This window comes from Haemaphysalis longicornis, unplaced genomic scaffold, assembly GCF_048455015.1.
Source record: "Haemaphysalis longicornis isolate Haplotype H1 unplaced genomic scaffold, Haemaphysalis longicornis Haplotype H1 scaffold_10, whole genome shotgun sequence".
In the NCBI taxonomy this organism is placed as follows: domain Eukaryota; kingdom Metazoa; phylum Arthropoda; class Arachnida; order Ixodida; family Ixodidae; genus Haemaphysalis; species Haemaphysalis longicornis.
In genome coordinates, this window is record NW_027526204.1 from 72330732 (window position 1) to 72474910 (window position 144179).

General features: G+C 49.1%; 2 protein-coding genes and 1 pseudogene across 3 annotated transcripts; 1 reads left to right on the forward strand and 2 right to left on the reverse strand.

The window, feature by feature from the left end:
• Positions 1 to 17527: 17527 nt before the first annotated feature.
• Positions 17528 to 72873, reverse strand: LOC144158750 (thiopurine S-methyltransferase-like). Of its 2 annotated transcripts, none has more exons than XM_077689843.1 (8): positions 72664 to 72873; positions 67354 to 67446; positions 60367 to 60496; positions 58890 to 58942; positions 52127 to 52201; positions 50135 to 50231; positions 40535 to 40579; positions 17528 to 17723 (listed from the first exon to the last, which is right to left on the reverse strand). In XM_077689843.1, the coding sequence occupies exons 1-8, from the start codon at positions 72756 to 72758 to the stop codon at positions 17598 to 17600; spliced, it is 714 nt and encodes a 237-aa protein (XP_077545969.1). In that variant the 5' UTR covers positions 72759 to 72873; the 3' UTR covers positions 17528 to 17597. The 2 variants fall into 2 exon arrangements, with proteins under 2 accessions (XP_077545969.1, XP_077545970.1); XM_077689844.1 differs by having other exon boundaries at positions 50146 to 50231; positions 72664 to 72864.
• Positions 63255 to 67077, forward strand: LOC144158049 (uncharacterized; annotated as a pseudogene).
• A 27515-nt stretch (positions 72874 to 100388) lies between the features above and the next one.
• Positions 100389 to 125587, reverse strand: LOC144158751 (thiopurine S-methyltransferase-like). Its single transcript, XM_077689845.1, has 8 exons — positions 125429 to 125587; positions 120681 to 120773; positions 117700 to 117829; positions 116799 to 116851; positions 114423 to 114497; positions 112403 to 112488; positions 103227 to 103271; positions 100389 to 100594 (listed from the first exon to the last, which is right to left on the reverse strand). Exons 1-8 carry the CDS (start codon positions 125521 to 125523, stop codon positions 100488 to 100490), a joined length of 684 nt encoding a protein of 227 aa, XP_077545971.1. The 5' UTR covers positions 125524 to 125587; the 3' UTR covers positions 100389 to 100487.
• Positions 125588 to 144179: the final 18592 nt, after the last annotated feature.

The following is a 144179-nucleotide window of genomic DNA, read 5'->3' on the forward strand; positions in this document are numbered from 1 at the left end:
TTAGGCCTAAAGTCTGAACCTCAAAATGGTAAGTTAGGCTTAACGTCTTGTGGCTAATAACGTTACGGCACTCAGAGCAGCGCATTCTTCTCGTTACGGATTCTTTGGTTGTCGTCCGAGTTCTCGAAACCGCTTCGACCATGTCGAAATGGAGCAATAGCATAGACGCCGGCTTCGTAACGCAATAGACGGGGTTTGATTTCGCCCACGGGAAGCATTTTGTTCTTTCATTTCCCCCAGGAACATTCATCATTGTCTTCAGAGAAAGTTGGCTTTCCTGCAGGGCGTTTTGGTGTACAACAGCATCAGCGAGGACAGTAAAGCCTCGCCCTTCAAATCGGAAGCCCGAAATTATGGAAGCCTTTCAAGGCACCATGCGTGTCGCTACAGACGGGGTTACCTTTCCATTAGGAGACTTAAACGCCCGCCACACATTATGGAGGTACGAGTTCTGCCCCAGAATAGAAACAGAAATCGCTAACTTCATAGATAAATCCTACTCAGTCCTCCTTAACGACCCCCAGACCACCACATCGCCAAGGCACAAGCACAGCTAGACACTACCCTCCATAATTTGCGGCTGGCGGGCTCGCTAGATCTGGAATGGAGAAACACAAATGTAAACCTCAGCGCGGATCGCGATACAATCAAAATCACCATACGGGGAAACTCTTTCAGGGCCAAGACAAGGACAGTCAAGATAGTCAACTGAGAAAAGTTCACAGAAAACCAACTAAACAAAATCATTCCCAGGGAGGCCAACTTACGAGCAGTGGGCTGGGGAACAAGTATACAGCCTACGGAAAAAACGTACCCAATCCATATTCACGATGCACCAGACTCCCTCTCTATATATGTTTACACCTATTACTCTACCTATGGGAGGCGAGGCGATGTCTCACAAAAAGATGGAAAAGACAGAGACATAACCGTAAACACACTTCAAAAAAATTAACGAAGTCAACAGGGTGGCAGCAGAATACGCGTCTACTCTTTGCAGAGAAAACTAGCTCCAACTGTGCGACGGCCTCCAAGGCACTTTGTCCACTAAGAGGAGATGGCAGCTACTGAGGCATTTAATCGACCCGTTCACGAGTAAGGGTGAGATAAACTGCAGCAAGGTTCGCACGCTTGACAACCACCAAGGCGACACCGAGAAGCTAACGCAGGACCTCCGAGACAGGTACCTTAAAATGAAACCTCGAGGAGAACTCCGATCCTATTCGGGCAAGCCTAAAGAAGAGCTCGATCGGCCTATTTTCCATCATGAACTCCGTGCAGCAATCGCCGAGAGCAGGAAGTCCAGTGCCCCGGGACCGGATGCAATCCCCTACAGACTACAAAATAATCTAGGAAACGACTCCTTCATAATGAATCTGTTGGAACATCTCAACACTGTTTAGGAGACGGGACAGCTCCCCACTCAATGGAAAACGGCGGATATAAGATTCCTACCAAAACATAGGACATTTCCTCACACAGATAATTCAAGGCCAATATCCCTGACTTACAGTGTTGGGAAAGTCGTGGAACGGATTGTGCTCAACCGCCTTCAGAAACATTTGGACGACACATAGCAAATGTCCCCGTCAATGATTGGATTCCGTAAACATCTAGAAACCCAGGACGTATTCCTTCAACTCAAGGAGGAGGTACTCAGGTACTCAAGCAAGCTACGCGCCACTCCCTTGTACCATCCTGACCTAAGGTCTCAAGGGCGCGTTTGACAACTCGGCTCACGCAAGTATACTGAAAACCTCAATGCGACGGACTGTGGAGCGCTGACGTACGCTTACATCCGCAGCTTCCTCTCGGTTCGCACTGCCGCACTCAGGGTAGGAGATGCCACATCCAACCCCATAAAACTAGGAGCTAGAGGCGCGCCCCAGGGATCTGTGCTGTCACCGTTGTTATTTAATGTCACCTTGCTTGAGCTCACCAGAAGACTCGACGCCATAGATAACCCTGGGCACGCTTTCTATGCTGTCGGTATCACTGTCTGGACGGGAACCGGCTCCCTCGGCGATATTCAGGACACACTCCAGAGGGAAACGGACGTCATAAATCAATACGCCAAGTCCTGTGGACTCCAGTGTCCGCCACAAAAGTCAGAACTCCTCGTTGTGCGCCCGAAAGCCAAGAAAAACATCAACGAAGACATCCAAGTCCAACTAGAGGGACATGCGATAACTCCTAGTCCCAGCATGAAAATCCTAGCAGTTCACCTACAAGCAGGTACGAAAAGTGACATCTCCCTAAAAAACTCAAGCGAACTTCCGATGATTAATGCACGTGATTACCCATCAAATAATGCACATGATTTTATTGTGAGCATATACAAGTCGGCATGCGGATTTGCCAAAACATTTTAATGGTGAGGGGATTCTTATGTTCACTAAATTAAAGAATTTTATTAAATCACAAACACATATTCCCCACCATTTCTAAACCCACCAAGAAGAGTGTTCATTACTTCAACACCCTTTTTCCCCTCGGTTGTAAACCTACAAATTAGGATGTTGTAAAGGAAGAGAAAGGGTGTTAAAGACCAGCACACGAAAAAAAGGGTGCGAGAGACCTCCAGCTCTCGAGGTATTTTATACCCGTTTATACTTGCGGACGTGACCATTTTCTACAAGCGGGTAGCGGCGTGAGCCGACGGCGCGGTTGACCAGCAAGGACCCTACGTTCCAGCTTGACCTGGTGCAAAGGGCCCGCGCAGCCAGCCGCAGCCAGGGGATCCCGGAATAGGGATCCCCTCCACCGGGCGGGTGCCCTAAGAACTGCACCTGTTGTTTTAATAAAGATTTGTTTCATTCATTCATTCTACAAGCGGGTGGATGATTTGTACCTCACGATGTTTAAGACAATATGTATTGGCATAATTTATTACCAGCTCTTCTCTTTAAGCTTGCGCTAGGTTCTGTGGCATTAGAATAAATACCAAGAAAAAAAAACTGCGCCTCCTGTAAAGGCTGCACCATGGCATATAGGGAATTATAACAGTGAAACCGGCTTTTGCGCCTGCTCGAGTGTGAGCACAAGGGATGCATGCGTATGCACACCTGTTACTATTCAGGTAATAGCGTTTTTTGGGCACTAAAACGCAAGAAAATTGGCGCAGTACTAGTGGTGCAAGGCTGGAGAAACGGCGGAGCTGGGGGTCGACCTAGCTTGTTTTCCCCGTGGATCCGCTATCGTGGTGTGAAGAGCACACTGGAACAGCCTAGTAAAATCCGGCCTCACCCTTCGGCACTTAGCCTAGCATAGCATGAACATCGCAAAAATTAAGGAAACATAGCAAAGCCTAGCAAAATCTATACCAAAACTTAGCAACACCAGAAGATGCTAGGTCGAACACCAGCTCCGCTTTTGTTTTTCAACTAAACACCTATTTCGCCCCTTTCGAACATCCTACAGAAAACGAAGGGTGTTGCAGTACAAAATGGGTGTGAGGCTACAAGTTAGGGTGTTGGACCTAATAAAAAGGCGAAATGACTTCCCAACACTCTTATTCCACTTATACTACACCTGTTTTAGGCAACAAAGATGTAAAAAAGTTGTTGTGTTGTTCGATGCTAACAAACGCTATTTTGATTTTGGCCGTTTCGAGTTTTTCGAATGAACAGGGAATCAAAACGCCTTGCTCTTGCCAAATCAGATCGCCTTTAGACCAGAGATTCAGCCAGAATGCTTGGCTGTCTTCCCCTGGGGACGGTATTCGATTCCTCTAGCACGTACTGGTTGAAACTACACGGCGAGTTGAAACTGCACAGGATTTTATGTGTTGCTGGGAACCGTGGCCCGCACTGGCATAGGCGGTAATGAGGCGGCCCACCATCAAGCTCGAGCCCTGACCACCCGAGCAGGCCTCCCTTTTCCGCCTAAAAATGGTGTCCCAACGGCTTCTCGGTATGCACTTCTAACATATCGAGAAGTCGCCCAGCACTGCGGACTCCTCCGCAGGCACTATCCCCCACCGCACCCGTCGCTAAGGCACGCTGCCGCCAACATGTGGCGCATCCTACAAACTCACTGCTTCCCCCACAGAACCATTCTAACACACACGTACCCACACAAGTTTCCAACACCCCACTGCAATCACTGCCACCAACGTGATACCCACTTTCATTCGGTCTGCGAGTGTCCAGATGACCCCTTTCTCTCCCACCCCAAGCCCCACCACTGGGAACAGGCCTTGGGGAGCTCAGACCTGGCGGTTCAAGAAACTCTCACCGCACGGGCCCCGGCGGTCGCCTAAGCCCTATGGGCTTCGGCCATCCCTACCCCCTAAATCCCAGTTGCACAATAAAGTGGTTCTCTCTCTCTCTCTCTTGAGGGGGGCTAGCCCGTTTCATTGCGTAAAGATAGGGAGAGGGCGGGGGAAGGGGCAGGTGCTGAGGTGGTTAGGGGGGGGGGGGGGGGGCTTTGCACCGCTGTGCCGACGCCCATACGGAGAGCTGCTGCTTATCACAACGGGGCAGATTGATATGGTACGTGCTTCGAAGCCAGGTGCTCACATCCGGTGGCTGCAAAGGATCGGGATGCCGTGTGGAAAAATAAATCAGAAGGGGAAAAATCCGACACGAAAATACATTCACTTTTCACAAACAACTACGCCACGTGTGTTCAATGTCCCTTACTTCACCCGCAAACGCAGAGCAGTGCTCATGAATTCAAATGCATTGAATACGTAATGCTGACAAAGACCATTGCTTAACTTTCACCGACGGGGCTGGAAATATGGAGAACACGTGCAAGATAGACGTGGCCTGTCGGCTCGCTTTTCGCTTATTTGTTCATTATATTTTTTAAAATGCGGGTAGGCATATTGCGAAGCATCAATTTCACAAATACGACATTTAAACACGTACAGCTTTTTTCAATCTTTTCTAAGCCCAGCCGAAATTGCGCAGGCAGGAAAACATGCAGTGTTATAAGCTTCCGTCCTGAGCAAGTCTGAAACGTTTTATACCAAAAAGCTAGAGAAAACAGCTTGCTTCCTTACTGTAATTAAAAAATTTTTTGTCACATTTAAAGGTAACGTTTTGTTCTTTGAATTCTTTGTGGTCGAGAAACTTAAGATTGTCCTAGAATCTTTTGAAAAATGTGTACATGTAATATACCCTAAATCTGATGATAGTTTCAGTAACTGGAGGGGAAAGAAAATCTCATACGAGTAGAGGCGTAAAAACATATTGATTCCAGGATATGCAATGTCGACAGTTAGTAAACAGACATGTTCCATTCTGAGACTGTTCTTAGAAAAAAATGACCTGAACAAATTTGCCCTCAGTGAAATAAGGCTTGAAAGATAACGAAATAGTCTGATGGGTTTGCCGAGTATAAACTGGTGCTAGGAATCAAGATTGACCTGTCACACATTTGGAGTTAGCTTACGAATATATAAATTTTCTATGGCGAAGGAGCCATCAATGTTGCAGAGTTTTATTTTTGATAGGTTGAGAATTTCTTAAATTTATTGTTTCTTTTACTGTCGTAATACCGGACTACTAGGAGAGGTTTCCGTGCTGTTAGTTTTGTGTTCACAGTGGCGTCTGTGAGTGGTCTTAAAAAAAAAAATCGTTTTCGAAAAGCAGATCATGAAATATGAGCAGCTGGTCTTGCTTGCAAGAGGGCCCTGCTTTGAAGCCCACGCAGTTCAACAGTCGTTCAATGTTCTTTTAAATTAAATGCGAGCGGGGGGTTTTGCTTGCAAGAGAGCCCTGCTTTAAATCCCACGCAGTTCAATGGAATGTTTCTTTTTTAATTCAATAATGCACTTTGTATGTAGGAGCTGTAGCGCCATTCCAAACAATCAGTGGGTGTTGTTGTAATTATTTGCGCAGGCGAACATTTTGGGTGCAATTGGCATTGCATTTTGGGCCGACATATTGAACTAATGCGTTCGTATTAAACAGCACCAGTGCATATACGCCACGTTTGACCTCCCTCGGGAATGCCACAGTTGAGTGGAAGTTCATGCGAAATGTGTTTACAAGCCTCGATCTACCATTTTCACTAACAAAAATTCCCACCACCTTATCCTCGGTTAACAGCGGAAGAAGCCACTTTTCTTCGGCGATTGCAGACGAATTCCTATCCCCACAGCACCCTCATCCATTCTATCTATCCCACTCAGTATCCCTCCCTTTGCAATTTCTGTCCAACGCCCGGCACTCCATAGCGCCTGGCATGGGATTGCCAACAAACTCCCTACCTACCGCCTATCCCCTTCCCATCTTTTGTGCCGTGGATGGCTCGTCCGGTCGATCCGGACCTTGGACACCAGCAAGAACTTGTAAAGAGGGTCTTAACGGCAACTCGAAGCCTGGGTATCCCGGAATAAGGATGCACTCCACCGGGCGAGTGCTCTTCCATCAGAACTTACGCTCAATAATTGTTTATTCTCTCTATCTCTCTCTCTCTACCATCCGAGTAAGCAGAAATGCAAGGAACGTGGTAGCTCAGGATTACTTTAAGTTATGTGGTCGTACTGAGGCTCAATACTTGTATACCTCCCCAAACGCGAAAAATGAACGCGAGGAGTGGCTGCCGTCGTCGACGGCATCAAAACCAATTGTACTAAAAGTGACGTGACCTGTGTGCGGGTAACTGCGCAGTGGAGGATTGTGGGGTGCTGTGGCACTGTTGCTGGGCTTTTGCAATCCTATAGGTAAGCCATCTAAAGTTGATCTGCCAAATTCTTATTCCATTCGTAAGAAACTCATTCGGACTGCTCACTGAGGTTTAAATCTTCCATGTCGACCAGACCTTTCTTGTTGATATGTATGTGCTCAAGACAATTTCACGTGGCGGACCGACCGACTGACCGACCAACAGACTGACTGATTGCTAATGTGGATAAATCAAGGAAATTCGGATTGGCTATGTTTTAAGGAATCGGTGAATATTCCTGTGCGAAAGTTTGTACGCACATGTATAGTGCCTTCCCTTCCCTGTTCCTTCGCCCCAACCCGCCAATGTTCTTAACACGTGTGCACTGTAGCACACCTTCTGCACCTACATAAGCGTGCGTGCTTCTACGTTGTATGTTACTCAAGATGAAGACTGGTCCTCCAGTCGAAACGTCAGTACACCACTGTTTTTGTTTTAAATCGTGCGTCTACAATTGTTTCAACTATATATATATATATATATATATATATATATATATATATATATATATATATATATATATATATATATATATATATATATATATATATATATATATATATATCTGTAACAGCGTATTTTGGTCACATACTGCCGCTACGGTAGCATGTCGATCGGAGTGTAGCAGTCAAGACGTTGAAGAAGTTTAAAGTTAACTGATTTAATTCACGGGTAACATTGATGACATTTAGCAGATAAGAATCAGAACGAATACACTTGTTACATAAATGAGAAAGACAGTCAATAGATCAAGACTACTTAGCGGCTGACTGGATCTCGGTCTCCCGGCGGGACGACGAGCGGCAGAGTTTCCTGAGTGAGTCCTGGTGCAGGCCGCCCGCCGCTCTCTGCTCTCCGCTGCCCCCTCGTGAACCCGGCCGAGAGGGTTTATATTCGCTTCATACGGACTCGTGGGAAAAAAAGCGCATTCTGGCCCCACTTTCTGCAGCCAATCGGGGATACGCTTGTAAGCACCAATCAGCCATGTTCCCGCCAAAGTGAAAAGAACCATTCACACACAGACACAAGGTTTGAACACGAAAACGCGCGCTTGGAGAATTATGGGTGTAAAGAAAGTAGTTCAGGCAAAGCGCACTAAGTGAAGAGTGGAAGAGACAGGAAGGTCGTCTGAAGGACCCGGAGCCCGAGAGCGACCAGCGCACACGCCACGGGAGGTCGGAGACGCCACTGCGCGCGGTAACCTGAGACGGGCCTCTCCTGGTCGGCCGACGGGCAAACCACGCGCCGGAGTCGTTTCTCAGAAAAACGGGGCCATGGCCCAGCCGCGTCCGAAGCGTTTCCACACACAACACTTGGAAGCAAGAGCCTTGGCGGCGAGCACAGAGCTCAAAACAAACAGAAAACATCAACAGACCTCGGCTTCGCGACAATACCTTAGGCCCATTTAGTAATTCATTATGTTTTTACGACCTAACGTTGCTACAAATATGTAAGAATTCACTTCCATTTTCCCCACAAATTTCACTTGTAACGACTTCTAAGTAATAAGCTGTATATTTAGGCATGGTTTCAAGAATCCATATAGTTTAAGTAGACCCACAGAGTTTTCAAATTTGCTTCGTCTTCGTAGGCTACTCACACAGCTGTGAACGATATTCCAGGATTTGTGGAAATTTTAACCATAAGGATACTGCAGTGGCGTAACTTGGTTCTGAATATCTTTAACGTTCGTAAATCCAGAGTAACTAGTTCTGTGTCTAATTTTTAGTCAAACGTATTAATAAATATGAGACAGTAATTATTGCTAGCCGCGTTTTTGTGCCACACCCTAGTTAATTGTTAGAAAGCCGCCTTCCTCACCAGAATGCGGTTTTAGACGAGTTGGTATTCTAAAAGAGGGTGTAATTAACAAGGACAAAAGCAAAGAACACAAAACGCCCCCTTGAACCTACTGCAGACTACGTGCAATCGCATCATGAATAGGTTTGTGGAAATCAAACCTGCCAGATAGGTGCTTCCATCCGGTCCGTGTACCATCTCGTACGCCAGTTCCATAAAAGACGTAAAAATGCACGTGAAAAGCATACGAACAACAACAAAAAATTTGGTACCCTTCCGCTCTCTGAAGAAGGATGACCTGCAAAGCTAAACTCAGTCCACGGAGTGCATGAAACAAAACACGTTTATCGTAATTTGCGACGGAGCATATTTCCTAGCCAATTACCTGAATGAACCTCCGACGAATCCAAGCTTTGTTCTTGCAGGGGAACATGGAACTGCCTGTGTCCCTCCAGCGTCGTAAGCAGCATCTTACTGTTTGTATAAGGCCAGGTTCAGACTGTTGCCGCATTTGTAGTTACGACTTTAAAGAATGACGACATTTCACGTCTCAGCCAACCGAACTGCGTGATATTACATTTTTTACGTCCACAGATCACGATACGGGTTTTGCGTCGGTAATGTGAACATAGCCTAACACACAAACACAATGCTCTCTACCACTAAGGACTTCAAACAGGTCCAATTGGGCCGTTTAATTTCTGCGTTTAAATCTGGCACCAGCACAACGGACACGCCATCCATTAGTATGGGCATGAAACCTATAGCTGCGCGTGCACACCTCTCCTCCTCCCTCCCACTATTCTCCACTACAAACCCGCGCACAAATAAACCGGCCACCGGTCATGTGCGCGTGCTTAGAAGTGAGAGACGCCGTCGAAAATATCCCCTGAAAGCACTATGAAGAAGAGATATTGGCTCACGCCGGCGTTCCAAACGGGCAATTTGCTGTTCATCCGGGGGGGATTCGCCGGTACTCCACAAGCTGAACTTGAGGCGGTAACGGCGGTGCCAGCAGCTTTGCGTTGTTCTAAATGGAGAGCATTTCAGTAACTCACGATGTCACTTGCGTTGACGTCCGTAGTCCGCACCGCACCCCTCCCTATTATATAAAATAGAAATGGGGTTCGGTCGGCACCAGAATCCCGGGACGCTCGCCGCCGAGTCTGTACACAAAGCAGCCGCGTCGGCGGATTGCCTCGAAAGCGCGTCATCTCTATTTCATATTTGCCGCGCTTTCGAGGCGCTGTTTCAAAGAAAGTGCTACGAGTTGTGCCGCGCCCCCGCCAGATGGTGCCACGGGTGCCGCGACCGAAGAAAGACGCAGTGAAACATCCCCCTCGCGAGGGGCACGATCAAATGCAGAGCATTTCCGGGGGCGCACGACGTTAAGTAGTTTGCGTTACGTTAATGTTGTTGCACTTGTGGCAACTGCTGACGAGAGAGCGCTCGTCAGCAGCAATTTAAATGAGTCAACGATATAAGGCGCGTTCGTAGCGTCCCAATCTGTGTCGGCTTTGTGGCGCAGTGGGCAGAGCACCATGTACAGTGCGTTTCGCCTGCAGGGTCGAGGGATCGAAACAGGGCGCCGGATTTCGGTCGTTTTAGGGGGCAGCCCTTTGGCAGCCGTTACCTGGGCGCCGTTGGAGCGGCGTTTGTTTATGTCCGCGTAACCGAGTGAGCGAACATAGCAGCGACGAAAGAAAGAAAACGGAGAGGAGCGGCTAGCGAAGGGTGAAGTGGAGTAGGACACGTACGGTTACGGCGTCATCTCTCACTGCGTTTCCCTCACACATGTTTCATGTGTTGCCACCAAGGAGCGCCCTCCGCCAGACACTTTCCTCAGACGCTGTCCATTCTCCGCTAATCCAAACCACGTGACGTTTGCGCGGGAGGTTCAAACACGATATGCCACAACATGCTCGCTGCTCCCATGTACGGGACTAATTCCAACCACGTTAGATTTGCGCGGGAGGCTCAAATACGATTTGCAACATGCTGGCCGGCGGCGGCGGCGCACTGCGATGTAGCAGCCGAGTAGCGCACGCCGCCGTACATTCGCTGATCACGCTAACACTTCCTGAGACGCAGCAGAAATGAGCCGAGACCGCAAAGACTGCAGCTAGCGCTGCGCACAGATTTCATATTAGGGAGTGTAGTAATCGTCAGTGCATTTTTTACGCCAAACCGTGCTTGTTTATTTTTCGCAATCATCTGATAACCACCTACCGCCGTTAGCTGCCGACTGCGCAACTCGCCAAAGGGGCATCGCTGGAGGCAAGGGTTGAAGTAGTTGTGAAAGAGGTGCCAGCGGTGGTGAGGAGGAGCGCCGGAGTGGCGCCGAGTAAATCGATGACACTGGAATAAAAACTGTGGGGGGGGGGGGGGGGGGGAGTTAGACATATACTGTTTGCAGTAAAACCTGTCGTCTTTGAAAATACTTGTGTACCGTTAGCCAGGGCAAGGCACTGACTGTTCAGTTGACTGCTCTTGATTGAGTATTGCAACAAACGTCGCCGATTACCTTTAACTATAATGTTGAAGAATCTAGGAGAAAATATGCCCCTAGCAACGCGTTTTCTACAGGTACTTTTCAGGCCCTACATCTGTTATCTGTGTCGTGAGATACAGACTCAAAAAGAATTATCAGCAGCGGTGCACAAATAAGAATGTTATTATTTTGTGCTATATGTCATTTTATTCAGCAAACGAGCAGAAATAATGCGCTTGGCTGTGCTTTTTTCTTAAAGGAAGCATAAAAACTTAATCGCAGATAGTAACAGAGGGGAGACGCTACTGGCAGCTTCGAGCGCTTGTGAGCCCCTTCAAGCCGTGAATGAACCGCTCTCAGCATCGCCCGGCGTCTGGCGCTTAGATAAAATGCATGCCAAATCGTTCATCTGCGTTTCATATAATGATATCGATCCTCGGCAGATATCAGTGTCGACGACAGAAGTTGCGTAGTCAGTGAGCATCGCAAAACGGAGGGAAGTTTCATGGTTTTCAGTCCGCCTCGAACGTGTCCACGTTGGGGATATGCTTTCGCTCTGGGAAGCGCTTTCCGTTTTCCAAAAAAAAAAAAAAACGATCACGTCTTTTTTCATTAGCAGCAATCTCCGGCCATAAGACCAATTCTACCAAGCTATTCTTGTTAGAAAACTGTTACCAAAGACAACTGTAATTTTAGTGTTGCATTCCTTTCATGGCTAACTTGGCTTGCGTCGTGGTGGTCGCAACTGAGCGATAGCTTTTTGTAAGTTAAACGAGGGAGCTCTGGATAAATTTCCTGTGTATTAGCATGAAGGGGCTATCTTCAAGCTCGGTTCGGGATAGAAAAACGTTAGCAGTGCCAGAAGTTCTGAAAAGCAACAAGAAAGTACTACACAAGCATATGTTCAGGTGATGCCCAGTCATTGTACGCCAAAATTTTGAACTTTATCCCGTTCCTGTATGTTCCAGTGGTTAAGCCACCTTACGCTTGTTTTGATTTTCCGTGGTTCGACACCGCGGAGGCTTCTGTTTTTTTTTGTGAGCGCTTAACGAGTTTGTTCTTTTTAAACCACGATATGCAACTATTTTTCACCTTTCTGTAAACCCAAACGTAGAGTTCACGTCAAGCCTTAGTAGCAAGGCAGTGCACACACTTCACATATTGTGTCACTCTAGGCATTACTTCAACCTTGGTTTTGTTATGAACAGCCGCCCTGTGAACAAATAAAAAGCTTGAAGAGAACAGCATAGTTCAGAAAAATTAGCCCAGCACCACACATCAACGCAGCGCGGGCAGGTGAATTCGGCAGTCTCCGCTTTCTACTTGTCGGCGCTGTATCGGCGCAGTTGGCGCGGCGCCGCCGAAAGACACAGTCAAGATACGCGGAAAGGAGCTTCCCAGATCAGACAACCATGGGCGCAAATCTTCCGGAAGGTGGCAGTTTTCGCTGCCCTGATTGGTGTGCGATGCGAACTCACCCGGCAGAGTAGGATCGAGCAGCAGTCACGTTCAATTTGCTTGTATTTTTAAATATAAATCTTGAATAACTTTCCACACCGATCCTGAACATTCTTTTTGCGTCTGTATCTGAACGACACGAAGAACAGAAGCAGGGCCCGAAAAGTGCCTGCAAACAAGCGTTGCCGTGGACGAAGGATGGATCTATTGTAGATGAACCGCACCGGAGGTTGTGGGTTGCCAAGAACAGTAACGAGGCATGTACGACGACTGGCAAGATAACGTGCTAGGAGCAAGGGATGCGTCTTACATCGGATGGTGTCCTGGAGCACGCCGGAAGACTCATCTACGCCCGAAACGACATAACGGTGGACATGAGTACCATCTATGAGGTAGAGCTGCACCGGCAGATGAAGTCCGGGGACACGGATATATGAGAGTGGTTGTAGAGCTTATGACTGCTTCTGCCCACACGAAAATTGAGTTGGTGTCGTGGTGAAAGATGCAGCCATTGTGACCCTGAGGATTCAGTCAAGCTGAAAGTACCTGCAGTAGATTTTTTATCGTTATTTGGTGATTCCTGCTGCACCAGAGTTTGTTTCAGAAAAAAACGGTTAGGCAAGCTCCACCAATCCCATTCTCCATGCATTTAAAAATGTGACTTTCCAAATTTTAGTGAGGGATGTGCAGGCAGCGTTGAAACCTATTTCCGTGCTTTCGGTATTTTAGGTGTTAATAACCAACTGCTGGGGATGCGAGTTGTACGAATATCTAATCTGGCCATATAGGCCAACTTGATTATACCATTTCGGGTTCCTTTTAGCTATGTTGTTATTTTGCACAAGGGCGGCACATAGATATACCTTTTTGCAATTACGAGATGCGTTATATCATGACACCATGCTGCCCTCATCACCAAAATAAATGCGTAAGGTTGGTACCTTAACTGAGATGTCACTAAAACGTTCTTTTAAAGGCAGCAGTTTTCCTTAAGCGAGTTTGGCCTGTCTGTCTGTTTGTCCGTCCGTCCATCCCCCCGTTCAGCCGCACGCCCAAAAGGTAAAATTATTCTCCAACGAGACGTTTATAGTGAGTATTTGCTGGCGGCCCTTCCGCAATGCCGCAAGGGTTGATGGGAAGGGCGGTTTGGCTGTCCGCCATTTTTTGGCGAGAGCTGTGGGTGTGCCTGTTGGTTCGAAGAATGTGGGTGGCGGATAGTCAGATTTTAAGCGCTATTCTACGTACGCTGCTGCAACACGTAAAGGCAAACAACAGCTGGACAGAGCAGTGACAAGGTTGTGAGCCTCATTTCCGTGCATAACGCTCTGCACCGGCAATATGGCACGACAAAAGAGATTTTGACGAAGTGTCGCCCCGAGTAGTTTCATCGTGTCAACCTCGGGAGCATCAACGAACAAGCTACACTCTACAAAGTTTGCAGTGAGCATTTCTTTTCTGCGAAGCATATTCACAGCCCCGCATGTGCATAAGCACTTTTGTGCGCGCCGAGCGCGAGCGTTGTCCCGGGAAGCACGCTGCCACTGCATCATAGCTTCCCGTCTTAACTGCAGAGCTTTTTAGGCCGATCTTCGTCCAGCCGTCGCACCAAAAAACCCCGAAGCCGCTAGAAAAAATGTGGTTAGAGAGGTGCCGTGAATAGAACCCGAGTCTCGTACACCGTGAAACCGGCAACCGAACCACTGGGCCATCCCAAGTGCCCCAAGTGGCCGAAGGGTTCGGGGTTAGCATCGGCGGGGAACGATAACGTGCCGTCCATTTGAAAGGAAAAATAACGCTACGTGCAGTAGGAGCTGAACCTGGATGCTCCGCAGTATGAAACCGGCGTCTACCCGATTAAGCTATCATCGCATTCCGGGCGCGCAGCATTTTCTTTGCTTTCGTAGCACGGGCGCTGGCTCTGGACTTGGCCGCGGGTCCTAGCGCGGGATAAGGCGGTCTATTTAGGGAAAGATCCGAAAGCCTGCGCATAGAGAACATTCACTTATAGAGAATTTCAAGCAGCAAGTTCGGAAATAAATGTGAGGTTAAAAAATTACCCAACCTTCCCGCGAATGCGTCGCATCTCCACAGGGATGCGTCGCATCCCTGTGGAGATGTGACGCATCTTGGGGGTTCACTTGGTGTTTTCGTTGGGTTGATTCTCTAACTGCCCGCCGTTTACGTTGAGCAGCGGCTTTGGTCTGACGAACGGTACTTGGATCAGCAGCTCGGCGTTGGCGTTTAGCAGCGGCTTCACGTTGACGAAGTTCAGCATCGGCCGCTCGCTTCTCGCGTACGGCAGCGGCTTTACGTTGACGAAGTTCAGCGTCGGCCGCTCGCTTCAACCGTTTGCGTTCGGTATCACGTTTACGAAGTTCGGAATCGGCTCCTCGCTTCAATCGTTTGCGTTCAGCATCACGTTCACGCCGCTTCGCAGCCTTGTCTTCAGTGGTGCAAGCATTCCTGTTATCACAGTGATCGGTGCTTGTTACGGTTGCGCGGGCGATAGCATAATTATTAGGCTCCATTCAACGCATCGGTGGAAATCGGAACGCCGGTGCTGGAACGACCGTGGTTATGGCGCAACGTGGCGCGGCTATGACGAAACACAATCCACTTTATTCCAATCCAATCCAAATCCAAGCCAATCCAAGCCAAGCCAAGCCAAGCCAAGCCAATCGAATTCAATCCAATGCCCCTCGCGAGAGAGTGTTCGTTATCGGAGAGGAGAGGGGGTGAATGGCGGAGAGCGTAGCTCGCACGGCGAGGAGAATGGGTGAGGGGTGTGGACGGACAACAACGCCGTATGGAGGGACAAGGCGAGTGAATGAGATGCAGTCGCATCTAATAAATACATAAATAAAAGAGGGGCCGCCAACTGTGCTTTTTCTCCAGACTTGCACCACTACAGCAAGCTGTGCCAATTTTTTTTCGTCTTAGGCGCTTGTTCGCCGCGCCGGACAGCAACAAAAAATTAGCTCAGGTTGCACTAATGGGGCAAGGCTGGACAAAAGCACAGTTGCCGGCCCCTCCCCCTTCCTCTGAGACCAAACTGTTCCATCATTATCATCATCAGCAGCCGCCCACTATGTTCACTGCAGGACGAAGGCCTCTCCCATCGACCTCCAACCGCGCCTGTCCCGCGCCGCTCGAGTCCATTGTTTCCCTCTTAATTTTCTTATTTCGTCCCTCTATCGAGTAATAGGCCCCCTTTGTTTTAAACCCGTCTTTTCGTGTCTAGTAGTAGTAGTAGTATGAAACTTTAGTGAGCCTTATAAAGTAGGAGTGGTTCCCTAGTCCGGGAATCCAAGTGATGACCGGGTGACCGACGCCCTAGATGCCAGTAGTTGCTGGACGTCCAGGTAGTCGCTGGTAATCAGGTTCTTCCACAGCTCACGGAGGGAGAGGGGGCAAGAAAAGAGTGGGAGCTACTCTGACACCCTGGTAGTCCACCGATTATCATTTCGCCTGAAGTCGTGGCCAGCCAATTGCGTTTCTTTTTCTTTATTTGAACTACGATATCTTCTACTCTAGTTTGTTCTCTGATGAAGGAAGCTCGTTTCCTGTCTCTGAGTATTACTGCGATCCTTATTCGTTCCATGGCCCGTTGAGCCGACCTAAGTTTGCTTTCAAGTTGTTTAATGAGGCGCCAAGTATTCACACCAAGTGTCACGCCTCACATTTTCTTCTGAACTTGCGGGTGAAATGTCTCCATGAGTGGAATACCCGGACTGTTTCGTCCACAGGCTTTCACATTACTTCCAAAGTGGACCACGTTATCACGCTCTAGGACACGCGGCCAAATCCAAAACAAACGCCTGCGCTACGAAGCCAAAGGAAATGATGTGCGCCGGAATGCAATTATAGCTATATCGGACAGGCGTCGGGTTCATAACGAGGGATACACCGACAAACTTCTCGTAAAGAATTATTTTACTTTTGGCCTGATGGCTGAATTGGAGGACAGGCTTTTGTTTGTAACCGACTTTAAGTTATTGGGCGTTTCTGTAAGTGTCTGTAACTTCTAGTCTTCGGGCTCTGTTAGTTTTGTAACAACGGGCGCTGCACTTGTTTCAATGTTTCTCGTTGCCACTTTGTAGAATGGATACCAGGAGTGTTTGATAATCAATTTATCTTTTCAAGCAGGCAGGCAGCCAGGCAGGCAGGCAGGGCGATACCAAAATGTTCGCTTTTAAGTAGCCGAAGAATGATTATATGCTTTAAAAAACTGCCCGCATATCTGCTCCTTTCGTTGAAAATGATGACGAAAGACGATAGTCCTTCGTCAACATTTGCCAAGAAAATGCCTTTCTTCTCATTCCCGCTCACCTCTCATGCTGCTCATCGCCCGTCTCAAGACGGGCGATGAGCCCGTCTTGAGACGGGCTCATCTCCCAAGATAAACACCCTAGAGGTTTGCTTAAGTCAATTTAAATTTACCGGGTCCCCAAGCTCCAAGCCGGGTGCCTCGATGCCAGCGCTATCGTACGGCGCAGACACGCGTGAATCGAAGCGCCCTACTTGAATGCTGATAGAACCGCGTTGCCCTACTCCACGTGCATTCCAAGTAGAATGTAGAACATATATAGTGGAACCTTTCGTAACGGTTTCCATTGGATTTCTTAAATTGCTGCTAGAAGCTATAGAGTGGCGCGGGCGACAGCAGACGACGGAGTAAAATGTTTTTATGCAGTAAATGCAGTATTTTATTTGATTCAAGCGTCCATGCATTTCTTATAAAGGAACACTGCAAACACCACTTATGTTTGGATTTTCTGCGTCATATTTGCGTAATGGTTTGTTCTTGATCAACAACGTATACAAGTATGAACATTGGCACCGGACGTAGACTTTTAGATTTGGCTGTGGGTATATAAACCTATTGTGCAGCGTAAGTTTGACATTGTCCTTTCTAGCTGATTCGAGTAACGCACAGACAGACAGACCGAGCAAAATTTTCTAGTTCAAGTAGCCCAAGAAAGACTATCTTTAAAAATGAGTGCCGCAAAATGAACACCCTGATTTTGTGGGCTGCAACATCTTATCCGCAACGCAGCGCATCTGTTGGAACATAAAAATACACCGTATTACCAGTGGCAAACCTTTGCTTTGTATTGTTTATTTTGGTACGTCGAAAGGGAGTCAGCGCTGAGAACTCTTCGAGGAAATGTCAAGAGAGCTTGAGTTGGTTATGCCGACATAATCCAGACGTAGAATTCGGCCGGCCAGGATCCGTTGAAAAATACCGCTTTCTCCTTAACGTAGCTGTCAATCTTGGCAATCTTCGCGACATCCCCTGAAGAAAAAGCAACGCTTAGCATAAGGAGCAGAACACAGAAAATATGTCTCAATAGTTTCGTTTTCTCGTTCTCGCATTTAGTATTGGCGCGACAATTTTTCTGAACAGGGGAGGCGCTGCGATCGCCATCTGTGTGAATGGCACTCAAGTCTGCTTCGCTTCTAAGTGGCCTCTGCTGCGGACATTGTGTTTCCTCCTTGTTGAAAATGGTACCAACGTACTCGTGAAGTGCAGCGCTACACGTACGTGCCAATTGTGACTCTCAACGACCCCTCTGGGGCCAGTTATTGCCCTGTTCTTTTTTGGGTGAAGCTAAGCCTAACCCGCCGCCACGCCGTCGGTCCCCCCTTCACTGCTCCGGCCCGCGAGGCTGGGAGCGCCGCTGAACGCAGCGTCTGCCTCAGCGTTCGGTGGGGATCCCGTTATTCAAGATGGTCCTCCGACCTCCTCGCTGCAAGTAGCAACCACTTCTGCTGATGCCGGACAACAACCAGAACCTGTTGAAATGGAACACGACCAAGGGCCCGGCTTGCCGAGCCAGCCAGCGCCCTGGACTTTTTGGCACCGCAACAAGAGCACCGGAACAACACTCGTCACCAAGACTGACCGGGTAAGTCGACCCCGCTCACTGTTAGTGCTAAGGCCACTATCCAAAATCAACATTCGCGAAATACCTAAGAGTGCTTTCGCTAACCTTATAGGCACTACGGCCCCACAAGCCTTTCATTCCGAGATAGCCTCTCAGAAGTACGACGCCGCCGGCAATTGCCTTTACATCACAGTTTACGAGGACGAACATGCCTCACGCATCCTGACTACTGCACAACTCACGATTAAACAAAATGGCAAATGTACCTCTATCCCAGTTGAGGTCAAAAAGTCCCCGCACCGTCCAAATACCACAAGAGGAGTAATTACAGTTGAGCCTGAAGGCTCCAACGAAGATATTTTCGAATGGCTTCGCTGCGAACATGCAGAAATTCTCTCGGTACATCGCATCGGCAAAACCAACCGTGCGGTAGTCACGTTCGACTCCCCAACTTTGCCAAAAGCGGTGAAGTATTACATGGCCATCGTTAAAGTGAGCCCCTATATCCCCAAGAGAATGGTATGTTACAACTGCCACCGCATCGGTCATATGTCCAAGTACTGTCCCAGCCAGACGGTGTGCAGGACCTGCGGTAGACCACATGATGTAGGTGAGGATTGCGGTCCGACAGTATATTGTGCTGCATGTGATGAATTAGGCCACATTGCTGTCAGTCCAACTTGCCCCAGCAGGCTCCCCTCCAATAGCACACCCGCTAAGGATTCTGCCAAGGGCATTTCTTGGGCGGACAGAATACGTGAGAAGGAAACTCAGCGCCAACCAAACAAGAGCCAAGGTTCTTGTGACACTCAACCGGTCCCCCCTTACGCCGCCGTCTTGGCCCAGCTGGCTGCCTTGCGAGAAGAAATCCAGCAGCTCAAGACGGAAAACCAGGAACTCAAAAAAGCCCTAGCCGCAAAGAATCAGAATTTGGCCAAAACGAACCCCAATAAACCCTCTTCGCGCAACAATACGCGCCCTAGCCGGAGCCCCGGTATCAAACGTACTCCCACATCACAAAGTAGGATCGACCCGGAGCTCACGCAGGCTCTCCACGCTATCCGAACCGACATTCAGCGTGAACGTACAACACGGCAAGATGACATCGGTAAAATTCGAAGTCTTCTCGAAAGTCATGTGCAACAAACAACGGCCTTACTCCAACGTTTTTCAGAAGGGCTAACCCCAACAGAGGCTCCAGAGGAACCCCCGCGTAAAGTCCTTATTCAGCAATAATGGCTACTCCTACTATTCTACAGTGGAATTGCCGCAGCTACCAGCAGAATCATCTCACATTGTTACAACGCATTAGGCAAATCCAACCGCTATTTATATTGCTCCAAGAAACTCGCACAGCTCCTAACGTTCGCGGCTATACGACCTACACCAGCCCCTGCGTTACCTGCAAACCGCATCGTAACTCAAACGGATCCACCCTCACACCCGGCTATGCGGCCGTACTGGTCCGTGCAGACCTCGCTAGCCGACAAGTCATTGTGCCGGGCCTCACGTCTACTCAGCATGAAGTCGTAGTCGCTCATGCTCGACTACCTAGTGGAAAAACCATAGTGGTTGCCTCGGCCTACTACAGGCCCATTACAGGATCCCTCCGTAATGTCAGTTTTAATTGGATAAACCAACTTAAGTCTCAATTTCCCTGCACAAATATGGTTATTGGAGGCGACTTCAATGCAAAGAGCCACACCTGGGGCTATACCAATACAGACAAGAGAGGAGCGGCTCTTGAGGAAACTGCTGAACTATGCAATCTACACCTTGTTAACGACCTCGCCTGCGCAACAAGGGTGGGGCTTCATCCATCTCAACGGGACACCATCCCTGACCTGACATGGACCACTGCAGGTTTCATCCGTAATTGGTCTACGTACAGCACAACGTGGGGTAGTGACCACTATCCTATATCCATTACATTACGCGGCAAGCGACTCCGCATGACGAAAACTATCACTTGAACAGACTGGTGTGCCTTTCGGCAAGCTCTCAATGCACATGAGGACCACGATCTTTCGGCATTCATCGCTGGCGCCCAACAGGCCTCGCACACGGCTTCCGAACAAGTCACCTGTTATGAAGACACCCCTGCCATTGACGGGCATTTATCGAATTTGTGGAAGCGAGTCGAGCAGCTCACCCACCGCTACCATTACAATGGCCATCGCCATCGGGACCTGATGCGCATCAGGCATCAATACAAACTGATTAATTCGTATCAGAAGGAATTAATGAATGATCATTGGAATGACTTGTGCTCCTCACTTAGCAAGGAACGTGGCCTCTCCAAGCTGTGGCGAATTTACAGAGGCCTCGCCGGAAAATCGAAAAAACCCCAACCACTGTTCTCCACCCTTGCACTGACGGACGATCCAGCCACAGTAGAGCACGAACTTATTACTACCTTCTTCCCCACGGCATCAATCACCCAGCCCCCCTCACTACCGGTCATCCAGGTCCCCCATTCAAGCGAGGACCTAGACTCTCCGTTCACTCTGGCAGAACTCCGGGCGGCCATAATGCAGGGAAAACTACGTTCTGCACCTGGCCATGACGGCATCACCTGGCAACAAATTAGGAACATGGACGATTTTACCCTGACACGACTACTAGCCCACGTGAACAAGCTATGGGAGATGAGTGAGGTCCCTGATTACCTGAAACTCACCCTTGTCCATCCCATTCCCAAACCAAACAAAGACCCATATGTTATCACAAACTTGCGGCCAATTTCACTTACTCCTACTCTGTGTAAACTAATAGAACGCCTCATCCATGCCCGGCTACAATACTACCTCGAATACGCTCAACCCTGGTTTCACCCCTCCCAAACCGGCTTTCGCCCTCATCTCGGTACACACGACTGTCTGTGGCTTCTACGTCGTGTTATCAACCGCTCGGCAAGGAGTTGTGGCCTACCAGACTACGTTTTAGCCGTCGACATCCGCAAGGCCTTCGACAGAGTCAGTCAAACCGCAATTCTAGAGGAATTAGCCCAAGCGTATCCCAGCCAAAAAACTCAAGACTGGGTGCGCCACTTTCTCCAGAGTAGACCCATAAAACTTAACGGTTCCAATCCGGGCTGGTCGCCCCGTACTTACTTTCTGGACAGAGGAGTTCCTCAAGGGTCTATACTCGGACCAGTCCTCTTTAATCTGGCGATGACCCGTATGGCTCGTCAACTCGAGCGAGACACATCCGCCCGTTTCGCCATCTACGCGGATGATATTACGATATGGACAGAAGGCAATGACTTCGAAAACACGGACAGTATGATTACTGAACTTCAGGCGGCTGTCGCAAGCCTTGAGAACCATCTGCCTCAACTCGGGCTTGAGATGGCGCCTGAAAAAACTGAACTCCTCCTTGTTCACGGAACCAAGTCCTCGCCTGATACGGAACCAACTGCACTCCACATCGCAAATAACACTATCCGTGCCACTTGCGGCCACATAAGGCTGCTTGGCATCCCGCTGGGCAGTCACAACAGTCCAAAGATCTGGCTAACCAAATTAAAAAAGCAATGGAAACCGATGCTTCACCTTATTAGGCGCCTCTCTAACAAGTACGGCGGTGCACAACAAAGTTCATGCGTTCCTTTGGCTCGTGCTGTGGCCATCGGTGCCCTCGCATATGGTGCCCCTGTATATGACTTCAGCAAGACTAATCTCAAATTCCTCCACACCCTTCACAGAGCCACACTCCGAACCATAACCGGCTTACCTCGGCATACACGAATTACGGCACTGGAACAAGCTGCTCCACTTCCCCCCATCGATCTGATAATGAAGGAAACTCGAATGCAAGCGGACTTCAAGCGGACTATTACCTTGCAAGGAATGGCGCTCTCAGATTGGGACAACCAACGGCCCATCCAGGTGCACAACCTTCTAAGCCCAATGGCTCCATGGACTGTCCCGGATGTCGCCCCTAATGCACCTTCGAAACCAGTCCCGCGCGGTCACTCCATGCTGCGCAAACAGCGCCTAGAAAAGCTCAAGCTGTCCCGTTTGCCCGGAGAGATTGACATCTATACGGATGCCAGCGTCAGGGACCACATCGTCGGTCTGGCTTGGCACTGCTAGGAGAACCCAGAAACCCTAAACCGGCCTCTGGCCCTCCTTACCAATAAAGGTGCTACTACTACTACTCTGAACAGGTAATGAGACAATTTTTGTGAAGAAACAGGAGGTGAAGCACCGCGACGTGCCGAGGAAACTATGAACTGTATTTACATATTGATGACAATAATGTTAGCATGCGCGATAACCAGCGGATTTCCTCTTTCGCAACGTCCTCTCCACCCCGACAGGTTCAGCAACTAGTTGGAAGAGCAATGTTATCCATTGCACTGGCACTGACTTCTCATTTTATCCCGTTCTCTTTTGGGACAGCCTAATCTTCCCGCGTTTTTTTTAGCGTCGACGGCGCTTCCGTCGACGGCGCAGACTCGTGCAAGGTTACAGTCTTGTAACCGTGTAACGCAACAGTTTGTGACAGCTCGTAACACAATTAGCACAGGACCGGGGTAATTGAACATCTATGCGAAAGGCCGTTTCCCCTCAATGGGCGTAGATAGGCTGATGATTATGATGATGGTTGGGATGACAGTCTTGTAGTGATGATAATGTTAGCCTGTTCGGGCATGGGAAGACTTCCGGTTTCCCGACAACCATTTTGGATAAATTGAGGACTTAGAGTTTATAACCACATATTGCAATGTGGCCTGACTATCATACTGCCGCGAACCATGCATTGGGTTTGTTTATTTGTGTTTTGCTTTTACCGCCCGGCTGCGTCGGTCTGCGTCATCTCTGTGCCAAGGGAAGCGCGTGTTCCATTCTGTCTTTCTGTGCCGCATGTGTTATCTGTTCTGATAAGGAGAGCATTCCGATATGACGTGAACAGCCCGGAATAATCTTCTTGGATCTACAATGTTCTCCATGCTAATCGACGGTTCGAGAACTACGCGCGCCGAAAGATAAAAAGCCGGAAGAGCAGACGCCGGGGCATTCGATTCTGTGACGCTCGCCGACGAAAGTCACTTTGTTGACCGCTGCTTCGCCGCCTCTGTATTCTTTTGAGTTGTTAGGGGAGCACAAGTTCGCTCCAATAAACTTGTTTCTCCTTCAAGACAACTGCGTCGTCCTTGGCTTCGTGACATCTGGTGGAGGTTCTGGGTACTCACCCTTTATGCTCTCTACGACATCTGGAAGCCGCCAAGCCAGCCCAACCAGAGAAAGCCGCGGACTGCAAGGATTGCTACCCGAGTTCGGTCTCATGCCAGAAGGGCCCAAGAGAAGGAACGCTGCCACCAACACGATGGTGCAAGAAACAGCGTCGCCAATCGTCCTGCAGCATACCCGGGAACCGCCATCGTTCCGGGGAGCCCCCGCTTAAGACCCCGAAGAATGGTTCGAGAAGCTGGAGCGCGTCCTCATCTTCAACAGGTGGGACGACGAAGAAACTTTCTGGCATGTCTTCTTTTACTTGGTTCGAGAACCATGAGAGTTCTTTGACCGACTGGACTCAATTCAAAAGGGAGTTCCTTAAGACCTTCCCTACCGTTGTGAGAAAAGAGCGAGCTGCGATTTTGCTTGAAACTCGAACGAAGCACCCCAACGAAGGTGTCGTGATTTTCGTTGAGGAGATGAAGCGACTTTTTGGCCGTGAGGACCCCGAAATGACCGAACAAAAGAAGCTCAGGTTTCTAATGCGAGGAGTGAAGCAAGAGCTTTTTGCTTGTCTAGTCCGTAACCCGCCGAAGACGGTGGCTGAATTCGCGTCTGAGGCGGCCGCGATGGAGAAGACACTAGAAATTCGAACGAGGCAGTACGACCGCCCTGTCAACGCGCTGTTCTCGGAGACCATCGGTGCCGCAAATGGAAGCTCCGATACATTGCGAGAGACCATCCGAGCAGTGGTGAGGGAGGAGCTTCGGAAGCTTTTTCCAACGACGCCGCAACCTCAAGTGGCTTCCCTGACCGACGTAATCCGAGAAGAAGTACAAAACGCACTGGCAACTTCTACGCCGTCGGAAGCACCCCGCGAACCACAAGCCATGACCTACTCCTCGGCTGTTCGTCAACCCCGTCCTGCTCCAACCAGTCGTCAAGAGGCCCAGCTATACCGCCGTCCAATGCCTTCCGCCCGACGCCCTGTAGACCAATACCACACGCCAAGGAAGACCGACGTGTGGCGAACGCCCGATAATCGCCCGCTGTGCTACCACTGCGGAGAGGCCGACCACATCTACCGTCGCTGCCCTTACAAGAGGCTCGGTCTGCGAGGATTCTCCGTCGACGCACCACTACCCCGACCCGGCCAGCACCGTACTGAGATCGACGAATACCTGTCCAACACGAACCGAGGACCTGCCCGCTTCAACCGTTCGCCATCGCCCTAAAGGTACCAGTCGCCGGACCACCGTAGCAGTGCTGACTTCGCACGTGGAAGGTCCCCCAGCCCACGCAGGGGAAACTAAAGGCGGTAACTTCTGGAGGTGAAGTTGCACAACGGCGGAAAACCGAAAACCCTCCAACTACGCAAGGATTCGCCGAAGACTGTGACTTACGACATGCCCTCATCGCAACGACCCGACCTAACCCTGACGTGACTCCTGAACACGACGACAACCACACGGCGCGACGCGTACTTGACATGACCAAACCTGCCGCTGAGACGACGACAACGATGGCGCACAGTACCCGACCGTCAACACGCACAAGCCGAGATGCGACGCCCCGACGCACCCGGAACTCGAGGAAGGCAGCGTCCGACTTCCAGTTGTCCATCGACGGCTTTGACGTAGTCGCCCTCATCGACACGGGAGCCGACTACTCGGTGATGAGCGGGTCATTCGCGTCTAAGCTGAAGAAAGTTACGACAAGATGGGACGGTCCGCACATACGCACAGCGGGAGGACACCTCGTGACGCCAAGTGGAACGTGCACATCCCGCGTCACCATAGACGGCATCACGTATCCTGCTGCGTTCGTAATTTTACCTAACTGCTCCCGCGACGTAATACTCGGAATGGACTTTTTGACGGACAACGGCGCAATAATTAATCTGAAGACCAAATCGATAACTGTTTCCTCAGATCACTCCACGACGCCGCCACTGAACCCCGATCACCGTGCTGCTGTAAAAATCGCCGACGATCACGTCACTCTGCCACCCCGCGCAAGCTTGATGGTCGCCTTCTACTGTGAGGATGCTGCTCCTAACATCGACGCTATCGTAGAGGGTGACCAAAGGTTGCTTCTCAACCGCGGTGTTTCCGTCGAAAGAGGCATTGCGCGCTTTAAGCAATACAAATCCCATGTTTTGGTCACCAATTTCACCGAGGAGTACCAGCATCTAATCAAGGGCGCTGCAATTGCGTTCCTCGAAGAAACGCAAGAAGCAAGTGAAGTGATCGCGGTCGCTAACTTTGAATGCGCACGCGCAGATGCTTCCAAGCCGCCGCAACCTTTTGACGTGTACCCGGCGCTGCCGCAAGAAAATCGGGACAGATTACTGGATTTGCTCTGTCGCTACAGCGAGTGTTTTTCGGCAAACTAAAAATTACGTCAGACACCCCTAGCGAAGCACTGTATTATAACTGAAGATGGAGCCCGGCCTGCCCGACAGTCACCGTACCGCGTCTCTTCACACGAGCGGGAAGCCATCCGGACTCAAGTCGACGACATGCTCAGCGACGACATAATACAGCCATCGAACAGTCCGTGGGCTGCGCCGGTAGTACTCGTTAAGAAAAAAGACGGCACATTAAGGTTCTACCCGCCGCGGTGGCTCAGTGGCTAAGGCGTTGCGCTGCTGAGCACGAGGTCGCGGGTTCGATTCCCGGCCGCGGCGGCCGCTTTTCTGATGGAGGCGAAAAGCAAAAAAACGCCCGTGTGTACGAGATTTCGGCGCACGATAAAGATCCCCAGGTGGTCAAAATTAATCCGGAGCCCTCCACTACGGCGCGCCTCATCGCCTGCGTTGCGTCGGCGCGTTAAACCCCACAATCAGAATCAGAATCACATTAAGGTTCTGCGTTGACTACCGGCGACTGAACAAAATCACCAAAAAGGACGTGTACCCCCTGCAACGAATCGACGACGCCCTCGACCACCTCTGCCATGCGAAGTACTTCTCATCGATGGATCTGAAGACCGGCTACTGGCAAATTGAAGTGGACGAGAGAGACCGAGAGAAGACTGCATTTATAACCCCGGATGGCCTATACGAGTTCAAGGTGATGCCTTTCGGGCTGTGCACGGCGCCAGCAACGTTTCAACGAGTCATGGACACGGTGCTAGCTGGCCTGAAGTGCCACACATGCCTCGCACACCTCGACGACGTTGTCGTATTCGCCCGGACTTTCGACGAACAGCTTGCAAGGTTGGAGTCTTTACTCGAGGCCATTCGTACGTCGGGGTTGACGCTGAAGCCTGAAAAGTGCCGTTTCGCGTACGAGGAACTCAAGTTCTTGGGCCACGTCGTCAACGCCGAGGGAGTCCTACCTGACCCAGCAAAAACTTCAGCCGTTGCGAACTTCCCAAGGCACCCGCCGCGGTGGCTGAGTGGCTAAGGCGTTGCGCTGCTGAGCACAAGGTCGCGGGTTCGATTCCCGGCCGCGGCGGCCGCTTTTCTGATGGAGGCGAAAAGCAAAAACGCCCGTGTGTACGAGATTTCGGCGCACGATAAAGATGCCCAGGTGGTAAAAATTAATCCGGAGCCCTCCACTACGGCGCGCCTCATCACCTGCGTTGCGTCGGCGCGTTAAACCCCACAATCAAGCAATCAACTTCCCAAGGCCGAAATAGAAGAAGGGCGTGCGAAGATTTCTCGGACTGTGCGCATACTACCGGCGCTTCGTCGAAAACTTCGCCCGCATTGCAGAGCCACTCACGCGCTTGACGAAAGATAGCACCCCTTTTAGCTGGGACAACGACCAAGAAAATTCCCCCGCATTTCCCCGAAGGGGAGTATGAGGAAGTGCGAAGCACGGGGTGATGCTATGAGGGGGAGTTTGTTGAAGTTTGGTGGCATTTTGCCCGTTAGTTACATTAACACCCCCTCGTGATCACGTTCGGCTTAACACGCCTCGTTTGTCCCTCTGCGGAAATCTTGGTGAATTAACGTGTATGTTCGAGAGATGTTCGAGAGGGAATGTAATCACGCACACACACACACACGCAAAGTAAAGTGAAACGACAGTATTTATTTCAGGACTTGTTTGTGTTGTCGTTGTATGCGACGGTCATTACGACCGCCTTGTGGCCGCTAAAGTGGACCGTTAAGGGTTGTTGCAGGACAGCCCTTACATTACAGTTCCTAGCAAAGGCCAGGTCTATATACCCGCCGTTGACGGTAGTCGGAGGCACGCCGCTGACGACGTAGTTTGAATGCGTTAAAAGATATAAGGCGCGTTACTAACACTGATATCAGCGTCGCGTCCGTGGCTTTTCAGTTCACTCCACTTCCGGCTTCCATGCGGAGCGGTTGTGCGATGGCTGGCTCCGAGCCAGGCGTTTCAGCGGCTATGTTCGGCCGCGGTGACCGGGTTACCGGTGTGCCCTCGGGCTACAGGATGCTACTTCCAACTATCCCTTCGGAGGACTCAATGAAGAATTGCCTTGTGCTGCACTGCGACCTCGGTGGAAGACCATACCGGATAGATGACTTCCGCACGCCGTTCCTTCAGTTGGGCGTGCTTCAGGACATCTCCGGTATCGGCCCGTATCAAATGGGCCACGTTTGGCTTATCAAGATTAGGACACCCGAGGCGCGGCAACGGCTTCTAGACACCGGCGGACTTCAAGTCAAGGGGCGTTTTTGCGCTGTTATTGACCCCATCAAGCAAGATGTGATTGTCAAGCTTCATTGGGTGCCCTTTCACGTCGCGGACTCGGACATACGCAGAATGTTTGAGGACTATGGTGACGTGAAAGATGTGCGACAGGATTCTTGGGGGGCGTCAGGTTTCGAGGCCGCAGAGTCGACGACGCGACTCGTTCGCATGACATTGCGTGACGACCTCACCCCGGACGACTCGCCTCACCTGCTGAAGTTTTACGCCGGTTCAGTTTTGGTCGTCGTGCCTGGGCGAGCGCCACAATGCCTGCGGTGTCGTCGGAGGGGGCACATTCGTAGAGACTGCCGAACCCCGCGTTGTTTCAAGTGCAAAGCTTTCGGGCACCTGGGGCAAGAGTGTGTGCCGACCTATGCAAAAGTCACCGGGAGGGCCGGCGAACCTGACGTCAGCCCTCACCTCATGGATGAAGAGGAGGCGGAGGCAGCAGCAGGGTCTACGTCTGTGGCGCCTGAACTCCAAGAAACCGAGGTGAATGGCGTCACGAACACCGCAGATCCGCCCCCCGAAAACAGGGAAGGCGGAAGTGGCAGCGCCACTAAGGATCATGAAGCAACCTCGAAAACTATTTACGGCGACACTCTCTCGACGAGCGCCCCTGCTCGGGACGAGGATAAGACCACTACCAATGACCTACCAGTTGAAGACAAGGATGACGACACCGAAAGCCAGCACTCTGGTAACTCAACGCTGACCCAGAAAAGTGACGGCTACCGAACAGCCGACGAAACTAAAAAGCCGCCTGCAAACAACTTGGAAACTGCGTTGCCGAAACGTCGACGAGAAACTGGCCCGAGCGACGAGCAGCGACTGACACAGCTGGAGCGGGAATGGGCGAAAGCGGCCAGCAAGAAAGGCAAGTTTTTGACTCGCGATAACCGGTCTCTGTCAGCACCACGTACCCAGCGAAAATAACGGCTTCGCGAATGTAAGCACGGTGGTGGGAGTATGAACCCCCTTTTTTTTCGCTCAACAATGTTCGTTTCTACGCCCCTCCATGTAGCAACTCTTAACGTCAGAGGATTAGGATCGAAGAAGCGACAAATGCAGCTGCGAAATGTACTGGAGCAAAGGCAAATTAACGTTCTGGCAGTCCAAGAGACAAAGGTTGAGCGAAAGGAACATACAAACACCATGGTGCAACCATTTCTTGAAGGGTATTACGCATGCGTGAGTCATGCGGTTGGAACAGCTGGCGGTTGTGTTATATTTGTTAAAAAAGAACCTACATGTGTCGTAGAAAGTGTTACATCATGGTTAGGGGGGCGTTTTGTTTGCTGCGATTTTCGTTATGGGGAGCAGCTGTACAGAGCGGTTTGTGTGTACGCGCCTACGGTGCCTAAACAGAGGCGTATTTTTTTTTGAAAGTGTCCTTGAGATGCTGGAATGTGACCGGCCGATTTTCTTCATGGGAGACTTCAATAATTGTGTGTGTAGCCAGGATGACCGTTGAAATGAAAACGCTCCTTTTGACTCCAGTGCACTCTTCTTAAATGATGCCTTGAGCAGCTTGGGTTTGGAAGATGCTGCGTCTCTAGTGCACACTTCGAGTAGTAGGAAATTCACCCACTATCAAGGAAAAAGCCATGCACGCCTTGATAGAATATATGTGTCATCGCAGCTTGCTCCGATTTGTAACAATTACGTGGTAGAACCCGTTTCCTACTCTGACCATTGCCTGGTATCTGTGTGGGTGGGGCAAAAACAAGAGTGTCGTGTTAAATTTAACTGGGAACTATGGAAGCTTAACGATAAACTTCTGAATGATAACCAGTTTCGCGACTCGGTAGCAACGATGAGTGGCGATTTAGATAAGGCCGATGACAGCAACTGTATCGAGCGTTGGGAGCGTTTTAAACAAGATGTAAAGTTGATAGCTATCGAGCGATCAACAGAAATAAAACTTAAAGTAAGGAAGGAGGAGAGGGAACTACGAAATTTGTTACTGTTGCTAACGGCTGAGGAGGAAAAGGCGCCAGGGTTGTTTTGTGATGATATCCGTAATGTCAAATCGAAACTGGAAAGCATAGAGGTGGAAAAGTATAAAGGCGCTGCAATAAGGGCTCGTGCCGAAAGACTGTTAGCCGGGGAAGCGCCCACGAAGCGGTCATGGGCAGATGAAAAGCGACATGCTAAAAAGAAGGAAATTAGCAGGGTTATTTATGATGGCGTAGAAATGCAAGAACAGCCAGATATTGAAAAAGCCTTTGTACAGCACTACCACAACCTATTTTCCTACAAGTCCCCGAAGGAGGGATTCGAGCGGTCCTTCCTAAATTTGTTGCCCAGTCTTGATGAGGACATAACAGAACAATTGGAAAGCCCCATAAGACTAAAAGAAGTTGAAGAAGCAATTGATAACTTAAACAATGTTAAATCTCCGGGACCCGACGGGCTAGGTTCGGCCTTTTATAAAACGTTTAAGTCTGTCCTGGCACCTGCCTTGCACAATGTTTTCATGGTATCTCTACAAAGAGGGGCCCTTCCCCCTACTTTCTCGAAAGCACACACGATCCTCATACCCAAGAGCGACGACACAGAAGTGCTTGCTAGTGTCACCGGGTACAGGCCAATTACCTTAACTAACACTGACTACAAGGTTTTCATGAAGATTTTAGCTAAGAGATTCCAGACTGTCATTAAGAATCTTTTGGGACCGCATCAAACATGCGGTATTAAGGGAAGGAGCATCTTTACTAACATTCACATAGCACGAAGTATATTGGAAACTTGTGACATGGATTTCCGAAAAGTTGCCATGTTGCTGGTAGACTTTGAAAAGGCTTTTGACAAGGTGTGTCATGACGTCCTTTTCAAAATACTCGAACATGTAGGAATGGGCAAAACAATTCTAGAAGGGATTAAAATGGCCTACCAGCAGTGCACAACTAAATTCATTATGAACGGGAACCTGACCTCTCCTGTCGATGTGCATGCGTCAGGGCTGTGCCCTGTCGTCACTCCTGTTGGCGCTTTACCTTGAACCCTTGTGTGTAAAAATCAACCAAAGTCCTCTAGTGCAAGGTTTTTGCCTTGAATCCTGTGAAGTTAAAGTAATGGCTTACGCCGATGATCTCGTTTTTTTTTGTAATAACCAAGAGAGTGATAACCAAGAGAGTAATAACCAAGTTACGCAAGAATTTTGCGATATGACGGGAAGCGCAGTCAACCTTAGAAAGTGTGTTGGGCTGTGGCACGGTGAGTGGATCGAAACCCCACGTGTCTTTAACAGCATCTCATGGTCAACAGAACCGGCATCTTATCTCGGAGTACCCTTAAGGAATTATCGAGATAGTAACGGGTACTGGGCTGAACGAGCTCAGACAATGCGTGCGCAAACGGCAAAGTGGGAAGGCCGTAGCCTTTCTATCTTTGCGCGCGCAACAGTTTGCAATGTCTTCCTGGTCTCAAAACTTTGGTATATTATGCAGGCCCTCTCTTGCGCTCGAATAAATGTTCAAAAGTTTCACCGCATTTTCGCGGTCTTTGTCTGGCAATCAGCTTTTGAGAGGACGAGTAGGAGCAACTTGTTTAGAAAAGTACAGCAGGGAGGGCTGTCACTCCCACATCTATTTGTGAGACAACTTGTTTCCCGTTTCTTATTCCTAAGAGATCAGGAGGACCCGTTTATCCGTACTTTCTTGCAGCATACGGTCGCAAGCGCTTTACCCAACTTTGTAGTGTCGTCAGCGAATGTGACCCGTTACTCGGTTAGCCTCTTTTTGAGAGAAGTTGTTTTCAGTTGTCGTTTTTTAATGACTCGTTTTTCTGCTCAATTTTTGGCAGCAGTGAACCGCAAAAAACTCTCCTGTGACATTATCGATTGTCTGTTCCCAGAGCCGATGTATAGATCGTTGTATAAAGTCGGCTCCGGACAAGATGTACTACGGAGAGTAAAGAAAATGCCAGTGCCTGGTGCTGTGAAAACGTTCTTTTTTAAACTGCATTGTAGTACACTCCCAGTTAAAACATGGATGTTAGAGAAGGGTTTATTTTTGCCGTGGGGTGCCGAATGTTCATTGTGTAAAAAACCAGAAAATGTTGAACACGTATTCATCGACTGTTGGGACGCCGTTTTCTTTTGGGATGTCTTGCAGCGTACCCTAAAAAAAGACCTTCCGATAACGGCTCGAGGAATCCGCTTCCTTGATGTGAAACCTGATGTTTTACCATACGATTTGTTTTTCCTTCTGGGTTTACATAGCATTTGGAGAAGCAGAATGGATGTGAGAAATGCAGATGTCAATGCAAAATCGGTGGGCAACCACTTTTTAGAGCCCGTGTGTAAACTGCGGGAAGTTTTTGTTAAGCTGGAGTATGATGATGATGTGATCACTGTTATGAACGAACTAGCTGTATTGAAAGTTCACAAAAACGTAACCGCCAGCTAAAAGCTCGGCGGTTTCTTTGTATGTTCCTTCCTTTTCTCAGCCCTGAGGGCTGATTGTGTAGTACTTGTTTTGTTGTGCCCAAACGGCAATAAAGAAAAAAAAAAGTCGCGTCCGTGGCTTAGTCGATAGAGCGTAGCGCTGCGGCCGCAAAGTCCTCGGATCGAAACCTGGCGCCGGATGCTGTTTTTTTTTATATAGTGTAGTGGCCTGGCTGGCGCGCCGAGAGAGGGTGTTGCGAGCTGGAGAGTAGTAAAGGGGCTTTAGGAGAGTAGGCGAGGGGGGAGAGGAGGCGCTATGCGAGCGCCCTCACGCGTCGGAAATCCGGCGCGTAGCTAGCTCCGTTGCTAGGCTGCGGACGGAGGACGGCGGTGGAAGCAGGAGTAGGCCCGACTAAGAAGTGCTTCGCACTTAAAAATCATTCGGCGAGCTGAAAAAACGCCTGCAAAGCCCGCCCGTGCTCGCTCATTTCGACGAAAACGCCGAAACGGAAATACACACGGACGCCAGTGATATAGGCTTGGGTGCCGTCCTTGTCCAAAAACAAAGCGGGTGCGAAAAGGTAATCGCCTACGCCAGCCGTGGTCTGTCGAAGGAGGAGAAAAACTACTCTGCCTCTGAGAAAGAGTGACTGGCAATTATATGGGCGATTTGAAAATTTCGCCCACACGTGTATGGAAGACCATTCAAGGTTGTGACAGACCACCACGCGCTGTGTTGGCTCGCCAATTTGAAGGACCCCTCTGGCCGTCTTGGGCGGTGGAGCTTGCGCCTGCAGGAGTTCGACGTTACAGTCGTTTATAAATCCGGCAGGAAACACTCCGACGCCGACTGCCTGTCCCGCGCCCCCGTCGACCCACCAGCACAAGACTCCGATGAAGACAGCGCGTTCTTCGGAATCGTCACGGAGAGCGACCTAGCCGCCCAGCAGCGTGCCGACCCTGACTTACGCGTTATAATCGACTACCTCGAGGGATGCAACGTCAACGTACCTAGAACATTCAAACGCAGCTTACCAGCATTCAGCCTGACAAACTCCGTCCTCGTGAAGAAGAATTTCAGCCCCGGAACGAGAACGAATTACCTTCTTGTCATCCCGGCAGACCTTCGTGACGAAATTTTGGAAGCGTGCCACGACGACCCGTCTTCCGGACATCTCGGCACAGCTCGCACAATTGGAAAAATCAAGGCGAAGTACTACTGGCCCCGCCTTACGTCCGACGTCACCCACTACGTCCGGAGCTGCCGTGACTGTCAGCGACGAAAAACGCCACCGACGAGACCCGCCGGACTTCTGCAGCCGATCGCCGTCTTATCAAGGCTCTTCCAACAGATTGGAATGGACCTTCTGGGCCCGTTCCCTACGTCACAATCCGAGAACAAGTGGATTGTCGTAGCAACAGACTACATGACGCGCTACGCGGAGACCGCCGCTCTTCCGAGGGGGACTGCACAAGAAGTCGCCAAGTTTTTCATAAGACAAGTTGTGCTGCGACATGGAGCCCCTGAAGTCCTCATCACGGACCGCGGAACGGCCTTTACTGCGGAGCTCATGCAAGAAATCTTACACTACAGCAACACGGATCACCGAAGAACGACGGCGTACCACCCCCAAACGAACGGACTAACGGAACGTTTCAACAAGACTATTGTGGATATGCTGTCCATGTACGTCGACGTTGAACATAAGACTTGGGACGAAGTGCTCCCGTATGTCACGTTTGCGTACAATACGGCTATCCAAGAAACCACGCAGATGACACAGTTCGAGCTCGTCTACGGAAGACTGCGGACTACAATGCTTGACGCCATGCTGCCTCACGTAGAAGACGACGACCTGAACGCCGACGTCCAAGAATGCCTCCAGCGTGCGGAGGAGGCCCGCCAGCTCGCTCGAGTTCATGTAACGGACCAGCAGCTGGTGGATGCCGGCCGCTACGACGTCCGACGCCGAGCCGCCGAATACCACCCAGGGGATCGTGTGTGGGTTTGGACTCCCATCCGACGACGCAGACTGAGTGAGAAACTTCTGCGACGATATTTCGGACCCTACAAGATTCTACTACGTGTTGGCCAACTTACATACGAAGTGATCCCCGATGGTGACTGCGGCACATCACGACGACACACGCAGCCCGAAGTCGTCCACGTGGTTCGCTTAAAATCTTTATACAGACGATGACGAACTTTTATTTTTATTTGTTCAGACTGTCGCTTATGTGAGCATCGGGTCGATGCACTCTTAGAGGGGGGGTAATGCCGCAAACCATGCATTGGGTTTGTTTATTTGTGTTTTGCTTTTACCGCCCGGCTGCACCGGTCTGTGTTATCCCTGTGCCAAGGGAAGCGCGTGTTCCATTCTTTCTTTCTGTGCTGCATGTGTTATCTGTTCTGATAACGAGAGCATTCCGATATGACGTGAACAGCCCGGAATAATCTTCTTGGATCTACAATGTTCTCGATGCGAATCGACGGTTCGAGAACCACGCGCGCCGAAAGATAAAAAAAAATTCCCGCGCCTTCCCGCGAGGGGAACACGAGTAAATGCAGAGCATTGGGGCCTCAGTACTTATTGAAGGCAGTGTTGCTTCCATCGCTTCTTCCATGATGCTGGAGTAGCAGACACGAGTAAACGTGGGCACGCGCGTCAACCAAGGAAGGAAGGAGCAACGCAGTGACTGAAACACGAGCGACCGCTAGCCGCTATATTTGCAGCGCGCGCAGTAGAGGGAGAGCAGTACGGGGGGGGGGGAGACCGCGCATGCGCAAGCAGCGCGCGCCCTTCCACGCACCACCGCGCTGCTATGACGCACCTGTTACGCCGAGACCGCGACGGAGCGAACGGGCTGACTACGACGCATGCGCGCACCAGCTGCTGTTGAGAGAGAGGAGGGAAGAAGAGGCGCACCTGCTGCGGACGCGAAACTGCTGACACCGTCCGACGCAGGAACAGGCGAGGCTAAGAAATGCTCTGCATTTAAAAGCCGGCAGAGCAGACGCCGGGGCATTCGATTCTGCGACGCTCGCCGACGCAAGTCACTTTGTTGACCGCTGCTTCGCCGCCTCTGTATTCTTTTGAGTTGTTAGAGGAGCACAAGTTCGCTCCAATAAACTTGTTTCTCCTTCAAGACAACTGCGTCGTCCTTGGCTTCGTGACAATATGAACTTTTTTGCAACACCAAAACGTTAAGGTTTTAAGGCAAACGTTATGCCTCCAGGCGTCTGTTACTACTGCTACGAACGAAGCAGACCACCTGCAATGATTGTGTCAATTTTTGCACGTTTGTGGAAACTATTACGGGATAATCCGCAAAGGGCCTAGTAAACTTGTTGAATTGACCACAGTTTCTTATGTCTTCATTGCGCATCAGCTTTATCGCTTTTTTTCCGTTGCGTAACTCACCGTTTAAAATGAACTGTTGATACGTGTATACAGACGAAACAATTTCGCATTTATTTACAGTGGGAGCACTGCTCATGAATAATGGCTTTGTTAACCTCTAAAGAAATATGGAGCTCAATAGGAAACGAAATAAATAACCAATCGTAGATGCGTTTTAATCAAACTTCCGTATTTAGTTGATTGTCAGAAAATCAATTTACTGGCACCTTGGGGAACGGATAAAAAATCAGAGCTCTTTTCATTTACCGAGACAGTCGGTTGAAATAAGAAACATTCTCTGCACGAAATCACGTGTGCGTTTGCGATCGATTGGTTTGAGTTCGATTTCTTTAAAGTTCAGGTACTTTGGAGTATTAGTAAATGCGTTCTTACATTTGACATGTCACATAAACCATCGACAGATTTGAACTTGCACATTGTGGCTTTGTGGCCAGTGTGGAATGTATTTAGTGGCTCGGCAAATTGTAGCATAATGATGATGATGACAGTTTGTGTAATGTCGCAAGGCCAACAAGGGCAAAGAGCGCCAGAGCAGACGGCATTTAGTGGTTGATGAGACCGTAAATGATAAAGCCTGTGAGTGAAAGTCAAAGGGACGCAAAACAAAAGACAACGGAGATGGCTGGGGTATAGGGCCAGGACGGTAACTGTGATGTGATAAGAGCTGAAAAAAATTTACCTCAGATAAAAGCTTAAGAACACGTTGACTAGAAAACATTAGTGCGTCGGGAAAAAAGTGTGATGGGTGCAGTGGAATGAGTCGTCTGTATAATTCAGGGAAATGTTTGTGCCATGTTGTGTCAAGTGCCTTGCATGTGATTAGTATGTGGAGTATGGATATGCCCTCGCCACACCTGCTACACATGGGTCTCGAAAATCCAGGGGCCAGGTGGTAGTGCGTTGCATGTGTGTGGCCCATCCGCAGGCGACTTCAGTGTATCTGTTGTGTGAGTCTGTTGTATAGCGTCCCAATTGTGGTTTTATTACGTGTAGTTTGTTGTCTCTTTGTTGAGTCCAGTGTAATTGCCATGTGTTACTTAGCTGTCGTATGATGTGTGTCTCTAGGTCGGCAAATTGTAACGTGACAGAGGTGATTTGCGAACGTTGCATCAATTCAAAAAGGCTTCAGAGTCGAAGGGAGCGGTATCGTTTGGCACTTGAGCAAATAGTTAGCAAGCATCAAACGGAATACGCGTGGAGAGAGAGAGAGAGAGAGAGAGAGAGAGAGAGAGAGAGAGAGAGAGAGAGAGAGAAGGCTTTTTATTAAAAAAGCGAAAAGCGCCTTTCTCAAGAGAAAGACGGTTGAAAGGTGAAGCTCTCCCCCATGCAGCCTGAGAAAAAGCCAAAGTGCAAAATTCAAACTGTTTCCACCATGTCGGAATGGCGTAGCAGATAGACGCTGCCGTCGTAACACAAGGGACCGATGTTGAATACGGGAGGCGTCTTTTCTTGTGTCATCATCGTCGCCCTTATCATAATGTACCCTTTGCGGAAACACATCATGTAAAGTTTGCTTCCCTGCAGTGCTTGTTGGGGGCACGATCTGCGGTGCACTTGACGCATAGGAAGCGTCGATAACTCGGCAAATGAAAGGAAAAATGAAAGGACAAGGACAACAATACTCAAGCTACCAGACTTGCGCCCATTGCATGGTCGATGGCGTGCCGCCATTGATTGCGGTCGCCGGTTTTGAATGAGTTGCAATACGCGGTGGACGCGTCACTATGCAAAATGTGGCGCTCCGTTACCATTGTAGGGAAACTGCCATTGTTATGGGGTTTATTGCAGAGCGCCTTATAACTGCGCCCGACTTTCACCTAACCTGGTTCGCTGTATTTTCCTCGCTCGTTTACCGGTGCGCTCCCATTTTCTTGGTCCAAGGATTGCTGTGCACAAGTTTAGGTTCGCCAGATAAACCCGTACAAATCATATCGTTTCATACCGTCAAATCATACGGTACAATCATATCGTACAACTGACATCCTGGCAGTCCAGACAGACAGTGATGTAGCGCCGCTATCATCTTCTTCAGCACCACCATCATCATCAGCAGATTGGCCAGCTGGCACGGAACACACTGGGCACCCGGCACACCTCGGGAACGGCACTCTCGTTCTACGCACCTCGTCGTGTCCATGGCGCAGCCTACGCAACCGTAATAAACGTGGGCTCGGCCGCTCCGCCTCATCGGCCGCCTACAATTTGGTGACCCGGACAAGCGGCTTCGCCATGGCATCACACCGCTGCTTCCCCAGCCACAATGCGGACAACGGCACGCGACGAACGTCCATCGCCCTCCCAGACCTTCCCTTGCTGATTCCATTTGAGTCCATCACAAACCACGCTGCATGGTTCGTCATCCTGGAGAGCCATTTTTATGTACATGACATCTGCTCCCCGGAAATCAGGTACCTCGTGACATTACAGAAGCTACCTGCTGACCTCGTGGAGCAGATCCAGCTGCCGGCCCGAGACCCCAGTGCGTATGACGAATTAAAAGACACTGTCCTCAACCACTACGGCATGAAAACCCGGCAGACGACAATCCTAACAGAACCTGCAGCCGTTACCACCACCAGTCCTCCTCCGACACCGCCCTCGGCCCATGCACCCGAACCCTCACTAGGTGACGGGTCTGCTATCATGGGCGCGTATCTCGACCTCCCAGACCTCAGCGGCCTTCCGGACTTCTACACCCCTCGCTGCGACATATGGTTTGTTCAGCTCGAGAGCCACTTTCCAGCCGCTGCGCTATCACCTCGCAGCGACACGGCTACCTGACGGGCTCTTCGCGAAGCTCCGGCTCCCACCACCTGGCCCACAGACCTACGACGACTTGAAGAAGGCTGTTCTTAAGCACTATGGCGTCTCAGACAGTATTTTTCAATACTTCAGCGATGGTTGTGATGACACGCCCACCTCGGTCACGCTCATGCCGACGCCATCCTCTACACCACCACACCTTCCAACGCCAACTGTGCATACAACTCCGCCGCAGTGTTCAGTCTCGCCTTGTCAGGAAACGCCAGCGCCGGCTACGGCTTGCAGCACTGCAGGGTCGGACTTTAGCTTAGTGGAATCTGCGCAACACCGTGCCGCAGCGCCACACGTTGTTGTGTCGGCTTCACCGACCCCAGCAAGTGTCGACTGCTATGCCGCTCGTGGCTGCGAAACTTCTCTGCAGGGCACGAGTGAGAGCGATCTTCATGAGCGCTGTACTCCAGGTGTACGACAGCCATCTTCCTCGGCTCAGGTGGCACAGCTTCCTGCAGCCAACGACAGATCGACGACTCCGGGAGTCGAAGCTACCTTCGAAGCACATCAGCTTGCTCTTGACAATCTTTACACCCTGGCTGCGAGGGCGATACCGGAGCAAAGATTGTGGGACGCTTCTCCCAACAACCGACACCGAAAGAGGTATCCCATGACCAAATGCAGTCAAGAGACGCGTCAAAAGCTGGTCCCCAGACGTCGACCGATTCCGTGCTCCGGGACATTGTTGGGTAGATGCAGTAACCGGAGCTCAGCCGTCTGTCTACAAATAAAACAGACGAAACCAGCTTGCAGGATGGGGATCCGACGTCATTGGATTTACAGCGTAGCTCATAAATACAAGGCTCCGCTCTGCCGCCTCCCACCGCGGTTGCGAAAACAGCCAAGACAGCGACGAAGCCACAGAGCCCACACCGGGGAACAGTCAAGCTCGCACTTCGGTCGTCATTCGGATGCACCACGCTTCACCTTGTCGCTGTCCTTCCATTTACGCCTGCCGCTCGCTCTACCATCAATGGCAGCAGCCGCTTCGCACCCCGCAATGCGTCCGCGGCCGCACTCCCAGCCTCGACCACCAGAGGTTGCCCCTTACCCGAACGCTACCTCGCCGACGACCAGGACCATGCCCTTTACTCAACCCCGGCCACTAGACCACTGACTGCCCACGGACTCTCTTCCTGACTACGGACAAATTGTACATACCTGTACATAGTACATCGTTTTCACACATTTCTCATAACGCGCTACGCGCTAGGGGGGAGCCCTGTAGCGCCGCTATCATCTTCTTCAGCGCCACCATCATCATCAGCAGATTGGCCAGCTGGCACGGAACACACTGGGCACCCGGCACACCTCGGGAACGGCACTCTCGTTCTACGCACCTCGTCGTGTCCATGGCGCAGCCTACGCAACCGTAATAAACGTGGGCTCGGCTGCTCCGCCTCATCGGCCGCCTACAGTGAGACACGGTGGGCATTTTCAGACGATTGAGTCAATAAATGCTTCACGTCGCGGGAGTAAACCGGGGGAAATTTTATACAATTTTAGAACGTTCTAAAAGCGGACACCCACCGGAATATCAACAAGAGCTTGAGTTGACACGACTGTGCTCCAGAAACTCTTTTCACTTCCACTATGCAAAAATGGTCTACACTTCAGTCTGCATCAGAATAGCTGGCTTCCGGTAAACACACGTCGATGTTTGTTCACAGCGAGGGTGTAGCTGCTTGGGTGAATTTCGAAGGTGCCCGAAAATGTAAAGATGCACGCAAAGCTTACCGAAGTACTCCCGCAGCGTGGCTTCATCTGCACTCCGTGGGGGCACTGAAAAAAATATTGAGAGGTCAATCCTTGTATAGACGACGTCTTTCAACTCCTGATATTAGAAATTTCAAAAGTCGTCACGCACATCCTAACACAAACAGTGGTGTGATGAATCAATTGAACAAAATTCAAAGCCCCTTTCTTAAAGAAAGGGCGGTTGAAACGCGAAGCTAAACTGGCTTGACCGTGTCGGAGTGGAGCAATCGGATAAACGTAGCCTTCATAACCCGAAGGACCCAGGTTCGACAACAACCACGGGAAGCGTTTTTATTTACAGGGCAGTTGGTGTGCCTTCGCTTACCATCATCATCATCGATTTGGAAAACGCGCAGTGTAATCTTGGCTTGTATGCAGTGCGTTTTGGAGTGACAACGAACGTCATCAGTGAGACATAGAAAGCTTTGCTTTGAAGAACGATTACGTGTGTCCGTCTACCCAAAATGCAAAACAGTAGGGCGTAACACCGCCAGATTGAGATCTATGATACATAGCTATGTCATCATCCTAATCATCACCATTATCATCATCATCATCGTCGTCGTCATCACCATCATAATCGCCACCACCCCTATCGCCATCACCATCACCACCACCACCATCATCAGCATCGTCGTCGTCGTCGTCATCCTCATCGTCATCAGCGTGTCTACGCCACTGCAGGGCAACGACAAGTGCCCTAGATCTCCAATTCTGTTCTTGTGCTACCTGCGACCAATTTATACCCGCAAATTTCTTGATCTCATCTGCCAACCTAACTTTCTGCCCTCCACTGCCACCCTTGCCTTCTTTAGAGATCCGAACTGTAGCCCTTCATGACAAACGGCTGTTTTTCGTTAGCATTGCATGCCCTGGCGACGCCCATTTCTTCTGGTTAATTTCTACTAATATGTCCACGCGTTTGTTCCCTGACCCACTCGACTCTCTTCTTGCCCCTTAATGTCACACCTATCATCTTCCGTTCCATTGCTCGCTGAGTCGTCCTTAATTTAAGTTTAAACTTCTTAGTGAGCCTCCAAGGTTCTGCCCCGTAGGGGAGTACCGGTAAGATGCAGCTGTCATACACTTTCCTCTTCAGGGACACTGGTAGGGTGCCATTCATTTTCTGAGAATGCCTGACGAATGCATTCTGCCCCATGGTTGGGATCCGGGATCAGTACTTGGCCTAAGTAGATATATAGTAGAATCTCGATAAACGGAAATCGCCTAAACGCAATTCCCGGTTAAACGCAACAGTAGCCTGTAAGTTGGTTGGTTTTGTATTCAGATCACGTAAAAAAACTCGGTAATCGGAACTAACATTTGCGCGTCACCGAGTAAACGGAATCAGAAATGGAACTTCTTGCTTGTGAAACCTATTATCATGAGAATTAGGTTTTTACTGTTCCGGCTCTTTCGTTTTTTTTCTTTCTCCATGTTTTTTTAGCCTCGTTGGGCTCGTAAGCCTCCTCTCGTTAGTGGTCAGCCATGTTAGTGCAACGAAGCAAACACCGCAGTTCTTGTTCCCTTCGTTCGGTCTCGATTCAAGAGGCCGAGGTTATAGGGCTCATGGTGGTGCTGTTCGTGCTTAATTATTGCGTTGCCGTCTTCTAAATTCGGTGGCTCCTAAGCACTTTCGAAGATGAGGCCTCTGGCCTCTGTGAAGATGCAGCTGCAAAGAGTCGAACAAAAATAATTCATGCTTTTTAGCGCACAGCGACTTATTGTTGCCAAATCAACTTTGTGAATGCTGTGCCGAAACCTCTTGTAGTTTTCTTGCTTTTTGAGAAACTATCAGCTACATTTACCTTCTAGTGCTGAGAATTACATGGAATCGTATTAAGAGTGTGTACGAACATAAATTTGCACTTTCACAGATCTATCTCAGTAAACGGAACTCCTGTTAAAAGGAACTAATTTTTTTTATTCTTTGAAGTTCCGTTTATGGAGAGTCTACTGTATTTGCTTCCCACTTCCACTGCCTCGCCACCTATCTCAAACCCGAGGCTATTAAGCATTACCTAAGTTTTCTGAATATTGATTTTTAGGCCAGCGATTCAGTACCCGGCCTTAACAGATATATTCATTGACCACTTCCACTGTCTCGCCACCTATCTCTAAACGCTGTGCTCTCCCGATGCTATTGAGCATTAGTTGAGTTTCTTGCATAATATTTTCTCGCCCGCATTATATACTGCATGTCAAGTGCGGTAATCATGCTTTTCAGTTCGTTTCCAGAGTAATTTAGCGAGGCAATGTTATCAGCAAATCTGAGGTTACCGAGGTATCCTCTATTAACCCTGACGCCCACTTGTTGCCAATCCAATGTTCGGAATACCACTTGCAAATACCTCCATCCGTGTACACATGGATGTGGTCAGGATAACGGGTTTGGATATGCTCCAAGACAAAATATGTCAAGGCAAATGCGGGCATAGACGATGTTTTGCCTATTCCAGGTACAGTGGTGCACACAGCCCATGCCGCGTACAACCAGGGTGGAGTAGCAGGCAGCTTGGGTCAGAGGTAATTAGATGGCAGGACGTGCATCACGCGAGATGGAGAAACGGCAGCCAGTGGATGAGCAAAGCATCGAGAAACATGTCGAAGGCCAGTACGGAGCAATTCTTGTGAACGGAGAGTGGTCGCAGAAAAGCACCTTGCCCCACACAAGGTTCCTATCGTGGAGGTGCATTTTGGAAGGCCCAGGGATGTTCGCAGTGCTCGAGCTTGCTAGCCTTCCAGAACCTTCAAGTTAGTCCTGGAAACAGCATGTAAAGCTGGAAGGCTATATCGCAAGAGGCCTACGAAAAGTGCTTTGTAGAGTCACAAGAGTGCTGACACTGAGCAGCCCCAGGTGCTTCCTGTCATCATCCGCGAAACGTGAACGAATGAAAGGAGTCGCTCCTTTAGCCGCATGATATGGGGACCCCGGACAACGAACGGTCAATTGTAATGCCTAGAAATTTGTGATTGCAAACATAGGGTATCTGCACGCCATTTATCTTCAGTGGTTATCGAGATACATCGCTCTTCGTGAATGCCATGGCAGCACACTTCTCACGAGACAGCAGCAGCCCACAGCTGCTGACGTATTGTTCAATGGGGAACAGAGGCTTGTGCACTTTTGCTCGTATGTGTCTGCGGTTCCTACCCGAAGCCCAGATGCAGATGTCGTCAGCATACACCGAGATGTGAATTCCTTGATGTTAGTACCTTTGTGATGGGGATGAGGCACATACTGAGCAGTGTCGGGCTCAGAACACCACCTTGTGGGACACCCTGCGTGATGGCATGTCGTGTCGTGTCACCGTCTTTGGTTATTATTTAGACTCACTGATCCTTTAGGTAATCACCGATCCAGGCTTGCATTCGGCCTCGAAGTCCTACAAATGCCTCCTCCCTTCGAATTGCTTCGTGGGAAACACTGTCAAATACTGCCTTTATATCTAGGAAGACAGCAATGGTGAACCTTTTCGCAGCCTTTTGTGCACGAACAGCTGTTACCAAGGCGATCACATTGTCAATGATGCTCCTTCCTTGCCTGAATCCTGACATCTCTGGCGGGTAGACATTGTGTTTTCGAGGTCCCAGACAAGCCGATGTAGTACCATTTTTTCCATTACCTTACCAATGCAGCTTAATAGAGCAATTGGTCGGTAATAGTTTATGTCCGTGGGGCGTTTTCCCGGCTTGAGAACCGGTACCAGTCGGGCAATTTTGCAGCTTGCCTCAACACAGCCAGTCTGCCACGATGCGTTGTATATACTCAGCAACTGCAGAAGAGCCTTGTTGGCGAGATGTCGCAGAGCCGAATAGCTAACTCCATCAGGCCCAGGTGAGGTGGACAAGTTAACAGATTTTAACGTTGCAGATAGCTCATTGATGGTAAAGGGCTCATCCATCATCACAGCATCCGTGGTAGGAACCCACTTGGTCAGCTGCGCGGGAATCAGAAAAGGGCTCTGGGAAGCACTGACGTTTATGGAAAATTCTTCTGTGACGTCTACTTCACTGACTCCACGCTTGAGGGCTACTGAAGAAAATGGGGGAATCTGACTGGGTGGGGCTCTCAGGCTGCGGAATACCTGCCATATGCGTGTCATTGGCTTGCGAGGGTCTAATTTATAACAAAACTGGGCCCAGCGGTTTTTGGCAACCGTGGCCATGTGCTTCTGAACACGCTTCTGCGCGCGCCTGGTAGCTGCGATGTCGTCTGGCAGTAGGGTTTTTCTGGCCCGGCGCTCGGCTCTCCGGTGAATAGCGCGAAGATGTTCATAGTCCACATCAAATGTAGACCATGGCTTGGGAAGTAGACTTTGCCGTGTTGATTCTGATTTGGCCCGACCAATGGCAACTGCGAGCTCCTCGCTTGTTGAGAAGGCTCTAGCATTAGCTTCTAATAGGTTTTGGTAGGTGTCCCAGTTCACTCAGTATGCCTTCTGCTTAGACAGTCTTCCACAAATTCCTTCAATTACTGTGTATGTGGGCACGTGGTCGCTACCAAAGCTTTCAATATCGGAATGCCAAGACACGGACGGCAGCAGGGAAGCAGATGCCATAGTGGCACCCAACACACCTGAAGTTTTGCCGCGGAAAAATGTGGGGCATCTAGTGTTTCACACGTCTAGGCCCGCTTCGTTGGCAACACGGAGCAAACTGCTTCCCCTTGATGCAGTCTTTGTGCTGCCCCAAGCTGGGTGGTGTGCATAGAAATCACCTGTGAGCAAGTGCGGGGAAGTGTAGTGGACAAAATGTCTTCCAGGAGCTTCGTGTTGAATTTTGCCCTTGGTGGGACGTAGCCGGTTATTATGGTGAAGGTTGCACGGCCATGCTTTACTGTTGCTGCAATGTATTCGTTGGATGCGTCTTGTGCGACAGTGTGAAGCGCGAAGGTCAAGTCCTGACGAATTCCGAGTAACACTCTGCTCTGGACGCAGGTCGTCGAAGACTGATAGAGTGTGTACCCCGACAGTCGAATATCCGATCGCAGGCGGGATTCTCAGATGGCAATGACGGGGAATTTATGCTTGTTAACTAGCTGACGCAGGTCGGACAAGCGGGAGCGCAGACCACAGGCATTCCGCTGAAACACAGTTGCCCGATTTCGAAGAGTTTGAATGCGCACTGATTCGTTACTCCCTAGATGGTTTACAGCCATTCCCGTAAGAGCGGAGTAATGGTGTTTAGCAGGGTTAAAATGGCTTGAGCCACAGGAGAGGAAAAAGGTGCTAGGATGAAACGCACAGCTTCAATGAGCGTGAGAATAGAGGAGCTTGAGTTTGCCGACGGCTCCTTGTTGAACCGACCCATGCACAATCCACAACATGCACCCCCCACAACCTCCGTTGTGGAGTAGGAATGTTTCGTGAGAAAATTATGTGTTCTCATAAGCTTAAAGGGGCACTGACACAAACATTTTGCATCTTGTTTTATTCGTTGCGATGAGTAGCTAATGGCCCATTTATGACATGCGGAAACCTCATTTACTTCAACGTGTGACGGGTGTTTAATTACAGATGTTTTTAATGCGGCCAGTCGGAGTTTGGGTATCAGCGGCTGCCGCAAAAGGTTGGAGTTTGTATAAACAAAGCTGTCCACGTGACTGTTAGACGGATATCACAGATCAGAGCTGCCGTAGCACTGTCGCTTCCGCGTCGGCGGCAGTTTCTGCTGATGCCCCTACATGCTGATATCGTCAGCCGCTTAATTCGTCTCGTCAGCCGTCCGCCGTCAGCCGTCAGCCGTCAGCCGCTGATCTCGTCAGCCGGTTAATGCAGGCAAGGCGAGTGCAAATTGCTGCCGTGGCCGTAGAATGACGCGCGACGCGCGAGGGAATGGGTGGGGAGACGCGTGATGGGAGCAGTGGGCCTGTCTGACCACAGGTCCGCCTACAGATGTTAGTCTATAGGCGGACATGTTATTCTGTAGGTGGCACTGCAGCGAATATTTGATTGCAGCTTTCGTAAGTGGTGTAGATGACGATTTTTAGTGCACTTTGCCATCACAGCATTACCTCCTTCCTCGTATCCCAACTTTCTTTTTGCCATGAGCCGCACTTAGTGGAGTGGTAATAAGTTATCACTCAAGCCACCTGCGCCTGCCTGCGCCACTCCGCGGTCCCGGCCGACGCCCGGAAAGCGACCCCAATGGTGGTATACGCGGCTCCCTCAGTGCGCCCGCCATGTGCCGGTGCGTTTTCGAATCGCTGTAGAACTTAGGTCACGGCCAGCTGCCCGATGAGCCAACGAAATCCCGGCGCCTCCCCTGCCAACGATCGGATCGTTTGTAGCTCCAGAGCGAAAGCACCGACTTCCGATCGGAGCGACGAGCCGGCGAGAAATGCCGGCAGTACGGAAGCGGCAAACACAAACTCGTGACGTGTTTGGATGTTGTTTATTTACTCCGCATCCAATTAGGTCACGATCTCGCGAGAACCACCGCTGGGTGCTCGGTTGCGTTACACACACTTTAAAATGGATTTTAGGTATATTCTAGGCTTCCTTAGCCGCAGATATGTTGCACATGATGTATGCGTGTTGCAACCAATCTATCACCCAAGTTAAATCGCCCTCAAAATTTTGTGCCAGTACTCTTTGAATTGAAATGTCGCTTACAATTGCGTTAGTGAACGCCACGTTTGTAAAGAAGTTAGACAGATTGGGCACACCGCCGGTGGCAACATGCGCTGACGTTGTGGGTGCGTTCGCGAGACTCTCGGTGTGTTCGTCAGCGGTGTGTCCTGTAGAGTTTCATACCAATATATACAACAAAAAGAAAATTTGCCACTGAAGTCGCGGCCGTCGTGGGCGCCGCCGTAGCAGCTTTCTTCTCTTACTTGGCTTGGCTAGCCACATCTCTTCCTTTCGCTCTTAAAGCCAAACTCAACAAAACGGTTACATTGTCTTGTTCCTTCTTGCATTAATGTTCATCAACCTGATCATCAATCTTTCATCAACCTGACCAATGATTTTTTAAAGCTCAACTTATACAGTAAAGCCCGCTTATATGGAACAGCGCGAGGATTGTAAAATAGTTCGATATAGCGAAAATTCGATGTAGAAAGTGAAGCAAAAAAAAAAAAAACTTACATGAGGGCAATCCTGCCGGCGGAGTCACGAGCTAACGCTCATACGGCACTTTCTCGTAGAGAAAAATCTCCCACCTCCCCTCGCGGGAACCCCTGTGTAGATGCGACGCATAGGGGGTTCACGTTGTAGCGTTGGACAGCGGAGGAACGGCGCTGGAACGATGGAGCGGAGCGGCGCAGGCACCGCGTTTTAAAGCACGCATAACGGTGAGGGGACGCGCCGGCGCCAGTGCGTCTGCCGCGTCTATGACGCAACACAATCCAACACAATCCACTTTAATCCAATCCAATCCAAATCCAATCTAATCCAATCCAATCCAAGCCAAGCCAAGCCAAGCCAATTCATTCGAATCCAATCCAATGTCCCTCGCGAGAGAGTGTTTGAGATGCAGTCGCATCGCATGTAGGCCAGTGAATGAGATGCAGTCGCATCTAAAAACAATCATTTATTGGGGCGGAAGAACTGCGTGAGTGTAGCCGCCTGCTTCTTGGAGCGCAACGCGTGGCTGGTGACTGCTTGTCCAACGGTCTCTAAACAATCGACAAGTACAAGGCCGCTGCCCTTAATGGCACTGCAGTATCGCCGTAGCCGGGCCACGGCAGCGACGGCTTCGCTCGTGCTCGGAAGCGGTACGGAGTCGTCCGCGTGTTCGACAGAGCGGAGACAAGCAAAAATACAAGCGAATAACGGCGAACCCAGTGAACCAAGCAAGTGCGGGCAGCGAGTGGTGTGGACTTGAAGATCGGTGACACCGCAACCCGCAGCGCCCAATGTGGCGCTTTCGGCGCCAACGGCATGCATGCGTGGAGCTGGTCCAGAGTTACTGGATATAAGTAACTCTGGATATGAGTAACTCTGTAGCGGGTCCAATATGCCACGGCCGGTTTGGACGCGCTCGAGCTCGGGCGGGCGCCCCCGATACGTGCCCATGTATTGCGGGAAAGCCTGCCACATGCCTAAGGAGTGCGAAAAATCCGGCGCGAGAGAGTTCGATATATCCATTGTGAGCAAAATCGCGTTCGATATAAAAAATGTAAAATGCATGTCATTTTCATCAGAATTATACAAGGGTTCGATATAAGCAATAATTTGATATATCCGGGTTCGATATAAGCAGGCTTTACTGCATTGATTAAATAACTTCATATAATATTTTACAATACTATCGTTGTTGTTTTGCAGCCACAGGCAACGTTTGAGCTTGTTGCAAGCCATGGCAAGTAATGGTAGAACGCTTCTGCGTGGTACAAGACAGCTCGCTCGCTTAAGAACGGCTCACCAAGACACTAGCGCCATGTTTTCCTCTAGTGTACATCATTACGACACTCTATTTAGCGTGAAGGCTCTTCAAGGATCCTTTTCTGGCGTTTGGCGCTGCGCTGCAACACAGGAGGGTTGCTGGCTTCCTCGACTAATTCTGCCGGTTTACATCAACACGAGTCATAGCCACGCACGGCTTCTCTGAAGCCACACACCTCTTCTGGGGATCTGCCAGATTTTCACAGGCAGGCATTACTTGAAATTCTTTCCCCATAGACTATTATCGATTGCAACTAATGTTGAGTTCCACACGAGAAAAAGTGGAGGTTATGCATATAATTTAGCAACTTCAAAGCTATCAACATTGAGAAAGGTTATACTATACCTAATGAAAGCGTTAAAGTCTTGAAAGTGAACATTTCGACAGACTTCTGTCTGGTTGGGAAGTTACTGAACTGAGATTTAATTAGGCTTCAACCAATACAATGCAAAAAGGCAAAAAACCCGACGTTTCGAAGCCGGCTCGGCTTCTTCTTCAGGGGTGACAGTGGCCACGCTGCAGCTGCGTCTTATAGTCACATTTGCTGGCCTCGCACAAAGCCCCTCGCTGCGGCACGTAATCCGTGTGTGTACACCGAGGGGAGAGTGCCAAGCGAGCGATTAACATTCCCAGGTGTGCGTTGAATATGCCACGATTCGAGGAAAAGCCGCTTCCTCCAGTTCGTTTCCCTTTCGAGGATGGCCGTTCCGGAGCTCCGGAACGGAGCTCCGTTGGTGGGCGTATTCGCATTCGCTGCCCTCCATGTAAGCGTTAGCGGGCGTCCACATGAGGAGGGTGTCCCGAGCTGCACTGCACGTTTTTAAGAACAACTCCTAAAGCGGTTCCAGTCAGCTCAATATGTACGGAAATTTTAAAATGGCTCACGGGGTGTTTTGTGACTGACGAAAATCTGGCCCATCTGTTCTAAACAGTTGCCGTGGGTGAGAATGCGAAGCTCAACTGCCCGTCGCCTGAAGTCGGTGGACTCCTTCCTGCCTTCCTATTAAGTTGATGTCGCCGAGGGCCCCTAAAGAGCTTTTAGAAGTTTAAGGCTCGACATCGAGCAGACATAACACTCACATTGTGAAACAAGCCAAATATACATAAACCCAATAAAACAGTGCAGCTGAGTTTAATCACACGCTTGATCTAATTAAATTTTGTATAGGGAGTAAAAGAAACCTTTACCAAGAACTTACGCTTGTACCACGGAGCATCGTAGACAATTGTCCACATGCCGTACGAAAACCCGGGCGCCAGGAGGGACTTCAGCACGGAAGCGTACCTAAAACAGTGTAATGAAGAACAGCAACACGATGCAATCACGGATGATTTCTTCGTTCCATCGAGGTCAAGCACACGAATCGAGAATCACTTAGGCACGATGCCACTTCAGCGATTACAAGAAAAGGGACCTTGAAGAAACTTAGTCCCCTAAGGAACGCACTTTCGTCTTTCTAAAGCAATGTAGTCAACGTGGCCCAATTGCAGATATATTGCTTCGGAACTCCTTAGATGCGCCTTGGTTCGGAAACCATTCCTTCTTCACGATCTCATGAAAGATTCACCAAACCAGCGCCACTGCTGTGATTTCGGTATGTCTGGTTATCAGTTGTCACTGCTGCTGCAGCATGTCAGAAATGCTTACAATGCCACGTGCATGCGAGTAAAATGTCGGACCAAATTGGCTAACTTTGTGCATGGGAGTTATGTCGAGTTAATTCTTTGAGTTATTTCATTGTGCATTAGAGTAAATTCTTCCGCGCCTCGACCATCCCTTCAAACTCCGCCCCATGTCTGCACGTACAATAGCACCTTCGACAGTAACCGCTTTTTCTGGCCATTTATTACTGGAACAAGCTGCCAAAGCAAACTGCTGCTATTTGTGATCCCTACTCGTTTGTTGTCCAATTGAAGCACAATCTGAACGCGCATGCCTAGTAAAAACAGACTTTTGTGCTTTTTTATAACACGAAGAGAATTTTAAGGTTTTGTATTGAGTGTTTTTATTTTTGTATCCATGTATTTATCTTGCTTCCTCTTTTTTATTTTTCTTTTTGATTGTTTGGTAACCCCTAATATGTTGCAAGTTGCCTTTGTCTGTGAATTGTGTTTACATGTCTGAAATATCTTGTTGTTACCCCCCCCCCTATGTAAGGCCTGCAAGGGCCTTCGGGGTATCTGAAAGAAAAAAAGCGTTTCTTCTGAGTATACAAGTGAAAAGCATAACAATCCAGATTTTCAGACGTTCTATTTGAAGAATAAACTATAGCTTTTTGGGAATTTTCTATAGTGTGCTAATGATGTGACATGGCGATAAACAGGTATTCTGAAACACCATTTGCACTGGTTATAAAGAGCGCACAAGGGGGCTTCCTGTAGCAAAAGATTAGATGAAGTACAACCGTACACCATTATCTGTACTCCGCTATTGATTTAGATTGTGTTCGTGGCATACGAAACGCGGTTCAAATAAATTCCGCACATAATGACGAACCTTCAAAAGCAAGTAATAAAAATTTAATTTCAGAAATTGATCGCCAGGGTTAACAACAGCCACGCCCAATATAGTTAAAGGGAAGAGACGTTGTCTGCTATAAGAAAGTTATTTGTAGCGCGGTACAGTATCACCAGGAGTCACCTCTGAGTTGCTATGATCTATCTGTATACGTCAAGATTTGGCGCCACGCTCGTTACCTGTGTATATTTACCTGTGCATTTGTCTCCACGCTCGTTACCACCCTTCAGAAAAGAACGTTCTGGGGCAGAATTTGGAGTTGTATTCGTTTCAAAAATGCCCATTTTGCGCCCGTTTCAGTGGTGACGTAATTAAACCTGTGTGTCCACTGACGAATGACATCGCCTTGCTCATGCACGTCACATCTGATCGTCTAAAGTCAGCCAATGAGGGCTGGCTCGATGTGGACACTTTGAAGCGGACATAAAGTGGAAAATACTCAAAATTCCGCCATGGTCTGTGATGGGTGGTGTGGTGCGTGCTCTCGGCTGCCCGGTCCGCTTGAAGCAACAGTAATTTTGGTGAAAATAGTTTGCTTAAATTACGCCGTTATGGTTCCTATTGACTGATTCGAAGTTAGGCGTAATGGTCATTCCTATTGACTGATTCGAAGTTAAGCGTAATGGGCATCAACATGTTTATGGATATCCAATGAGACTCACTTCGCTCGGTCTTCCTCTTTGACGGCCGTGAATCCAGATCTGTCCCATACAATATCAAAGAGGCCGGTGCATTCCCTAAGAGAGAAGAAATATTACTTGGAGTCCAGTTTTACTAATTAATGTAGCCAGAAAAGTTCCAAACCATTCCTCCTTTAATGCAAAGTTATGTAGCGCGCATCTGCCTTCATATGAGTGCGCAAAGTGAGCCTAAATTACAGAGGACATCTAGTAGGCATTCAACTTCTTGTGTAAATGAGGAAAAAGGCCAGTGACGGTTACAAGCTGTCACCGAAGGGGGCTATGAAGACGTCGACGTATTTTAATATGGACGTATTGCAAACCTGAACCAAAAATTAAACTTTTTTTGCTTACTGCGATACTTGTGGTGTGCTGTATTCAAGTTTGCCCTCTTTTCTCGTCGTTTCTTCATAACCACGGGCAGCAATTTAAGGAAGGAATTTATATGCTTATACATATTCAACATTACTTTTATAAGGAACAGTGTTCGTACAAGCTCGGTAAGGAACGAAGCGCTTTAATCATCGGTATGGGCGTCCACATCTCTTCCTTTCGCACTAAACATACTTTTGACTTACTATTCATTCGCATCGATAGTACTAAACGGCCATATAGTGTGTACAATTAGTAACTGCAAAGAATAACCAAAGCCCAGTTTAAACTCCCAGCAGGATTACAGCAAAAAATTTCACAAGAATTCCTGTCAAACGACAAAATTTTTTTTTGTGACAATAAAAGTCTTGTTGTTACGGCACAGTCATTTGTTGCTTCGACATACATTTCTGTCGTAATGACAAATTCAAGTTTCTTAACGACGAACATTCCTGAAGTCACAACAGAACTGCCATTTACACTGCTTTTCACAATGGGAAATACCATTCAAAACATGTGCAACATTGATTGATTGATTGTGGGGTTTAACGCGCCGACGCAACGCAGGCGATGAGGCGCGCCGTAGTGGAGGGCTTCGGATTAATTTTGACCACCGGGGATCTTTAACGTGCGCCGAAATCTCGTACAAACGGGGGTTTTTGCTTTTCGCCTCCATCAGAAAAGCGGACGCCGCGGCCGGGAATCGCACCCGCGACCTCGTGCTCAGCAGCGCAACGCCTTAGCCACTGAGCCACCGCGGCGGGTCATGTGCAACATCCGATGGAGCATCAGGATCGCGACAAGACAGGAATTCAGCGTGACTGAATATCAAAATCAGGGCGGGAACTCGACCCACGACAGAACACCAGAATCAGGACGTGACAATATTACCGCAAGACGACAGTACGACCCCCAAAACTACGACAAACTAGAGAGGTGTTTGTAGCGTGAGCTACACTGGCCGAGGTTGAGCAGTTTTTCGTGGCTCCTGGAGAGCCATGCGGTGCAAGCGCGGCACGTGGCGGCCCGGTCCACTTGGTGATCATGCGAGGGGTGGCCGGGTGTGGAACCGATGGCTCGTGCGTCGCGGCAACACTGGCGTGCGCCTGTGGAACCAGCTTGGCTCTGGGGCGATTGGTGACGCTGCGCCGGAGCCTTTTGATAAATATACATGTTCCACATAATGCGTGTACCATGTGTATGTCATTGAAGCAGCAGTAAGCATGATAATAAGGTTAATCCTAGACAACCAGGAAAGATAAGAATAAACAGCTGAACCTTAAATCACGCTACGTGTTTCCTGGCAGAGCCGAGCTAAGCCACTGGTAATTTTTCTCGTCGCTTTTTCGGGTGGGAGCACATTTCTTAACCGAAGGTTGGTTAAAATGCGAAGGTTTTTCCCATGCAACCTGAGTCAAAGCCAGAGTCCAAAATCTGAACTACTTGGAGCGTGTGGGAATGGCGAAATCGGATAGATGCCGGCTTCACAACGCGAGGGACCCAGGTTGCACTGCGACGACGGGAAGCGTTCTTCTCGTGAGGTGCTTGATGTGTCTTTGTGGAAGCCCATTGTGTAAAATGGCTTTCCTGCAGTGCGTTCTCAGCGTAAAGATTTAGAATGTAACTTTGGACTTTGGAAACATGGGCTTTCGACCAGAGAAACGTTCGTGCTTCAACCATCTTTCGCTTCACCGACGTTCATCAAAGTTGGCTTTCCTGCAGTGGGTTCTGGGGCAACGCCGTCATCAGTAAGACATAGAAAGCTTCGGTTTAATAATAAGCCCCTTTCTTTCCCCAACCGGCATTATAAAAAGACACATAGGTACGTGAAACAGTATATTGTTGTGCCCAGTAATGACAGCCTATTCACACATAAGTTTCCTTCAAATTCTCGCGAACACAGATCGAATTATTGGTCTTACGGTGTTTCAAGACTCTTAAGGTTGATCTGTATGTATGTTAAGTCGCTCTCTCGCTGCCTTTATTCGTGAGCAACCGACACCCGAAGAAGAAAGACAGTTACTACAACCCTTGTGAAAGGCAGATTCAGTCACAAAATTTGCACTCACATTCAAGTGTCGCCGTGAAGGCTCTGCTTCAACACAATAGTCAGATTGATTGTATTTAATATAGAGAGTTAAAAACTGGTTTAATGGCGCTAAAGTAAGTAGCGAGAAGCTTCACTTAGGAACATAAGTTTCGTTACCATCTTTCAGCTTCCAGTCTAGAAAGAAATGTGGGACTGGATCAAGTGACAACTTACTGGATTGACAAGGTCATTGTAATACTATTATTGTGAAGGTTATTCTGACGTATTGCTATCGACAGGGAAACTTTGCTTTGGACGAAGATCCTGGAAAGCTACGCCGACAAGGGAGAAATTATAGGGAACTCTATGGGGATTCCATTTTTGCCACGAATTAAAAACCCTGGAGTGTTGAAAAAGCTTTAGCAGGGTTAGTGCTAAACAAATTGCTGAATGGGGCATGCCATGCTCAATAAAAGGGCCGACAAGGCCCTTGAACAGAAGCTATAGGAGAAAAACCGCTCTGTGCGGGTCCCCAAACGTACATTGCCGACATTGAACGATGATCAAAGAGGCCCCGGCACCAGGTAATTATGTATTTTCTTGCTTCGACCAACCACCCTACCCGCTCAGACCTAACGTCGAGAGCCGATGTGCATTTGAGTGTAACACAAATTATACCTTCAGTCTACAAACAGATTCTGCCTGTGCTTGACGATTGCTGAAGCGGACAGGGAGCCTTCCACAAATCTTTAAATCATGTTAATTTATTTTGAACCGGTTCTATTCATGATACACTTTCTTTAAGTACGCGTTACGTTGTAGCGTCAGGTGTTGGAAAACGCGTGTTCTGGTGTTTTATCACATCTGGTGTATGAGACCGCCACGGCAGGAGGCGCCGACAGCCCAAGCCCCTGAGGGGCTTCGCCGCTAAAGCAGGGCACCCGACTAGCCTGGACTATGTGGCAGCGCTCCATGTTCAACAGTAACGAAAGGTCCCAACAGATGGCATGCGAACAATGGAACGCTGTAAAATTCATTTGACTTCAGCAAATCTTTAAAGAGCTCTAAAAAGGGAGGAGTGTGTAGCATGGGCGGGAGAGCGAAGGGAAGCATCTACGTGGCAGAAGCGCGAAGACTCGTCTTTCCACGAAATTTGCAGCGAAGTGAGCAGATACACGTCCACGTTTTTTAGTGTAAATGCACTTTTAGCCTACTTTGGTAATTTCACCAAAGCACAAACAAGAACGTTTACTGACGCGACTTCCGGAAAGCCATCCGTATGTCGCGGTTTATAAAGCGCTTTCTCAAAGTTTGGTGCGCGCGCAGCACAAGGGGGCTAGTGACAAGGGTATGCGAGAGCCAGACGTTAGACCCAACGCCTTGCTTCGAGGTGTAATTTCGTCAACCGATACCTGCAGCTCGATGAACAATAAGTACAAACGGTGTTTGAATGTTGAAAGGCTTTTTGTGAAGTTTACCTCACGTTATTCTTAAACAAAGTACGTTAGGCCTAACGCACCGTTTTGGGGTCTATCGCCGTCAAGCGGTACCAAGTGGGGGAAAAAAAAACTAGTTATCACGATCGTCGAGTGAAAGCAATCGCTATGCACGAAGAGTTTGCTTTGTTTGATGTTTCGCAGGCTGCCGTCTAGCCGTGAGTAGCAGTTTCATTTAGGAAATAATCAGGTGCAACTCACGGCTAAAATCGAATGACGGTCGGGGCGCAAACCGGGTGTAACTCGTGGCGCAACCTGGATGTCATTTCGAGTCCCCGAACTCCACAATGTCCGTCCGCGTCCATGCCCATAGCATTTACAACCGCAAAAAATCACGCAGGCACCGGCAGGATTCGAGCCTGTGCCTGGTCGACCAGACAGAGTTAGTGTCAGCCATTGGGCTACGACCATGAGTTATTAAGTGATAGTCAAACGGCTTACTACCTCGCCTGTAACGGTGCGGAGTACCTTTGGACCTCCCAATGTCCGTCCGCGTCCATCCGTGCGCACAACACCATCAAGCGAAAATCAAGCCAAAATAGACTTGAGCCGTGAGTAGCAGTTTCATTTAGGAAATAATCAAGGTGCAACTCACGGCTCAAATCGAATGACGGTCGGGTCGCAAACCGGATGTCACTCGGGGCACAACTTAGATGTCATTTCGAGTCCCCGTACTCCGCACCCTCGCCATCGTCCACGGAGTGGAGATACTTTCATTTTTTTCGCTTCCACTTTTTCGCTTCGGCGCGAGGACGGCCGAAGCGGCCGTTCTACCCTCGACTTGCACGTGATACCGCTGCGGCGAGGCTCCGAGCGAGCGGAGTGATAAGATAAATGCAGCTTGCGTGCTAGCGGTAAGGTAACGTGTGACACGATGAATGACTTTGAGTGACATTTATAGCTTTCGCTGAAAAAAGACTCATTGTTCTCATTATGCTCCAGGTTGTGGGTACCGGTGGACGTCGTTAGATATCACAGTGTAACTTAAGGTGTATAATGCGGGGTGTCAGCGGTAGTTGGTACTGTTGTACTCTAACCACAAAGTAGCACATACCGGTAGTGTGCCATAAAACAAGACTTTACAAGCAGAACTGGTTGCTCATTTTCCATAAAATTTTGGGGTGGATGTAACCAGAGTGTGTCTTAAGATTTTTGCCTTAGTGCCTTCAAATGTGGTTACAGAGTGCCCGATAGCCAGAAATTTGCACAATGGCTTATATATATGCCGATGACATCATAGTGTGGACCGGCAAGGGCTCGGTAGATGAGTCGCACTTCCGTACCGTGGAGTGACTACGCCCGGAATTGCGGGCTACCCTGCTCACCGCAGAAGTCGGGACTTCTTATGTGAAAAAAAAGAAAGAAGATCCATGAACCGGGCATTCATACCACCATGAACAGGTGTGCCATCTTACCGTCTCTCCACATCAAGATCCTCGGTATTATTTTCCAGGAGGGATGCTCAAACAACACTCTCTTTAACCGGTGGTCACACGATGGGGCGAATTACCGGTATGCTCTGGCGAATAATTAAATGGTAACCAAGGAGGCGACCACCCTTTTCCTGGTTGGGCCTTTAGTCCTCTCGCGCTTTACCTACGCAACTAACTAACCCATCTTAAGCAACGGTGACTTTGCCAGTATCGACGCTGTGATCCGGAAAGTCTAGAACAATGCTCTAAGGTTCCCAACGAATACCTCGGTCAACAGCCTTCCGAGATTGGGCCTCTATAACACTGCCGCCGAGCTTACTGACTCGCCAACCAAGCGTCCGCGAATACGCACGACACCCTGCACGAAGAATCCCCTTACCGTACTGGGCATGGCATCCCTCGAAGAAACATAACAGCCACTACGAGACTTACTTCCACATATACAAGTAAGCATCGGCATTGCCCCTAGCTTGCAAGGACCTTGCTCACCACGCGGTGAGGGGAAAGGCTGGAGCGTGCACTCTCGACAAGCGACCCGAACCGCGCGGTTTACATTGACGCCGCCGAGTATTCCAGGAGTCACTTCAATCGGGAAGCACACTACAACCTTGCCTTTCACAGCCACTACGCAGGCTCATGATACGGCCATTGCGCTGGTCGTCTCCCAGGCAAATGTGAAGACCGTTATTACCGGCTCGCAACAAGCTTGTCAAAACTTTCTGGTAGAATTTTCACGGAAGGTCTGGACATCCTGCTGGAGCAGCCACCGAAGGAAAAGTAAAGATTGTTTGTACACCACCCCACCCAATTGTCCAGGGCGACGTGACCACACAAGAAATCGCCCGAGATATATCCCGCCAAGCAACCCCAGGATCTTGGTTAGAGAGTGCTTATGCTTTGCTACCTACCGAGAAATAACATCGCATTAAAATAACATAGTAGATTGACCTGTCCGCCTACCCATGAAACCCTGATTAAAAGACGGGAACACTGCCTGCGGCTCCTCTAAAAAATACTTTCCTCATCAAACCGAACTGCAATTCCTTTATCCTATGCAGTACTTACTTTCCGCTCTGCAAATTCTGCGCTGCCACGGGCACCCTGCACCATATGTTGCAGGAGTGTTTGGTAATTTCTAGATTCCCGCACTGCTCCAATGAGCAGTAAGAGAAGGAGCTGTGCAGCTCAGGTCCGGACTACCAGCTTCGGCCATTTCAAAGGGCCGTTGCAGGAGTCCGTACATTTCGTAGCTTCCAGTAAGTTCACTTTCCGTAAGTTCACTTTCTCTCAGTAAGTTTACAAACTTCACTTTCCCTCTCTCTTCCTAGTACGAAAGGTTGCGTGATAGGGCGATCAGCCCTCACTATGCAGAAAGCAGAAAGACCAGGAATGAGTCGACCAGACGGGTTCCTTACCTTCGGAAATCGAAGATGTTGCAGATAAATATTCGCAGTCGCTGGTCAGGAGTCTGAGTAGAGGAGAATGAGAAAATTGGCGGAATATTAATTTCCACTAATTATTAAGATTTTAGGCTTAAAAGTCCGGGACAAACTTCCCCTTCTACACTGATACGGGAACATAGTCAGAAAAGGCAAGTTTACTGGTTTCACACCTTGCGTTCTTTTTCGCGGGGAAAAATAACGAAGAGGGGATTAAGTCTAGAATGCATGATGCAGTCCTGTATGACATTTGTCGCTCAAGGTGAGGCACCGAATTGAAGGTTTATTTGTTTTTGGAGTGTGGACTGTGCACCAATTCTAAAATCTTTCAAGTGTTCTCCACAGGTAGGGAAGTACTCGTATAACGTAACATCCTTAATGGTTAAATTGTGGCCGTTCGCTTCAGGATGCAAGTATTTTATAAGTGAAAACTTTCTTAGTGCTACCAATTGCGTGCTTTCAAAAAACGAATGGCGTTCCCCATAGACCACTTGGTTAAACAAAAAGCTGTAAAGACCCCTGGACACATGGCACGTGCTGAAACCGGGCTTCCATTGTCAGATCGGTTACTTGAAAATTACGAAAAATACCTGTTCTAAACAAGGAAAACACATCGAAATGAAAGGCAGTATAGCTTTTTTTCATAAACCGTGTATCTCTATACATTTACGTCATTCGTAGATGCGTTTAAATTGTGCTCAAAAGAGCATTGCGTGTGTTCGGTTTTCCTCTGGGATTTGGGTGTTTGTTTGACGATCACTTGGATGCACTTTCAGCGAAGGTTGGATGCACTTTGAGTGAAAGTTTTGGCGCACTTTGGACGCAGTGTTGGTGTCAGAAAGCTTTCGCGCTTCTCCCAACTTTGTTTAGAAAGTGATGGTGAAGTTTTTACCGGTCATCAAGCCGCGCTGCCCGTCATCACTGTTTAGAAAGATGTCGATAGGGTTCTGGTTGACATACAATTATCGAAAACCATGATCATAGCTTATGGTCTAAAACAGACTGGCCAGAACGGTCGATGTGGAAACTTTTAAACGTTCTTGCTACACACAAATTTAGAAGCATAATTAAAATGATCAATCCGACACAAAAGTGCATGTGCACTCGATAATGAAGATAGAGAGAAAGGGACCTTACAGGCTTCCCGATGGCTGCAAATTTCAGCTTGAACGTAAATGCCATCCGCGGTTGAAAATAAAACACAGACAAAATGCTGTCCGTGTCCGTGTTTTATTTTCTACCATCCAGAGTTTTTCTGTTCAAGCCAGAATTTTCAGGCAATATGAAGCAACTCGGTCATAACGAAGTAATTCTACAGTGTGTAAATGGTTTAAGCTAGGTATATCAGGTGACTGTCGCAATGCATCATTTGTTGACAGCCACAATGAGCCACATCAGGAATTCTTCGGTGAAGCGACAAAGCAAAGAACTGCTACTTCCACGCAACTGTTACCTGTAAGATCTTGCATTTGGTGACCGGACACATGGCTTCTTCCATCTGGAGGCCGTTATCCGAGAAATAGGCCCGCACGCACTCCTCGACAAACTCTACGCCAACCACGCTGTGGCCCAGGTCAAGAAACCTGCTCGTAGCAAAGATCCGAGTCGGCAATTAAGAGGACCTTGCAAGGCTTTCCCAACATTTTTTCGAAATCTTAAAGCTTGCAGAACGCATCAAAACATCACATCCAGTATTTCGATTAGGGTGTCGCAAAGTAACTAAGCCAAAAATTACTGCCACTGCCCATCAGATAACTTTGAAACTTCCCCAAAACCATTCTCTCCCTTTCCCGGTATCAGAGTTCTTGGACCGCTGAAATTATGTTATCACAGAGGTGTAGCGGCTATTGGCGGCTTGACTTAAGTATCAGCAATGAACACATTCAATAGCCACATTAAAAAGAAAGTCACAAAAAAATTGGAAGTCGAAGGCGTATATGCTGCAAGGAGCAAATCACGCCGTGCAGCTGCTTGCTGTCGATAACTGTAGCTTCCACCGGGCTTCCAGCCTTTATCAGAAGCATTGAAGAGCCCCTATAACGTTTATTATAGCTCAAATAGCTACATTTGCTATCATCATCAATTTAAGTTAATAATTTGAATGCATGTCACGGCTAGATATGAGGTACTGCCATCCCTTCATGGTAATTTTATAGCTGATTTGTTTTTATTCTGCCACTCAACGAATCAACCATAACAATGGCACCTCCCCACTTGAAAGATTTAAAAAAGAGTTTCATTTACTTAACAGAACCGGGATACTTTCAAGTGTGGCTGAAATCTTACCGCCAAATAACGCGCTGCAAAGTCGCAAATAACTTTTAGGATACAGTTAACACGTCGAACCCCGATGCTTTGACCATTGTATATGTTGAAGAGCTGGCGCAATTCAGAAGGGAGTCTCTTCCCGGAGAATATTCCTGCTACTTCGAGCATCCTCACCCACCATTTCTCCATAATTAGGATACGTGTCCTTGCAGAGATGTTTTGAAGACCCAGAAATGGTTTACTAGATGACACAAAGGCCCTTTCTTAGGGTGCTTGGTGTTTTCTAGTATGTCACTGTCCAGCAAATTCAAGATAACCAATCTTAAAACCTCCACAGATACCGAACAAAGCCATCCGTAGCGCTCATCACAACATCGAGCGAAGTTCATGCCGGAGATGGGCTATCTTCTGTGATTCGAAGCCTGCACTTCAGTCACTCCAGTCAGCCTTGTGCTGGGGACCTCACGAACAGCTACTGACAAAAATAAGAATGGTGTACGACCATGCTGCCCAGGCGGGTCATGAAGTCACCCTGCAGTGGCTTCCCAGTCACTGCGGCATTGTCGGCAAGGAAAGTGCGGACGCTGCTGCCCGGTTGGCGTATCATACAGCGACGACTGTACAAATTACATTGTGTAGGACGGACGCAGCTTGGGCCCTCCGCATACTTGCTGGGGAAAAAATCTCTCATTGGTCAACAGAAAAATTCACATCTGGCCGTATTGGTGCCCTTGACCCACACCTGCAACGCCCCTTTCCAGTAAGCCTCCCATGGTCTGACGAAACTCTTCTTTGTCGTCTGTGGCTGGGAAAAGCATTCACACATGCTTACTCATGAATAGGAATTGCAGCAAGTGAGGAGTGTGAAACATGCGGAACGCCGGAGACGATACGCCACGTTTTATGCGAGTAGCCACAGTACTCACCTAAAAAAAAGAAATTGTCGTCAGCACTTCAAGGACCTGGACTCTCGGCGGCCATCCTGTCTCACTGGCCTTCTCTGTCATCCGCTCAGAAGGCGAATAAGAAACTCTTACGCTTTCCACGCGCGACAAACTTAAACACCAGACTTTAGACACAAATCCTCCAGTGGCAATTACTGAACTTGAACGTTTGGTGCTTTAGTGCTGGGCATACCTGCCTGCTCCAGCTTTTCTTCAGTCTCTCCATTTTATTTTTTGCCTACTTTCCCTTTCCCACGTGCAGGTTAGGAAACGAGGCTGTAGCCAGGTTAATTTTCCTGTCTTTCTTCTACATCCTTCCTTATGTCCTTTCTTAGAGAAAGGTGGTTAATACGCAAAGTTTTCTCCCATAAAACCCGAGTCGTGGTCAGGGTTCAAAATACAAAATTTGCGGATAGTCCTTGCAGTCAAAGAGAGAGAGTTGGATGATTGTGCACACGTGCGGAAGTGGCGACGACAAAATGGAAACAAAAATGCACTGCCAACTACTATACTCCCTAATTTAAAATTTGATCGCAGAGCGAGCTGCGGCCTTTTCGGTCTCGGTGGCTTATCTGCGGCCTCTCAAAAAGTGTTCGTGTTACCAGTGGACGCACGGTAGCGCGCGCGACAGTGCTATTATCTTGTAGCGCGTTGTCACCGCCGGCGAGAGTGTTGTTGCACATAGTGTTTGAACCTACGCGGAAATGTCACATGGCTCGCACGAGCCATGCACGGAGGAGTAGCTTTGAAGGGGCTGGCAGTGAGATAGATTTCACCATAGCAGCGGGTGCTGTCCCAACACCACCTAGATCAGTTCAGGCCTCTTCACTCCGGCGTGCCTTCGTGTGACGTCATTCAACCTTGCCCGAGCCTCTCACGCCGTACCAGCAGCTTTTCCGGGATACGTTGACAGGAGATGCGGAGGGCGACCTCTCTCGAGAGAGCGAGCACCATGGTAACCCGTACCTTTGCGGCAGCGCCGTAAGTTATCAGAGTCTCCGACAGGTGGCGGTAGTCGTGATAATTATTTCAACCGTTGTCGTTGAATTACACCATGCCGTGCGTGCAGTTCGGTGTTGCAGTAACCACTTCCGCCGAATTTATTTCGTTCACGAATGTATCCTGAGACATGGGGTGGTGTTGTGTACCCAACTGTCGAGGGATCTATGACAATGGTCCGAAAGTCCGCTTGTTTTCTTTTCCGCGAGACGCTAAGCGAAGAGCGGAATGGCAGCTTGATGTGCGACGGAGCGACGTCGACGTGAGGCTGTTGAAGGACCCCAAGGTAAGCTGCATCAAGCGTACCCCTTCGGAATGGACGAGATTTCTCGTAATTATCCCAGGAGATGCTAATTGGTGTTTTTTTTGTTCCTGTCACACGCAGGTTCGCGAGCGTCACTTCAAGTCGGAACACCTGCGTACAACGTCAACGTATAGGGACTGCGATGGACGAACCATTGAAGCACTTATGAAGTTGACACGGCTAACTCCAGACGCCTTCCCAGCCATTTTTACAGACTGCCTTTCGTATATCTTGGATTCGCGCACGTCGCGAGAAGAGCCTGAAGTGAAAAGAAAGCGGACTGAAAATGAGCTACTCCAGAAAGACATAGGCGAGTCGCAAGCAACGTTTGAAAAAGAAGAAAAACAGTACGAAGTTGGTAATCTTGGTGAACTTATTTCTCGGATTAAAGAGCGTCCAAATAAGAAGTTTTTGTGTACAACAGCATGCGAGACGTGCCTCATCGTCGCCCACATCAAACCGGCGTTGCAGGACCTGGAGATGCTTGTATCTGGGGTAGTGACAGAGGACCTGCCCGTTTCCCCGTATTTTAGGTGCGCACCGTTATTGTCGAATGATGTGTGAATTCCTGACGAAGTCGGTGATGTCCGTGCGCTGGACAGCCTTCTAGACAGCGTGGAGCGCTATTGTGAAAAGAAGGCACATCAACTAGAGGACAAAGTGGGAGGATTGCTTAGGCTGGTTTTATCCTTGCTGAATGGCATTTGTGATGATGAGCTGCATGATGATGAGAGGGCTGACGCACTAATCTTCCTTAAGGAACAATGCAAGCTGCTGAAAAAGAAGAGCAATGGTGTGTGGTATTCTACAGAGCTTCTAGTTTTTAGCAGTATATTGCGCACAATTTCGGCACACGCATACAAGTTTTTTCGCCACAGCAACAAGCTTGTCTTGCCGCATGACACTACCATCAAGCCAGTTTGCGCAGCACATGACGTGAGCCCATCGAAAGAACAGTGCAAAGAAGGTTTTCTGAGGTGCAATAAACACAGAGTAACCATTTTGAAGCCTCATAAAAAATGTGACAGGAATGCTTGATGAAATACACCTGCAGTAGTTTTTTAATATAAAGGTGCTGCCTAACAGGGTTTGCTGCGCATTGTGCGGAATCAGCAAAAAAAAGCGCATGTGTTCATGGTACAGTCTTTGCTTTCGTCTTATAAAGATGTTGCTCATATTCTTCCGGTAACTCGTATCACAGCAATGGAGCCGCATGATGTTCTAAAGAAACTAACCATGATGGAAAGCGCTGGTCTACAGGTTGTTGCGATCATAACAGAACAAAATGCCAGAAACAGGAAAATGAGGTCTCTATTTAGAGAGAAAAATAAGCCAGGGATTTGTTTTTCATCCTGCCAACCCGCAGCAGCCATTGTTTTATGTTGTGGACACTGTTCACTTGTTCAAATGTATACGCAACAATGGGCTCAATCAGAAGGACGGTGACAAGTCATTTTTGTACCATCCTTTTGAAAGCTGTGGAAGTGGTGAGGACGAAAAAGCTTCCTTTACTTTTTTTGAAGAAGCTGTACCAGGGTGAACAAAGCAAGCTTGAAAAGGTTGCCTATCGTATGACCTATAAAGCACTTTATCTAAACCACCTAGAGCATCAAAATGTAAAATTGGTGTTGATAGTTTTAACCGCTTTGTGTCATCAGCTTTTTCACTTGAAGCGCAGAAATTTCATTTGGCTGCAGTGCAGGAAACGGCCACCTTTATTGATTTGATTGTCAGATGGTGGAGCATTGTGAATTTTAACACTCCAGAAAAGGGGCACAGACTACGCGATGTTTGGCAGCAGCCTGTGAAGGATATGTCTTTCTTGCAAGTTCAGTATCTTGATCAGTTCCTAACCTGGCTTGACAGGTGGAGCCGGAGGGGAACCACGGCTCAGGATTTGACAAATGAGACCCACTTTGCTCTCCGCCTAAGCACGTATTCATTGATTGACCTGTCATGGTATTGCCTTGATGAGTTGGGCTTTAGGTACATCCTTTTGGGGATGTTCCAAACAGATTGTCTTGAGGCCAGGTTTGGGAAGTACCACCAAATGTGCGGATCTCACTACAACGTGTCAATCACGGAGGTATTCGAAGCGGAGACAAAGATTTGCTTGCAGAACACTTTGGTGCTGAAAGACATGCTGTTGTCATTGGAACCAAAAGAACAGGAGCTTAATGCCGAGATGCTAATAGCAAAGTATGCCATCAAACCCACCCAAAGGGACCTGAAGACATCACAAACTGACATTGGCGGCTATTGTGCGCAGGCTGCAATTAAACGTCAGCCATGTGAGGATTGTCAGTCACAGCTCATGATAACTGACCGAGAACTGCAGCAAAGTGAGCACGTACTCATTGACAGCATGAGCAGAGGAGGCTTGAAGTTTCCGCAGCCTTTTGTTGTTAATATTGTTCTTGGCACGAAGACGGTAATAGAGCACCTTGTATATAAGGAACAGGAGCAGCGGTTTCATGCAGAAGCCAACCAAAGAATGGTGCTCTTGGGCATCATGCAGTTTCTACTAAGTGACGGCGAGCAGTTGGACATGTGTGCAAGCGGCCATCATCCAGATGTCGTACTCAAGAACATTCTAAAACCGGCGGTCAACGCGCTTCTTAAAAATTATGTTGCTTGCAGGAATGACAGTGTCATGAAAGAAAAAGCCTGCACAAATAAAAGAAAGTTGCTAACGCTACAGTAAACTTTGCTAGTGGCCACTTCGCTTAAATATAAAGCAAGCTTTACTAATGGCTAATTTTTGAAGCTGACCAGTTCGGATTTTCTTTTTGTCCCACAATGTGATTATGGCTTTAATTATGACTGTACCAAATGCTAAATGTTTGTTCCTTGGGATACTCTTTATACATTGTAATAAATACTCCATTAGCTAGTTTGTTTCATTCTTTAACCGAAGCAGTTTGGTTTTTCTGTTCGGCCCACAATATTATTATGGCTGTAAATATGACTGTACCAGATGCTAAACGTTTTTCGCTGTGGTAAATTTTGATACATTGTAATAAATAATCTAGTGCCTTGTTTTTGTTTGTTTTTTGCTTAATCTTGTCCGTTTCTGTTTTTATATCACGCAATGTGGTCATAGATGTCAATATGACTATACTAAAAGCTTGAAGTTCATGTGTTCCTTATGATACATGATACTTATTGTAATAAATATTCTTCAAGGTGCCCGGTACTTGTGTACGTTTCTTTTAAGTGCTATCTGAAGCAGTCACGTCCGCCAAGACAGAGCACAAAAGCATTATTTCATGTTGATGTGAAATGACGTTCGTTCAGAAATTTTATATTCTGTGCCTTCATCGCTGCAATGCAGAAATTAATGTTTTATTCAACTGTAGTAGGCGCCGTGCGGGAAGCATCCGCGTCGCAGCGGCTCGCGCGAGCGCATCGACGGTCAAGGTGAGTGACGCCACGGTGGTAGTGAAGAGGCCTGAACTTACCTATGTGGTGTTGGCTGTCCTCCCCCTCCCAGCTTTGTCTCACGCTCCGGCCAGCGTCTCGTGCGGTCTCTGCGTACTGCCCTCCCCTCACCCTTTCGCTGCACTTTCCTCCGCCGTTTTCTTTCTGCCTTTGCTAGCTTGATTACACTGCCGTCGCCATCGCCATCGCCACAGCGAAACCGCAGTAGCGGCCACGAAAATGCTTGCGCACAGAAACGTAAGCAAAAGAAAAAGTGCACGTATGCGTCTGAAGGACATCCCCTTCAAACGTTACCTAGTATCGCAAACATCTATCCGGAAAGGAAAAAAAGTACAAAACAAAAAGAAATACAGACGTGTGAGAGACGTAGCGCGAAGTCGGCGACTATTGCTATCGCGGTTGACAATAAACTGTAAAAAAATATCGGCACGGTTGTCGTAACACTCTCAGCATGCGATGTTGCAAAACATGTGCTACTCCTCACCACTTCAGCTCGTGTGCTTTTCCGCAAAGCGGAATGAACACACGCGCATCCTTTTTTCCGGCCAGTATTAAGTCCTTATGTTTCAGAAGAAACCTGCGTAAAATGTAAAAAAAGACACGAAGAAAGACACTGTAACCAAACTAATGAAAATTGTGGTGCCACTATTGCAAACCTGTTACGGTACGCAAAAATGACTCCTTGTGATGCAAAATTTGTCAAAGCTAAATCTCTTATTACACTGTTCACCCGCCTATAACTTTACCAAATCGTGGCCGGGAAAAAATTACCATCCGCTAATAAAGAAAGTTCATAGAACCGCGAAAGCTAAAAGTGAGTCCAACCTTCGCAGTTATCCCCCACAAAAAAAAAGTTGGGAATAAAAAAGCTGAATCGTTTTGCGGACCAAATAAGGTATAGTTACCTATATGTACATTTTCATTTTAGCGCACTGTAATGTGAAACACTTTCTGGTGGCAATGAGACCACCAATCACGATTCGTGATTCGTGGTCTCCGTTACGAATGTTGGGCCGGACCGCGTAGAAAGTTACGAGCCTAGACTACGCTCTCGCAAATGCACACACACCAACTGTAATAACTGGATTGATGTACAGAGCGGCAAACTACACGCGGAAAGCAGAGGTGCGGATGATTGCGGACAAAGTCATCAAGTCATACGCTCACAGACGGGGATCGCAGAGATGAGTCGGTCTGGATGTGACGACTCGGAACCACACTTCTCTGGCTGGTCACGGGGCAGGTTACTCGAGTCGTTGTGGAGGTGTCTCGCTGGACAACCACATGACGGTGGCCGATGGCTAGCGGCGGGACGGAATGGCTTAGGTCTGCACCACGGCGAGGCCTCGCTGCCCGCGCTCCACGCCACCGGAACACCGCTTACTCTTCGCCTACACCGCGACGAATGGAAACTTCGAAGGAAGCGCCGGCGACGAACCTCGGGCCTACACCGCTAGGGCGCCGTCCTGCTGTCGTCTTGCCCGACCGCTTCCGAGCTCCTTCTTCTTCTTCCCGTCGGGGTTGTTCGTTGACACATATCAAAGGACTTGACAAAACGTCGTACGTCACCGTGTAGGCCTGGCCAGTAAAACTCCTGAAGAATTCGGTCCGTCGTTCGCCGTATCCCCTGATGTCCAGCCATAATAGTTTCGTGGGAGATTCGGAGAACTGATGTGCGGAGTTGTTTAGGGACCACAACCTGATGAAAGGTTCGACCAGTCTTTTGATGGTATTGTCGGTAGAGGATGCTGTCTTCTTCCGTGAAGCTGTACAAGTGTTCTTTACCAGAAAAAAATCGCTTGCCAATTTTCTGGTAGCAAGACTTCAAAGCGGGATCCCTCTTTTGTGCTTGGGCCAATTCATCCTGGGAAATGTAGGCGACATCAAGGGGTGAACCTTCAATGGGCCCATTTTCTTTTCTGTTGTTTTAGCCACAGCTGAAATCAGGGCAGGAGGGGTTAGTGGCCGTGTGTCTTCCGTCGGGACAATGGTTTCGTCTTCTCCGCCGTGGGTACGTTCCCAGCGTGGGTTTGGTTCATGGGGTGCTCGTATGCTAGGGAGATTGCCAAGGACGAGGTCACACAGGGGATTTTCCATGCATGAGGCTGTGACTTCGCCCACGAAGTATGGAGTGTCCACCTGAATGGTCGCCTCAGGCAATAATTTAACAGAACTGTCAAGCAGCAGGACTTCTGTCATCCTCCCGTTAAAGTGGTCGTCAGACACTAGGTCACGCCGAATGATGATAATATTGCTACCAGTGTCCCGGAGTAAGCGCACGCGTTTTCCCAGTGCCCGCCCGTCGACAACTGGCAGGCCTTCCACTAAATATTTACCGATATTCTGGTCTACGTGATCATGAGAGCTTGTAGTCGTTGCCACCTCATTGGAGCCATCAGATGATATGGCAACTTGGCAGCCGCTAGAAGTTCGGGTGATGACGCAAGCGGCAATTTGATCCTCTTCGCTCGGCCGGACCCTACATTGTTCCACCTTGTGCCCGAATTTGCCACATTTTTTGCAATGCTGTCCTGTCTGGCTGCACCAATCCGGTGTGCTGTGGCCGATACGGTTACACAGGAAGCATTTTGGGGGCGACTTCTTCGGATTGTTGCGGCCACCTTCTACTGCCCCGTCACCAGGAATCTTCCCAAGATTATCAATGCCTTGCGCCTCCAAGACTCGATCGGCATGGTCAGCCAAAGCGTCCAGCGTCTTGCAGTCCCGTTCTTTCAAGAAGACCACAAGCTTGGAGTGGCCGCACCGAAGGAACTGCTCAGAGACGACATGGTTCCTGAGTACCTCGAACGTTTTCGGTACGCCCGCCATCTCAATCCAGTGGTCGAAGTAACCTGAAAGTCGGACAGCGAGCTGTCGCCCGGTCTCCCCATCCATGGCTCGTGCTCCCCTCAACTTGTTTTGGTAGCCCTGGGAGGTAAACCGGAAGCGCTGCAACAGGGCTCTTTTCACCGCCTGATAATTCAGCGCTTCTTTGGCCTTCATGCGGCCTATCACAGTCAGGGCCTCCCCGGAGAGACAAATGCTAATGGCCGTGGCCCACTTCTCCTGCGGCCGTTCCTGGGCGGCCGCAACGCGCTCAAAGCGTTGTAAATACACGTGCAAGTCGTCCCGCTGCTCATCGTAGATGGGGAGAAGTTTTTGGGGGTTAACCGTTGCCGCGGGTGCTGACGACCCAGTCGCTCCGACGCCATTCTCCTGGTGAAGATTTCCTTGGGACGTCTCATTTGGTGGCATCTGCCGGAGTCGGATCTCTAACAGAAGAAGCTCCTTTTTACGCTCATCCGCGGCCTTCTGCCTTTCGTCCTCGGCCTTGTGCCTCTCTTCCGCGGCCTTCTGCCTCTCGTCGTCCCCGCGACGCGCCTCTCTTTCCGCAGCTCATGCTTCGCGCTGCTCGGAGCGTTCTTTCTCGACCCAAACTCGCAGCTCAGGCCCGGATAATCCGTACTGTACCCCGAGCGCGGTTAATTTCTCGAGATCCGCGGTTAATTTCTCGAGGCTTTCTGGATGAGGTAGCGTTCCGTAGGTGAGTGTGTTAATGGGAATCCTGGTAGGCTCGCCCATTTTTGTGATGAAGGACCCCGCTAGCACCTCGCGCTAGACCTTCGCACGGAGCGAAAACGTCAGGTTTTCAACACAGAGAGACATATTTTAGTAGCGGAACGATAACAAGAATATACACAAAGTGACACGAAGGGAGGAGGTACCCGAGTCGTTAACAGCATACACTTTCACGCGAGACTGAAATAGGGCGAACTAGTATACAGCACAGTCAAAGCATGTGTAGTCTCCTCCCGTTCGGAGTCCGGCGTCAGTCCCACTGTCCATCCACGTCGGTGATGGGAGCTGCGACGACTCGCGCAGAGTGCTTGTGCGTGCTGTGGCACCACGGGCCTACGCCGCGAGGAGAGACCGATGACCCGTGAACGCTGTGCGGGGGTCGCTTGACGATGTGCGGCCTGGTGCACTTGTCGGGGGGCACACGCCCCACGTCAGGCCTCGGGAGCTTGACGCGGACCCAGGTCTCCGATCGGGCCTACGCCGCGAACGCACTGGAGACAATGGACGGGATGGCCAGGGCTTCCCGGACACCTTGAAAGGAGCCACCAGAACGGGCCCGGGAGAGGTGAAGCTCGGGTCGTCAGAATCTAGGAGCCCGGCACACCACGCAGCTAAACCCGCCTTGACGAGATTCTATCCCCCAGCAAAAACCCGAGCGCACGCCGTCTTCTTCCTCTTCCTCCGTAGAGGCCCATATTTTGTCCTTCTTCGCCTGGTCAACCCCGCACAACCACGTTCCGGAACAGCACATCACTACAGTCTCATGGTCTTGTGGTTCAAGCAGAGCCTGTCACAACCACTACACGGTCTTCTGAAGGGATTGTTGGTGAAGTGCTCCGCTGTTCGTTGAAGCAATAATGCTACTTCAGAAGGCCGCCGTGGGCGGCTCTCCGTTCCCGTATATTCCGTCCCACGCTCATTCTTGAAGGGCGGTGGGAGAATCAGGCATAATGGTAGCCTAGCAATCCGTTCAACCCCGGCGGGCATAGTTTTCCAACTCGGCCTAAGTGGCCCGTTTTTCAGTAGGAGATTTTTTGTTTGGGAGAAAATGATTTTAGAGTCAGAAATGTGCGATGGATTTGCGATGACGTAGTGCACCCTTATCCCCTACCTCCACATTTCCCCACTTTTCTTTCCCTGCTCTCCTGGTGTTCGTTCCTCTCACTATCCACTCCCTCCACCCTCGTCGTCACTTATGTCAAATTAGCCCCTTTTCTCGTGCCCTGTGCACAATACGTTATCACCACTCCTTCACTGCTCCACCTTGCCCGGTTTGAACGAAACATTTGCCTGGATCCACTTTATTCTGTTTGAACGTGAAATTTCCCTCTATCCACCCTTACAGGTTTGAATGCAAAATTTGCTTGCATCCTCTGGTGAATTTGAACGTAAAATTTGTCTGCATCCACATTGCCCCGTTTGAGTGTAAAATGTGCCTGCATCCACCCTGTCCGGTTTCAACGTAAAGTTTTCCTGAATCCGCACTGCTAGATTTGAATGTAAAGTATTGTTGCGCCCTAGTAGATCCAGGTGAAGGCTGCGTAGATATGTAGATGACATGGCGACGCGCGCATTTATTGGGCGTGGCCCTTCACTAGTAAAGGCCAGGCAGCGACTTCTCATCGAAGATGGCTGACTCACTCTAGCAGGCACGGGCGCAGGATTCTCGCACATGCCCACGAAGGGGGATTGTCCTGATATATACGGTACAATATGAGTTGCATTCACGCTGCTCGCTTACAATATGCAATTTCCGGCATCGACGCTGCTTTCTTAGCAACGCTGCGAAAATATTTGGAACACGTGTTGTATCGCCGTTACATTCTTGAAAACGTTCCGCATTAAAACCAATTTGGTCCATTTAAATACTACAAAAACATGGATTGTCTGCGATGACATATGCACTTTCCTGCGGATGGTAGAACCCCATTACTCTATTCGGCGTGGATTAGACCTGACACTCTGGTACCTAACATACACGCTATTCGGCAGGATGTGTATACTGAAAAACAGATCATCAACCACGTCGCAACAAAATGGGCTACTGTGGTGTCACCGAAGAATATGTAATTTTAACGCTGGGCAAATAATTTACGCGAGTCGCTGTTTTCCGAGACATGAATGATTACCTCAGGTTTAGGCCGTTAGACGGCAAAAACGTTATTTCGTATCGAGGTCATTTACGTATTTGCCCATAAACGCGGCCTCAACTTACTTATAAACACCTTCTTGTTGCCAGATATCGGCTCCCTCTGTCGTCCATAGTTCTCGCCAATGTTCCTGGTTGAATGCCTCTTGCGGGCGTGACATGATTGCTTGTAGTGCCTCCTGCTCGGATCGACTTGGAACTGTGCGCCAGCAGACTATTTGGATGAGTTTCAAATGCACATGCTTGCCAGCCAGCTGTGTGCATCCGGTACCTGCGTAGGCTTTTCAAAGTCAGAACACGTGTACGGAGCGCAGCGGGCGCCTGCCTCTCCGAAACTGGTGCGGAAGCGTTTATGTGGCTGCCGGCTGGCGGACGGGCTTCCAGAGAGGAAACATGGGTACGGAAACGCGTCGTAGTTGTCTGCACGTGTGTTTTGCATTTAGCCAGTTTTCCTGAAAACCATTTTTTTAACTACGACCACATTTTTATTCACCTTTGGGGGCATACTATTTCAAAAGGACACCGGATCGCGAGGAGGTACATCTTATCCCTTTTCCTAAACTGTTTGAAGGATACTGGCCTCTCTGACCCTTAATGATTCAAAAGTGTGGCGAACTGTCCAGTGGGTACAGAGTCATAGTGGTGAAACAGCGCGCAAAAAAAAACAGGACAGAAAGAAGAGGACAACAACATGAGTGCTGATGTTGTTCGTGTTCGAGCGCTCGTCTTGTCCTCTTTTTTCTGTCCTGGTTTTATGCGCGCTGTATGAACCCTTAATGATTGGCTGCGAATAACGTAGAAATGGTGCCGCTCGGCCGGCGGAGCGATTTCCGGCGGCACACCTCGCACGGATATGTCCGCCCGTTTGCTGACAACTCACTCACTCAATCACTCACTCACGCACTCACTCTTGTTTAATTAACCCTTCGTCGTCCCTTCGACTACAAAGGATTCAGGATCGCTTTACTAGAACTGTATTTCATCGTTACACAACAGTGATTAATTATGGGCACGGTACTACTATGTATTACGCGCTCTAGGCGTGATCTGGCCTACCTTTTTAAGGGCCCTAAAAGATGAGTGGAGGGCATTTGGCAGGCATTCTCAGATAATGAATGGCAGCCTACCATTGTCCCTGAAGAAGAAAGTGCATGACTGCTGTGTGACGGTCGGACGTCGCCACTAGCTGCCGCGGACAACACGTGCTCACACAAAAACGTGCTCCCACGTGGCGAGACAACGTGCGCGGACAAACACGTGCTTCCACGAGGAAAGACCACGAGCGCGCGGAACATGCGCCCCCCCCCACCCCCCCGTATTCAGAAATGTTGACCTTGAAGCGCCCGGAAGGCTTGCAGGTTGGCGCGCCCGCACTCGGGGCGATGACCGGCCGGTTCCCAGTATTCCCCAACGAGCTCGTCCTTGCCCTCCCTGTAGCAACCCAAGAACGGTATAAGAAGGCGAGCGAACGAGGCACCAGGACTCTCTCCCAACTGGGCACCATCCGGCCAGGCCGAACGAGAAAGCCGCCCGTAGGAGTCATCCGATCGCGCGCTCCATCCCCAACCCGGGCCGAGATTGCGACGAGGGGACCTCGGGCTTCCGACTCTCCCGAACTTCGTTGACCAGCCAGCCAACGGCCTTATCTAGGGACTGCGTCCGCGGTCCAGCGGAGTACGGACCACCTGCGCTGCCTGGCACGAGAGTTCCGGTACCCACTCGACGGCCCAGACGAGCACGTGCACACGGCAACGCCGCATGTGGAAGAGTTCCCGGCTCCACGACCGGGCGCCAGCCGCCCACCTCTACCGAGTCCCAACCTCTCAACGGGTGAGCGCACCGGCACCAGCACTAATTATTGTTAATTAAATGGTATATTTGAGCCTGCGATGTCTCATTTCCCCTCAACTCTGCGTGCACCCACCTAGTTGGTAGCGTGACGCCATCTCCCTTTCGGGGAGCGTCACAGCTGCATTCTACCAGTAGTCACCTACAGGGCAGAAACTTGGAGGCTCAGTAAAAGGGTTCAACTTAAATTGAGGCCGACTCAGCGAGCAATGGAATGGAAGATGATAGGTGTAACATTATGGGACAAGAAGAGAGCGGAGTGGTTCAGGAAACAAAAGCGCGTTAAGACATATTATTAGGAATTAGGCAGAAGAAATTGGCGTGGCCAGGGCATTTAATACGAAGGCAAGCTACTCGTTGGTCATTAAGGGTAACAGAGTGGATCCCTAGAGAAAGTAAGCGGGGCAGGGGGTGACAGAAAGTTACATGGGCCGATGAGATCAAGAAGTTTGCGGAGATCGATTCGTCGCAGTTAGTACACGACCGGGATAATTGGCGATCGATGGGTGAGGCCTTCACCCTGCAGTTGGCGTCGATTGGCAGATGATGATGATGATGAGGATGAAGAGAGGTTTTAGGGTTTACCGATGCATGGGTGTCTCCATATTCAGGTAGATCAATGCCCTAGCAATCACCCCTTTCAAGAATTTTGTTAAATCGATGAGTGGGCTTATTGCCAATCAATACATCGCCTTTTCTCCAGAGCTGCGGTTCCCCCTCGTCTCGTCAACCACCTGGCAGCACGCGAGCGTGACTGTGAGCGTGAATCTAAAACAAAACTTTTTGGTTGAACCGTAGAACTATCATATCAATCGTCAATGCATCGCGTGTGGTCTCTCTACCTCAGAATATGCAGAACCGTAGCACTGCACAAGGCATGCACTGATGCACACTGCGAGGAACCACCGTGAGTTCGAGCTAACTGAGCCCGCTCACGAAACTGGGACGCCGTCGCGCCAGCTCAACACCGCTTCTGTTGGGCAGGTGGATTGGGGGGCGACAAAGGAATATGCCCAGTGCACTGCAAAAGAAGGCGTTTATTTGCGCCAACCCCTTCTGTTACATATCAACATCCCCGTGGGTGGAAAGGGGTGATGGGCGATCTGGCGCCACGCGCAAGTGAGCGCGTCATTGGCGCGCTGAACCAGTGGGCTCAGCAATAGGGCCAAAATCTGGGGTGTTGGCCGATGGGCTCGCAAGAGAAAGACACTGTCCGTCCGTTCCCAGGCACGTACCGCAAGGTGTGATCGTCGAGTGTCAGGTACGGCTAATATGTGAGCGAAATGACTAGGGATCAACCTAGGGCATGGGCCGGCAGCCGGAAGGGCTTTCGGGCTTAGAGCCGGCGCAAAACAGCTGTGACCGGGTGGTGAGGGAAATCGTTACGCACCTTAGGATGTACTGCAGAGCGTCTCCCCGAACGGACCCCCGCGATGGCGCGCGTCCCGCGTCTCGGCGAGGGGGAGTTCGGGCGCCGTTCAAACAAGCCAATGCAATGAGGTTAAGCAAGAACCAGGCCGAGGCGGCCGTCGGGCTGACAGTGTTTTATCGCGCAACGGCCGCCGGTGCCTTCACCTCGTCAGGAATTTGAAGCTTTGTTCCGCCCAACGCAGTGGCGCAGGGGCGAGCTGGCCCTTTGGCAAGAGAGGGGGGAGGAAGCGCGGCGCTGACGGCACTAAACGAGTGCTCTCGCAATGGCTCGGACGCCAGGATCCCCACACGCTTAAGTCATATGTACCGACACTGCTGGGATTTGAACCCGCAAATTTGGTCGGGCGTGAGGCTTAAGTCCGCTGCGCGGTAAGAAGCACTGGAGGTGGTGGTAATGGAAAAACGTTTTATTTGAGCCGACAAAAATAATTAAAAGAAAGGTGGATGGCCTCTTCTCAGTTCAGGAAGCCGCAAGCAGCTGCTGGTGCTCTAGCCCGCGAGATGAGGTGTTCCTGCGTCCCGAGCTGAGAGCTGGTCAGCACGCACTCCCACTGCTCGGGGTGGGTGAAGGGAGGGGGTTCGGGTGGTCGGCGCATGCCCATACAAGATGGCAAGTGGTATTTTGCGTGTGGCAGGTAGAGTAGTTGTAAGGGTATGTAGGGGGATATATGACTATGAATAGGAGTGTTAAAATATGTTTCCGTGTAGAGTCTGTGCCATATGCGGGCGTCGCAAGTGTTGCGGAGGGATGAGGGGGTGGGTAATGTTGGCAGCTCTGACGGCAGCGGTGCAGTATATCGGTGTAGCGACTGGGAACGGGAAGGTAGGAGGAGGGTGCTGTCAAGTCGCCCGCCCCCGATGGGAATGCCCGGAGTAGGATATCGCGGGCAGCGACGTGTCCCGCGTCATTCCCTGGGAGTGAGGGGTGATCTTGGTTCCATACGATTTAGACGTGAGGCAGGGTCTTCATTGTCTGGAGAAGCCTGAGGGCGGGAGGTGACATGCATCTGGTCAGAAAGTTCTGGCAAGCCTGCTGTGAGTTGGTAAGGATGGTTACATAACCGGTACGGGCTGTGGTGGCGGTGAGGGCTAGGCCTGTCCCTTCGGTGGTAGTGGTGTTGATATCAGGGATGGTGGCGGATGTGAGGATGGAGCCTTGAGAATTGACGGCAACCATTGCACGGCTTTTTCGGTGCGAGTAGGTTGCGACGTCCTTGTATCGGGTGTCGGGGTTGGAGTATTGTTTTTCTAGGAGACGAACGCCTGTTTCTCTTCGACCCGCGTTGTAAGTAAGGTGCATAGGGCTCGGAATTGGCGAGACTTTGATGTGTCTACGGGTTTGGGGAACGTCCGTTGTGGTACGCCCAATAAAGTAGAAATGGAACGACCCAGGTGTCTCAAAACAGTGGGGTCCCGGGGGGTGAGGGAGAGGCGAGCGAGCTGGCCGACTTGCTGTGCTTCTAGGAGTTCAGACAGTGCATTATGGAGGCCGAGTCGGAGTACGTGCGTGGTAGGAGTGAATGCAGGGAGTCCAAGAGCAATTTTGTATGTTTTGCGAATTAGTGGGTCGAGTTTGGAGTGTTACTTTGGTTTCAGTCGGGTGTACGGTGCCCCCTATATCATGCAACTTATCAGGACCGCATGAATAAGCTGGCAGGTGGCATTTTCTCGGAGGCAGTGGTGCTGAGTGCAGACTCTTCGGATGAGGTTCGTGAGCTGCGTGACGGTCAGATGGAGGTGGGGAAGAAGAGCGGCTCCCGAACTGTCAGCTTGAATGGGGGAGCCGAGTATACGAAGAGTGGTCACTTACGGGACGGGAACGGAGGATATGGTGACGAACCGGTCAGGGGTTGGTTGTGGAGGACGGCCGCGTGTGCGTGCTCAGAGAACAAGCAATGCAGATTTTTGGGGTGCAGAGGTGAGGCCTCGGCGCTGTAAATAGTCGAGCGTGTAGTCGATGGCTCTCTGTATATTGTCTTACAGTTGCCCCGCCGATCCTTTGTTGGTCCAGATTGTTAAGACATCAGCAGAGAATGCGTGATGGATATTGGTGATTGTAGGGAGTTTGGCCGGAAATTGAAGAACGGTGATTATGAAAAGTAAGGGGGAAATAACGGATCCTTGAGGGGGGCTTTTCGCTCGCGTTTTTAACGCGGCAGGCGTATTGTGACTGTCCGATCTGTCAGAAAGGCTCGGAAGACCTTATAAATAGCCACTCTACAATGAGTTGTTTGAAGTCCCCGCAAGATGGCCTCGTGCGTGACGTTATCAAATGCTCCTTGGGCGTCAAGAGCGAGGATGGTGCATGGCTGGGTTTTGCTAAGGTAATCCATTATTTGTTCTTTTAGTTGGAGGAGTACGTGTTGAGCCGGTAGGTGGGCACAGAAGCCGAACATGGTATGGGGATAGAGATCGTTGTCTTCGAAGTAGGTTGTTACGCGACAATGCACCATATGTTCGAACAGCTTGACCAGGCACGAAGTAAGCGAAATCCGCCTGAGGTTGTCGATGGCTACAGGTTAGTGGGGCTTTGGTATACGGGTATTATGTCTGAATGCCACCATTGTTGGGAGAGGGTTCCAGCTTCCCAATGTTTGTTAAAAAGAGTAAGGATGAATGAGAGAGTTTCATCGTATGGGTTTTGAAGCGCTTTGCTTGTTATGCGGTCTTTTCCCAGCGTCGTGTTGCAGGTCAAGTGGGTGAGGGCTTGCTCCAATTCTTGGATCGTGAAGGGAACGCGCTCCATGTGAAGGGAGCGCGCGTGAAGGGAGCCTCTGCCATTATTCTCCAATTACCTTGGCACAGGACGCAGGTAATGGGAGAATAATGGGAGAGGCCTTTGCCCTGAAGTGGGCGTAGATAGGCTGATGATGATGATGATGAAGGGAGCGCGAAATAGGAGTTAGGAAGGCCAAGGTATGGTAAGGTCGTGAAGGGACCCATACCGTTTTGTGCGGACTGCATCAAGCAAGTGGTTATGTGGATGCGGATGATTGTGAACGAGTCGTTGTAGCTGCTGCTGCGCTGTTTTTGGAGGGTTTGGACCTTAAGAGGTGGCGGAGAATATGACATGTGTGCTTGGTGCTCAACCTGCCCCCTAGGTTATCGCAGAAAGATCGCCAGTTCCGGGTTTTCAGCACCTGAGCGTCTAGAGCCGCCCGCTATGGGATTTCCGTAACTCTGCGTTTTAGGGAGCGGTTATGTTTCCGAGTTTTCTATCTGTTGACGAGGCCTCGCCGAGCCTCCCACATATGAGCGAGGTGGAAGTCGACTGAAGGATTGGCAGTTGTGGGAGGAATGATTTTAGCATCTTTCCGCACTAGAGCAGTTAGTTTGGCCGTCCATCGTTCGAGGTCTTTGTTCGCAGAAGTAAGACATGTAGGATCTTTTCGGAAAGATGACGAGGCTTCGAGTGTTGTTTGTCCGACGCGTTGTCCAAGGGGAAGATGGTGCAAGGCGAGGGCTAGGATGTAATGATCGCTTCCAAGAGTGTCTGGTAAGCGCGCCCATTATAGATGGGGTGCATTGCGGAAAAATGTGAGGTCCGGCGTTGTGTCAGGAGTGACACTTGTTACGAGTCGAGTTGGAAGAATGAGGTCGTTCACCAGCTCACCTGTTGTGGTTCGTCGGGTCTAGTAGATGGTGGGGCACTCCCGGAAGAGGAGGCACGGGATTTTAACACTGAGTGAGCTGAACCAGTTTCTTAGGACAGTCTTTCTGGCTGTTGTGTGTGGAAGATTGCACAGTTTGCAGTTGGGCGAACACGTGCGATCTCTGGGGAGGGGGGCACTCAGTCCGCAGTCAGGGCCCTTAGGTTGGTCGTGGTCGGGAGACACGTCTTCTCGATGTCAAATGTCACCGCACAGTCGACACACCTGCACGGTGCGCCGAAAGGGGTGACAGCCGTAGTGAATGATTTTAATCCTCACATATAATGGTACGTGGGGCCCTCGAAATGTCACTAAGGCCGGGGTGGTGCTGCCCATTAAGCGGACATGGAGGATCTGAGGTTTGTTGGCCTGGAGCTGTTCGAGGAGTGTATCAAAGGTGACGTCCAAGTACAGGCCGTGGATGACACCATGGCCGGGGTCCGGTGCAGGTTTCATATACATACATACATACATACATACATACATTTTATTTCATCTTCATGACAAACAGATACAAGTGCCAGCCCGCGTAAGCAATCTCTGCTCCAATTACCTTGTGGCATGAGTTTGTACTCATGCCACATTATATGTGGCATGAGTTTGTACTCTGCTGCTCCAAGTAGTATGGCTTTGATCATGCTGAGTGCGAGTGCGTACTCGTCGTGGGTGGTGCTCGCAATAACGGGATTGTGTGAATTTTGCACTTGCACTATTACGTGCCGTAATATTTTTGCAAATGGAGGTTGCTGGTGGTGGCCTTGCCGTGAGCGACATTGGGAGGGACCCTGGTGGCAACGTTGAGTCCAGATCGTGGCCCATAGACGATCGTGTAGTTGTCTCTTGGGAGTTGTGGGGGTGGGTTGGCGGACAGACAGTTCTCAGAGCTGTGAGTGGCGTGCCCGGTGGTTGGTTGGATGCTGCCGTGGCTTGCTGCTGGGGCGTCGATACCGCGTTTTTTTGTTGGGAGCGTAAGACTTCGGTCCAGGGGTTTTCTTGGGGGATAGTGCGGCCGCTGTGCTGGTCGAAGAACTAGTCATCCGCCGTGGGTGTTGAGGAACGACAATGATGATAGCAATAAAGAGGCCGCTGCACGGGAACGGGGGCACGGGCCCAGCTCGCGCCTCCCGCTCGTGCAGTTCCGCATGACGAGCTCATCGAACGGGCGACCGGCTGTCGGGCTCCTTTCTTACATCGCGATCCGCGCAATTCTGGTGCCGTTAAACCCGGGAGACTGAGGCCACGAGAAGAAATTATCTGACGCGGTGCAGACGTCGAGGACGCGAGGCTTGGGTTCCCGGGAGGCTGCGTGATTCCGCGGGCCTCGTCGTCGAATGCTTTTCGCCGCTGCGGCTCGTGCCGAGGACACCCGGTCGCCTGGTTTTGGCGAGTCCGCAGCCATGAACAAGGTCCGCCGCCACCGTGGTGCGGCTCGGGCCGCCACAACCAAGGGAACTGCCACCATTGAATCCGTGCTTCTGGATCCGCCCACGCCTGCTGTTGCTTTTTAAGGGCCTCTGAACCTCGTCAACATGAGGTATGAGGAGATGAAGGCTCTCGTCCAGAAGATTCAGGAGGGCTTCAGCGAGGAGGACTTCGAGGTAGATCTGGTTACCCCGTGGGATTATGGCGCTAAGGTGGTGGACATTGGAGTGCGTGTCGAGTTTGCCACCAGGCCCACGGATACTCCACACACCGTCGCTGGATATTTGGGAACGGGAGATCGCCCGAACGAGGCCTCGGGCGCCACCCTACATCAGCCGGCGGTCCCTCCCGTTATCACCAGCACGCGCTCCGCCGCGCTGCCCAAGCTGCACATCCCGGCATTTTCGGGCGACCGGTGGAGCTGGCAAGCGTTTTGGGACCATTTCGATGCCACCATTCACAGGAATCCCGCCTTGGCTCGCATCGAGAAATTCAAGTATTTGACATCTTACTTGACGGGCAAGGAGAAGGCGGCAATCGAAGGAATCCGACTCGCGGAGGCCAACTACGACGTGGCTATAAACACCCTCACCGCCCGATTTGGCCGGGCTGACCTGCTCGTTGAGGACCACATTGACAGCTTGCTCGCCTTGGCCCTCGTGCGGAGCTCTGCAGACGTCGATAACCTCCGAGACCTCTACGACCAGATATCCTTCCGTGTAAACGCGCTGAAGGGTCTGCGGGTGGCGGCGACGGAGTATGCGGTCGTCCTCCATCGTGTACTGATGAAGGCCCTGCCACCCGACCTTGGGATCCTATACTGGCAGAGGGTGAAGGAGGCATCCTCGTCGGACAGAGCAGCCAGCTCATCCGAAAGTGCGAGGCAGGTGAGCGAGAGAGCCAGCTCGTCGGAAAGGGCGAAGCAAGTGGAGGAGATACTGGAATTCCTGCGCATCCAGGTAGAAGTCCGCGAGGAAGGCCACTTCGACCATACCAGGGCTCCAGAGCGGCGCCCTCAAGAAAAGCGCGAGGCCCCACCTTAGGATTCAGGCCTTCCATCGGCTGCTGCTTGCCAGCAGGTGCTTCGCTGCCTCTGACGAGGGCAGATTCACGGTCACAACCATAAAAGCGGTAGTGCCCTCTATGTGCAGCAGACCACCGTATACCAGAGTGCACGGTACATATGTCGCCTCAAGAAAAGCGCCGCAAGTTACGAACTGGTGGACGCTGCTTCCGTTGCGGCTTGAAGGGCCACTTTGCCCGGTGCTGAAGAGTGTCGAGGTCATTGGCTTGTGCCCGTTGCTCCCAAGGGCATCTCACAGTTCTCTGCGACATAGCACACCCACCAGAGGCAGCTGCAAATAGACGAGTTGGAAAGGCTGGAGCGGGTCAAGTCAGCCCGCGGAACGACGTATAGGCAGGCAACTCCTAGCGTCACGTCCGCATCGTCTGGGGACTGCAGCACGGCGCGGATCTACCTGCAAACAGGGAGGGCGTGGGCGATTGGAGCCAGCCACAAGCTGCTAGTCCGCATACTGTTGGATTCTGGCAGTCAGCGCACGTTTATTCGGCGTGACCTGTCACGTACATTGCGTTGCCCAGTTCGGGGTGCCGATGACTTCTCACTCGTTACTTTCGGAGACTTCTGTCCGAGGTCATCCGTGCGATGCAATCACGTTGCAATCAATCTGAAGAGTCAGCACGATGGGAGACGCATCACCATCGAGGCTTTGGAGGTCCCCGACATTTGCGCGGTGACAAGTCCACCTGCAAACGCAGAAGTCCTGAGTAAGATGGCAGGGCGCACCCACATGGAGGATCGGACGGACACCCACATGGAGGATCGAGTCAGCATCCTCATTGACTCCGATCCGTATTGGAAGGTGTCGTCGGGAAGAATATCACGCCTTACCCCTCACCTCACGGCAGCCGAAACAATCTTCGGGTGGACTGTCCAGGGAGCCGACCTTGACAACGGCAGCCATGGCGCATCCGAACCATCCTGCGCAATGTTCATCGCTCACGCAGACCCATCGGGAAGCAACTCCGACGAGGAGATGGACCCGTCAGATCTGTGGCGCTTAGAAGCCATTGGCATCAAGGAAACGCCAGAAGGTCTTGGGCTAGATGCCGAGGTCACGAAGCAGTTTGAATGGGAAATCCGCAAGCAGGACGGGCGCTGCGAAGTCCCACTCCTGATTCAAGAGCCAGGACTGGAGGCCCACCATGACAACTATGCACTTGCGGAGCAGCGATTGCGCATGCAGGTTAGGCGTTTCCGCAGCTGACCGGACTTGTTGTCACAGTATGACAAGACAATACGTGATTATTTTAATTAGGGCCATGCTGAGCGAGTACCCACTCAAGGAACGCGCGGGACGCCGAATACATATTACATGACGCCTCATGTAGTAGTCCAACAAGATGCAGTCACGACTAAACTTCAAGTCGTCTTTGACGCCTTGTCCCACGCACCTGGCCATCCTTCACTAAACAACGTGCTCCTAAAGGAACCCAAGTTGGATGCGGGCCTCCTACGACTTCTTGCTTTTCGAGGTCAGCGCGTGGCGCTAGTAGCCGACATAAAGAAGGCATACTTGCATATGGTGATACGGGAAGAAGACAGACGCGCCGTGAGGTTCCTGTGGATTGAGCGCCTTCCAAATGAGGATGAACCATTTCCGCCTATTACAAGGTGGAAAATGACAAAGGTGCCATTCGGGGCCTCCTCTTGCCCGTTCCTGTTGGCAGCCACCCTTCGTCAACATCTCCTGGCGCTCAAAGAGCGGTTCCCGGACACTGTGGCAAGCCTTCTTTGTTCTTTCTATGTGGATGATTTGGTCTCCGGTGCTGACAGCGAGGCAGCAGCGCACAAAATCTACACGGAAGCGAAAACCACCATGACCGATGCAGGCATGGAATTGCGCAAGTGGGCATGCAACGCATCATCTTTGCAAGACCAGTTTGTTGCCGATGGATTTCCCTTCGAGACCGAAGGGGGTGATCCGAATAGAATGAAGGTCCTTGGGCTCCCATGGGACAGATTGGAGGACACAATAGTGGTGAGCACCAACAAGATTGCGGCCTTCATTTCGACGAAGCCGGCCACAAAGAGAACAATGTTGCACTCACTTGCCAGACTTTACGATCCCCTCTGCTTTGTGACGGCATATTCAGTGTGGGTCAAGCTGATTTTCCAAGATTTGTTGAAGCTTAACCACCCTTGGGATGGACTCTTGCCGCCGGCGCAACTTACTGCGTGGAACTCCTGGTGCAGCGAGATCCCTGATATAGAGGGATCTCGCTGCCACGACATGTGTGCATCAGGAACGGCGATCGCAGGGATGCTATGGAGGTGCATTTTTTCGCCGGTGCTAGTCCCAGAGCATATGGAGCAGCTGTATACGTTGGCCAACACTCAGATCACGATAATTTGTATGAAACGAACCTCCTTATGAGCAAAAGCCGCATAGCACCCATCAAGATTATGACCCTTCCACGACTTGAGTTGGTGGAATGACTTGTCGAAGCTAGGCTGTGTAACTATCTGAAGCAGGTTCCGTGTTGGGCCACCGCAACTCTACTTCTGGACGGACGCCTAGATTGCTCTCTGTTGGATTTCTGCAGTTCCTAGTCGATGGCCACCTTTCATCCGAAACCGCGTCGAAGTGATACAGCGGCTGACGGAGGGTCACCCTTGGCAACACTGCCGAAGCAAAGACAACCCTGCTGACCTTCTCATACGCGGTTTACCAGCATCCGCTCTTAAAAATTCTCAACGTTGGTGGTGCGGGCCGCCGTGGTTTGCTTTGCCAAGAAGAGGCATGGCCAATGGAACATTTCGAAATCTTAGGGGAGAGCGACGAGGGACAAGCCGTTCCAAACGCTGCTTGTGCAATCGGTAGCGTGCAACCTGAGCCTTTGCTTTAAATTAACACGTACAGCAAATACTCCCGATTGCTCCGGGTAACTGCCTGGGTTCGCCGCTTTATCAACAACGCGACTACAGGCAGACAGTCGACAGCCGGGCCGCTGACGACGGAAGAGTTGGCTCAAGCACAGAACTATTGGATTCGCCATGTTCAGAGAGAAGCCTTTTCTGAGGGGTTGGAGGCGTTGGCAAGTAACCAACCCAGTAGGGCGACGACCCGCCCATCGCTGCTTCACCCATTCATCGACGAAGATGGGCTTATCCGCGTCGGGGGCCACCTGAAAGAACTGCAGTCCCCGATGAACGTCCGTTATCCAGTCGTTTTTCCGAACAGAGGGGACTTCACGCGTCTCGTATAGCAGCCACGCATGAGCGGTTGATCCACTCCGGTGTAGATCTAACACTCGCTGACCTTCGGGAGAACTTTAGGATATTGAAGGATCATCAGGTTGTGAAAAGTGTTCTACATGCTTGCCTGCCATGCCGCCGACATAGGCTCAAGGCCGAAACAGCGCGTGTCGCCCCTCTGCCCCGAGAGCGGATTACCGAAGCTGCCCCTTTTTCCGTGGTTGGCATTGACTTCTGTGAACCCTTACACTGCCAGTCGTCGCATCCGGAATATGAGAAAGCTTACATCGTCGTGTTGTCTTGCGCCATCACACGGGCCATTCACCTGGAGCTCTAATCTGGTATGACAGCATCAAGGTTTCTGCTGGCTCTGAGGCACTTTATATCCCCGCGTGGAGTTCCACCAACGATATACTCCGACAACGTCCTTACATTCCACCACTGCGCCAGGTCTCTCCACACCATGTCTGAGGCCGCGGTCGTCGACTTCTGCAGCGGCCGCCGAATTCAGTGGAAGTTTAGCGTCGAAAGGGTACCGTGGTGGGGCGGATGGTGGGAACGGCTCATAAGGATCACAAAAGAAACACTCCGGAGGGCTCTTGGACGTAGTCGACTGTCCTAGGAAGAAATTGAGATGGTTCTCTGCGAAGTAGAGGCGGCCGTCAACAGCCTTCCGTTGACACCCTTAGCAGGAGATGCTGAAGAGCTCTCTCCTCTGACCCCGGCTCACTTCCTAATTGGCAGACGCACAACTTCTTTCCACAAAGGCTGGGACTGCACGAGCCGACGTCCGCCAGCGGAGACATACAACGTCGAGCATGATATCGCCGGGCAATCATGGCGCACCTGTGGCGCCGTTGCTGCCGAGAATACCTGCTTCTCTTGTGCTCTGCACACGAAGCTGCATTGCCATGCGGACCCCAGGTGCAGACCGGCGACGTGGTGGTCATCCAGAACGACGCTTCGTCCCTAATTCTGGGGCAACTAGGCCGAGTGTTGGAAACTTTTCCAGGCCGCGACGGGGTTGTACGGTTGTGTCGTCTGCGCGTCTCATACGGACAAGAAATCAGACGTGCAGTTCAGCGCCTCTATATGCGTGAGGCTAACCCGCTAAGGTCATGAAAATCGGTGGCGGGGGAGGCTGTTGAGGAACGACAATGATGATAGCAATAAAGAGGCCGCTGCACGGGAACGGGGGCACGGGCACAGCTCGCGCCTCGCTTCGGGCAGTTCCGCGTGACGAGCCCATCGAACGGGCGACCGGCTGTCGGGCTACTTTCTTACGTCGCGATCCGCGACAGTGGGAGCCCGTGCTGAGAATTGTGATTGCGCGCCTGCCGGCATAGCCGGTGGCTGCGATGTGGTGTATCAGTGTCTAGAATAGGTAAATCGCTGAATAGGTAAATCGGTTCAGTAAATCGCTAAAGTTTCATGACATGCCTCTAAAATCCGCTGCGTTTTTCTGTGCAACTTGCACATGTATACAGCAGCATTAGTCGACCAGCGTACCGGCATGCCTACATGAACAGATAATTTCGTAAGGCGATCTTGCTCCCCGTGAATTTCATTGTACCCGATTGCTTCCGGATCTCGCGCATATTTTGCACGATTCTTCAGCCTGCTGACGCTGTGATAATTTTAGGAGCCCCAACTGCATTCGTGGGCACCGTGAAATTTCTGGCGTTTAGCTGAAATGGGCATGAGGTTACTCTTTCAAAGGGGATGCCTTTCGCCAAGCACGCGTCGCATGATGAGGAATAGCAAGCAGGTTCGCTTCGGACCGAACGATCGCGTTATAGCAATACGGTGTGATGACAGTTGTATATTTGTTTTAGTTGTTTATCGGACTTTTACTTCTATGATAAAGAAAGAAGTCTGCCGTAAGAACACTTTTATTAAAAAAAAGCATTGAACAAATTACAAAATTGCAGCCAGCATTGCATTAGATTCTTTCCAAAAACCAACATATTGCACTTGGTTGGTTTCTGCATGAAACAAGCATGAACATGTCGTACATCTAACATACGTTGCTGCTCTTCATGTTGTTCTTCTTAGCTTCAGGTGCTTCCTTCTTTAGCTTACTGAAGGTCGTTCTTTATTGAGGGACTTTGTAAAAAAATGAAGCCTAGTAAGAAGAAAGAACTTCGTTATGTTGTTTGTCAGTTCTTCCTGGTGTACCTGACACCCAACACGGGGTACGTTCTGCATGATGTGGAGAATTTCTAGCATACTGTTTCGCTGAAGTTTGTTCCAACTGAACCACATCGTGAACACATCTTCCAAAGCTTCCACAAATGCGAAGAACTCGACTGAAGGGTACAGAAGGCCTCCTTGATCACAAAAGGCTGTAAAGGAAGACAGATCTTCATCTGCATCTTCAGCTGATGTTAACAACTGGCTGAAACACTCCTGACACTGAGTAACCATCACCTTCTTTCGAGCCACATATCCAGCCAGGTAATATGTCAACCTAGCATGGTTGGTCTTCTGTGGGTAGACATGGTCACCAAGTTCGGACTTGTCGAGGACACTTGAAGCCTCATCCAGTTTTACATTGTCGATTAGAATGTCTACCTGATGTTAGGAACTGTGACGAGGTTGGATGGTCATTACAACCGGAAAACTGCCGTATTATCCCCAACAACTTTTAAATGGGGTCTTGACTGAGACGCGAGGTTAGTAAATACTTGTATCCCACAGATTCAGTCAAGTATTCCAAAAGCTGTAGAGTGTCTTTGAGTGTGACTTTAAGTCCTTCGGCTGTGCTTTTTGACAAAAAGCCTTCCTTTTGGGGCCCTGTGGTGGCTTCCCACCTTTTGAGGTATTCGAGAGCATTCACAGCACTGTTTCTCCTTCAGAGTTCCTTCTCAGTGCTGCTGCAGGAACTCTTGAGGTCATGACGGAAATGAGTTTTTGCATGAAGGCAATGAACCGTTCTGTCGGCTCTCTGTATGCGTAGGTCTTCGCAATTTCCTCTTTGTACAAAAAAAGCCCGCGCAGCACTTCGGAGCTAAAGAGATGAAAAGCATAATTCACCTTCATATTTTCAAAGCTGTTTGGGTTTAGGTGCGCATTAGTGATCTTAGGTATCGCTTTAACCTTGTTGCACACTTGTCGGATTTATGGGCAATTTTGACTGGCTGCACGTCAACGTGACCCTCTGGGGTTTTGTACCCCGAATTGATGAATCTATTTCTCACGAATTTAACTAAATGCGGGAAATCTGAGAAAAACAAAAGGCGTCTGCTATCTTCAGTACGGTGCTGTACTGATGGCGTGACAGCTGCAGCTGTACCATGCACACCAAACTGATGCCACATGGAACGGTTCCAGGAGGCCCCATCACAAGTGACATAACCTTCAGCCCTGCTCTTTCTGCCAAAAGAACCGCTTCCAAAATGATCTTGGAAAGCAAATGGGCCTTCACGTTTCCTCTAGATGCAAAAACACCCAATATTTGGTGCCAGGACCCATACAAGGGCTGAAACATCACAACCATGCCATGGTCACAAGGTACGGTCTTGTCGTGGTCAGGAGTGAACGCACCGAGGTCCACGAAGCCATCAATTTTCCCAGTACCTTGGGCCACTCCAATGTTTTCAGAAAGTTTCATTTTGTCTAGTATGAGACCTCCAAGACACTGAAACTCATCCATCTTTTCGGTTTTTTTGCAATTCCTGAGAGAACAGTGGTGCGAAAACCGAAGCTGCTCTCATACTTCATGAAATTCCTGAGGCAGGTGCGGCTGGGGAGCATGAGAATTTCTGCTCTGCGTACATGTTCATACAGTCTTGGGCTTTTTATACGCATGATGACGCATTCCAAAACCCACTCAGAGCTGTAGCGCATCCCCTTAGGTGATTTCCAGCTCGCAGCCTCAAAACACTGAAGGATAGCAGCTTTCTGTTTAGGAGGAAGGTTGTCGATCTTTCTCAGGAGTGCCGCTTCTTCGATCTTCTCCTTTTCCGCTTTCAGTTGAGCAACTTGTTCGTCTAACGATTTCACTTTGGCCTTCAGGCGACGCACAGCTTGGGTTTTCGATTGGATCTTTCTGGCAAGATGTGTTTATGACTTTGTCTTCTTTCTTCGGCATCTTTGGGGTTGATAAGGATCTTCTGAAGATACTTGCAAGCTACACACCGCTCACTTGAGGTTCCCGTGCACTTCTTGTTGTAAAGGCTCCCATTCCACACGGTCAAATTAGAGTGGAAACGCACGAACGGGAACTCTTCATGAAATCCTGCGCCTGAACACACATGCATACTGAACACGGCCTGGAGAATGGAAGACGGATCACCAGGTTCGTCTAGCACAACCTTCACACCCCGGACAAACACTTCATGCGTCACTGTGTGGTCTGTCACTGTAAACAACCAAGCTTTGCGGCGCACAGAAGACTTGTATCAGGTACGGGTAGGCATACACTGTACGAAACCTTCAATGGTACACCACTGAACACGTGCTTTCCCCAGCTGTCTGATGGGAAGGCAACGTCCGCGTGGTTGAAGGGAAGTCGAGGCTCGGTAGTGGTCGTAGCGGGCTCATCCGGCTCCTCACCTGGCAGTGGCTGCAGTACCTCGTCCATCCGTTGTCGCTTATTATGAAGCGCAGACGGTGGGCACAACCTCTCCTCGGGATTTCTTTTCATGGGCACCGGTTTTGACAGTTACGAAGGCACATTCAGAAAGATGGTCGGAACGGCACCAGGCAAAAGAAGCGGCCTCGCTCTCTCAATAAGCACGCTTTTGCCGTCAACAACATGTTCGAAGTGGCGCGACACAAACTGTTTGTCGAAGTGGAGCTCGCAGACGGCTGCGTTGCGCTGAAGCGGCTTGTCAGCTCTTGGAATATTCCGCTGCCATTGTTGAAATACCGCCTCTTCTTTCGGCACTCCAAACAACGAAAACTTCCCCTTGGATGATTTGTACCCGCTCTTGCTGCCGGGTACAAAACAATGACTCTGTAGTCGGCTCATCTTGCATGTTCAAGGCAGCATTTTCACAAAAACCAACGCGAAAAGTCCGCACCGCGCGCACAGCCGACAGTACAAGATCGCATTTCTCACGGCGGCTTGACGTGTAAACGGGAGTTCACGGCACCTAGCGGCAACATCGCCAAGCGGCGTCAGCGCTTCCCATACGAGGCGCTTGGCGGTAATCACACTTCCCCTATTCTAGACACTGTAGTGGTGGCAGCTTGGTACGCTAGAACTGATTTGTAGGCCTAGCGCTGGTGCTGGCGTTGAAAACTTGGCGTCCGGCTGTTTGAGGTCCAGATGGTACTGGTCGGTCAGCAAGGTGTTAAACGACGTTAGGAAGCCGTCTGTGGTAGTTCAATTCAATTTTCTCGCGCTCACGTAGCACCCGCAATCTGTTAGGACTTTCTGCAACCCTGCGCTTTCCGTAGGCGCCCTTGCTATTTAGCATAAAAAGATGACATTTCCCAGCGACAAGTAGTTGTTTGAGCGCACTTTCTTGGTACACTTTTTAGATGCGAAGCATCTCATGGTCGGGGCTATGTCTCTCCCTTGTGTTTGTTGCGTCGTCCATAGCCCCACTGCACATGCTCGGCTTGCTGAACGCCCGGTGGTGTCTTACCCTTTAATGGCTTCTAGAGCGACAGTGTTGCCGGTGTCTTCCTGCGCCGGCACGAAACGAGCACGCTTCACGCGCCTTCGACATTTCATTGTCGTCGGCGGCGGCGTACGTCGGCGAGTCTCGGCGGGCCGTGATTACAAGCAGCGCACAACCACCCGAAAAACGTGCATAGACCTCATCGTCAGCAACTTTAGGGTTCATCCACTCTAACAGCCCTTGACCTAACATTTCACAGACCATAAGGTGGTCCTAATCAAAGCGGAACGCCAACCACATCTCGACGTCAACTAAGTTGAACATGATGATTACAATGCCTAAATAACGACAAACTCATACCACGTACAACGTCTCTCTCTTCCTTTAATGCCTCTCCACTCTAACACCCCACCCCCTCCAATAAAATTACACGATCTTCCCGTAGGATGCTTATGGTCGAGCCTGTTCCCTCCCTTGTTGTGGCGCCGTCCACACCTCCACTGCGCATGCGCGTCTCTTCTCCAGTCTCCTCCTCACAGCCGTGTAAACCAGGTTTGCACACGCGCTGCGCGCTACTCCACTGCGCATGCGCGTCTCTCATCCATTCTCCTCCTCACCCTACCCATGCCTCTCCTTACTCTAACACCACACACCAACTCTACTTACACTACTTACTTCAACTCTACTTGCACACCAACCAACCCCCACTGGTGCTTCGCATCCTCCTCAGGGCTTCCCCCACGGGAACATGGTGTAAGTTTTTTTCGGGAGAGTTCCAAGAAAACACGTGGTCAAGCCTTTTCTTATTACCCTAAGCCTCTGGTAGGAGCCCACGTATTGACAGCAGGCATGAGTTCCTAAATGTGTACAACTTCACGTTGAATTACCTAATTATGAGAAGAAAAAAATAACTGAACACGAGCCATACCTATTAGTGTCATTAGTACAGTGTCCTACCGGGGTATCGTCGAGTACTATCGCTTATATATATTATATATATATATATATATATATATATATATATATATATATATATATATGTGACAGACAGGGTTACCGAAATATTTGAGGTTTTTAAAGCCCCTTGATATCAATGTTAAAATATAAGGGGTATTTCAAATATCTTGGTACAAACTTCAGGCGAGTGTTCTTGCCATGCCATGCGTACAATAATTTATTCTGTTTCTTTCCCTCCATAAACATTAGCGAAGCGTATGAATTCATACAGAACAGCGAAAATTTCTTCCCGTACTGTTTTGCCGCATCTTAGATGATTCCTGGAGCACTGCATGGCTGAACAGAAGTCAGGATTCCGCAAGGAGGCATTCACAAGACAGTGTAGCATACTAAAAAGAGGTGCGCAGGGCGAGGACTTGAAACTATCATATACAATCGCACCTTGGGTGAGTTAGTCGGAAATTTAGTCGGGTGAGTTAGTCGGAGTTAGTCGGGTGAGTTAGTCGGAAGATTCGAAAACTGGGGCGTCCATCCGGTGCCTGCGTCCGGCCGTGAGAGAGTTCGCATAAACAGAGTTAAAACTGCACACGGAAAGCTGCGAACAAAAAATACACTGGTTTTTCTACAGTACTCCCACCGCGTTACCGTTCTAAATCTTTGACTAACTGCACACACGTGGTGCAGTGTTCTGATATTCAAGGGAATTTCGCTCTAATGCAGCCGATTGATGACCGTTCGCAGTGACGGTCATCAATTCCTAAGAGAGAGAGAGAGAGAAAGACTTTATTTATGGCCACACATGTCGCGCTTACGTATAGCTTCGCAAATGGCCCCCAGTTTATGAACCTGGGCCAAAGGAAGGGGATAGGTGAGAACAAAGGGGGACAGTGAAAGAGGGAGAGAAAGAAAGCGATGAGCAGTCCTTAAGGCTGGCCGGCAGGCATTGGCCTGCCGGCGGTTTGATGAGGTTGCTCTCCTCGAGTAAGGCCAGGGCAAGTCGGAAGGTTTCCCGCCGGAAGGAATTGGGGCCCGTCGGGAAAACCAGGTCCTTCAGGGTGTGGGTGGGCAGCCCGAGATGCTGGAGTGCAGCGCGAAGCTCTGCTCTCGGGGCATCGTGCTGGCGGCAGGAGCAGAGCAGGTGCTCCAGGGTCTATTGCTCTATGCAGGAAGCACATTTGGGCGACGACCGGCGGCCTTGTCGTTGCAAGCGGGCAGCCCCATTTAAGAAATCAAGCGGCAAGAGGAGGAGTACGGAGCGGGCGTCCTTGCTGATGAACTCAGTACGCCCTTGAAAACGGTCTCTACGAATTGGTGCACCGGTCTGACAGACTGTCCGACTGACCATACCCATCCACAACCAATGTCAACAGCCGGATACTGTGCATTTTGGTGCCACTGACAGAGGGAACTGCTCATTTTGTTAATAGGACCCCAAAATAGAACTGTGCACATTATGTAAATTGCCACCCTTCCCTTTCTCCTCCTCCTCCAATCCTTACTTCCCCGCAGGGCCTCCTCCCGTCTCGTCTTTAATAAAGTGTTTCACTCACTCACTCCCGTCTTGTTGTTGATCAGATCAGTCCATAAAAAATTTTTATCCTCGCCACGGCGGGAATCGGTTTCTGGTCAGTTTCAGTGCCCTTCTAGTTACGGTAGGATTAATCTTGGTCTCCGCGGCGTCGTCGGGCACCTTGACTAGTGAGGCCTGGCTTAGAGGGTCCGTGATGAGCAGCGCGGCCTCCCACTGCTCCTCATTTGCAATATGTAATAACATGGGGTAATGATTTCTTTGCGGAGGAACAAATAACACTGATAGGTCTGCGCATTGATGGCATAGAAAACACTGCTTAGAGTGATAGGATGGCGGTGATGGGAAAGGTGAATGTTTGAAGTTTGCACCGTACCACAGCGTGGCTGCGGGACAGGAATGGGTGGGGTGGGAAAAGCGATATCTTGACATTCGGTGGTGATCGAGTACCTATCTGTACGTCGAGAGACGGAACTGTTCAATGGGAGAACTGTTGAAGGGTTTCTGCAGCGTCACTTGGTTCTCGGATGACCGTTCTCGAGCAGTCTCGTGTGCTGATTAATGTCCTGGGAGTTCGGAGTGGGCTGGTGCCCAAACCGTGTCTATTTTATTTAGGCGTAATTTTGAGGGCCCACTCACCCGTTAAAGTGATTGGTAATGTCGGTTTTGGAATCGCTTATTCAACTGAATGGGAACGACATACCCACTGTTGGCCGTCTTCGGGTCCTAGGACTAGAAATATCGGCATCAGGGTCAGAAGCTCTGTGGCTCCGATGTGTTCGACAGAAAACCGGACACATGTTCCACCTTGTTCACCGCATCTCTCAGAAGTCTGGCTTCTGGACGATTGCCCGTCTCCTAGTGCGCTCCGTACTACAGCCACGGCTTGTGTATCAGGCACAGTTCCAGCACATGACGCAAGCGGACGGAGTTCGGCTTTAGGCCATCAACAGGGCCGCCATGCGCACCATTACTGGCCTCCCTCGCATAACACCAATTCCACCGCTACAAGCCGAAGCTCAGCTAAACACGCTAGATGAGATCATTCATCAGCGTCGTCGCACTCGCCTGCTAAAGCGTAGATATGTACCGGAGGCAGCATCTCTCGCTGCATGTATGGGCCAGGCTCCGGATAAGATGCCAGCCTTTTCTGCTGCTAGACCGCCCTGGCTCTACTATCAGGTGACGGACAACAAGCCTCTGGCAGGGCTACATGTCCGAACCTCTGGCCTTTATCAACCTCCGGATGTAGCCCTCCTTCATGTCCGTCACTGGGCGCCTGCGACGTGCCACGAGTAATGAAGGCTTTCGTGGACGCCGGGGCACAGGACTTCCTGGTAACCACAGCCTTGGCTTATCCCTCTCATCCAACCTTAAACTATTGCTGCGCCTACAAGACCGTCCGCCCTCTACCAAGACTGTTGGCACAACGTACTGCTATTCGGGATGGTCTCCAAGCGCTTCCGTCGACAGTAACCACCGGCCTGAAACTGAAAATTTACACGGACTCAACGACTGCGATGCGTGATCTACGTTGCGTTGCGCATAGCACCAGCATGTCGGCACGTATTCACGCGATCCTGGACACATACCCATGCACTGTGCTTGCTTTGTGGATTCTCTGTGACATGCTTCCTGCCCACGTACTGGCAGATCGCGCGTGTCGCCGTATAGACTTTTAACCCCTGCTATCACTTCTTCCGGTGTCCACCCTAGAAGAACTGCTGGTGGAAAAGCAGAACCTCCGCCGCGACACGCGTGCTTTACTTCCACCGCGTGTAACTGACCTCCCCAGTGGGCTCGCTCGCTGGGAGGAGGTCCTGCTGAGGAAGCTTCGAGTTGGGGTGGTCTTATCCCCAGCAATGGCCCATGCTTGGCCTGCCCGATATCACGCACCGTTTGTGGACACCTGTCCCTTTTGTACGGTCCCTGCGTCGGACGCCGACACGAGCCACCTTCTATGGACCTGCCCTTCCCTTCAAACCTCTCGCCTGCAACACCTTCGGGGCACAGGGCTCCATTCTGGGAGACCCCCTGATCTACAGCGGTGGATATGGGGCACTCAGTACCGGTCTCTGAGAACCTTTCGGTGTGAAACTAATGTGATGTTGTACATATAACTGTTTTGCCGTAAGGAAAGCTCCTGCAAAAAAGAATCGCTTATTACAGCAGTAATCGTATGGCTGTAGATAATGGCAAGAGCGATAGCCACTTCGCCTACGGATAGCTTAGCCTCCTGGGCATTCTGCAGCGTCCACGTAGGCAGCTTATTGGTTTGAGGAGCTCGTTACCTTGTACAGAGCTTGTAGACTCACTCGACGGCATTCCTCGTTATGAATGGGGTGCACGTGTTTAAGAATGGTGTGGATTACCGGGTTAGTCTCGAATGTATTGGACAATGTCTACGTAGAGGTCGGAGATGTAGGGATTACTGGGACCGAAATTATGATTAACGTCGCATCCAGGGTTGCTCTTACAGAGTCGGTCTAGTTGTGATACCCAGTGAGCTTCGATAATTTCGTCTAGTGTATCGTGAATGCCAAAAAGGCGTAATTTGTCTGTCGAGACGTTAGCGGGGAGACGTAGATTGGCATATAGTGGCCTCAATCGTGTGTGTTTCGCTGACTTTGGGGTTTAGAAAAAGGGTGAGGTATGCTATGCGGCCGAGAACGAAAGCATGCACGAGACGTATCATCTTGTTTTCTTCCACTCCACGGTATTTGCTAGTTTTGCGGGAAATCAGTCGTGTAGAACAACATTTTTTCTAGCTCGAAGAGGCGGAAGTGGTCCCACATTCTATTTGACAATGGGACACTGGTTCTGCCTGATCCATGGAGACCAAGAGTAGCTGGGCGTTCACGTCTGTTACGGTCATAAGGTTCTTCCACAGCTCAGGGAAGGGAAGGGGTTTATAAAGTTGAGAGGGCTCGACACATCGAAGTTCGTATTGCTTGGATTACTTGGGTGTGAGCAGTATGACATGAGGCGGGATATTTAGTCGAACACATGTGATTTAGCCTAGTTTTGTGAGGACAGGCATTGGCTGGAAGTCTCCGTAGTATACGCCTCGAGCTTCGCGATCGCTGAGCCGCCTGCCGCCGCTTCTCCACGGCGCATACGGGATGGCCACTGCGCAACTAATAGCGGCTGGTGCAGTATTTTGGTTCTTATTCACTTGTTTTTGCCTGTTTGCACCGTAAACAACCTGTTATCGTGATGTCTGTAAGGAATAGTACGTTTATGGCACTTCAAAAAACAACTGCGTCTTGAAAGAGTGCTCGAACACCAACAAGAGCTACCCGGGAACGCGGTACTGCGTGATCTTCGCCGCTCTTAGGAGCGTCGGCGACGGCAGCATCATATCACCGCTGTTACCTCTGAATACTTCAGCCCAAGGGAATTCTGTTGTCGCCTCGCTTAGACCTGATACTGGCACAGTGAGAGATTGGTTTCGCTTTGCAGCGCGGACAACGAATGCGGCTTTGTTTCGAATATATACGTGGTAGAAAAATGTGATTCGGGGATGTAATTACCTATTAACTGACAATAAATTGCGCCATTTATAGGAATAGATGCCACGCAAACATGTTAAGCATATTCCAAGCCTGTTGATTGTTAAATATGTGCCCACTACCGCCAGAGAGCAAGGACCAAGGAGAGGTAATGAAATCACAGAAAAATATATGGTCTGCCAGTCTGGAAGCAACATAACGTTCACTTTTGTGTTTCGACTTTAGCAAACAGCTGATTACTCGGCGGACAGATTTTTTGCTGTATGCAGTAAGTTCACAAGCGATAAAATGTGTCGTTTGGTATCTCATAAGGCCTTCTAATTCCACTTTCTTGCGAGATTCTGCAGGCTCCCTGTGCAATGTGGCGATGTTTCGAAGAAGCGTTTAGTCGTGGACGCGGATATAAGCGGAGGATATATGTAGCAGATGACAAATGTTTGCGAGGGCTCACCTCCCAACAAGACGACCAAGCAGTAAATTCTTTGTCGTGTGCTGACTGCCGCATGTAATTTTGCTTTATCCATCGTACGTATTGCGTAGAATGTCCGTGAAATGTATGCCACATTAACGTGTTCAGGGTAGTGATCAATATCCGAGATATGAAGCGTAACCGGCGTGCTGTCAGGTATGAGTGCTCCGCTAGATTGCATAAGCACATGAAACCGATTTACATTGTAGTTACGTACAGCCGTAGGATAAGCATCTGAACGACCGCTGCTTGTGTAGGTACTGTTAGTAAATTTCACGGCAGCTCCACGCATATGCCGGTTTCGCGACGCCAGCCTGTGACACACAGCTGGCGCTTATGCGGGCCGAAAGTACCACACTAAGATCGCGTCAGAAGCATTTACACTGCCGTAAATACACCACATTTGCGAACAGAATGACTGCTCTAAATATGTATTTCTAACGCATACAAACGAAAAATATCAGTCGCGAACGTGCCGCAAAAGCAAGGGCGAAAGTGGAGAGCGGGCCGCTAACTCCCGCGACTGCTTTCGAAACGAGCCGCTAGGTGGATTTCAGTGGCGCCCCTACAGGCAGCGCTCGAGGCGTATAACTTCTCTTTTGATATGCCTGGTGCAAAGGGAAGAATATCGTCGTGAGGCGTGCTAATGTTAGGTTAGGGGATATCCTGTTACTGAGATACACTGGCCTGAGGGCCAGTGTATCTCAGTGTTGCTTTAGAGGCCTGGGAAAAATATATGCTGAGTTCCTGATGGGGAAATCTATGTGAAGGATGTTCAGGGTTCCACACCAGGTGGATATTTTGGTACAGTGTGTATTGACTTATGAGCGCCTGAGTAGTACGTGTCATCTTACCCGTGAGGAAGCTACGACAGGCAGCGTGGATCGGAAGATTGTACTGGCTGCGGGATTGGGAGTAACGGGGATGGCAACGACCAATCCTTCATCTTGAAAAAACTGTGGTTGATTTCTCTGGCATAGGAATTGGTAATAAAACAATGTGGAACGAAACATGAAGCTGAACATGATTTGCGGGTCGGTGGCTGACTTGTGTGTGTGCTTGGCTAGCGACATCCTCCTGGTGGGTCGTTTCGGCAAAGGTGTACTAGCGTCGTTTCCGTGACGGATATGACGTCAGCGATACCTTGGTGTATACGGGCATTAAACACTTTCGTGTTAAGACATAAAACCCGAAAACAAACAACCATAAGTTTAACGTACTCTTTAGTACTAAAGGTTGCTTCCCCGCAAGAAGACCCTGTATGCAGGGGTGCACCTTTTACAGGCCGCTTGCTCCATTATACTGGCGTCATTCCATGGCGGATATGACGTCAGTGAAATCTTTGCGTATCCGGGATAAAACACTTTCGCGTTCAAAAAACAGGCAGTACACACAAAGACCGATGCGACGAATGGCCATAGCAGAGATATCAACCAGCATTTGATTCAAGAAAAAAGTCATATAACATATAACCCACCCTGAAATACACCACAGACAATCACTGAAAATACTCCCGCGTCTCAGGATGTTGTAGTTTTGATAGAGGGGCAGGTCCGCACGTCACCAGGTGTATTTGCCATAGCCAGAGATGAAAGATATCGAAGAAATGGCTGGCGTCTATATAGGTGACATCGGTATTTGTACCGTGTGAGGAGCGGTGTAGTGTGGATGTTGTGTTAGTGGGGTGTTGGAGATGCGGCGCACCACGACAGTGTCTTGGGTAAATGCCACGGAAGTTAAAATATGACTTGAATATTTCATGCATTGGCTTGGGTCGTTACCCCAACCGTTCTGAAGAAAGGGCCAGAGCATGATTTGTCTCTCAAGGGTAATTTGGGTAGATTCATTGCTGAATGCAGGGAACTCTTCCGGGTTGCATTAAGGTCAGATTTCTGAGAAGACCGACAAATTTAAACCATGGGGCGTGTTCTTTAGCTATCATATTTAAGATCACCCTATTTTTAAGATTGATCTGCTGTCTAAGGCTGATGAGATAAGAATTGTAGGAGTAGCTACAGAGGACACAGCCTGTTTGGTTGAGACTTGCGAGGATAGCGGCCGAGTTCTTGTTTACTTTCAATGCAAGAATAGCACGAGGCCAAGTTTGGAGGTATAATAGTTCCTTCGTTATGACAAAGGTGGATGTCCAGCCACATGGGTGTTTAAATCTTACGTAATATTTGGGATGAGGTACTCCTTTAGATATGCTTGTACACGTCAGAGTGGCGTGGGTATCACCAGCGCACCAACAAAAAAGGTGAGAGAGAGGGAGAGTAAACGTTGTTCGACAAAAAGATCGGCCACCTCCGCGATTGAGATGCGAAGATTGAGGAAACAACGGAGTTGGTGGTCTTCACTATCTTGTCTCCACTTAGGGTCTCCCCATCTTATGGGTAGATCTGACACCGATCCAGCCTAGCGCACTCCGTTTCTCTCAACTAGAACACTGACGCGTCAGAGCTTACGTCTTCCCTATCCGCCACCAGTGCCCGAAGCGAGCCTTGCAGGTGAAGGTCCTCTTGCAGGTGCAGGTTTTCCATGACTGGCAGACCCGTATTGTTTCGCCCACAGGCTTTACCAAAGTAGACCGTGTATCACGCGCTAGGACCCGCGGCCAAGTCCAAGGCAAACACCCGCACTAGAAACTCAAAACAAATGCTGTGCACCCGGAATGCAATCAGAGCTAAATCGGATGGGCGCCGGTTTCATAACGCGAGAGGCCCATACAAATTTCTCGTTAAAAAATTATTTTACCTTTTGGGCTGATGGCTGAAATGAGGGACGGGCTGTTATTTGTAACCGGCTTTAAGTTATTCGGCATTTCTATAAGTGTCTGTAACGGGTAGCCTTCGGGCTCTGTTTTGTAAAAACGGGCGCCGCACTTGTTTCAATGTTTCTGGTTGTCACTTTGTATAATTGATACCAGGAGTGTTTGATAAATAAATTTATCTATACAGGCAGGCAGGTAGGCCGACATTGAAATGTTTGGGTTTAAGTAGCCGAAGAAAGACTATATGCTTCAAAAAATGTGTGCAGCAAAATGAACATCCATGTTTTGTTGGCTTCACCGTCTTAACCGCATCGTAGTGCATCTGTTTGATCGTAAAAATACACCGTGTTAATACGGGCAAAGCTTTTGCGTTCTATTGTTTATTTTGGTAGGTCCACATGGAGTCACTGCTGAGCACTCCTCGAGCAAATGTCGAGAGAGCTTGAGTCGGTTATGCGGACATAATCCAGACGTAGCAGTAGACTGGCCCGGCTCCGTCCAGGAAGGCCGCCTTCTCAATAACGTAGCTGTCAATCTTGGCAACCCTCGCGACATCCCCTGAAGAAAAAGCAACGCTTTGTGTAAGGAGCAGAACGCAGAAAGTATATCTGAATAGTTTCGTTTTCTTCTTCCCGCATTTAGAATTAGCGCGACAAGTTTTCTCAATAGATGTGATGGTCGGCACACTTAATGAGACAATTTTTGTGGAAAATCAGGATATAAAGGAATGGGATTTGCAGAGGGAACTGTGAATTCTATATAAATTTGATGACATTAATGTTAGCATTCGTGATAACCAGAGGATTCCTTTTTTCACAACGTCCTCCCCGCCCCGACACAGTGAGAAAACTAGTTGCCTGATCATGTTGCCCGTTTCACTGGCACTGACGCTTCCTCCAATTTTATCCAGTTCTATTTTCGGACAGCCTAATTAGTAAGCGTTGCTTGTAGCGTCAACTGCGCTTCGGGTCGGCAGACTTGTGTACAGTTGCAGACTTGCAGTGATGATAATGTTAGCATTTGCGGGCATCGGGAGACTTTGTTTCAGGACCACCATTTTGGATAAATAGAGGCAACTTAGTGTTCATAACCACAGGTTGCAAAGTGACTTGACTACCATATGAACGTTTTTTGCAACAGTAAAATGTTTTGGTTTTAAGGCATACGTCATGCCTTCAGGCATCTGTTACTACTGCCACAATGAAAGAGACAACCTGCAATGACGATTTCATTTTGTTGCATCGGTGGCTGAGTTGCTAAGCCGTTGTGCTGCCCAGCACGAGGTCACGGGTTCGATTTCCGGCCGCGGCGACCGCTTTTCTGAGGGAGGCGAAAAGCAAAAACGCCGTGTACGAGATTTCGGCGCGCGATAAACATCCCCAGGTGGTCAAAATTAATCCGGAGCGCTCCACTACGGCGCGCCTCATCACCTGCGTTGCGTCGGCGCGTTAAACCCTACAATCAATCAATCAATCAATCAATCAATCAATCAATCAATCAATCAATCAATCATTGCTTGTTTGTGGAAACGACACGCGATGCTCCTCCACAGAGGGCTTAGTAAACATGCTGAACTGACCAGAGTTTGTTATTATAACTGCGCATAAGCTTTGATGCTTTTTCTATTTCGTTTTTAACTAACATCCCTAAAACATTAGTTGATACATGTATTCAGACGGAACAATCTCGCATTCATTTACAGTGGGAGCACTGCTCATGCATGGTGGCTTTGTTAAACTCTAAAGAAACAGTGGCGCATTTAAAGGAAATGGCATATATGACCAATCGTAGAAGCGTTTTATCTAAGATTACGCATTCTGTTGATTGTTGGAAAAGCAAATTGCTAGTACTTTGCGCAATTGGTTAAGAAGAATCAGAGCTCCTTCCATCTAACGAGACAGATATATTTGAAACGCGAAGCTTTCTCTGCAGGCAATTAAGTAAGTGTGCGTTTGCGGCCGATTGGATTCCAATTCAATTTATTTGGATGTTCCAGTAGCTTAGAGTATAAGTAGATGTGTGCTTACAGTTCGCACGAGACATACACCATCGACGACTTTGCACTTGCACATTGTGGCTTTTTGGTCACTGCTGAACATATTCGGAGGCTCGGCAAATTATAACGCGACACAGGTGGCTTGCGGACGTTACATCGAATGCAGAAACGATTCTGCGTCGTAGCGCCCCTTACCGTTTGGCCATTGTGCGAGTAGTGATGAAGAATAAAACGGAATGCGCGTGGAAAAGCACCTTTCCAAAGAGAAAGACGGTTAAAACGCGAAGCTATCCCCCATTCAACCTGAGACAAAGTCAAATTCCAGAATCTAAACTGCTTTACACCGTGTCGGAATGACGTAAATAGGATACACGTGTCCTACATAACGTGAGGGAACCACGTTTGATTCCGACCACGGGAAGCCTTTTTGTTTTTCTGTCATAATCGTCTGCGTTATCCACATCATGCGTCCTTAAATTTGCGGAAGCACATTGTGAGAAGTTGGCTTCCCTGCAGCACGTGTTTTTGTCACGATCTGCGGTGCAATTGAGGCATAAAAAGCTGTCGCTTTAAAAACGATGCGTTAAGACGGCAAGATAACATACCGCCATAGATTGCGCCTACTGGTTTTGCGTGCGTTGATTTATTCTAGCCTTCACGTTGGATGCTGCACTATGCAAAATGGCGTGCCCCGCTCCCTTTGTGTCATCATAGCCACTACCATTGTGACGTGGTCCATTGCACAGTGCCTTATTTAGCTCCCATTCCTTTGATCCATGGGCAGCGGTACGTTAGTTGACGTTCGTGAGTCAAACTGTATAAATCGTATAGTTTCATACAGTCAAATCATATCGGAGAAATCATATTTTGGCAAACGAGACCAACACTGGCTCACGGTGGATATTTTCAGATGAATGCTTCACGTCGTCGGAGCAACCCTGAGGAAAGTTTTATTGATTTCTAAACGTTCCAAATGCGGACACGCATCGGAACATCAAACAGAGCTCGTGTTGGCCATTAGGCTCCAGGAATTTTTCTCGCTCCGGCTACTTAGAAATGGTTTCTGACTCCGGCTGCATCAGGATAGATGGCTTGCGGTAAGCAGACCTCGATGTTGTTCAGAGGAATGGTGTAGCTAGTTTGGGGGGAATTATGAATGCGCCGGGCCAGCGCAAAGCTGCACGTTTTACTTACCAAAGTATTCACGCAGCGTGGCTTCATCTGCACTCCGTGGGGGACCTGGAAAAGGGATATTGAGTGGTCAATCCTTGTCCTCATCACATCTTTCATCAGCGGAAATTTGGGCGAGTTGGTAATACATTGCGGTGGTGGAAAGCGCGAACAAACAGCGGCGACAAGTGAAGAAAAGGAAGCGAGCGAAGCGGGCTTTCGACCACGTGTTTTAACTCCTGATATAAGAAACGTGAAAAAGTCATCTCTCCCTCCCTCCCTCTCTTTCTCCCTGCCTCTCTCTTCTCCCACACACACGCACACACACACACACATACTCGTACACGCACACGCACACGCACACACACAAACACACATACACGCACACGCACGCACACACGTACGCGCGCGCACACAAACTGTGTGCGTGTCATGAATCAACCAAACAAAAATCTAAGTCCCTTTCTCAACAGAAAGATGGTTAAAACGCGAAGCTATACTGCATCGAGCATGTCGGAATGGCCAAATCGGTTAGGCCGACGCTTCACAACACGAGGCTACCGGGTTCGATCTGGACCTCTGGAAGCACTTGAACGCGATAGCGTTATTAGGCTCATTTTTCGTTTTCCCCGTGTCTGCTAGCCATCCGCTATCAGCCGTGCTCATCAAGCGTCCACGGAAATATGTCACCGCTGCCACCCGGAAGCTACGACTGAGGCAGCAAGATTCCAGGGTCGGTCTGAATCTGTATAATGGCGCAGGGGCAACTGAGCTGTGGAAAGGAGGACAATGATACTACGGAGGAGAAGAAAGAAATGACAAGCACATTCAGCAGGTGGGGCGCATGCGCAGTGAATTTCGTCCACCGCCCAGTCGGTGATAGCCCACTCTACAAACAAGTTCGTTAGCCGTGCCTGCAACTGACGCTATCACAGCAAAGTGTCTTTTCACCAGAACATAAAAAATGCAAATTATCTGTAATTCACGTGCCCAGCTACCCCTGGGTTACGACGCACTGCGCAATGGAAGGCTACGGAATAACTTCGACTACCTGAAGATCTTTAAAATGCGACGAAATCTCGACAAACGGAAGTAAGTTTTCTGCGTCCATCATAAAAACTGCTGCCGTGGCCGGAAATCGAACCCGCTTCCTCGGACTGCGTAGCGCGATGTCTTAACCACTGAGCCACCTCGGCGTGTTTCCTACCCCAGTGATGCGGCACCAACATTAGGTCGCCAAACTAAAACAGGGGCAAGGGATTATCGCCAGTTCCTCACAAATCGAGGACGACATTGATTACGAGTAGAAACGAAGTAAACTAAAACCCAGCCATTATCATCATTGTCAGCCTGGTTGTGCCCACTACAGGACCAAGCCTCTCGCAAAGATCTCCAGCCACGTTTATCAAGTGCTAGTTAAGTCGTCCCTTTTCCCCCAGAGTTCCCCCCTCTCCCCCGCAAACGCTATAGGATAAAGCTGAGGACGCGATAAAGGGATCGGGTACAAAAACTTAGTATATAGGTTTTCAATCACATGAATTTTCAAATTACTTTTCAATATTCCCGAGGTTGTCTCTCCCCTGCAAGCTCCTTTTGATAAATGACAGAGGGCTTATGTATTAACTTAAATCTCTGCTAAACTCGGGGAAACAACCACCCTATTCCACTCAACTGTGCCACGCGCAAGGGCATGCTCAAGGGAGAATAACTCAAACATTACATATTCAACTTCTATCAAGACAGGGAGGTAGCTTTTACCAATTCGTCACCTCCAAATCAGCGCGAACTGATGAGAGGGCAAGGAAAGGAAACGCTGCATAGGGTGTCCAAGACTTCATGTTCCACCGTTAAGCTTCCTACCATCGCTTTGCCCCCTTTTCCAAGACTCCAACTATTTCTTCTGTAGCAGAGATCATCTCTCTCTCTCTCTTTCTCTCTCTCTCTCTTCGCAAAAAGCGAAAACGTTCAGTCCGGCATACACATCAGATCATAAACACTTCGAGACGCTGACATTGACACCCTCTCGCTAAAACTTACCAACCCCCCGCAGCCGCAACCTTCGACGATCACATCTCAAGCCAAAAAGCGCAGAGGGCCTTTGTCTATCCCGGGCCACGGCGATTAAAAACCCTCGCGGTTAGTGTTTCCCTCTTAGCTGACCTTCGACGAACCGATAGCAAACACAGAAACTGCTTTCCAAAACACTCCCTCGGAGTGGAAGTAAAGCTAGCGCGTCTTACATTTTAACACCCAAACGCAGATGTTACCTGAACTTTGTTTCTTGTTGCGCTTAATGTGGCTTCGCTTATCATCATCCTTTTTTTGTGAAACTCATGATGTAAAGTTGCCTTTTTTGTAGCGCGTTTTGGCAGACATCGAACGCAGGCATCGAAAGCTTCGCTTTAAGACGCGATCAGGTGTGGCCGTCTTACCAACGTGTATTGCAGAAGGACTTAACACCGCCGGACTCGGATGCAGGATATAAAGTTGTTTCATATGTTGTTGGTACAAGCAACAAAAGGTGGCATCCACTTATGGAAGTGCAGTGGCCGTCGGTATGTTACGCTGTCCCACTGCTATCATCGCCTGCGCATGAGATCGCAAGCACGAGTACTCTGGCTGGTTAGCATTGTCCACTGCTTACGTTTCTACCCTTGACCCGCAGACCTACCTATCCTGTAAGTAAAACACCTTAAAATTGTTCGGAGTAGAGAGCCGTCAGAAGTGCTACCGCAGTGGGTTCTTGGTTAGGACACGGTATGGCGTCGGTAACCAGTTCTCTGATTGTATTCTGCAGTGGCGAATACAGTACTGAGGCAGTGGCGATTAATGACGTCTAGCAAATGGCCCTAACTAGAGTTGACGCGCTCCCTCTACACATACCTTTCATTCTTGTCCTAAGTTGGAGTTGGTCGGCCGCGAACGTGAGGCTTGAAGGCTTCGTTTGTGCGCAATGAATGACGAAACGACCCACTTTGCGAGTGAAGCCCAGGGTAATGACCATGATCACGTGTCTGAGTTTTCAAACGAGCATCTAGAACGCGCGTCGTCGATGCCCACCAATCCAAAACCACAGTGAACATCGACTTGAAATCACACCAGGTTCTGACGCGTTCTTCGTGATTCCATATCTGGTATTCACTGACAGACAGATGACACATATTTTTATTTGGGGTGGCTCGAGGCCGCAGGGTTAGAGGAGGTTAGTAATGTCCGGCCATGGCTGTCTCACAAACGAAGTGCCACAACGCGGCGATCGTAGCTTGGTGCGGATCACGTGGCCTGATCTAGTCCTCATAACAAAAAGACCGATAAGATTGGAAACCGCCCTGTCTGTGCCGGTGGTGCCTGCGCATGGGCATAACGCCCGTATCTCGCAGAAAAAAAACACCACCGTGCATCGTCTGCCACGCTTCAAGCCGATTCTCGGCAGTGGCGTCAATAGATCTCGCATGAAGGGGTGGCGCTCTCCCTCCCCTCGTGAACTTCGCATCACAGGAGAATGAAACCGCGGCGGCGATCGAACGCGACACGGAGCGTACGAGGCTAAAGCTGCAGTTGCCCGCTACCACGGCTGTCGACAGAAGTGCCATCTAATGCATGGGTGAGTAGACAAACAAAAAAAGTCCTGCGCCTTCCCGCGAGGGGAACACGAGTAAATGCAGAGCATTGGGGCCTCAGTACTGGTTGAAGGCAGTGTTGCTTCCATCGCTTCTTCCGTGATGCTGGAGTAGCAGACACGAGTAAACTTGGGAGCGAGCGTCAACCAAGGAAAGAAGGAGCAACGCAGTGACTGAAGCACGAGCGATCGCTAGCCGCTTTATATTTGCAGCGCGCGCAGTAGAGGGAGAGCAGTACGGGGGGGAGAGCGCGCATGCGCAAGCAGCGCGCGCCCTTCCACGCCCCACCACGCTGCTATCACGCACCTGTTACGCCGAGACCGCGACTGAGCGAACGGGCTGACTACGACGCATGCGCGCGCCAGCTGCTGTTGAGAGAGAGGAGGGAAGGAGGAGAGGTGCACCTGCTGCGGACGCGGAGCTGTGGGCGCCGTCCGACGCAGGAAGAGGCGAAGCTAAGAAATGCTCTGCATTTAAAATAATGGTTTTGAAGAAACGTTTCGCGCGTACGCCGATTTAGATACTATGGTGGTGTTGCAGCTGGTGCGTGCGAGGCCGTCTCCCGAGCTGTGCCGTACTGGCACTCTAGAATCGCTAGATAAGATAGAGTACCGTCACTGCGGCACGCAATTCAGCAACGGCAGACATTTTGGTGCTCATCAGTGTTGCCAGATTGCCGCTTCTGCGGCCTCAATGCTACCTTTCACGAGGTCATTTGTAAACAACACTGCCGAAGTCGCAGAAACATGGCATTTACGGACTCACTTCTGCCGATGTAGTGCTGCGAAGCGCGTTATCTTTGATTCGCGTTCGCAACGACGTCAGTCGCGCGCAGCCGCAGCGCAGGGAGGACAACGTGAGACTATCACAGTTGACCCACAGAAAACGCATAAACAACAAAATGGCGATGCGCATAAACTGTCGCAGTGTCAACAAATGTCACGTGATGGAAACTAACCAATGATCACGGCGGCGCACGGAACATTAGAGTGCCGATCGGAACGGGACGGATCGGATCGGATCGGAACGGAAAGAGTGCCGATACTTTGTAACCTTATATAGTGAGACTGGCACTCATGAGTAGCGTACGCGCAGGCGAATCGCAAGCGCCGTTCGAACAAATCGCTTGAGTTGGACTTCCGCGCGGCATAATTTCGGGCAAAAATATTTACGTTTTCCTTGAACAGGCGACAGACCTTCAAAAAAATGGCCCCATCTCCCCGCGAGGGGGACTCGAGTAAATGCGTCGCATAGGGGGTGGGTGTATTGCGTTAACGTTTAGTGTTTGGGGGGTTGGTGCTATCACGTGTGCACCACGCAGCTATCACGCCACTAGCACGCCGCTGAGTCGCCAACGCACGCCGCTGACGACGTAGTTTGAATGAGTCAAGGATATAAGGCGCGTTCGTAGCCTTTCATTCTGTGTCGGTTTTGTGGCGCAGTGGGAAGAGCACCATGTACCTCGCGTCCCGCCCACAGGTAGTGAATGCGCTGTTTCAGCAGCTTCTTGACGTAGTTTGAATGAGTTAAGGATATAAGGCGCGTTCGTAGCCTTTGAATCTGTGTCGGTTTGTGGCGCAGTGGGTAGAGCACCATGTACCTTGCGTTCCGCCCGCAGGGTCGTGGGATCGAAACCAGGCGCCGGTAACTGTTATTTCTTTTTATAGTGTAGGGGGAGGCTGGCTGCTGCGGACGCCGACGCACGGGTGACATCGTGAGTTATACAAATGCTCTGCATTTAAAAGGTTATCGGCTTTCACTAGCATATGCGTGCGACTTGGCCCATGACGACGCATTTCACGCGTACGTAGGCTCCAAAATTTTCAGCGTTTTACCTAGACGTACGACGACTTCGACTATGTCTGGTGATAGGTGGATCGTAGGGTGCTGCAGGAAACAGTATTTAGCGTCAAAGTATCACTTTGCGTTCAGTGGGGTACAGTATAAAACATCAAAGAGCTCTTGGTGTTGTGTGCTGTGATGTGCTGTATCGGTCGCGAGCATGGACAAGTGCCGCCATCTCGTGGAGCCCGACTTAACCAGTGACATGTGACTTAGTGGCTTCGCCTTAGCTACACAGACGCTTGGCGGCACACACACACACGCGCGTGAATGTAACTTATACCACAAATTCGCAACACCCGGGAAGTTAAAGGTGAGGTGGTCGAGCTTTGTGGAATCATTTAATTTATGATGGATGCCCACTCATTAACATTATGGGTTACCTGCACCATGCACTCAAAAAACGCCGGATCACGCTTGTTTCATGCGGAGAAGTTAAATTTATGGATGGTGGGTTTTCATGGGTGGCGTCATTGAGGGTAACAGGATTCGAGCTTCCCTGCCGTAAGACGACCCATGGATTTATACCATCATCGGGGATCTTTCTGTTCAATCCAAGCACCGCTTTCCGCCTAGGGCCCTTAGTGGCCAAGGTTTCCACTTCGTATTACGGGGTGACCTTCCCTATAACACCAATTACAAGCCTAGTGGTCGGAAGTGGCTCCTCGTTATTATACGGGTATTATATTATACGAACATATATATGCCCTCATTACACTGGTGACACCGAATTTCTCACGCGTGAGCCCATAAACAGTACACGCGGCTGTTTCCACCGTACTGCTGGCAAGAAATGGACTCTTGCCTGCGTAAAGAAATTCGTTCCCGAATTGACTGTCAACACTGCAATACGCAGGATACCCAGCCGGCCTACCATCTCAAGCCTTCGTCATGCGCAGTTCATCTTTATGACCGTAATGGCATCGACCTCTAGGGCTACGTTCCATGAAAACCTTCTAGCAATCACTGGAATATTGTGGCCGTGGAATGTACCCACGGTACCCCGAAACTATGGCGCTGTCCCCTGCCTTCTAGTTCTGTGCCATTATGCAAAGCGAAAACTACTCAGCCACAAAGGGCGTGTCTTCTTTTCTGGGGCTGTTGAATCACTCCCGGTGAATGCCACTGTTCCTACACACAGAAATGGTCTTGTTTGATTTATAAATAACCATTTAGTGTCCGCAATGTCCGCGCTAAAGGGGACGATAAACTCGGACTCTTGTGCAAAGTTCAAGCGCGAAAGCGAGAGGTTTACACAAGAAAAGCTTTAAAAAATTTTTATTTAATATTGAAACACCTGGAACACCCTCCCGTTTCTTCTCGCTGTTTTCATTGACGAAAACTGAGGAAGCGCATGCTCTAGGCCTGTATAGTTTCCCTTTTCTTCTAACACGGTATAAGTTACATCGCCAGGCTAAGCGCCGTGGTCAACATACAGGAAATGAAAAAAAAGCGGTGGTTAAACGAGGTAAAACGCGTTTGTCGAGAACTCATCGCTTTTCCACCTTCCTCCACCTGTGCTTTTGGTGAAGTGCCTGCCAGAGAGCCACTTTTGTGGCAGCGGCTAGTGCATCTACAGCTGCACCCGATACAACACTCACAGACGCTGACGGGCGCTGTCTCCGCGAATGCACAGTAAACTTGGATACAGCCAGCGCCTCTGAAGGCTGACGTTGAGCCGCTGTTCATTTTCACTGCGCCGCCGCCAGAGGCACTGGCTGCATCCAAGTTCTATTTTGACTCAGCTTGACGGTCAAATTGATGGAGCGATGCATTTCTGTGTTTGTACTTATAGTAGTGGAGCTGTCACTCCAAAGATGTTTATATTTGGTTTATTGGGCCATTTGCCTTAACAGAATTTGTGCCAGCACAAGATTTTTTAAAGCTTCGTTTCACCTCCACCGCAAGCAAACAAAACGCGCAGGTAAACTGCGAACAGGGTAAGCGCCAGGCACAGCTGGAGGAAGTAAAACAGACAGGAAACCAGCGTTTGAGAGGACCCGAGTGCCTGCTGCATTCATATCGCAAAAAAAGAAGAACGGGAAGTGTTCGAGGCCTACGTTATAAAAAAAGATGGGGGACCGATGTGTCAGCAAACCTTCAGTTGACCTTCTTTCGAGTGAGGTGGATTATCTGGATGATTAGTTAGGCGAGTGCGGCAGCTGTAATCATTTCCACACGTGGTGCAACTAGTGTCACATGGTGTTTTTCGTGCCTTTATAATCACTTTCGGATCGAATAAAGCTCAGTTGTTAGTGCGCCCCTTTCCTGTCTGTTTTACTTCCTCCAGTTGTGCCTGGCGCTTAACGTGTTCCCATGATGAAGTACCAACTAGCTCGCATCGACACATTAATTCAGTAAACTGCGACGGGATCTAAAATCTCAAATGCCAATTATCGATCATTCAAAGAAGACGCCTCCAGAGAGAAGGTCTAGCAATCCCTGCTCCTTCGCCCCCCCCCCCCCCCCACCAACTACACTCAGACTCGTCAGTCTTGGGTAAACACAGTCACACCTGTAAAACAGACCATCTGTGTTTCCCTCGTTGTGGGGAGATGAATTCCCCATCTCCCGTGGGGGGTAAAGATAGTTGGTGGGTAAATAGTGTGCTCCCACCAGCTAAATGTCGCTGACAATTGCATTAGAGAACGGTATATTCGTTAAGGCGTTGCCAGGTTGCTCACAACGGCTGGAAGCAGCCTGGGCTGACGTTGTGCGCGCGTCCGGGAGACTCTCGGTGTGCTCGTCTGTGGTGTCTCATAGAGTTTGATGCAGTGGCGTGCCATACCGGGCGTTGGCCATAGCAGCTAAAAGCGCTCCTCTACTGCTTGGTTTGGCTTGGCACATGGCTTACATTTATTTCTTGTACGTTCTTGCATGAAGCCTTTAAAAGGGCGTTAAAAATGATGGTTTTGAAGCCCCACTTTTGTATTGATAAAATAACATTATATAATATTTTAAAATGACATTTTTGGTTTTTGCAGCCACAAGCAACTTAACAAGCCGCCAAGTAACCGTGGAACGGTTCTTCGCGGTATGTGGCGGCTCGCTCGCTGAAGAGCGGCTGACTAAGACACTAGCGCCAGAATTTCCTCTAGCGCAAATTAGTATGAAGCTGTATTGTGTGTCCCAAGCAGCGCAATGACGTTTGGCGCGGCGTAGCAACACGGAGGCGTGCTGGCTTCCTCGGCTCACTTTGCCAGTCTACTTAAAGAAGAGTCATAATCACCCACGGCTGCTCTGACATCGCAGGCGTCTTTTGGAGATCAAGCAAGCTTTCACAGAAAGGCATTTTTTGAGCTGCTTCCCCTATCGATCCAATGCCTGCTGAGTGTAACGTCTGACAAGAGCAGAGGTTGTGCATATAATTTAGCAGTTTAAAACCTTTGACAATAGAGAAACTTTCTACCAAATGAGACCGTTATCATGTACGGAAATTTAAAATGGGTCATGGTGTGTTTTGTGAGTCAAGGAAACCTGGCCCATGAGCCCCAGTGGCCGAGGATGAGAAAGGGAGGCTCAACTGTCTGTCTCCTGAATTCTGTCGGCTCTTTCCTACTTCCCCATTGAGTTACTGTCGCTGAGAGCCATTCCAGATACCCAGATGACATAATGCTGACACTGTGAAACAAACCAAATATACGTAAACCCAGTAAAATACCTCAGCTGAGTGTCATCACATGCTTGCTTAATTAAACTTCGTATAGGGAGTAACAGAAAGCTTGCGCAAGCACTTACCCTTGTACCACGGAGCATCGTAGACATCCGTCCACATGCCGTACGAAAAGCCAGGCGCCAGGAGGGACTTGAGCACAGAAGCGTACCTAAAAAAATGACGGAAAGTCACACTAACGCGTCAGGCCGGGTTCAGACTGATGCCGCAGCTGTCATAACAACTTTAAAAAATGACGCCATTTCACGTCTCAGCCAACCAAACTGCGTGACACGCGTTTTTTTAGGTCGATAGATCACGATATGGCTTTGGCGTCGGTAGTCTAAACATAGCCTAAGATTTGAAGGCAACGAAGCTGTGCGCAACCTTCACGACCATCACGACAGTTTAAGCCCATCATTGCAGCCGATGGGCTCCTTCTTTGCTGTAGCAACGACCGTTAATCTATATTTGTTTCTATAACGACGGAGATATAAATAGAAGAAGCAGAACGAACGAACGGAACGCGTAAGCTTAAACTATGCGCCAGGAGATGCAACGTGTACCCTATCACGTGTTCTGTGTCGAGCACGTGGCGTGATTCCTCTCCTCACAGTCGTAGCTGAGTGAGTAAGCAGTTTGACTCTCGGGTAGTAACTCACGGTTGTAGCCGAGTGGGTAAGACGATTTCGTTGATCTACCAGACGTAGGTAGGAATCCTCCAGGTGCCGGTGATTTCTTCTCTTTATATATGGAAAGGCGGAATCAACGGATTTCGAAACAGCTTTGCCGTTGAAACAGTGTAATGACCAACACCGTGACGAGGTGGTCAGTGATGGTTTTTTCATCCACCGGAGTCGAGCACGCGGATCGAATTGAAAAGCCTTACATATATAGGCGGATGCCGGTTCAGAGATTACAAAAAAAGAGGGACGCAGGAGGAACTTCGTCAACGTAACGAACGAACTTTCGTCTTTATAAAGCCAATGCAGTACAACAATGTTGCTCGAAACTCTTCAGGATTTTGGGTTAGGAAACCATCCGTTCCTTACGGCCTCATAAATAACTCACCGACCAGTGCGCCAATGCTGTTATCTCGGTCTGGCTGGTTATCTTTTTCCAGTGCGGCATTTCACAAACAATCACAATGCTGCGTGAATGCGAGAGCAATGTTTTCTCGTCGGAATGAAAGAAAAAAAAACACTATGCCGATATTCAGACATTCTATTTCGCGGATGAACTGCCGCGTAATGGGAATTTTAATCTTGTGCCAATTAAAGTAACCTGGGCGAAAACAGGTCTTGTGAAACAGCATCTGCACTGGTTAAAAAGAATGCGCAAAAGCGCTCTCTGTAGAAATTTATCAGATGGAGTATAGCCTTACACTATCACCTGAACACCGCCATTGATTTAAATTGTGCTCTGTAGCATACCGAATAGAGTGGTTCAAATGAATTCTGCACATAATGACTAACCATCAAGAGTACGTAATATAAATTTCATGTAAAAAGGGTTTGCCGGGGCTACACACCAGCCACGCACCAAATAGCTAAAACGAAGGGAAGCTGTCTTCTATCAGAAACATAATCGTAGCGTCATGCACTACCACCAGGAGCCGCGAATTGATTACTGTGATCCGTAGACGTTACGTGTATATAGACGTTACGTGTATACGTGTAAGCCCGTTACGTGTATATATAAGAGAGCCATCTTTCAATAAAGGAGTTATGGGGCGAAATTCTGAGTTTCCGTTTAAAAATGTGCATTTCGCGTCCGTTTCAGTCACGGCGTAATTGCACCTACGAGGTCACTGACCAATGATATCGCCTTGCTCGTGCTGCGTCACATCTGCTCATCTGTTTTCAGCCAATCAGGGAACATTCCATGCGGACACTTTTAAACGGTCATAAAATGAACAAAAACAGAGTTCCTCTCGTGATCTGTGCTGGATGGTGTGGTGCGTGCGCACAGCGGCCCCGTCCGGCCGACACAACAGTAATGTTTGTCAAAATAGTTTCCTAAAGTTACGCCGTTGTAATTCTCATTGACGGTTTTAATGTAGGCATAATGACATCAACCCGCTTCCGGATAACAAATGTGACTCACTTGGCTCTATCGTCCTCTTTCATGGCGGTGAATCCAGATCTGTCCCAGACAATATCAAAGAGACCGGTGCACTCCCTAATTGAGAACAAGAAGCAAACATTTGTTCAGAGTTCTTTTTTACTAATAAGGGTATCTGGAAATGTCCCGAACCATTCATCCGTTAGTGCCAAGTTGTATAGCGTGCATCTGCCTTCACATGAATGCCGAAAGCGAGCTTAAATTACAAGAGACATGTAGTAGACTTTCCACTTCTGGTGGAAAGAAGGAAAAGGACAGTGACCTTTATACGTGGCCCCAGCAAGAGGCTACGAAGACGTTGACGGACTTTATTCTTTCTGTGCAAGGATTGTGATTTTGAGCTAAACCTTGGAGGGACCTTGCAGGAATTTTTTCGAAATCCCACATGGTTTCAGAATGTAGTCAACAAACACATCCGGTACATAGAATAGGGGGTGACAAAATACGTCTGCCCAAAATTACTCCTCTAGCCCATCAGATAACATACAAGGCTCAACAGATTTTTGTATCTTTTCAGATCATTGCGTTATCCGAGGGCTTGAACTACTTCATTAGAGCGATGTGACAGCTAGCATGGATTGTAGCCTTCGATTTTAATCGTCTCCTGTGAGTATTGTGTCTGACTTCAAAAGTCTCGGTGTCCTTTGTGAAGAACACATGACCTGGAACAAACAGGTTTTAAATGTAGCAGTTAAACGTTCCCGTTCTATGGCGGTCTTACGAGGTTGCACTTTTCTTTCCCCCAAAAATCACGCTGTTGTAATAAAACTCTCTTTTCTCTATTCATAAGTACGGCTTCTTACAGGACCATTTTTTGAAAGTTTTTATATCAGTCCCGTTCTACGTTTATATAATGAAACACGAATTAGGCGGTATCAAAAAGAAATGAAAAGATGAAATTCTTCTTTTGTACAGATAGGGATCTTAACACCAAAGTACCAGACATAAAACGCATCATGTAGAAACTTGGCTTGTTCCATTTTGTCATATCCCTCTTTAGCTGCGCAATTCCCGAACATATTGTAACCAGAAACGACTTGCCAGTATCGGTACCATAACCTGGAAAGCCTACGAACATGATCAAAGCCTCCCATTTATACCTCGATTGACAATTTCCTGCATAACCCTGCCGCCGAGCTAGTTGAGGCCCATCTCGCTAGGCAGCGTCGGCGAATAGGCACGACTCCCTGCGCAAGGAGTCTCCTCACCAGAATGTGCGTGGCATCCCTCGACGAAACATCGCATCAACTACGAGACGCACATCCGCACGTAAGAATAAACATTGACGTTGCCCCTATACCTCTCGAGATAGGCCCTACTCACCACTCGGGGAAAAAGTGGCGAGAGCGTGCAGTCTCGACAAACGACACATACCGCACGGTTGAGACCGACGCCCCCGAATATGCCAGAAGGGGTGCCATGGCCGCGAGCAGTCACTAACCGTGAAGCGCATTACAAGTACGACCTTCCTTTCACAACCGCTACACAGGACGAAGAAGCGGCCATCGCTGCGTCCGTCTACCAGACAAATTCGGATACCGTTATTACGGACTCGCAAGAGCCTTGTTGAAACTTTTTTTCTGGCAGAATTTGCAAGATAGCTCTAGAAATCTTGCTGCAAGAGGCACCCGAAAAAAGTTTGTACAAGAGCCCACTCGACCGCAACGCGACCGCAAACGAAATGTTTCCAAATCTATCCCGCCAGGCGACCCGATGGAATTGTTTAGGGACTACGTATCCTTAGCTTCCACCAGAAAATCACAGAGCATTATAAATGCCATAGAATGACCCATCCTCCCGCCCACAAATGTTTTACCAAAAGACAAAAGCACTGCCCCTGGCTCCTCGAAATAAACACATTTTCTCGTCCGACCAAACTCCACTTGCTTTATTCTACGCAGTACTTCCCGGTCTGCAAATTCTACGCGGCCCCGGGCACCCCCGTACCACATATTACGGGAGCGCTAGGCAATTCCCAAGGTTCCTAAAATCCCGCATCATACACGTGCGTTGTGGGAGAAGAAGCTGTAGAGCTTCGGTTCTGACTCCAACCTTCGGCTTTTTGAAAGGTCCGTTGCAGCAGGAGTCTCAACAGCAGGAGGTGCAGCAGGAGTTGTACCATGTTAAGTGCCTTTGCCAGGCTAACCTCGATCAGAAGCACCATTAAAGATCATTCGCTCTCCCTCCCTCTCTTCTATGAAGCCTTGGACTGAGGGCCCACCCCACATTGTGATGCTCGCAGTAAAGTTTATTTTCTCCCTTCACTCCAGCCCGAAATTTTGCGCAATGCGGAGAGCAGCGATAACTATGCAGACAGTCGCGACACCAGGCATTGGTCTACCAGACGGAGTTCCTTACCTCCGAAAATCGAAGATGTTGCAGATAAATATTCGCAGTCGGTGGTCAGGAGTCTGAGTAAAGGAGAAGGAGAAAATTGGCGTTATAGTCATTTCCACTAATTGTTAACTGGGCAAGCGTAAAACGCCAGGAGAAAATTATCCTTCCTCATTGATATCGGCAGACATAGGGGGAAAAGGCAAGGGTCCTTGTCTCGCCGCTTGGGCCCTTTCTCGCGTGGGAAGATAAAGGGGTTTGGGGGGGGGAGAAGTTCAAACCACACGATACAATCATGTATGACATTTGTAGCACAAGTTCAGTACTGATTGGAGAAAGATGTCGATTGGGTATAATTCTAATAGTTGAGATAAGATTACCGAAAATTGATATCAGAGTTTATGGTTAAACACAGAGGACCAAAACTGTAGACGTGCGAATGTGAAACCAAACGCATCACTCAGCTTTGAGTGAGCCTGTATCTCTTGGTACACAAATTTGAGAAAATAATTGAAACGATCAACCACAGATAAACACTCATGCTCACTAGCTAATTAAACTAGATAGAAAGGACATGGGGAGTGGGGATCTTACAGGCCTTACTGTGGATGGAAATGTCGGCTTTAACGTAAAAAACGCCGGACGGCTGAAAACAGAAAAGGGCAACAATGTTGTCCGTGTCGATGTTTTGTTTTTCCCCGGTCCATGATTTTTCAGTTCAAGCTGAAATTTCCGGCCAGCATGAGCCAACGCACCCAACCCGAAGCAATTCTACACTGTGCACGGTTGGGGCAGGCTACATCAACCGACCCTCACAATGCCTGACGACTTGCCTAAAGATTTGTTGACAGCCACCATGAGCGAGATAGGGAATTCTCTGCTTAGGCGACAAGGCAAAAAACTCCTACATCTAAGCCACTCTTACCTGTATGATCTTGCATTTGGTGACTGGACATATGTCCTCTTCCATCTGGAGGTCGTTCTCCACGAAATAATCCCGGACGCACTCCTCCACCCACTCCACGCCAACTACGCTGTGGCCCAGGTCAAGAAACCTGCTCGTTTGAGAAATAGAGTCTCTAATTAAAGAGGCTTTGCAAAACTTTCTTCACTTTCTCGCAATCTTAAAGGAGTATTAAAAGAAAAAATTGGCCGCGTATCTGCTCCTTTCGTTGCAAATGACGTCGAAAGACGATAGTCTATCGGCTTTTGCGAAGTAAATGACTCCCTTCGCTTTACCGCTCACCTCTCATGTTGTTCCTCTTGCGTCGCGCTCCTCCCAAGGTAAAGACGCCAAATGTTTTCTTAAATCATTTTAAATTTCCCGCGTTTCACGGTTCCAAACCGGGTGTCTCGATGCGAACGCTACCGTCGGCGAAGACGCGCGTTAATCGAGGCACCCTACTTCAACGTTTATAGAACCGCGTTTCCCTACTCCACGTGGGTTGCAAGCAGAACGTGGAAACTATCTAGTGGAACCTTGCGTAACTGTTGCCGGTTGATTTCTTAAAACGGCGCCAGAAGCCATAGTGGCGCGGGCGACAGCAGGCGACGGCGGAGTGAATTCTTTTTCTGCAGTTGATGAAGTATTTAATTTCGCAAAAGTCAAGCATGTTTGAATTTTTATAAAGGAACACTGCAAATACCACTTCTGTATTGATTTGTTGTCTCATATTTGCGTAATGTCTTGTTCTTCTTCAACAATGTTGACAAGTATGAACATTACACCGGACCAAGACGGGTAGATTTAGTTGTGATTATATGAGACTATTGCGCAGGCATTGTTTTGCTTTGGCCGGGTGGCTGAATCGAGTCACAGACAGACAGACGGACAGACAGACAGACATACATACAGACATACTGACAGGCCAAAATTTATGGGTTTAAGTAGCCCAAGAAAGACTATCGTCTTTAAAAATTCGGATACGTTTTTTAACAGCTATAGGTTCCCACGAGACCGCTAGTCATAGAATGGCAGATTAAATTATCGAACGCGGCAATAATAGTTACTGACAGCTTCACTTATTCGTTTCAGTTTCGATTTCGGTGAAGCGAACACCGAGGCAGCCGCCCTGACGGGAAGGCGCATTTGACGTCACTGTCCGGGTCGCAGCACAGGCGATACCAATCTGGGCACGCGCGCGCGTACCAGACGGGCCCGACCGGCCGTAGTAGCTCGTGACGTCAGTCCCAAAAACTGTGACGTGTTGGATTAGGAGGAAAAGCGCGCGAAAACAATGGCCAACAGCCGCGCGGCCGCCTTTACACGTCACGAGAGCTCCGACGTCGGCCGTTCGGGTCGAAGTGCCGATGACGTCATGAGCTTGCTCGATGGCGCGGATGACCTTCCTCGTGCGCGCAAGGATTAAAATTGATTTAAAATGTGTTCCACTGAACGGTTACGGTTTAAACTTTCGAGGCGGTATCTCCGCATACAAAAACAGCTTTTTACATTTTTTGCATAGTTATCCGAGCTTTGAAATTTCGTGTCAGTACTCCTTTAAATGCTTGCAGAACGAAGCCACCCAACATATTCAGTACTTACACTTGTGGGTCGCAAACTACCTCGGGCAAAAATTACTGCTCTATGTCTATCAGATAACTTAGAAACTTACTGAAAATATCGTTCTCTCTTTCCTGGTCTTGGCGTTCTTCGACCGCTAGTGTTACGTCATTAAAATCGTGCATCAGCTATTTGCTGGCTTTTCTTCAGTAGCAGCAATGAACGCGCTCGATATATCGAAGCAGAAACAGAAGATTGATGTGCTTCGGTGCGGCCACTTCGTCCTGGCGATAAATATAGCTTTCGCAGTGGTTCCAGCCGCGAAAGAAAAGTGATGGCATCTATCGAAAGTGTTGCAGAGTCCCTATAAAGTTTACCATTGCCCAAATAGCTACACTGTTAGCATCAACAATTTAGGTTAACAATTTGAATGCACGTCGCGGCTATATATGAATTATTGCTGTCTTTTAGTAGTAAGGCAATAAACTGGTTTGTTTTTATTCTGCCACTCAACGAATCATCCTCAACGATGGCGCCTCTCAGCTTGAAATCATTAAAAAATAGACAAAGTCAAGCCTGTCTTTACAGAACCGGGATACATTGAAGTATTGTTGAAACCTTACCGCCAAATAACGCGCTGCCAATTCTTGTGTAATTGTTAGGAGCACAGTTCACACAGAACTCACATCCCGTGAGCATTTCCTTATGTTGAACAGCTGGTGCAACCCATAAAGGAGACCATTCCCGAGCAATCGTCTGCACACTTCGAAGATCACCTCTCCTCTCTCTCTTCCTCTGTCTGTCTGTCTGTCTGTCTGTCTGTCTGTCTGTCTGTCTGTCTGTCTGTCTGTCTGTCTGTCTGTCTGTCTGTCTGTCTGTCTGTCTGTCTCTCTAAATAAAGTTACGTATCCTTGCGGAGATCTTTTGGAAGTCCAGAAATGGTTCACAAGGAGAATCAAAGCCCCTTTCTTAAGAGAAAGAAGGTTAAAATGCGAAGCCTTCTCCCATGCAATGAAACCTCAGTCAAGGTCAACGTACAAAATCCAAGCACTGTGCAGAATACGGGTGTAAAGGAGAGAGCATTGGCTGACAAAGTACAGATGAGCGCAAGCGGCGACAACAAAAATAAACAAAAAAAGGACGTAAGCAAAAGAGTGAGAGCACGGAGGAGTGAGAGGCATGTCGCGTGTCAAGGGCATCCGCTTAAAAGGGTGCCTGTTACAGCAGTCAATGATCCAGGATTAGATACAGTAAAAAAGAGATATAAAAGTACAGTCGGGCAAAAGAGTTACCCGGGTACAGGTTCCCTTTTCAATCGCGGTTAAGAATAGCCAGCATAAAAAATGTAAGCGGACGGTCGTAACCCTCTTTTGATGAGGCGTTGCAAAACATGTGCTACTCACCACTTCAGTTCATGTGCTTTTCCACAAAGTGGAAGGAACACACGTGCCTCTTTTTTTCCAGCAAGGATGATATCCTTGTGCTTAAGCAGACTCCTGCGTAAAATGTAAAAAAATAGATGTCTATTTGTTACAAAATAAGAGAAACATCCCGTAACAAAACCAACACCAAGTTCTTGCTTAACTATTCCAGACCTTATACGGTACGCAAAAAAAGGTTCCTTTTGATGAAAAATTTGTCGCAGCTACTTGTTTTCTGAGCACAATCACAATCCGCCCGCTTGTAAGTTTGCCCAATCGCGGTTAAAAAATGCAGGCTTCTCGTAGAAGATGCTGCTCTTGCATTGGCGACTGTAGCCGGACCCAGATATCAGCCATTAGGCCTCACCAAGCGGTAAATGAGAACACGTTCTAACGCCCGCAAGCAAACATGACAGCAACGCGGAGTATGGTTGGGTGGTATCGCATAGGCGGAAGATTGTTTCAAGCGTGGGAGGAACAGCTATACGGGTGCATTGAAGTTGCATGAACATCGTGACATCGCAAGGGTAGCTCTGGTAAGTCAGAACCGTCTTAAGTCAGAAAATCACACAGTGTCGTGTGAGATACAAACTGAAAGGGTAGCGACATAGCCAGAAATATTTTTCGGGGGTGCTATACAGCACCGGCCAAAAGAAAACTTCAAAGGAAAGAGAGCATGCGCGCTAACATCATTTTCATTTTCTGATCAAATTTTATTGTTCTTTTACACGAATTGGTATACCGGCGTGGTGTGTGAACCCCGTGGACAACAAAGGTAGAAATGAGAAGATGATGAAAAAACCAGGGAGGAGGGGGGGTTCTGACACTTACCCCCCCCTGGTTACGCCCCTTAGTGGAGTTAACAGACAGGAGACTGAAATGCTAGTGAAGGAAATGCGTAATTATAGAACGTTGAGAGGTACATCCTGTTATTAGCAAATAGGAGTTTACTCGAGCCTACCGCGAGCAGCAGGGCTACGTTAGAACGGTACCAGTGATGTAGCTCATAATAGAACATGAATAATGGCGCATGCTATGATAACGGTTTAGTCCACGTATTAAAATCTCCGACAAGTACTGCAGAAAGACTGAGCATGTCCGAGCTGTTCCGCCATCATGCAAGGAACCGCGCTGCAAAGCACTACACACCAGGACCCGGGCATGCATGAGAGCATCGTGAACATTGCTTTTTTCTCTGTTAAGATTTCATCATCACCATCGTCATTAATATCATCAGCAGCCTATTTAGGTCCACGGCGGGACGAAGGCCTCTCCCATAGAACTCCTTCCTGTTCTGTCCTTCGCCGCTCGAGTCCATTCCTTGTGACCTAATTTTCTTATTTCGTACCTTCGTTGAGTTATTCCCTTCCCCTCCTCCTAGTCTGGTCTCTCGGTATCCACTCTGTTAACCTGGTATTCCACCGGTTGTGACTACATGGCCAGCCCAAGTCCGTTTTTTTCTTCATTTCAACTCTGATATTTTGCACTCGAGTTAGCTCTCTGATCCACGATGTTAGCTTCCTGTCCCTAAGCGTTACTCGTATTATTATTAGCTCCATGGCACGCCGTGCGGGTCTAAGTTTGCTTTCTAGTTGTTGTTTTTATTGGGCCATTTTGCCCCTGGGCATGGAAGTAATTGAAAGAAAAAAAAAGTGTCGGAGGCAAGTGGCTTTAAGCACTACAGAATGCCATTTAGGCCAGTTTCAGAAAGAAAGTCCAAGCGCTGCCTGTCTAGTTTTTTAGCAAGGCGCCAAGTTTCCGCTGCATACGCCATCACCGGCAGCACGCATACTATTCTTTTCAGTTACAGAAGTAGCTGATATTTTGTTAGTTATAGTTACATGATAGCTGGGGTTCTGAACAAGAAACACCCAGTTTAAAAACTATCAAATAATAAAATTTGGCGGCAGACTTCAAACGATTAATAAAGTAAGTATACGTTCTATATGCGAAAGCTTGTTAATTACCCCAACCGACTTGCTGCGTCAAAGCCCTACGTGAGAGTCGCTCAATCGAAACTAACTGAGCCCTTCGTACGCTATAACATGTATACCCCAATGGTAAGGTAAATCACCAGTGACATACTGCCTATTAGTAATGAAGTGTCGATCACATTTACGCGACTATTCAGAGCCAAAAGAAATGTTTTGACAGCGGAGCTCTTGCACTAGCCGTAAGTTGACTGTTGCAGAAAAAAAAATACCAAGAAAAAAACTCCCCCCACCTCCCCGAAGGGGATCCTGCGGAAATGCGAATGCATTGGGTGCACCGATGAGTGCGCTGCGGCAAGCAGTCACGGAGAGAGGCGCGCGCTCCACTACATTTATATATATTTTTCCGAGCGCAGCGAGCGGAGAGAGGGTACGCGGAGAGGAGAGAGAGACCCGCAAAACACGCCCGCCCCGCGCGCGAGCTCTCTCCGCCGAGCTCCGCGATGCGAGCGCCCTCACACGCCCGAGCGCGCTCCTCCTCTCCACTCACTCTCCGCCCGAGCTCCGCGATGCGAGCGCCCTCATACGCCGAGCGCGCTCCTCCTCTCCCCTTGCCCTCCGCTACTCCCGTCCGAGCTACCACATGCTCCGGTTGCTAGGCGCGCCACAGCTGTTGCTAGGCGCACGCCGGCCAACGCACGACAACCCCCGACTAAGAAATGCATTCGCATTTAAAATGCGGAGCGCTTGTGAGCGTGCCTCGCGGCGACCGACGAGTCCCTGGCTCACCCAGTGGCTCTAGCAAAAAATAAAGAAATAACAAAAAAGGAACTCCAGCGCAGTCGTCAAGAGCTACCGCCCATGTAATGCTTGGCAGGAGGAACGCGGCGATAACGATGCATTAGCCGATCACTACTATTAGCATAGTGAAAAGCAAAGACAGAACACGTCAGTAAACAATTTCAAACTTGCAAAGATGCGTGGTGATCTGTCCTGCAGTGCTCCCGTATAAAGAAATTCTGCAGCTTCGCTATGTTCAAGCCCTAAGCGAATTAGTGCAAGCTTCGCCAGTGCAGCCGGGGCAAGTCTGCAATGCTGAGGATGACTCTGCATCCACCCCTCGCCGTGAGGAACACGACGACTTCTTCGATGCACATGACGACGATTACTAGCACGGCAACTATGCAAATAAACAATGATACTTAAACTGCACTATGTGTCCCGCAATGCTCACCTACAACAGCTTCGTCATTCAAGTCTTGCGCGTGAGTGCAAGCTTCCCTGAATCTTCTTTTCCCAGTTTTCCTACCTGCAACACTTAAGCGATTGATTGCCCCATAAAGCAGCCTCTCTGGTGCAGATTTCCTGAATCACCTTCTCTGCCCTATGTCGTGTACTCTCCAGTGGACGGAAAAGGAACTCGGAATAATGTTCAGGATCTGTTTCTGTGCGCTGATCTTAGCAACTTGTCATTGATTCTTACAATATATCTGAAGGCAAACGGAGGCGCCACACTGCCAAATAGGTGCTATTGGAACCATAGGACCCCTCCTACATGACAAAACAAATTGTTCTGGCTTTCGTTTTTTATAAGAGATGACTGTTGGCCCTCAGATTCCGCACCAGTTATGCCCCACATGTTGGGTACAAAAAAGCTGAATATTTTTGCGGACCAATTAAGATAGAGTTACCTTATGTATATTTTCATTTCAGTGCACTGTAATTGGATAGACTCTCTGGTAGTACATCACGAATCACGGTTCTGGTAGAGGCAGGGAAATAGCAGGGCTTGTCACCACCCCAGTCTTCCGAACGAATAGTTGAAGTGCAACGCTGCTGCTTGAAGCCCCAATGATGCTTCAAAACGCCACCCCGTTCTTTTGGTTCAGAGACGGTTCTCCATCGTCGTATGTTGTTCCATGCTCTTTCTTGCAGGGCGGTGGGAGCAGCAGGCATTGGGGTAACCTAGCGTTCCGGGCAGCCACAGCGGACATATTCTTCTTACCCGGCCTAGGTAGGCCGTTTTTTGTTAGGGGAATTTTTGTTAGGGAGAAAATAATTTTCTAGTTAGAAGTGTGCGACTGATTTGCGGTAACGTGCTGAATCCTTTCCCTCTACCTTCCAATTTCCCCGCTTTTCTTTCACGGCTCCCCTGCTTCTAGTTCCTCACACAATCCACTCCCTCCACCCTCGTCGTGTCGGATGTGAAATTACTACATTTCCCCGGGTCCTCTCCACAATACATTACCAACACCCCTTCACTGCACCCACCCTGCTCGGTGTGAATGTAAAATATGCCTGCATTCACACTGCTTGGTTTGAAGGTGAAGTTTCAGACATCAATGCTCCTTTCTTAGCTGAGCTGTGAGAACGTTCACAACACGCGTTGTATCCCTGTTAGGTTGTGGGAAACTTTTCGCAATAAAACCGATCCAGTCCACTCAAATAGAAGAAAAACCTGGTTTGACAACGATGGTACACGCACTTTCCCACGAACTACCATCCACATGATTACTCTATCCGGCATTGATTAAACTTGACATACCTGGAACCTAACTCCCGCGCTATTCGGCTGGACATGCCCACTGAAAAACACTCTATCAACCACGTCGCCACAACATGGGTCGCTGCCATATGACTGAAGAATATCTACTTAATAACGCTCGAGAAAGAATATGTGAGGGAATGTTTTACCGCGAAAAAAATTATTAGCTGAGGTTTAGGCCGTTATACATCAACAAACACTAATTAGTACGGCGGGAATTTACGTACTTGACCATAAACGCGGCTTTAACTTACTTCGAAACACCTTGTTCTTGCCAGATGTCGGCTCCCTCTGTCGTCCAAAGTTCTCGCCAGAATTCCTGGCTGCCTTCCTCTTGTGGGTTTGGCATGATTGCTTGTAGTGCCTCGTGCTCGGAGCGACTTCGAACTGTGTGCCAGCAGACTACTTGGATGAGTTAGAAGTGCACATGCTTCCCAGCCAGCTGTGTGCATCCGGCACCTGCATCCGCTTTTCAACGTTACAACGCATGTACAGAACACGGGGGCGTCCGCCTCACCGAAATCGGTCGGGAAGCCTTCATGAGATTGCTGATGGCTGCCAGACCGGCTTCCAGAGAGGAAAATCGGATGCTCAAAGGGTCGTCATCGTCTGCACGTTTGTTTCGCCCTTGTGCCAGTTTTCCTGAGTACCATTTCTGTGGACAGCGCCTGTGTTTTTATCCTCCTTTGAGAGCATACTATACCCAAAAGGACACTGGACCGCTAGGAGGGCATCTTCCCCCTTCTCCTGAACTTTTTCAAGGACGCTAGACTCTCTGACCTTTAATGATTGGCTGCGAATAGCTTCGAAGTGGTGCCGCTCGGGCGGCGGTGCCATTTCCGACGCGCCTCGCAAGGCTATTTCCGCCCGTTAGCCATCAACTCACTCACTCACTCACTCACTCACTCACTCACTCACTCACTCACTCACTCACTCACTCACTCACTCACTCACTCACTCACTCACTCACTCACTCACTCACTCACTCACTCACTCACTCACTCACTCACTCACTCACTCACTCACTCACTCACTCACTCACTCACTCACTCACTCACTCACTCACTCACTCACTCACTCACTCACTCACTCACTCACTCACTCACTCAATCGCTGGCTCGCTCGCTCGCTGTATAAACGCAAATTTGCCTCGCATGTGCTTGTTTTGCCGTCATTTTAGGTCGAAGAACGAAATGTTTTTTTTGGCGCCTCTGGCAATGAACCCTCTCTTTCCACCTCCAATCTCGCACGCTTTTCCAACCCCTCTAGTTCCTCCCACAAAAGCTGTCGGAAGTGCAGAGCAGTGATTCGCCAAAATGGGCTGCACCGCCGTTATCCGCTTACTGCTACCACCCCATGCAAATAACATTTTCCGCCTTCGCAGTGCTCGCGCGCCCTTGGTCCTGAAACTGGGTCATCGGGAGTTCTGTTTTCTTTGTGGCTTTCTCCCCGCACGTGCCGGAGTTGCACTGCCACATTTTGCGAAAGCGGGAGGATAGGATTGGATTGTAATGGATTTGGATTGCATTATAAGCAGCAGTATGCATGATAATCAGCTAATCCTAGACAACCAGGAAAACTAAGAATAACCAGCTCAATCTTAGCTCACGCTACGTATATCCTGGCATAGTTGAGCGAAGCAACTGCTAAGCGCCACCGGTTCAGGAGTTTCGAGCACTTATGACTATATAAACCGCTTGGCTCTAGAAGCCTTTTGCCGCGGCGAAGGGACCGTGACAGGCTACACCCTAACGCCATGGCGATATGCTTGGTTCCAGCGAGTGAGCTAGGACGGCAAGACGAGCGCCTAAAGTTATCTGCACTTAAAAGATTGCGTTCAACTAGTGCATACCGTGCGCGTTTAGCTCTGAACGCGTCTTGTGGGTGAAACGCGCGTTCTTCTTAAGTGCAGAGCACTTTAGACGCTCGCCTTGTCGTCCAAGCTCGCTAGCTGAAACCAAGCATATCGCCACGGCGTTACGGTGTAGCCTGTCACGGTCAGTGTTGCCATCGCTGGGCGTCACACATCCACTAAAAAGCAATAAGAAATCCGCCAGATTCCGCTAGATTCTGAAACATATCCGCTAAATTTCCTGCTACGGCCTATTTTATTAGAAAAACAGTGCAATTTTGTATGATAAATACCTTTATCATTCTTAGAATCCCCCCAAAACTACGAGAGCTGAAATAACATATAAAAGAGTCTTCCAAGGAGTCTAACTAGAACACTTGATGCTTCAGTGCAGCGGTGGTCGTCATTTGTCAACCTTATTACAGATGAGTCTGAAAGTTATAAATGTTCACACTGATGAAAAAAAAGAACTCACAGGTCAACAAAAAACACATCGAGGTCTTCGTCGCCGCTGTCATCGTCTGATACCATCTCTACACGAACGCTGGTACTTGTTAAGGGACGAGAGAGGGGACTTTGTTGCACATATGTAGCAGATGTCCAGATGGCATTAAGAACTACCGCGGGAAATTCGTAATCAAAACAACGTTTCTGGTGTCGCTTCAGCCCCGATCTTACGACGAGGATGGCGTTTGTAGTTTCAGGCTTCAGCTTGTTCCGCAGTTTGGATTCTACTATGTTAAGCTGACTAAACGTCCTCTCTACTTCGGCATTTGAATACGACAGCACGAGCATCGACATGGTAAATCTGGCCAGCTCGGCAAACAGGTGTTCGCCGCAGGCGTCCTTATAGGAGTGAACTTCACACCAGAACGACTGCGTGGGTGATATTTGCTTCCTGTTCAGGAGGGTGATTTTGCTCCACTGGTTTTGAATTTTTTCTATTGTCTCAGGGGGCACTGCCATTGCTTCCATCGGAGGAATCAATGCCTCCTTCACGACGCACAAAGCGTTTTCGATCGATAAGAGTGATTTTTCCTGGAGAACTGTGGTGTTGTAGGGAAGTCGCTGCCTGCTTTGATCTACTAGCGTGGTAATAAACCTTATGCAGCTTTCTCGCATCACAGCTTCATCTGCGAGAGAGAACCCGTCGGTCTTCTGAGCTTTTACGTTGTCAACGTACGTCTCAAACAGGTAGCCCAGATATTTATTTATTTATTTATTTAGAGATTGTGCCAATCTCGTGAGAGATCATAACAGGCCGGCAAAAAAAAGTACATTGATGTGTAAAAAATGTCACAGATGTGATAGTCAGTACTAAATGCATAGCAATACAGCGCACAAAAATAATGTATAATAGCAGAACTGTTTCAGTGATCATGGTGTGCATATTACTGGCATTAATACACTCTGACATCACTAAAAGCAAACTCACACAGTTTCATGTCTGAAAAGGTTTACATTTAGTTGATCCTTTCAGCAAAACATACAGGCATAAAAGCAATCGAACTGTAAAAGACTCAGAGTAACACATACAAACAGACGATAACGTAAGTTTATAATGCGGGTAGCGCCAGATGGTTAGAGCTAAAAAAATTAAATTGGCACCACTTGCTTTTTCACAAGTTTTAAAAATGTTGTCATTGAAGTGGCACTCGTGATGAATGGGCTTAGTTTGTTCCATTCACTTATCGCTAGAGGGAAAAAGAAATTCCTGAGATAGTTAGTGCGGCAAGGGAATTCAGTAAGTGTAAAAGAGTGCTTATTACGCGTCGGTCGTGTCTGTACGACTGAGATGAGGTTTGTGGTACTGATGTTCATCTGATTATGAAGCAATTGGAACAGGAACTTTAAACGCGCTAATTTCGCCCTATTTCGCACGGTCAACAACTCAGCTTTTTTTTAATAACTCGGACGGTGACTCTGTTATTTTGTATTTGTTGAATATAAACCTAACCGCTTTCCGTTGTACTGCTTCGACTTTGTTAATATGCACTCTTTCGGAAGGGAACCAGACGATGTTTGCGTACTCTAAGATTGTTCTGACGAATGTGTTGTACGCAAGCAGCTTTGTCTCGGGTGGCGCGAGATGCAGGTGGCGCCTGAGAAAAAATAGCCGCTTCAGAGCGGATGATGTAATGTTGTATATATGGGATCGCCACCTAAGATCACGCGTTATGGTGATCCCTAATTATTTATACTCTTTCACCCTGGTAAGGGGCGTGTCGTTTATCGTGTAGGAAAATACAGAAATACATTTTTTCCTCGTTACGATCAAAAAAGATATGGCTTCGGGTTCAAGTGGTCCTCAATTCTGCACGTCAGAACGTCAATCTGCTCTGTCGGAATTACGACTTTTTTAACGAAGCTTGAATGCAAAGTCATAAGGTCTTTCTTGCAGGGGGATTTTGAATCGGTGCACTGCGTGAGGTATCCTTCAGGAATCCGCTATGTATGAAAATGGCCCGTCAAAAAATCCACTAGCCACTAGACTAATTTTTTCCCCGTCAGGACAATATGAAATCCGCCAGATTTAGCGGAAAATCCGCAAAATTGGCATCACTGGTCACGGTCCCTTCGCCGCGGCGTAACCCAGAGGCTTCGGAAGCCATGCGACTATGCCAGGATATAAGTAGCGTGAGCTAAGGTTCAGCTGGTTATTCTGATTGATTGATTGCAGGGTTTAACGCGCCGACGCAACGCTGGCGATGACGCGCGCCGTAGTGGAGGGCTCCGGATTAATTTTGACCATCTGGGGATCTCTAACGTGCGCCGAAATCTCGTACACACGGGCAGCTGGTTATTCTTATAGCTGTCCTGGTTGTCTGGGATTAACTGATTATCATGCTTACCGCTGCTTATCACCCAATTCAAATGCAATCCAATCCAATCCAAAACCAATCCAATCCAATCCAAGCCAATCCAATGCGATCTCGCGCTTGCGCAGCACGGCTCTCCAGGAGCTACGCGAAACTGGTTAACCTCGGCCAGTGCAGCCAATCGAATCAAATCCAATCCAAGTAACGCTGTTGTTCGCGGCGTACGCCAGAGGCTTCGAAAGCCAAGCGGTTTATATAGTCATAAGCGTTCGAAACCCGTGAAACACTGGCGCTTGTCATGCATCTTCCTGTTGTTTAGCGCAAAGAAAATTATAGGTACATTTGAGGAAAAATTAGTTCCTTTAGTTAAGGACGCTTGTTGGGTTGGTTTTTACGATAGTAAACGCAAAATGTGGCAGTGCAACGCCGACACGTGCGGGGAGAAAAGCACTAAAAGAACAGAACTCCCGCTGCCGCAGTTTCAGGACGCAGTTTCAGGACCGAGGGCGCGCGGGCACTGCGGAGGCGGGAAATTTAATTGCATGGGGTGGTAGCAGTAAGAGAATAACGGCGGTACAGCCCGTTATGGCGAATCACTGCTCTGCACTTCTGATATCTTTCACATTGAGTGGAACGGCTTTATTTTTTTGACGGCGTGGATGGTGTGGTTAGGTGCGCATGGATGGTTCCGAGGATTAGTTCCTATTCGTTTTAGCGACTATTAGTGTAATTCAGGACGTTTGGAGCACTAGGGGATATATCTGGGTGGATAGTCATTGACAAACTGAGAGATGTGAGGGAAAATATGTAGATATTGTTACGAGGCGGCAGAAGTGATGAGGCGATCCATGGTTTATAGGGAGTGGTATATTTACTAAGAGATACGATAACCGTATTTACAGAATGTAAAATGCTGCCATAAGATAGCGTGCGCAAGGATACAGCCACTTCTTCGTCGTCCTTGTCGTCTTGTGTCTAGAGCCATGGCAGTATGGAACATTGCACGCTTCCGCGTCCCGTGACAGCACCCCTTGGTCGAGAAAGCCATGGCGAGGTGGCGATTCTGATGCGGATATCAGTGCGATGGTATTCAGTGGTAAGCTTGTGCTGAGTAGAGAAGGATCGAAGAATGTCGGCGACAAGTTTCGGTAAAAAGTATCGTCCTCTGTACGTGGGTAGTTAATTGCAAACCGAGTGTCATAATCTGTGGCAACCGCTACCCGCTTGTTTCCGGACGTGGAAGTAGGAAAAAGACCAAGAAGATCAATTCCCACTCGGAAGAACGGTTCAGGAGGCACTTCAAACGGCTGCACAAGACCAGCTGGGGGTGTGGTCGGCCGTTTCCGTCGGTGGTGAGCGTCGTATGCATGTATTGAAGTAACGTCGTCCGTAGGGTAAAGTCCCGGCCAAGAGAAACGCCGCCGTATTCGATCATACGTGAGTGTAAGCCCATAACTCTTTCGCTACCGCGCCTATCAAAATCGATCAATTTGATCGATACTTTTGGGAGCGCCTTTTCATAGCGTTTCAGGCGTTTCTCGAACAAGTAAAGCTGTTCGGAGTTAGATCAGAAAATGGCCTTTCAAAATCAGTTTTGTTTTCATTTTTGCAACGGAAACGTGATTTTTGACACGCTTTTGAATCACCTGGGTGTGGAAAAGGGGCGTGGTCATCGCGCGTCACGGCTACCAACGAAGAATGCGTGCAACTCGTAATTACTCTGCACCAGCGCTTGTTTTTTGCTATCAGGGTGTGAATGGGGAACTAGCAAACGATTTTCAATCGTCAGGTTCGCGCTCTAACAGTAATAATCCCAGAAATCGGCTGAAAATGTCAAGCAGTGCCTGGTTGCAAAGCTACTTCATGATTTTAGGCAGTTTTATTGCCTTTGTGCAAGTTGTTCTAAGTACTGTGGTAGTTCTACTTACCCCAGGACCATTAGCAAACAGTTTACAACAGTTTCGGTTTCGTTTCTGCATCGCAAAATTCATATTTAGCGCTACTACGCAGTTACCCAACTTCAAGGCTACCTGCCATGGCGCCAGAAGCGTCCGCGACTGATCCTCGAACAAAGCACGGCACTCCTGATTTCCCCCCGCCCTAACCCGATTTCTGCGATAAGAACTTCAGATGCAAGTCAAAAGGTCACACCCAGTCGCCAGATATCTGTTCCGCCGAGGACAGGCCTTCAAACCGGCCTTACACTGCCAGCTGTTCGACTTCCAGTTTCGTTTCCATGCGAGGGTATATCCGGGTGTCTAATGTTGCTGCTTAGTTGAACCAGGGGAGTGAAACTCCCTATACCTTGCATGGGACGCGATTTTCGCTCGCAGCGCCGGACAAACTCCTGGTGTTTGGGGGCGGTACTAAAAACATGGCGGCGCGTTGCAGACATCCATTAGGAGACGCCATCTTGATAAGGACTGAAAAGCCGAGCAGGGGGGGAGGGGGGGGGGACCCGCCACATTATCAAAAGGGCAATTGTTTCGATCTGATTGATAAAGTTTTGCGCGTCCACTTCTTTTTTCAATTCTTATTCTAAGTACGACGTTTTGGTTTATTAGTGAACACAATCCAGACAAAAATAAAGAGCGCAGTTATTTTTATGTTTATTGCCTATATGTACCAATCGTACAGTAAGAACACAACTTGGATTTTTTGCGCTTTTAGTCGCTTAAAAAAGTGTATGGCCCATGGCCGCATGCTAAAACTAGGTATCCAGCCAGTGCATATCTGTCCAAGGTCCACGTAGTCTCTGCTGGTGAAATGGGCAGGACACAGCCGGTAGCTGCTGTAGGTCTGACGAGGTGGTAAATGAGCCAGGTCCTGCCTTCTCGCACACGAGCCAAATGCAAGATCTGGAACATCAACAAGAACGTGTGCATATTTGAGTTAGAATGAATACTGGCTTTATTGCTGCTTTCAAGCGCACCTACGATAGTTTTGAGTGAAATCTCTGTGGCATCTGTATTCGAAATAAACGTTATCTGATATATAATAATTTTTCTTTCTTAAATTGATTTTGGCTACAATGACGACTTGTGACAACGCCAATAGTAAAGGCAAATTTTAAATTAAAACCAGCCTATATTATTAAGAGAGGGGGATACGTTTTTCTATATGTGCGATTGTAGTGTTCGGTGGAAACGACCCACACTTTCTCCTAATCCAAAATACATATCTCCAGACGAAAGCAGCCGTCCCACACCAGGATTTATAAACTATTATTAAGTCATATATGCTTTCGCGCGCTATGTATTCCTCAGGTATTTCTCGGGCCCTGAAGTAAACCGGTTATCAACACCTTATCTAAAAACCTCTAATAAATTATTAGGACAGGTTAAATCTGCATTGTCTAATTATTTATCGGCTTATAGTTGTAACTGCATTCATGTGAATATATCGTTCCTGTACTCAAAGGTGAAACTTGAAGCACGGAACTGAAGCGTCAATTATAAATTATAAGTGGTGGAATTCTAGTTATGATTGAATTATAAACATATACAGTAATTGCTTAGTTTGTATATTGATTGCTACAAATTCATTCTGCTATATGCCGTGGATTCAGGTGAATACAAAATGCAGAACACACAATTGAAACACAATAAAATAATTAATGTAGTCACTACTTAGTTAACATTGTGCTAACAATCCGATATGAACCTATGGACCCACCCTTTGAGCCAAAAGTGTATGGGAGATGCCTTCCTCCAGCTGTGGACATAAATAGGCTGATAATAACAACGACAATAATACTGATAATAATTATAATAATCACAATATTATTAATAATAATAACAACTACAACACATGAAAAAATACTAAACTACAACATACGAAAACATACTAAACGCAGGCAATCAAAAGAAAATAAAAAGAGTGCAGATAAGCTCACTTTGATGAATTAGTTATTGTATAGTTGCCTCATATACATTTTGCTGCATACCGTGCATTCACTTGTGCTAAAATGCAAAACACACGATCGAAACGCATTAAATCAATAACGCACGTGTAAACAAACGTCTGTAGCTAATGTAGTCGTTGGATTAATTGCCAGATGCTCTGCCACGCATTTCATGCGTAATTCAAGAGGAAAAGAAGACAATCCGAATGTAATAAATAAATAGTGCACGTGTATGCTCACTTAAATTATAAATCTGCTGCAACCGCGTCCTGCTATGTCGTGCAAGCGTAGAAAAGCAAAACGAGCAGCATGCAGATCGTACCTTTCGTCCGCCGGGATCCAAAAGAATTTTATGCGGCTTGGCGTGAAGAATTTTGACACCACCCAGTTCAGCACGATCTGTGATGACGGTGCGAATCCATTCATGCGTCTGATTCGATGAAACAAACTTCACGGTGGTAAAAACGGCCATCGGAACACCGTGGATCGTAGCATACCTGCGGGCGCGACAAGAAACGCCCCTTCTCTGCGGTGCGAAGCAGAAAGGCATGGTTCCGGTTTTCCACTCCGAGTGGCGCTCGTATTTTCGCAGTCTAGAACCGCAACTTTTAAGTTCACTTGCATAATTAAAAACTCTGTAATTAATAAGTAACCCGGTAATAAATATAAAATGCAGCAACAACATTCATTTATGCTCGTATGTAGTACAGCCCCCAAATGTTAGGATCGCTGCAGTCACGGGACAGAAAAACGGCGGAGTTTCATCCCCCTGGTTGAACTGTCTATTCGGACGGAGTCTCTGATAAGTTTTTGTACTGTTTTATTTGAAAAATGTTAGGTGGCGCTGCAATAGAGGAGGCTCGTTGTGCTGATCTTTTTCATCGCGCTACTGCTACTCGGCCAAAGATCGCAGGGCACGATTCTAGTCTATCGTACGCCATTTTTGCGAGCAAGGCTACAATTGCGAGTAAGAAGGTGATAATAAAGCTCAGCTTTATGTTTTGAGAGATAACTGACCGTGAACGACAACAAGCATCGGCCACGGCGTTCCATTTTCAACTTCATGCATGTTTTTTTTCCGCATCGCGTGCTTGTCCCAAATATTGTGCTCGCTGTAAATGCAAAGTGAGCCATTGACAAGATGTTCTTACGTTATGTGGGGGCAAATTGGTGCCTCCGATAACGTCAAACCGCCAGATTTATTCCAGGGAACCACCCGAAATTGCACAATTTGAATTAGAGGTTGGGCTTCACCGCATGACACAAGCACAGTGCGTGCTAGCATTTTTTTTTTATATCTGAAAAACTGTTCCGCGCAAGTCGACATTTTTTTTAGGGTGTGTTTTTGAAATATTTCCCTACAAAATGTATATTCTAATTTTTCTCTACTACCGGTGGTTTGATATACACAACTCATTTTTTATCACTTTTTTCGACAACTTGACAAAAATTTTGATTTTGATATTTTTTTTCACAACTATGATATATGAAAACCTTTAAAAAACTGGTGTTATTGGAAAGGCCGTTAAATAATCTGCATTTTGTGCTCCTGCAATTAGTGCCTAAATAAATTTTTAGCAGGAAAAAAAATGTTTTCTTGGACCCATAAAAATTGGTCAATTTTCTGCGGTAGCGAAAGAGATAATGACCAGTTGTAGGCACGTCATGGAGTTGGTCGAGCACCTTGGCACGGAGATGTTCGCGAACCACGAGGAGTAATGGAGGGCCACCGGAATGGAAGTTGAGCCGGTATAGCACGCCACCATTAGGTATGCAGGCATGGAGCCGATTTTACGCGCCAGTTTTGACGTTGAAAGTACCGTTGGGGTAATAACTACATGGCGCTCAACGTGCTACCTTTAAATGTAATCGGAAGGGTTACAGGATGGGTCGAGAGCTTCCCCCAAGGTTGTTTTTCTACGCTCGAAGCCAACCTAAAGAAATACTGGCACAATATTTTCATGTTACATTTTTTCGTTGCAGTGGGTGCTTACCAGTTCACTAGTCATAGAATGGCACATTAAACGGTCGATCGCAGCGTAAATAATTATTTAAAGCCACGTTTTTTTTTCCTCAGCTATGTTCGGCCGCGGTGACCGGGTTACCGGTGTGCCCTCGGGCTACAGGATGCTACTTCCAACTATCCCTTCGGAGGACTCAATGAAGAATTGCCTTGTGCTGCAGTGCGACCTCGGTGGAATACCATACCGGATAGATGACTTCCGCACGCCGTTCCTTCAGTTGGGCGTGCTTCAGGACATCTCCGGTATCGGCCCGTATCAAATGGGCCACGTTTGGCTTATCAAGATTAGGACACCCGAGGCGCGGCAAAGGCTTCTAGACACCGGCGGACTTCAAGTCAAGGGGCGTTTTTGCGCTGTTATTGACCCCATCAAGCAAGATGTGATTGTCAAGCTTCATTGGGTGCCCTTTCACGTCACGGACTCGGACATACGCAGAATGTCTGAGGACTACGGTGACGTAAAAGATGTGCGACAGGATTCTTGGGGGGCGTCAGTTTTCGAGGCCGCAGAGTCGACGACGCGACTCGTTCGCATGACATTGCGTGACGACCTCACCCCGGGCGACTTGCCTCACCTGCTGAAGTTTTACGGCGGTTCAGTTTTGGTCGTCGTGCCTGGGCGAGCGCCACAATGCCTGCGGTGTCGTCGGAGGGGGCACATTCGTAGAGACTGCCGAACCCCGCGTTGTTTCAAGTGCAAAGCTTTCGGGCACCTGGGGCAAGAGTGTGTGCCGACCTATGCAAAAGTCACCGGGAGGGCCGGCGAACCTGACGTCAGCCCTCACCTCATGGATGAAGAGGAGGCGGAGGCAGCAGCAGGGTCTACGTCTGTGGCGCCTGAACTCCAAGAAACCGAAGTGAATGGCGTCACGAACACCGCGGATCCGCCCCCCGAAAACAGGGAAGGCGGAAGTGGCAGCGCCACTAAGGATCATGAAGCAACCTCGAAAACTATTTACGGCGACACTCTCTCGACGAGCGCCCCTGCTCGGGACGAGGATAAGACCGCTACCAATGACCTACCAGTTGAAGACGAGGATGACGACACCGAAAGCCAGCACTCTGGGAACTCAACGCTGACCCAGAAAAGTGACGGCTACCGAACAGCCGACGAAAGTACAAATCCGCCTGCAAACAACTTGGAAACTGCGTTGCCGAAACGTCGACGAGAAACTGGCCCGAGCGACGAGCAGCGACTGACACAGCTCGAGCGGGAATGGGCGAAAGCGGCCAGCAAGAAAGGCAAGTTTTTGACTCGCGATAACCGGTCTCTGTCAGCACCACGTACCCAGCGAAAATAACGGCTTCGCGAATGTAAGCACGGTGGTGGGAGTATGAACCCCCTTTTTTTTCGCTCAACAATGTTCGTTTCTACGCCCCTCCATGTAGCAACTCTTAACGTCAGAGGATTAGGATCGAAGAAGCGACAAATGCAGCTGCGAAATGTACTGGAGCAAAGGCAAATTAACGTTCTGGCAGTCCAAGAGACAAAGGTTGAGCGAGAGGAACATACAAACACCATGGTGCAACCATTTCTTGAAGGGTATTACGCATGCGTGAGTCATGCGGTTGGAACAGCTGGCGGTTGTGTTATATTTGTTAAAAAAGAACCTACATGTGTCGTAGAAAGTGTTACATCATGGTTAGGGGGCTTTTTGTTTGCTGCGATTTTCTTTATGGGGAGCAGCCGTACAGAGCGGTTTGTGTGTACGCGCCTACGGTGCCTAAACAGAGGCGTATTTTTTTTGAAAGTGTCCTTGAGATGCTGGAATGTGACCGGCCGATTTTCTTCATGGGAGACTTAAATTGTGTGTGTAGCCAGGATGACCGTTCAAATGAAAACGCTCCTTTTGACCCCAGTGCACTCTTCTTAAATGATGCCTTGAGCAGCTTGGGTTTGGAAGATGCTGCGTCTCTAGTGCACACTTCGAGTAGTAGGAAATTCACCCACTATCAAGGAAAAAGCCATGCACGCCTTGATAGAATATATGTGTCATCGCAGCTTGCTCCGATTTGTAACAATTACGTGGTAGAACCCGTTTCCTACTCTGACCATTGCCTGGTATCTGTGTGGGTGGGGCAAAAACAAGAGTGTCGTGTTAAATTTAACTGGGAACTATGGAAGCTTAACGATAAACTTCTGAATGATAACCAGTTTCGCGACTCGGTAGCAACGATGAGTGGCGATTTAGATAAGGCCGATGAGAGCAACTGTATCGAGCGTTGGGAGCGTTTTAAACAAGATTTAAAGTTGATAGCTATCGAGCGATCAACAGAAATAAAACTTAAAGTAAGGAAGGAGGAGAGGGAACTACGAAATTTGTTACTGTTGCTAACGGCTGAGGAGGAAAAGGCGCCAGGGTTGTTTTGTGATGATATCCATAATGTCAAATCGAAACTGGAAAGCATAGAGGTGGAAAAGTATAAAGGCGCTGCAATAAGGGCTCGTGCCGAAAGACTGTTAGCCGGGGAAGCGCCCACGAAGCGGTCATGGGCAGATGAAAAGCGACATGCTAAAAAGAAGGAAATTAGCAGGGTTATCTATGATGGCGTAGAAATGCAAGAACAGCCAGATATTGAAAAAGCCTTTGTACAGCACTACCAGAACCTATTTTCCTACAAGTCCTCGAAGGAGGGATTCGAGCGGTCCTTCCTAAATTTGTTGCCCAGTCTTGATGAGGACATAACAGAACAATTGGAAAGCCCCATAAGACTAAAAGAAGTTGAAGAAGCAATTGATAACTTAAACAATGGTAAATCTCCGGGACCCGACGGGCTAGGTTCGGCCTTTTATAAAACGTTTAAGTCTGTCCTGGCACCTGCCTTGCACAATGTTTTCATGGTATCTCTACAAAGAGGGGCCCTTCCCCCTACTTTCTGGAAAGCACACACGATCCTCATACCCAAGAGCGACGACACAGAAGTGCTTGCTAGTGTCACCGGGTACAGGCCAATTACCTTAACTAACACTGACTACAAGGTTTTCATGAAGATTTTAGCTAAGAGATTCCAGACTGTCATTAAGAATCTTGTGGGACCGCATCAAACATGCGGTATTAAGGGAAGGAGCATCTTTACTAACATTCACATAGCACGAAGTATATTGGAAACTTGTGACATGGATTTCCGAAAAGTTGCCATGTTGCAGGTAGACTTTGAAAAGGCTTTTGACAAGGTGTGTCATGACGTCCTTTTCAAAATACTCGAACATGTAGGAATGGGCAAAACAATTCTAGACGGGGTTAAAATGGCCTACCGGCAGTGCACAACTAAATGCATTATTAACGAGAACCTGACCTCTCCTGTCGATGTGCATGCGTCAGTGCGTCAGGGCTGTGCCCTGTCGTCACTCCTGTTTGCGCTTTACCTTGAACCCTTGTGTGTAAAAATCAACCAAAGTCCTCTAGTGCAAGGTTTTTGCCTTGAATCCTGTGAAGTTAAAGTAATGGCTTACGCCGATGATCTCGTTTTTTTTTTTTGTAATAACCAAGAGAGTGTTAGTAATGCATTGATCATTACGCAAAAATTTTGCGATATGACGGGAAGCGCAGTCAACCTTAAAAAGTGTGTTGGGCTATGGCACGGTGAGTGGATCGAAACCCCACGTGTCTTTAACAGCATCTCATGGTCAACAGAACCGGCATCTTATCTCGGAGTACCCTTAAGGAATTATCGAGATAGTAACGGGTACTGGGCTGAACGAGCTCAGACAATGCGTGCGCAAACGGCAAAGTGGGAAGGCCGTAGCCTTTCTATCTTTGCGCGTGCAACAGTTTGCAATGTCTTCCTGGTCTCAAAACTTTGGTATATTATGCAGGCCCTCTCTTGCGCTCGACTAAATGTTCAAAAGTTTCACCGCATTTTCGCGGTCTCTGTCTGGCAATCAGCTTTTGAGAGGACGAGTAGGAGCAACTTGTTTAGAAAAGTACAGCAGGGAGGGCTGTCACTCCCACATCTATTTGTGAGACAACTTGTTTCCCGTTTCTTGTTCCTAAGAGATCAGGAGGACCCGTTTATCCGTACTTTCTTGCAGCATACGGTCGCAAGCGCTTTACCCAACTTTGTAGTGTCGTCAGCGAATGTGACCCGTTACTCGGTTAGCCTCTTTTTGAGAGAAGTTGTTTTCAGTTGTCGTTTTTTAATGACTCGTTTTTCTGCTCAATTTTTGGCAGCAGTGAACCGCAAAAAACTCTCCTGTGACATTATCGATTGTCTGTTCCCAGAGCCGATGTATAGATCGTTGTATAAAGTCGGCTCCGGACAAGATGTACTACGGAGAGTAAAGAAAATGCCAGTGCCTGGTGCTGTGAAAACGTTCTTTTTTAAACTGCATTGTAATACACTCCCAGTTAAAGCATGGATGTTAGAGAAGGGTTTATTTTTGCCGTGGGGTGCCGAATGTTCATTGTGTAAAAAACAAGAAAATGTTGAACACGTATTCATCGACTGTTGGGACGCCGTTTTCTTTTGGGATGTCTTGCAGCGTACCCTAAAAAAAGACCTTCCGATAACGGCTCGAGGAATCCGCTTCCTTGATGTGAAACCTGATGTTTTACCATACGATTTGTTTTTCCTTCTGGGTTTACATAGCATTTGGAGAAGCAGAATGGATGTGAGAAATGCAGATGTCAATGCAAAATCGGTGGGCAACCACGTTGTAGAGCACGTGTGTAAACTGCGGGAAGTTTTTGTTAAGCTGGAGTATGATGATGTGATCACTGTTATGAACGAACTAGCTGTATTGAAAGTTCACAAAAACGTAACCGCCAGCTAAAAGCTCGGCGGTTTCTTTGTATGTTCCTTCCTTTTCTCAGCCCTGAGGGCTGATTGTGTAGTACTTGTTTTGTTGGGCCCAAACGGCAATAAAGAAAAAAAAAAGTCGCGTCCGTGGCTTAGTCGATAGAGCGTAGCGCTGCGGCCGCAAAGTCCTCGGATCGAAACCTGGCGCCGGATGCTGTTTTTTTTTTTATATAGTGTAGTGGCCTGGCTGGCGCGCCGAGAGAGGCTGTTGCGAGCTGGAGAGTAGTAAAGGGGCTTTAGGAGAGTAGGCGAGGGGGGAGAGAAGGCGCTATGCGAGCGCCCTCACGCGTCGGAAATCCGGCGCGTAGCTAGCTCCGTTGCTAGGCTGCGGACGGAGGCGGGTGGTGGAAGCAGGAGTAGGCCCGACTAAGAAGTGCTTCGCACTTAAAAATCATTCGGCGAGCTGAAAAAACGCCTGCAAAGCCCGCCCGTGCTCGCTCATTTCGACGAAAACGCCGAAACGGAAATACACACGGACGCCAGTGATATAGGCTTGGGTGCTGTCCTTGTCCAAAAACAAAGCGGGTGCGAAAAGGTAATCGCCTACGCCAGCCGTGGTCTGTCGAAGGAGGAGAAAAACTACTCTGCCTCTGAGAAAGAGTGACTGGCAATTATATGGGCGATTTGAAAATTTCGCCCACACGTGTATGGAAGACCATTCAAGGTTGTGACAGACCACCACGCGCTGTGTTGGCTCGCCAATTTGAAGGACCCCTCTGGCCGTATTGGGCGGTGGAGCTTGCGCCTGCAGGAGTTCGACGTTACAGTCGTTTATAAATCCGGCAGGAAACACTCCGACGCCGACTGCCTGTCCCGCGCCCCCGTCGACCCACCAGCACAAGACTCCGATGAAGACAGCGCGTTCTTCGGAATCGTCACGGAGAGCGACCTAGCCGCCCAGCAGCGTGCCGATCCTGACTTACGCGTTATAATCGACTGCCTCGAGGGATGCAACGTCAACGTACCTAGAACATTCAAACGCAGCTTACCAGCATTCAGCCTGACAAACTCCGTCCTCGTGAAGAAGAATTTCAGCCCCGGAACGAGAACGAATTACCTTCTTGTCATCCCCGCAGACCTTCGTGACGAAATTTTTGAAGCGTGCCACGACGACCCGTCTTCCGGACATCTCGGCACAGCTCGCACAATTGGAAAAATCAAGGCGAAGTACTACTGGCCCCGCCTTACGTCCGACGTCACCCACTACGTCCGGAGCTGCCGTGATTGTCAGCGACGAAAAACGCCACCGACGAGACCCGCCGGACTTCTGCAGCCGATCGCCGTCTTATCAAGGCCCTTCCAACAGATTGGAATGGCCCTTCTGGGCCCGTTCCCTACGTCACGATCCGAGAACAATTGGATTGTCGTAGCAACAGACTACATGACGCACTACGTGGAGACCGCCGCTCTTCCGAGGGGGACTGCACAAGAAGTCGCCAAGTTTTTCATAAGACAAGTTGTGCTGCGACATGTAGCCCCTGAAGTCCTCATCACGGACCGCGGAACGGCCTTTACTGCGGAGCTCATGCAAGAAATCTTACACTACAGCAACACGGATCACCGAAGAACGACGGCGTACCACCCCCAAACGAACGGACTAACGGAACGTTTCAACAAGACTATTGCGGATATGCTGTCCATGTACGTCGACGTTGAACATAAGACTTGGGACGAAGTGCTCCCGTATGTCACGTTTGCGTACAATACGGCTATCCAAGAAACCACGCAGATGACACAGTTCGAGCTCGTCTACGGAAGACTGCCGACTACAATGCTTGACGCCATGCTGCCTCACGTAGAAGACGACGACCTGAACGCCGACGTCCAAGAATGCCTCCAGCGTGCGGAGGAGGCCCGCCAGCTCGCTCGAGTTCATGTAACGGACCAGCAGCTGGTGGATGCCGGCCGCTACAACCTCCGACGCCGAGCCGCCGAATACCACCCAGGGGATCGTGTGTGGGTTTGGACTCCCACCCGACGACGCGGACTGAGTGAGAAACTTCTGCGACGATATTTCGGACCCTACAAGATTCTACGACGTGTTGGCCAACTTACATACGAAGTGATCCCCGATGGTGACTGCGGCACATCACGACGACACACGCAGCCCGAAGTCGTCCACGTGGTTCGCTTAAAATCTTTATACAGACGATGACGAACTTTTATTTTTATTTGTTCAGACTGTCGCTTATGTGAGCATCGGGTCGATGTACTCTTAGAGGGGGGGTAATGCCGCGAACCATGCATTGGGTTTGTTTATTTGTGTTTTGCTTTTACCGCCCGGCTGCGCCGGTCTGTGTTATCCCTGTGCCAAGGGAAGCGCGTGTTCCATTCTTTCTTTCTGTGCTGCATGTGTTATCTGTTCTGATAACGAGAGCATTTCGATATGACGTGAACAGCCCGGAATAATCTTCTTGGATCTACAATGTTCTCGATGCGAATCGACGGTTCGAGAACCACGCGCGCCGAAAGATAAAAAAAATTCCCGCGCCTTCCCGCGAGGGGAACACGAGTAAATGCAGAGCAGTGGGGCCTCAGTACTTATTGAAGGCAGTGTTGCTTCCATCGCTTCTTCCATGATGCTGGAGTAGCAGACACGAGTAAACGTGGGCACGCGCGTCAACCAAGGAAGGAAGGAGCAACGCAGTGACTGAAACACGAGCGACCGCTAGCCGCCATATTTGCAGCGCGCGCAGTAGAGGGAGAGCAGTACGGGGGGGGGGGGGAGACCGCGCATGCGCAAGCAGCGCGCGCCCTTGCACGCACCACCGCGCTGCTATGACGCACCTGTTACGCCGAGACCGCGACGGAGCGAACGGGCTGACTACGACGCATGCGCGCGCCAGCTGCTGTTGAGAGAGAGGAGGGAAGAAGAGGCGCACCTGCTGCGGACGCGAAACTGTTGACACCGTCCGACGCAGGAACAGGCGAGGCTAAGAAATGCTCTGCATTTAAAAGCCGGCAGAGCAGACGCCGGGGCATTCGATTCTGCGACGCTCGCCGACGCAAGTCACTTTGTTGACCGCTGCTTCGCCGCCTCTGTATTCTTTTGAGTTGTTAGGGGAGCACAAGTTCGCTCCAATAAACTTGTTTCTCCTTCAAGACAACTGCGTCGTCCTTGGCTTCGTGACAATATGAACTTTTTTGCAACACCAAAACGTTAAGGTTTTAAGGCATACATTATGCCTCCAGGCGTCTGTTACTACTGCTACGAACGAAGCAGACCACCTGCAATGATTGTGTCATTTTTTGCACGTTTGTGGAAACTATTACGGGATAATCCGCAAAGGGCCTAGTAAACTTGTTGAATTGACGACAGTTTTTATGTCTTCATTGCGCATCAGCTTTATCGCTTTTTTTTCCGTTGCGTAACTCACCGTCTAAAAAGAACTGTTGATACGTGTATACAGACGAAACAATTTTGCATTTATTTACAGTGGGAGCACTGCTCATGAATAATGGCTTTGTTAACCTCTAAAGAAATATGGAGCTCAATAGGAAACGAAATAAATAACCAATCGTAGATGCGTTTTAATCAAACTTCCGTATTTAGTTGATTGTCAGAAAATCTATTTACTGGCACCTTGGGGAACGGATAAAAAATCAG

Excerpts from the sequence above, each read along its gene's own strand:
- LOC144158751 (XM_077689845.1), bottom strand. The coding sequence starts at position 125,523 with ATGCCAAACCCACAAGAGGAAGGCAGCCAGGAATTCTGGCGAGAACTT. Across the intron at positions 117,830-120,680 it reads AAAGCACATGAACTGAAGTG|GTTTCTTGACCTGGGCCACA; the intron begins GTGAGTAGCACA and ends TCAAACGAGCAG. Across the intron at positions 112,489-114,422 it reads AAAGAGGACGATAGAGCCAA|GTACGCTTCTGTGCTCAAGT; the intron begins GTGAGTCACATT and ends TCATTTTTTTAG.
- LOC144158750 (XM_077689843.1), bottom strand. The coding sequence starts at position 72,758 with ATGTCACGCCCGCAAGAGGCATTCAACCAGGAACATTGGCGAGAACTA. Across the intron at positions 67,447-72,663 it reads CAACAAGAAGGTGTTTATAA|GTTTCTTCTGAAACATAAGG; the intron begins GTAAGTTGAGGC and ends CATTTTACGCAG. Across the intron at positions 52,202-58,889 it reads AACATCTTCGATTTCCGAAG|GGAATGCACCGGCCTCTTTG; the intron begins GTAAGGAACCCG and ends CTTCTCTCTTAG.